The sequence below is a fragment of the Platalea leucorodia genome (assembly GCF_965183815.1).
Source record: "Platalea leucorodia genome assembly, chromosome: 5".
In the NCBI taxonomy this organism is placed as follows: domain Eukaryota; kingdom Metazoa; phylum Chordata; class Aves; order Pelecaniformes; family Threskiornithidae; genus Platalea; species Platalea leucorodia.
The window spans coordinates 36895840-37040018 of NC_138827.1; the positions used below are offsets into that span (position 1 = coordinate 36895840).

Genomic DNA, 144179 nt, shown 5'->3' on the forward strand with positions numbered 1-144179 from the left:
AGTAAATTGTGTAACATCACATTGGTATGCTGATGTTCTTTCATTAACAAAATACCTACTAAGCAAATAAAACTATAATCTATAACGTCCTGTTCTTATTTTCAGGCATACGCATTTAATTTTTGGAAAATGATTAAAATACATTTTCACTATAACTGCAGCAACAGTAATCCTTTATTTAGCTATTTACTGAAGTATATTTTTGTCATTATAAGTATGCCTATCTATAAATTACCAATGTATAATTACCATATTACTATGAAGTATGAACAAAATTGCAGATAATCTCACCTTATTTCCTATCTAGCTGTTTTTATTCCCTCTCTTATTAGGGAAACCATATGGACATTAACCTTTTTCTATAGTTAGTGGAAGATGCAAGCTTTGTCTTGGACAAGCTGTAATGATGATCTTAGTCCTACTTGCAGTTTTGCATACTGTTTTTCTTTAAAGTCAAGCTCATGCATGTGCTTAGATAACAATTCTCTGAAAGAGTAATCAGAAACCTCTTCTTGATAGCAATTTTTTTCTAGCTCTCCCATTTGCTTCTTTGCAGCTCCAGATGTTATTACATTAAGCAGAACAGTAACATGCTAGCAGTGAATGTCAGCTAAAAAGCTGACAAGGCTGTATTTATTACTGGAAGTGCAACACTCATGGGAAATCAGTAATATGATAAAATTATGCAACTCTCAAAAGGACTAACTTCCAAATGTCTTGAGTCAAACCACCCATTATCCAATTTATTTTCTTAAAGATAGGATTTAACAAAGATTTTAGTGCGAAAGTATTACATTAATTATTAAAACTGCAACCACTTTTGCTCAATTCAGAATTGAATCCTACATTCTGTATTTCAGAATCATCTCTTATTTAAGCCACAGGAGCAGGCAACTAGCTGCTGGAAAATTTGAATCCAAATTAAAAAATAAAAAATATCAACTCATGATTTTTGACTGCTACAGGAAGGAGAGTTTTATTATAAAGTCCTCTGCCCTTCAGTTAGTTAGGATTTTGTAGCTCAGATTATCCACTCTGGAAGACCTCTCAATTTCACAAATATCTCACAGTATTTTAGCATAAGAATATAAATAGTAATATAAATTCTTAAGTATCTATAGGTTAAATAAATATATCAGTTTCTCCTAAAACCTACAGACCAGAGTTCTAGTGTAGAGCCCTCTGATTTTCCAAGGGATTTTTTTTTTAATGTGAGAGTAGTAGGCTTCACCTTCTGCTTGCCACCACCTGTAGTATCAAGCAGTCAGACACTCATATGAAGTCTTCTAGTCTTCTCCTCAGTAGCCATTATGGTCGTGCTGCTATTCTGTGGTGTTTTCCCAGTAACTATTTGGCAAGGGGGAAAAAACCAAACCAAACCAAACAAAAAAAACACCCCACAACTGACTACATATATCTAATTAAATAAATTGTTTGATTAATGGAGTCACTTAAGCAGGGCACAGCTGCACTTTAATCTGGTTGTGAAACCATTCTGAGAAGCAGAAAAGCAGTGTGGGCTGTAAGCTGTGGAACAAGTAAAGCATAAACAGACACTGTTTACCAACCTGAGTGAAGACAGACAGCATTTTATTTAACAAAAAAAATCCTGTAAACACCAGTCGATCTTTCCATGACTACACATATTTTAAAAAGTTACGCAATTTCTCTAGGCAAATTATTTTAGGAAAAAATATGAACTAGAAAGAAAACAGAACCTCATATTATCTCAGAGACATCACCACATAAAAACAAACAACAGGCTACTGAACGAATCTTAAAGTGTGTGGAAAAATACTTATGCAGTTCATTAAATAAGCTTCTGAGTTCTCATTTTCAGGAAGAAAAGAAGTTTAAAATGGAAGAAAACATCATCCAGGTCCTCTCCATATTAATGTTCCCTCTTCAAGATAAGGTCCAACTTTGAAACTGAGGAATTTACGTGACACATAATAAACACAGTGAAACTGGATATTATTGAATATTCCTTTCTAACAACAAGTCTGATAAAAATCTTAATGGCAAGTGCTTCGTGTTACTTAATTTCTTCAATCTATAAAATATTTTAATCTCTAGAAGAGCAACCAAACTTGGTTTCACCAAGTTGCAATGTAAGCAACAATCTGTCTCTCCAGTGTTCTGCGTTTAATCTGATTCAAGAGTGACTTAGCTAAAAAACAGGTTGGGGTGGGAAGTCAGAAAGCTGTGACTGCACCATGTGGCCCCAGAATGAATACCTGCTGCACCAGGCAGCCGTAGCAGAGGACCATTATCAGGTTGCTCCTGTAAATCCACTTCGTCTTACTTGTTACCTGATACACACTCGGTTCAAACTTCAACCTACTTACAGTAGTAGTGAAAAATGAAAAAGATGAGCATTTTTTTTAAAAAATTTTAATTTAAAAAAATTTTTTTTTAAAAAATGCTGCTAAAGCAACATTGGAACTTTCTGAAGAATGAAAATATGGCTTTGCATACAAATAACAAGATGAATTTGGCTAGTTCTCAAAGTTTTTGTAATCATGGTATATTTATAGAAAGTCAAAATCCATGGTAGTATAAGCCATAATAACAAAGCATTTTTCATCATTCTAAATCAAGGGTCTTGTGATGTCAGGGCTTGCCACATTGCTTCAGTTTGTTGTTCCGCTACAGCTTCCCTGGAATAGTCAAGACTATTTCCATTCCACATGCCAATGCCCCTTAAGCCTCGTTTCTTCACGTATGCTGCTTTCAGAGAGATGCTGCGAGGGTCATCATACCATACTTGGTGGAAGTGACCAAGAGAATCCTAGAAAAACATTTAAACACTAGCGTCAGTATCCACCTATCTATATAAACATGATACATTAAAGTTCATCAAGTTCTGAAACATTTTCTGTTGAATGCAGTGAAAAAGTACAATTAAAAACGCAGATCTAAAAGCTGTGTAGATTTACATAATGATACTTTTCTGATTTATAAATTATTTTTCACACAGGACAATTAAAAATTTTAAGTCAAATACTTGGCTATTTTTTACTTGTAGAATCTAAGTTATAAAATAGTGATAAATTTTAACTGAATTTAGATTAAATGACTTAGCTAATTTGTATTTTAATAACTTTTTAAAATACAGCTAAAATCTCAGATACACTATCTAACCTAACAGGTGAATTTAGTTAGAGATTAAGTGCTTTTTTCAGTAACAAACAGTTTTAATAATCTGCATGTGAAACTTAATTATGTCTAAAGAGACAAGACAGAATGCATACACTGTGGTGTTCATGTAAGCACAATCATTCATGGACTCTTTCACTATGGCTATGTAGAAACCAAATGCAGAAGAGAACGTGCATGCAAGCCAGGGGGTTAGGAAAACTTCAGAGCATTTCAGAATCTGCTTTCGTTTAAATCGGTGGTCAACTCATAAAAGTAACTATAACAGTGAAGAATGGAGCTATAGGATTTTGTGCCAAAACGTCCTTTTTGACATGATACAATCTCTCGAAAAAAACTGCAGAGTAATAAAGATCTTTATTACTCCTGTAGCCTTCAGTCACTGCACCCCTCTTTCAGACTCAAGATATGGAAATCCAGCCATCCTTTACTACATGAAAAAAAGAAGTAGAAAACACAAATGGAAGAATTTAACCCTGAAAACTTTATAATCAAAGAACTATGGTTCATGAACGTTTACTCCACAACATGGTGTCTTATAAAGAGACACTTACCTTGTATTCGTAAAATGGAGATTCCTGTACCTCATCCCACAGCACCCCTGAAAGAGAACTGTTCACCTGCTTCATTATTTCTCCATAGGGGACCTGACGTCCCGCAGCATCACTGCAAGGAGCCCCACGGAAAGGTACTTTGGAAAGGGAACAAACGTGATCCTGAAAAAAAGCAGAAGGCATGAGTTTCATGCTACATAGATTTATTGAACTCCAAAATAGCAGTACAGCCAAGAACGAAGTCACAAAAGACACTGGGGTCTCAAAAATCCCAAATCTTCAAGTATCTGTGGCAGACACACTACTTGTACACAGAAGTAAATTAAAACAGTTAAATTTTGTTTACTCCGTAGTAATACGGGATTGGATGGACATCATTCAATTTATACAGTTGCCTTATCTTTTCCACTTTTAATTAATTCTTACATTTTTCATAAGTATAACGTTGTTTGAGACTCCATGGTTTAGCCATAAACTGCTATACTTTAACAGTCATAGGTTTGCTATGGTTTGTTGCACCTAGTCTTTAAGCAGTGAGCTTAGTGACTGTGTTGAGAAGGCAGATACAAGTGTTGTAGTGCCTTCGGACATCATCTCTTCTCATACAGATAACATCTCCAGCTCCTTAGTCAAACATGGCATGTGGGTATCGTGGGGTTCAGGTTGTCTAGGGAGAGAGAAAATGCCTTGTTTGGTAACACACTGCTCATCAGTTATCAGCCAAGCAAAAGTCTCTGTCTCGAGTCCCAGCTTTATGCTCTTATCCATCAGACCACAGTATTTCCTCATCCAAAAACAGCATCACCAAAATCCAGCTGTCTCTTTCCAAGGAAAAAAATAACAGTACAATTGCAAATGAATAATCTTCATCTTACCTCCGATAGGTTTTGGCAGACATAGTCATAGCCATACCAGGGGACACCCATCACAAGCTTCTTAGGATCAATACCCATAGTAATGTAGTCTTCATATCCTAGTTTTGAAGGAAATAAAAATTAGGATGCATTATTGCATTTTCCCATGCTTTTTAGTCTTACAACTAATCTAGAGCCAGAGCCAACACAGGACTTGCATGATCCCCTGACAGAGGCTAAGGTGCAAGCTCTTCTCTACCTGCCACCTGCATATGCCTACGCTTGCTCTATTCAGATCCTAATAACTGCTCTAGTTGCTCACGCTTAAAACCAGCTGCCCAGAGCAGCAGTTCACAAGGATAAGAGACAAATGTTGCAGGTTCTTTGCAAGCCCAGGCAGACACCATTGCTTTGGCTGCCGTTTGTCATTCTAAAAGTGTTCTTCACAGTCGTGAGGGCTAGACAACTACTTTACAAGTAACAACACACAACTGCTAACGGTCTATCCATAGTGTCGTAAGGATCTGAGATACTATTTTCACATTAGGACAACACATATTTGAGCACACTTGAAAGCCTTAATACAACCAAAAAACTTGTCTAAGAAAAGGCAATCTTTTCTGTCTATCCATGTGAACAAATGGAAATGTTCTGACTCCTGGGCGGGCATTTTGTCCTCACCTTCTAAAGTCTGCAAATAAGGAGCATTGGCTTTTGCAATACAGTCTGTCCAGATCTGGCTCTGTTCGTCATATGACATCACAAATAAGAAGTCACAGGCATCTGCAATCCCAGTGTAGTTGTAGCACCTTTTATCTATGCATGCTGGAGACCAAGCCACATCAAATGTTACCTGGCGGAAAAATGCACAAGTCAGTATCATGTGTGGCACGTAGGCCCCCCAGTTTTCTCTTTAAAAAAAGCTGTAGCTTCTAAAACCTGTATTTCCGAAATGTCGCACAGTGTTTAACACACGGTGATACTAATGAACTCCAGGAGAAGCTGCTCAGCTGATAAAACAAGCATTAGATAATAAACAGTGAGTGCCCCATTAGTGAATTCAAAACACCAAAGAAATTAAAATGTAACGTGAAAACCATCTGATCAAAAATATGAAGCATGATGCAAATCCTTAAAACTTCAGCGATGGGTTTGCCAAAACATTGTCTAGCTTTTCCACCAGAAGGCTGTATTTGCCCTACTTTCAAAGATTCATTAAGCCCTACGAATAACGGCCAGCTCACACAAGGCAGTAACATTGTATCTACAAATCTCAGTGAAGCCGTTTTTCCATTTAAATTCATACAGGTCAAAAAGAGTGATTCTTTTGATGGCATATCATAGCTAACATTCATAATTAACCATTCATGAGAATATCATGCTTTAGATCTGCATAATTTTTTTCATATTCATATGCTAAACAGCATTCTCAAAACTCCTTGCCTTTCATAAAGGTAATGTTTGTATAAAGTACATTATTATTATTACCTGTGATCCTGGTATTTCTCTGTGAAAAGCATCTGTAGTTTCCTTAACAAGCTCTGTTAATGCATAATACTCAGGGGAGGTTTCGTTAACTTCTTGCTCTATATCTATGTTAATTCCATCCATATACTGTTGTTTTGCAAGGTCCACCTGTTGGGATATCCATGCCGCTCTTTTAGCAGGATCAACAATTTCCTTAAGAGGTACATCACCTAGACAAGAGGCCTTCAAGAGTTAACACGTATTTGCACCACAGTAATAGTAAGGAGGAAAGGTTTGTCTTTACTAAACCAACAAACATAACCACAAAATAAAAAATCCCCACACCCATACTGGTAAAATACAAAGGAATTAACTTTTTTCCCAAGCATAATTTTGAGAACCCACCCCAGAAGAGATTACCAAGTTTCTTTGAAACAGCGGTATTTAAAATTAAGTTCCTTTCGGATTTTTTTCTGTAATTTTAATCTCCTTACTTCTGCTTAATATTCCATTAGCCACTGTAAGTTTCCTTTCTTGAAATCAATGTACTTTCAGTATTTTCATGGAGCCAGAGGGACCGTGTCTTACTGTTTAGACAAACATACTTTTATGTTTATTGTTGCTTTCCACATTGTGGTCTTGGATTCCATTTTTGCCTCAACAGAGCCAAAACTTGATTACATCATATAAGCTGTAATGGACTTTGTCCTTCTAATCAGCCTTCGTACCTGCACACAGTTCCCAAGTATTCATGTTTTAAAACTCAACCACTTCCTAATACAGCGGCATTGATTTTAGTGAAAAGTACTAACAATTACTTAAAATCCCTTCCCTTACTCTGTCTTTTGGTACTGCGCATCACATCCAGAATACAGACCCAAATAAATGTCTTCTACAGGCTTTTCCTTTCCTCCCTGTTCCTCCATAGCTATGATGTTCACTGTTAAAGAACTCTTATTTAGATGACACTGGAATGGTTTTGTTATTACTGTGCGAGAAGACACTGCTGGTTTTCTTTTTAATACCCTGCATACCAGCACGTGCAAAATCAAGGTATTATAGTCCTGTGTGCATTATCCCCTTATTAATTAATCCTCTTACTGATTTTTAATACTCTGCATACAAGCGAATGTGAAATGTCAAGGTATTATAGCCCTACGTACATTATGTTCTTATTCATGTATCATCACATAAATACCCACATTTTCGCAACGTAACCAACCTTTCAGTACTATCCTGGAGCCTTTAGAGTGAGCATAGCACATGAGCTCAGGATCGTACTTTCCAAAAGCTGCCACAGTTGTAATTTTTGACCAGTTGTAGGACTTCCAGGTTTCCTTTCCCACATCGAACACAAAGACCTGGAAAAGGGGTAGAAAGCACCCTTATTAGCTCCAAACACTTCTCAGCACGACGATTATTTTCTGCGTGCCTCTTAAAAAGGGACGTGACTTGTGTCTCTGGAAACCAGCTCGCACCCCGCCAGCCTGCACCGGCGCCCAGCACCCGGGCCGGGAAGGGTCGCGGTTGACAGCAGCTGTGTGCAAGGCCCACCCCTGCAGCGGGGACAGCCGCCTGCAAACCCAGACTCATCACAACTCTGACATTAAATCACATGCACCTATTTTTTTAAAAATCTGTTCGACTCTCACGCAGGCAATTAAAACAAGGCAGCGGCGCACGGTCTGGGTAACGCGCTCCTAGCCGCCCAGGCCGCCCCGGCACCGGCCTTCCCCGCCGGCCGGCAGCGCCGCGCCTCTCCCGGGACCCAGAGCCGCCGGGCCGGGCTGGGGGGCCCGCAGCCGCCGGGGGACGCGCACCTCGAAGCCGCGGGTGCCCGTGACGGGCTGGCAGAGCCGCGGGTCCTGGCAGGGGCAGGCACCGGCGGCCAGGCCGCCCAGCAGCTGCAGGAGGCCGAGCGGCGGCAGCCAGCGGGCCCACGGCCGCCCCATGGCGGCTCTCCCTTCCGGCGCGGGGCCGGCGGGCGGGCCGCGCTGGGTGCCGGCCCGGCCGCGCAGCTCCGCCCCGCGGGCGGCGGGGGCGAGCCCCGGGGAGGCGGCGTTGCGTTCCCCGCCGAGGGGCGGGGGTGAGGCCGGGGCGGCCTCCCGGCGTGAGGGACGGGCCGCAGCCTTGCCGGTGGTGTGGCCGCGGGCGGCCGGGCAGGCGCCTGGGCGGCCCGGCTTCAGGGAACGGCTGGTTCAGAGAGAAATGATCTTGACCGACCGCTTTTACAGAGCAAGGGTTTATTAAAAGATCAAACCCGGCGAAGGGTGTCCGGAATTATTTTCAAGATCTCAAAATAACTAGAGAAGAACGGTCTCCTGAAGGGGACAGGGCCACATCCTGGCTGTCCAAACCAGCCGCGCGCGCAGGGTCGCAGGGCGTCAGGGCTGACGCTGACACCGAGGAACGAGTGGGTCCCGTGGGACGGGGCGTCACGCCGGGCACGACTGTCGGTGACAGGAGCATGCCGTATGAGCAGAAACCGTGCTCACGACGTCCTCGGATTTCTGGTCTAGCCTGATCTGGCCTTCCAGGTTGAGAGCGGAGTCTGTGAATGAGAAAAGAGGAAAAAGAGGTCGTGTGAGGGGTTTTTTATACATCGAGGTACTCACGTGTTAGTTCGACCAACCTCACGGTTTTCACAGAATCACAGTCGGACGTACCGGTTGCGTTGTGCACAAGTACCCGTCCTGCAGACTCACCAGCTGGTACACAGTGGAAGCCCACGGAGACGGGAAGAGTCCTGGTTGCTGAACAGCCTTCTACGCAGCGTAGAACTGGCTCCACGGAGAAGCATTTTGCTGCCACCTTCTCAAATGCAACTGGCTTCTCAATTTTGACAAATTTGCGCTGCAGCTTACAAGCTGTAAAACATGAATTCTGTTAAAGCACCTACAGAATTTATATAAGTAACGTTTTGGACTGAATTTGTAGAATTAGCAACAGCTAAGATGAATGGATGAACCAAGTGACATAAGCTACGTGAAACTAATCTGATTGAAATGAGTCGATTTCCTGTCAGTGGCTTAGGCTGTGAGAAAATCAGGCATGTGGGGCACAGTCCCAAGGACGCAGGCTTACCAAATAGGATCTAGGTGGGACACAGGTGTCCAAATCCGAAAAGATACATGTGAAAACCTTGGTCAACGGACACTCAACTTTACCCAAACTATGACATCACTTCATTTTGGGGCACTAGTGGCTCCTAGACATCCGTCTATCCACTTCTGCACTGTGCCTAGCATCACACCTGCCTTGCCATGGCTGAGTAGCTTGGTTCTTAAGCCTCTGTGATCCAAGCTTTCCTGGACCAGGCTCCCCAGGGGAGCTTGATCTGAGAATATATTCCAAAAATGCCACCATGTGCTCAGAGGGTTGGGTTCCACACAAATTGTGTTGCACCCTGATGTTATCAATATTATATAGGACCTGGATGATAAGAACAATCATTCCCAGCCTGAAGGTTTCAGATTAAGTTCATCTTCAGCCTGAGGAAATTAAAAGAGGTATTTCCCACCTCAAATGCCCTCGAGTTTGATAGCCAGGGCTAGATTTTGAAGTTTTTTCTGGGAAACTAAAAGCCTGCAAATAACAGAATGAAAATAAAGAATGAAACTATTAAGGACGACATAAAATGTCTTTTGTCAACAATCAAACTGCCTACTTTTCACACTAACCTATCATCTTAGGGAATTTCAAGTTTGTGATATTATCTGGAACACACGAACTTCAGGTAACTACATTGTGCATAAGAAGTTGATATAAAAATGCAACAAAACCAGAACTTGCAGTGAGCTACCAAACCCAGGAAAACCAGATTTTTTTTTAGTCTATGGCCACTAATCACAAAAATAGTGAAAAAATAATATGATTCTATTCATGTGACTAATTAATTAGTCAAAGGCAATGACACTAATATATGTTAGAATCTTAGTACCTCCAGCACAGGGGTCTTCTGAGATGATCCAGGACTGACCAAAACTCACTGCATCTTTAGCTAAATATCCACTGGGCATTTGATATTCCCTTTCCTTCTCAGCATCGTATTTTCCACAAATACCACATGTTTTTCCAGCCATCCAGAAAGCAACCTGAATCTTTGTGGAAATAAAGAAAAGATGCACTTAAATGTTTTTCTTCTAAAAATAAAACTACTGAAAATCATTTTAAAAAATACCTCAAGTCTATGCCCATCATAATATAGTTTATCTATGCCATAATCCGGGGCTTTTAGTGACAGGCCTTCCTTTTCGCTGCTGATCAGCATGCTTGCATCTGCAACAAAAAAGCAAAAAGGGATTTCTTTTAAAAGGAAGTTATTGTTTTAGGGTCCAACCTGAACGACTTGTTAAATTCCTGGGGACTTAATGCAGGCTCTGATGTATCTTGAAAGAGGTGGGGGAAATGAGAAAGACCATACTTCTCCCTGCCCTGGAACAAGCCGAAGACCTGTGACAAGGGTGGCCATGGCCAGGGGACATCGAGATGCTTGTTCTGTGGGTCTCTGTGATCAGCACGAGGTACCACAGCCCTGCATTATTTGGTTTGTGCAAAGATACACAGGATCAGCATCTCTTTCTTTGCTCATCTTTCTTGACACCCCCTATGAAAGCTAGCATGAAGGTATGTTAAAATCACCTAATTGTTTCTCAAATTAGGGTGATCCTTATCTTGAGAGGTGTTTGCAGGATCACATCCTCTCCTTCTTCAAAAGATCAGAAAAGATAAGTGAAATGAAGATGAGTCTCTTACCAGAATTAGATGTGTATGGAAAATCTGTTGGGGCTTGAACACCATTAATCTTCAACTGGATGAGTCCATTGGAAACATAGATGTCAACCTCACTTTAAGTAAAGGAAATGAGTATAAACAAATGCTTTTCCTTCCCCCTACTCAGCTCACAATTTCTTGTCCTGGTAGAACCAACGCTGCAGGATGCTCATATCATTCTGGCATGAATCACCTGGTACCCTTTGGGAGGAAGACTGAGAGAGCCCAGGAAGGTGTGCCAGGAGGAGTGCTCACAGTACACCTTTCCCTGGCTTTACTCATCTCTGAGCGTCTGCTTGTGGCCACGGTTCAGTCAGGAAGACACCAGGCTAAAGGGACCCTTGCTGCGGAACAATAAATTGCTATTACGTTCGCGTAAATTGAAGGTGCTTTACATTTCAAAGGAAGATTGGATTCCCTACGGCGGTTCTCTTACAGCCTGAATAGTCTGTGTATTGTAGTATTCAGAGCAGTGTTTGCTCTAATGAAGAAATGTGAAGCTCAAGCACATCAAAAGCACATCCATACAGTTGTATGAAATGATAGGGAATGATACAGTGACGAGGAATGTCTTTATCACAAAAGATACGGTCTATAAATAATATACAAGCATCTTTCTCTTCTTCCACAAAACAGGTGCAGGGAATACTAGTTTCTCTCTGTGTCTCTAACATTATGGCACAATCAGGCACACAATTTTCAGAAATAAATAATTACTTGTAATGAAACCTTACAGATCAAAGCCTATTCATGTGCTTTGAAAAATACTCCCTACAATGATTTGGCTATGCATAATCCCATATAACTTAGAGTATCAGACTACACTTTTAAAGAAGAACCTATGATGGCAGAGGTGATTGCTCCAAGGTGAAACAAAGTGTGCCTTAATTTCAAATAGATGAGAACATTATGCACCAACTAAGGGATGACATAAGAGAGTGCCTCTAATCTGGGATAAGTAATTCCCTTTTTAGCTGTGTCCACTTCTGAACATCTCTGCTGAGGTGATTGTGGGTGCTAATTAGTTCTGGTTATTAGCTTAGTGTAGGAGGCCAGACTAAATGACTAAAATAGTCCCTTTTGGATTTATAGTTTATGTGTCTACCTAATTACTAAGAACCAAAATGAGATGGTTAAATGCTAACACATTAATGAAGAACTTTGGGTAGTAAAGACCTTAGGTTACTGTGAAGCTCAGATATATTTCAGAAGCACTGTTGAAAGACACAGTCCCAAATCCCGCTGACACTTCCAGAAATCTTTCCATTGACATCAGTAATTGTTGCACGAGTCTTATGCTAGCACCAATCTACCCTAAAAATCTGGTCTTCACATATGTAGACTATTCAGCTTGACATCTGTTTGTCATTAAGTTTGCAGTTACTTACTGGCTGGCAAGTCTGACATTTATTGCTGTGAGGTCAGCAGACTCTTCAAGTCTTTTCATCATCACCAGGAATTTCAGTTCTGGACTACAGTCCTGCACCAAGACATGGTAGCAATTTGCAGGCATTGAATAGTTAAATTCAACTCCATTGAAGGTTGTGATCGTATTTTGGAAAACCGAACAACGCGCTGAAAAAAAAAAAAAAATCAGTCAAAAGAAAGCCTTTTGTACTTTATATAGGACAGTTATTCTACTTCAGATTTGTAATTTTTTTTTTTTTTAAAAGACCATTTTCTGGTTTTACTTATTCCCATGTAAAAGCAAAATTATTCCTTCAGATGGAAATATTGGATTTGTAGTAATACGAAAGCAAAACTTTGCAAGTCCCCAGACAGCAGTGCAACCCACTCATGATTCAGTCATTGTATGAGATTAATTCTGCTCACAGACAGTGCTGGTGCAACTCTGTGGCCTTTTGGGTTTTGTAACTTTGTTGAAGTCAAAAGAATTTCTCAAATGTTGTTAAGAATTCACGTATCATCATTAATATTAGAGGAAATACACTAAAATGCTGCTACCTTTATTGAGTCATAACCAGGATTAGAAGTAGTTAGAAGATGGGGAGGAAAAAAGGCCACGGTACCGTAAACTTCTCCCTTTTTCACTGTAATGGTATTTTGTTGGAAATCCTACCAGCTCTGATTAGAAATTATTTCATGGCAATTTTAATTAATATGGACTAGTTTTGGTGTTTACCAAAGAAATATGCATAGGTATGATACTAGCCCACTGATTTAAAGCAAAATGTAACTCCTTATCCCAGAATTACATAAAGCTTTTCCATTTAAAATTTACCCTAATTAAGTATAATGTGATTAGCTCTTAATACAGCATTAATGAAACAATAATCCCTTCAAAATCAAGTGCAGGAGGTGAAATTAATGGGTATACTTTTGAAGCTGTTTTAGCTTCTATGTAACAGTACTAATCAAGCAGAGCACCCCAAATCTGAGGTCACTTAGATGTCCCTCTCATAAATTTTGTAATGTTTTTTTCTTCACGAGCAATCTGTGAAGTGAAGCTGAAATGGATGCATTTGGGAATGGATGCATTTGGAATCACTATTTGGCATGGAACCGAATATTTAATCTTACTAATATATGTTTCCTTTTCCTTACGTCTTTGCAGCCCCACAGATTTTCATACAGATGGGTTTATTTCTATCTGAAGTCCAACTGATTTTTTAAGTGAATGTAAAATAATTTCAAGTTATGTCAAAAGTATACATTTACAAAATCTGCAAAGTCAGTCAATGCTTGTGCAGGTAGTTAATTGCTGACCTTTAAGGTTTTCAATGATTGAAAGTGTTGCTTGGGAAAAGACATTCCGGTCAAGGGATGGTAGTGTTGAAATCGGTGTACCTGGACTTGAAGGGAATGGCAGGGGAAGCCTGATGGCTCTGTCGTAAACTGTGAGCTGAAAGTCAGTCAGAAAACAAACATGAATGTAAATGCAAAATACAGTGTAGAAATGAGATAGCATTTTCCTATAATGTTCAAAGAAGACTGTACTGACTGAAATCTGAATTAGAATCTAGATTTAGGTCAGAACTAAAAAGAAATCAAGTCCCCTGTCTACAGCATGAAATAGCTCTACAGTTTGACACATCTGCAGCCTATAGAATAGCAGTGTTGTAAATGATGTTTGATATTCACCAATTTGCAGCTTTTTGGGGAGTTGTACATCAGATTTGCTCACAGTCCAAACAGTTTGCTTACCTGAGATGCACATGCTCTCCTTGCCTGTACATTGAGGGCTGCTATTTGGCCATCATGCTTCTCTACAGCCTGGTTTTAGTATCTTTTCCAAGACACAGGAAAACCTATCATCTTCCTGAAGATTTGGGAAGGAGTAGTCTTTTTAATAAGTTTTTGTTAATGTGCTATCAGTCATGATGGTTGTTTTGTAACCTGTTTCTTATGTCATGTGTTTGCATGCTACAGAAGAAAGAGAAATGTGTTGTAAGATATTTTCATAACAGAACCAACTGCGTGAGTATAATGTCCTTGTGATGGGAGCTTCTTTATAGCTTAATAAATTAAAAAAAAAAAAAAAATCAGTGGGTTAAAAAAGCTATTAACCTTTGATTTCATAAGTACTCAATGCCCCAGGATAAAAGATAGCGGAAATAGTTACCTCAGGTAGCTTGAGGACCACATCGCAGGTTCTTGGAGATGTCAGAGCCATAACCAAGGTTGCCTGGTGAGAGGAACCACGCTGTTGCCTTTGGGAATACCCAAGCACATATGCAGCTCCTGGAAGAAATGAGTAGAACCTGGAAAAGGAAGTAAGTGATTAAAACGATCTGTCTTTAAAAAAATTGGTTATTATTTGTTCAGACTAAAATACCCCCATAAAGCAATATGCATTCTGTGTGAGACACGTTTTATGGCAGGGTTTGGTAATACATGGAGTTGTGTATGGGAGGAGGGGCAGGCAGATTTTAACCGTTAATGGGTGAAACTGTCTTCAAGAGACTGGATGGCAGAGTGATATGAGAAGAAAAATACAGCCAACTTGTTTTAAACGCATTCAGAATTAAAAATAGGCACCGATTACATAAAAACTACAATACTAACATGCTAAAAAATAGGTGACCTTGTATTAATGTGTCAGTCCTGCAGTGGTAACTTTTAGCAAGGCTCCTTCGCCCACTAAGATTGTCAGTGAGTTGATAGAGGGAACTCTATGACTGGGTTCCCTTACAGGCTTGGGACTCAGAGAGATACAGAAAATATTCCTTTAAAAAACCACATAGTCTCAGAGCAGAAAAAAGCCGAGTTCTGTGGCTTTGCTCCAGGAGAGTCAACTGGATGGTTTCATCCCCTCTAATACGGGCAGATAACAGCACTTCAGGTAATTCAATCTAATATAAAAAATTATTCAGTAGACATTTGTTAACCAAATCACCTGTATAACTTTAATGTGAAAGCTTGTGTTGCATGCATATTTAGATAACTGAGTTGATGTATGTGTCTGTATAGTGCTATTTTGGTAGCACTGTGAAAAAAGATTAGGCTTTGATATGGATCTGTGTGTGATTGTGGGCAAATGCATGTATGAATACAATGAATGAATGGATACAGTGGGTACAGTATGTGTATGGATAGACACATGTGTGAACTGAATCCAGCCGTTACAGTTTTCTTACACTAAGCATCAGACAACATTTGCTATTCAGTGTGCAGTAAGCCTTATGGGAAGCATTTGTATCGCCTTCTTCAGAAGCCGGAGGTAAGGAGCCTATGTTAGGAAATTACTCTCCCTGTACAGTCAGTAAGGGACAAACTCCTTCAGAGAACCAAGGTTAGCCTTCTGCTCTGAGCCTCCATCAATTAGGAAGCAGCAGGAGACCAATTTCCTAATTCAGGCACTTTAAATTAAAAGTCTACAATAGATTAGGTGAATCCCATCATCCCCTTTGTTTCAAGCAGTTTTCCTGCAAGCTAAAATGCACTATGCTTTGAGAGAGTGAACACATAGAAAACAGACACATGTAATCTGATTTTATAATATCCTACTGATTAAGGGGAAATTTTCCAGCTTGGAAGTTGCAGAACTGAATCTGTAACTATCACCTGGAGCATTGACACAGGTGAACTTTTCAAAAACTAAAGTTAAGTCTCACCATCTTGCAGTTGTTCGGACTGTTGAAGGTACTTTTGGCCACTCCAGCTTCACCTGCATAGCTGGATAAGCAGCAAATTGCCCTGTTGCAATCTGAGCAGCAATCTGGTAGTCCTGGCAATCTTCACCCCATTTAAGAGAGCCCTAGTGGAGGGAAATATATATACATTTGTATAAAAAATAGTAAGATCATTATATTTCATTTACATTTCCGCTGATCATTATTTTAAACTTACCGATACTTTATGGGAATTTACTACTGAAGCATCAGCACAGAGTTTCCATCTACTCGATCCTGTGATGCTTGAAACAAACATCTGTATCCTCAGTCTCGTGGGTTGTGTATCAGTGTACAGTGCAAGCTGTAATCCCGTTGGCTGCTCGTTTCTGTGGATGGCACGAAGGACTGCAGCCAGTATTGGTGGCTTGCTGTCTCCCAAGAATTTAGGCTTAAGTCAGTAGAGAGGAAATAGAGACCAAAGACATAAACAAAGCATTAAAATTACTATATTAAAACCAGGGATAAAAAGTATTTGTAAAGGAAAAGTTTCATTCAAAAAGTCCTTTTATGTGAAGTATGGGAAAGCATCATAGATCATCGCTCAGTCTATTCAGTTCATATGCAGTTTTGCCACAGTCTTTCAAGGGAGAGCTGTCGCAACCTGTGTAAGTAAAACAGTAGTGTTGGGAATCTTTTTGTAAAGTGATTTCAGTGTAACAAAAGGAAGTATGGAGTAGGACCCTACTGTACAAAGAACCAGTATTACCCAGTTCAGCACCGCTCTCTTACCAACCTGTAGTTTAGCTAATAGACTTTTTGATAAAATTTGTTTAACCACCTGTTTAAAACCATGATAATTTGTGTTGACAGAGGGATCTGTTCAGTGCAGTCCAAAGTGTGGTACTTGCACGAGGAGCAGCTTGTGGCCCCATTCAAAGTCCTGCCTGAGCTGTGGGGCAGGAGTCCCCAGCTGGCCAGGGGAGAGCCGCAGGTGGAGCGAGCTGTGGGGCAGCGGGTCCTCCCTGTGCCCCGACTGACAGAGACCAACGGAAGGATTAGGTGAGACAGAGCTGGCGAGGACGTAGAGCGAAATGGGGAAAGGGCAAGGCTGTGGCTGAGGAAGAAGGTGTATCTGGTGAGAGCCTTGGGGGAGAGTTCAGGGAAGTAGTAATGTGGTGAAAAGATGGACAAGAGAGGTGAATTCAAGTTACAGGGAAATGGGTGGGGGAGAAGATAGCTCTGGTTGCCTTTTTTCCTGCAAGCTACGTGCACTAACAACTGGGAGCTGCTGGTGCAGAGAGGGTGCCTCAGCAAAGTCAGGTTTACTGTTTCGTAGGCATATGTGAAATTTTCCTTTGATGAAATCTGCTCCAGATTCCATCAGTCCTTCCAGTAGTTCTTCCAGAAGGACCAGGTACCATTAACTATGTACCATGCAGTCATTCCTGAATAAACGTCAGGATTGCTCTCAAAGTTGGAGCATTACTGCAAAATCAAGGTCTTTTCAAAGGCCTTGTATGGTCCTGCTAACGTGAACAGAAGTACTTGGCAGTGAAGACCTAATGAACAAGACTGGCAAAGTCCTGAACTTTTACAGAGATCTATGCAGTAAAAATTATACCTGAAGCCAGTTTCTGATCAAGCAGGTCATCACTTCTAAAGTGTTCTTATTTTTACAGTGAATTATTTACTGAGCAACACAAATTTTGACATATACAGCAATGCATTCCAGTTTCATTAAAAAACGTAGCCTGTATTAAGTGAATATTAAAACACATTCAATGGCTCTCCAATGTGCTCACCTTTATGAAACAGGAAACAATTCATTTTCTTTCTATGTATTATCTAATATGCTAAATCACCATATTTTTCCTATTGTTATAAACATACAATAACTGGGAATCCAAAGTAAATGTTATTTCTTGTAGATTAAGACACTCACCTGAGACGTGGCTCTAGAGAAGCCTTCACCACTAGCTGAAGAAGAGGAGGAGCTGATGCTGCTGTTCAGGGCTTCCCTTCCTGGGTCCTGCAAAACCAGAGAATCACCTTGAAGCAAGCTGTTTACCATTGGAAGTTGTTGCAGAATTAATTTCTCATCTTTTTAGTCTCAGAGAACTAAGCTCTAATTGCAGCAAAGCTAGTGAGAGCAGTTGTAGGCCCTGCTCACAGTATAAGCAGTAAATGTACCTGTTCATCTGCTGGCTTGAACCAAAACTGGTAAACAGGTAGATTTGCCTGTGAAAATAGATAGTATGTAAGAAGATCTAAGAGAAGACAAAGAACTAACTTTTGAGAAATGCATTAAAAAGATCAGTATTGAGTATGGAAAAAAGGCAAAACAAAATTAAATTTTTTAAACATTTTAAACTTAAATCTGAAATGTGAAACTTCTGAACTGAAATGCTTCAGAGAACCAGAGAGGTTAAAAAGGGGACAAAGCTCTGCTAGGTGGTTACCTCATCCATCCTGCAGCAAACAGCCACCCTCAACAGTCTGTTTTCTCTTGCTTTGGTCCATGCTCTATGCGCACAATTTCCTGATGTACAAAAACATTCACTACAAGAAATATGAAAAATTCCCGCCTGGGTGAATTACCTGTTGGTTGGAATGTTCACTGTCCCCACTGCAGTGTCTGTCTCCAGAGTGGTCTTCTCTGCTGCTGCTGCAGATTTTACCGCTAGCAGAGCTGCCACTGCTGCTCCTGCTGCTGCTCTTGCTGCTGCTGCCACGCTTCTTCCTAGATTGCCTTATTTCATCTTTCTTGCGTTCATTTCCAGGCTCTTTACCATCAGCAGAGGAAGCAGTGGAAGAAGAGGATGAACTGGAGAGGGGGGTTGCATTGGGCTTTGCCCGGAGGTCTGTAACTGCAGTATTTTCGTTTCTGTCAATCCGTTTCTTACGGTGCCGTGTTTTATTTGCAACCTCCAAAAACAATTCAAAGCATTATGAACTTATAGCTTATTCTGTAACATTTCTCTGGGTGTCAGACACGCTGCTCACCACAGGCTTTCAAGGAAATGCAACTTCCTGGCCCTGTACACTGCAGAAGCTGCACCAGAACTCACCTAGACCCATTCCTCCCAGCAGAAATCCTTGCTTTCCCATGCCAGTTTTCCACACTGGAAACCCTTGGCTTCATTTACAGGAAAATATTTCCCTCTCCGATGCTCAAAGTCTCTTACCTTGAACACATTTTCAATGCCTAGAATCTTCTTCAGTTTAGCTTGGATGTCCTCATACAGAGATGCCTTATCCTCTTCCTTAGACCTTGAGCTTGCTACATCAATTATTTTGGAAGCTGCTTTGGATCCTGCCTGAATCTCCAGCTGAATTTTGTCAATATCAGCATCTGTATGAACTAAAGTCAAGATACTTACATTCCAGGGTTGTGCTGCTTGAGCAGCATTCACAGACATTGACAGAAAATCTTGTTGGCATGACTGTACCTGGCTTCAAAACTATTTTGGCTTCAAGTTCTCCAACTAATTTGTGGAGATAGGTATTTCTTAAGAAAGCAGAATTTCGTGACTTTAGGCTGAGACAAGCAGAACATCCCAAACTCTCAGATTTTCTACAAAAGGTGCGTGCGTAAAATCTTCCTCCTATGCTGTGGTGATGTGCCTCTTCTGAACCTTGCTGGGGTCCTTTGGATATCACACTAGGAACATTGCTTTGCTGCATTAAACAAAAATAAGGCAAATAAGGATATCTTCCACAAAAAAATTTCTCACAGCTCCTAAAATCTTTCCTCCTATTAATGAAGAGCATGATGACAGTCATGCCAAAGTAAGGAAGCACTGCTTAAAATTAGAGAGCCAAGCACTGGAAGCAGTGGAGTTTCCTCCAAAGTGCTCTGTGGAAAAGGACAGCTCTCCCGCCCAGCCTTTCCCAGGCAGTGTTTCACAAACAAACTTCCCAATGAGAACCTGCAGGGCTCTTTGGAGGGGCTATTTCTCTGATTGGTTTTGGGCTACAAGCCCTCCTGTTGCAAGTCAACCTATCCTTCCCGCGCCAGCCTCAGAAGCTGAAGAGCATATAAGAGAATGGGCTTCTGCAATCCACTGCAGGGATTACCTCAGGATTTGGGAAGAAAAATGTATATCCTGCCCAAGAGCCATCTTTTCCACATTGCTCTGGCTCGGGAAAAAAGGGGTATTGTACAAAGGATATGAATTTCACACGCCCTCCTCATGACTGTAAAGAAATAGGAAGACATGCTGTCAAAGCAACCCTACCTGCATGAGATGATGAGAGCAAGCAGACTGTGAATGATCATGACTTGAACCCATTGGGACTTACGTTAGGCTTGGTTTGGAATATGTCGGGCACCTGTTGAATCTCACAGTTTCTGTGTTTGTGATCTGATTAGCCAGCTGCTGTTTTGGGGGTGCTCAGCCCCTCTGAGGAGCTGTCTGTTCTCTACCTGTCTGCAATACAGATAGTGAGAGGCCTCCTTACCTTCCGGCTGCCAGGTCTTGAAGATCTTTCTGATGGCTGAAATGGCTGGTCGGAGATACTTGGTACTTCTCCTTTGGGGAGAAGCTGGGATTTCTTTTCGGAATCTGCTTCTTCCATGCTCCTTGAAATAGCATAAACTTCACTCCTGTGGAGGTGATAAATGGTACACAACATCTTCTGATTTTTCTTACCTGTCTTTGCTGGTGCAAAAAAGACAATACTAAGTTTTATGTGGCTGCCAAGGTACGGCAGAGCCCCACAGAGTTGAACGTTCATGACTTTATAACAGGGAGCTCACAATCAGTAACACATAACAAGCAAAATGCAACAAGCTCTTCTGTACCTCACAGCTGCGAGCTCAACCTCCTGACGGCAGGGAGGGGTTTCAATCTTCAAATTTTTCTCTTTCATATTTATCGTGGCATCAAATTTCATTGTAGTGTTGGCACTGAACTCTGCATGAAATTCAAGACCACTCTGAAAGTATTGTGTATTTATCCCCATCATTGCAATCATATGAAAATATGCCCTGAAAGAGTGGAAATAAAACCATGCATAATTACAGATTAATACGCACATATTTAACTTTGAAATACAAGATTGCATTTTCACAATGTTCTTTTTATTGTAAGAGCCACTACTGATGGATGAAGAGAGGTATCACGATTCTATGATAAAAAAAAGCTGAAGTGCCGCTGGAAAAGGTGAAGGGAGGTATCTTATAAACAAAGCTAACATGAACCCTCTCACTTGTCACTGATACATTGCTTGAGGACAAGCTAATGCCAGAATCTCTACTAGCTTCAGATTTTGTCTGGTTGTTTATTAATATTATCACTATTATTATGATAATTATTACTATTATTGTTATTAGCACTGTTGCATTTGCTTTTGCAGATCCAGAAGCATTTCCCTCTACCTCCTCAAATCCCCCCAGCTTGTGCCTCGTGGTGATGCGATTCTATGTTGAACTTGTAAAAACCTGTTCATACGTCAGCACATGTATCTATACAGCTTAGTACCTTTAGTCACTGAACAGGTACAAAAGTGAGCATTTTTAGCAATGGCAGAACAGCACAGCATCCTGTGGGATACAGTGCACATCACTGCGTTTGCAGGATCGTAAAGCATCAGGTGATTGTGTTGCTTTCTCACAACTTCACTGCTCTGGACTAGCACAGCCGTCCCAAATCTGGGACAAGTAAGACCTCTATATAACAACATGCAATCACATATCTATTTCAAATATAAATATAAATGCTTGTGTGTGTGTATGTGAAAATACATGTCATTTTTACTTTGGCTTGATGTCAGCATGAATATCCATGTTGGTTTCCAACAACTGTGAAGGTCTAAAATTGTCAGATAATGGCGGTGACATCTGTATACGCACTGCAAAAGACAGACAGGAATTACATGAACAGAGAAACAATAAATGCTGGAGATAGATACAATGTTTTCAATAAGTATAGTAGTTAACACATGGGCAGGACTTTTACATTTTTAAATACTTTGCATGATTATTTAAAGATTGCTACTCCAAACCACAGTTATACAAATATGTCCCAGGTGAAACATGCTAATTACTTCTCAAACCCTTAGGAGGTAGCTGAACACTAATGTTTTCATATTACAAGAGTATTTTTCAAGATTATAGAGGGATTTAATGTCAGCAGAGAGATTGGACCCACAGTTATTGTGGGGAAACTGCTCAGTTTGGTGTCCCAAGCTCACCGTCGGCCGCAGCCTGGGCCAGCACGGTGCCACACAGACCGAGCTCCAGCGGCATGCCGACCACTGTCGGGACAATGTGCCGCAGCTCGGCCACCATCGCCGGCAGAGTCCATCGGCCTGAAATGCCTCGCTGGACCTCTTCTACCACTTTTTTCACCACCGGCTGCCAGTTTGATGATCCAGTTAGACTCTGAAAACAGAGAAATAGGTTAGGTAAGTAAGTAAGAAGATATGGAGAAGGGAAATTACTCAGCATTGCAGACAAAAAAGACACAGCCTTGTAAGTACCGTCATGGTCTGCTGGATGGCATCTTTATCAATGTCAACAAAGGCAATCTCTTGGCCCAATATTTTGACATAAGCGGACACCAGAGGGTCTTCAGGAGGCAGTTCTTTCCATCCGAGAAGCTGCAGTGTTAAGGAGAGATGGAGAGAAAGAGAAGCAGCAGATAATGTTACTTCAAATACAGTAATGTATTAGCAAAGATTGGATCCCATCTGAAGGATGCTAACCATGGCTCCTTAGCCAAAAACTAATAGACATCTTATGGGTCTGAGCCAACGTGGCCTTTCTTCTGTTGCATAACTGACTTCAGTGGGAGTTTCCCCACATAAGGATGAGGTAAGGACTTGGTAATTTCTGCTGCTGTAAGTAGTAGGTGACACCCAAGGACTCATGGACAAAAAACTTATTCAAGAGTTATTTTAAAGGAGAAAAGCAACCACTCTTAACGTACACTTTAAAACACATGAATTTTGGCTACCAGCATCATCATCATCTTTTGTACTGTACATTAAGGGCTTACACTTGTTGAGTGAAAAGGTGGCATCCATTGACAGCATAAGTACAATGTAAGCACATCTTTCCATGACCAAACAGGATGACTGACTCCTTTCTCACTGAAACATCAAAGGGATGGCTCGGTGGGTGGGTGATGCAACCCTGGCGCTGGTGGGAACCGTGTATTGCAAACAGATCAGGAGGGTGCATAGAGACATACCGTTTTACTGAGTTCCTTCAGTGTCTTGTATGTGTCGTACTCAGCAAACGGAATATTCTGCTTCCTGATAAGCTCGGTTAGGCTTTGTGACCGGAGAGCCACCTGTAGGAAACAGAGTCAGGTGTCGCAGCCCAAGTACAAGGGAGCCTGGGAAAACCTTTGTACCAAGTATTACACTCACTGAGGCCTCTCTAAATACATACTTCATGAAGCCATTGCACTTATAAGGCTATGCCTACCTGGCAGATGACTGCAGGCTATGGCTGCAGATGCTGAGGACATGCTGAGCCAGCTTTGAATTAGTCAGCAGGGATAATTTTAGGGCAGTGCAGAGCTCAGCCCAGGCTGCAAACCTTGCCCAAGAAGCTGAATAAATGCCTGCGTGCTGTTACATGGAGCTTTATGCTGCCCTGGCTGCACCGCTGGCTGAAATTTAATTTCAGATGCTATTTCCCTGTACTTATGCAAAATACCCTAAATGCCATGTGATTTTAGGTAGGCAGATGAAGGCTCTGCAGCGTAAGCTTTCCTCTGCTCTTCTAGATTTTCATGCCTGTACTGAATGTGTTCATTGATGAATGTATGTGTCAAGAAGCCCAAATGAAAGAAGCAGCCTAAGTAAAATCATAATCATTATCTAAATTTTCTCTTCTACAGCCGCCCTCGCAGCCAGAGATGGAGTTAAACACTACATCACAGTCCAAATGGCTTAACAAGTAATACTATCTGTAGCTGGCTTGCATCTAGCTGGCTGTTTTAATGAAATACTTACCTCGATAATATCTGTTGCAGTATTTGCATAATATCCTCTTACTTTTGTGATTATCTCAGATGGAAACATGGCACTGGGACTGTTCATTAGATAGACCCTCCAAATGGCACCAGCCTGATATTCAGCTGTCACAGGAATAAAAAGCAGCAGAGATTTTGGTTAGGGTCTCCGAGGTGTTTGGTGCATGTCAGCCACCTCAGGTACATGCTGTAGTAGATCACAAGGGGTTCTGCCAGGATTCAGTCCCACAGGTCCTCAAGTTTGCAACCTCAAGAGGAGAACTTTATTCTGCGGCAGAGTCAACACACCCACAGTGACTGAAGGAGGAGGCCTAAATCCATGTGCAGGCACCGCTTTCCTCAGCAGATACCCAGAGAGTAGCAGAACACCCTCAGGGAATTTTGCATGTTAGGAGGTTCTCATGCTTTTTCTGTTTCAAGAGCACACTAAACTCCCAGGCTGTGATTGGGTTTTGGATGAAAATCATGGAACACAATAGAGGCATTTGGCTACGTAATCTGAAGCAGTGAACAGGGCACCTGGTACTCACAGGAATAATCGCCAATATGAATGACCTTGCTGTAACGATAGCTCAGCCTGTCAAGTCTGGGGCTCAGTAGTTTAAGAGCAATGTTGCAAGCAGCAGATCTGAATAATAAAGAGTTAAAATCATATGAAGATAGTCAACTGTGACCAAATTCTTAGAAAACTGCAAGAAAAAAAACACCATTTGCTACTAAAAAATGTAATTCTTCCTCTACTTACAGATTATAGAGCTGTGGGATCCTGCCCATTGCCAAAACCTTCATGTGTGAATATGTGAAACTGGCTACTTGTAAGCTGGGCTCTGTCAGCAGTGAGCTGGCCATAGCTATTACAGTTGGAAGAGCAGGCTTAGTTTCGAAGAGGACAACACAAGCCACCATCCGTACGTTAGGAGCAAGTGTGTTGTCCATAAAGACCTGGAGGGAGATCTCCTTTACCTAGAGGAGGAAGATACGACCTGTGAGTACCTCATAACTTCTCAGTGAGAAGTGGTTCCTAAACCGTGCATGTGGGATCTGCAGTGAATGGAGAACAAAACCCTGAACAGAGACTTGAGCATGGGACCTGTCACTGAAACTGAAGCTATTGCTGGGTGCACAGTGAACAGGGCTGGAAGAAACAGCCATTAGTAATGGGCCCAGTGTTACAGCGACTAAAGCAACCTCTTTCCCAGGATACCAGCAAGGACGGGGTGGTGTCAGGAATTTGCAGTGTGGGCAAGAGGAAGACCAGTAACTGGGAAATCTGCCCAGAGTTGCTAACGTTACCTGATGGCTTTATTATTCCTGAATCACTAAGTCAACCCAAATCACCCCCTCTAAGACATTTGTTTAAATAATAATTTCGGTTACTTTTGCAGGGTCTTTTCTGGCAATTTTCCTCAAGGCCAACACAGCATCAGCATGAATTCTGTTTGGTAATGAAGCTGCAGCCGGGGAAAATGTTGGCAAAAACTTCAGGATGCGTTTGATACTGGCTGGCTCTCCTGCATTGCCAATGGCTTTCAGGGCCAAGGCCATGTCTTTAGCATCACCTTTGCTGGTGGCTTCAGTAGCAAGGTCGTGGAGCGGCTGAAAACAGAGCAGACCGTGTTAATCTGATCAGGTAACGATCATGTAATAATGCATAAAAATATGCATTGACATAGCAATCAAAGCAACTACTGGTGCAGAGCCCTGAGTAAAGCTGCTCAGATTTTTCTCCCAGGAAGAATCTCACCATCATTATCAGGATGCCAAACATGGAACATACAAGCAAGCTTGGTTTTCTCCTTGCATGGTGTTGTAAGTGATTTTAATTTGTGCCTGAGCCTGAGCATAAGAGATAATCCTAGGTGGATGCCTGCACCAGAGAGTCTATTGCAAGTTCAAGAGCAGCCCCGAGCTGACGCCGGGTTCAGTCGTTCCCCGGGGCCCTCCACCAGCCCTGCCAGCCTGCAGCCCCCAGGGTCTGCACAGCTGCAGGATTGCACTTGTGTATTTTTCCCTTCCTATAGCGACAGCAAGTTTACTGAAACAGTTTTGCTATTCTGAGAAGACAAATTACCCTTCTGGTGGCTTGGCTTTGTTTCACTCTTTTTTGGAAGATTTAAACAGGCCATCTCAGTGCTGTGGTCCTTCTGGGTAAGGAGCCAGAGCTGCACAGGCCGAGGACAATGTCCTGAATATTTCTGACAGTGGTATGCAATTATGTAGCAGGGCCTCTTTGGAAGCCCTAGCCTATGGTATATCTAGAGCTTTGCTTATATTCACACTTTAGTGCCTTTTTAATAGATTTTTATGTACAGTCTACCTAATGTAAAAGTAGAGAGAAGAATCGTAATTATTTTGCTTGAATCTGAAATTTGTCATGCCTAAACTCAGCTTCAGGTTGTTTACAGAATCCATTATCCCCATGGGCTTCTACCACTTATATTTGAAATTCTGAACTGTTAAGACCAGATTTTTCAAAGTCATCAGCTCGGTATTTCATTCTGTCTTTGCAATTTTGCAGGCAATTGCAGCTGAGTGAAGCATGTAAACAACGAGTTACCTAATTGCCAGCATTGTGAGAGCTAAATTAGAGGCATTTTCAAAATTTCTTCACCTCTTATGAATAAGAAATGAGAGTCACCTACCTGAAGAAGTTCATTTGGACAAAGGGAAGTCTGAGCACAGTATTTATTTATCATGCTACCATATCCCAGGTAAACAATTATTCGATGCAGTGGTGCTTTCTGGATTTGGGGACAGGTCAGAAAAGTCTGCAGAAGAAAGAAGTAGCAGTCTTTAATGTTTCTCGCAATTAAAGCTGGTATTTAGTGAAAATTACATTTAAGAAATAAATAGATAAAATTGCTTTGGATTTTTCCTAAATATTTTCAGAAGTTAAATCAAATGCTAGTCGTTCAGCTACAATAAAAGTAAATAGCCTCACTCCAGTTATACTGTATGTACTTAGATTTTGGTTGCATGATATTATTGTCTTGAGTTTGTCTTTTTTTTTTTTTAGTTTTTATTTTGGCAAAAAGAAATCAATAGCAATTTTCTTAGGATTTGTGGGTTTTAACATCAAATATCAAAGCCATTAAAAAATTCTGGCAACAAGCGTTTGGAAACATTTTCTAAAGCATTCCCCATTTTTGTTAGTACCTTGCATTTTACAAATTTAGAAGGAAATATGTTGCATCTTTCACTTATAATCCTGTGAATTCACCTTTAAAAAGGAGTGAGGGGGAAATAGAAGGAAGAATGAGCTGTACTCACTGAGGCAACCTCTAGGGTTTGCTTGTTGGGTGTAACGAAATGGAAGGCGTGAGGGAGAATTGCAGCTGCTTCCCAGATGTTCAGTTTCTCATCATGAATTTTTTGCTTCAGAAATCTGAATGTGTCAGTAGCTCCAGCAGCACAGATGGCGCTCAGGAACCAGTGCCTGCCAGGGAGGGAACGATTCATTATCCCCATTGCCCAGTATGCCTCTGATCGGAAATCCTGGCTGAAGACAATAGAGTTACCTGTAGGCACGGTCGTTGGCGAACTGCACCCACAAAGACTCAATCTGATCAAGCGTCACTATACGAAGAAGCTGGACCATTTCTAAAAACTTGGCTGAAGCTTCTTTAGTGGCTCCATCCTCGTTATTCTGAACTAATTGCCGCAGTGTGTCTGTTAACTATGGGAAAAAACAGACAGTTGGAAGGATTCATGTCTAAAATAATTATGTGATGACCTGTTAACCTTATAAACAATGGAGTATGACAAGTAAGCCTCTAATACCTGTAAATCTGCATTTTTAATCCTTATTAAAGGAATTGGCATCTGGAGTAGCTCTCCTGAGAAATGATAACGAAGACTCCCCTGGTTTTGCAGCTGAATTTTTGGTGCACTGGTGGGACTCCTTTTAATGTCGACCAAAGACAGTTCTTGTCTTCAAGGGAGAGAAAGAAATGCATCAGTAGCCTTTAACTACATTGTGTGCGTGAGGGACACGTACAGTGGTTGGAGCAGACTGAGGGGTGCCCAGCAGGACCGTTGCATTGACCACAAATGGATCGTGCACTTCTCAGTTTATGCATTGCTCAGGATTATCTGGAAATGTCATAGGACCGGCAAGAGCTTTCATTAGAGTTTGCCAACGTCTCTGAGAGGTTGGACAAATATTTCAGGTGACCCAGCAAAACCCCCAAATGGCAGGACACGGGACCTGGCTAGGCATCCTGAGGGATGTATGGTGCCTTGGCCCTTCACAGCACACAGGCCAGATGCTTCTTGTTAACTCACAAATCAACACTGAATATGTTTTAGGCATCTCCTCCTGACTCTGATAATCACAGCTCTGCTTAAGGACATGCATGACACCTACCTTGCCTCCATGACTGCTGCCCCATTGGGTTCATTGAAGGGCGAGATCTGGTACACCTGCTTGGATGTAGCAGATGTCATCAAGGCCCCACTGACATCATACTTCATCTTGTACGTGAACGTCACCGTGCCTTTAATGTTTCTGACTTTCTAGAAGTGCAAAGAGACCCACTCACAAATACGAACAGGTGGTAGTTAATTGAGCACAGACGAGCCAAGCTCCCTACTAGCATCAGTGCGATGCACGAGTGTTTGGCAGTGGCTTATGCCTGAGCGTGGCAGCAGGGCTCCACGCTGCTCGTACCAGGGGGCAGGTGGGGCAGGGGCGGATGTACGCCATTCCTGTGTTCTTCACCGCTTTCTCCTGGCAGTCCGTCAGGTCCTTGCTTTTGGAAATGGTGGCACGGTTATTCTTGCTGTCGTCCTGGATAACGTATCTGGTTTGGCAGATGCCTTCAATCCCCGCCTGTGAATATTGATTAAACACAATGAACTTTCCACTTGAAACAACAATAAATAGGTCAAAGAAAATTGCCTGGGAAGTGTATGTACAGACAAGTTATTATATAACAGTAAAATAAGAATAAAAGTAAAATCAGAATGGAAAAAACAAACCTCCTGTAGTTCATACACATTTTGTGACTTTTTGATGGTTATCTGCATCATGTTCAGAATCCCTCTCACTAGGTTAGTGCATAGGATAGGACAATCCTCAGGGGCGAAAATACTTCCAACCCTTCCCTCAGTGTATTCAAACTTAAAGGCTTGGCTGAAACACGCAGCGATGGTCTCTGTGAGCCTCGAAGACAGAGTGAAGGGGTCCGTGGGCCAGAAGCCATTGTATTCCTCCAGCTTTGGTGATCGAATCTGTGAACAAAATTAGGAGAACATTCATCCTGTTCATTCAGTTTGAAACAGTGCGATAACAGGGAAACTGGGCACTTCCAGTCCATGGCTGGACACAAGCCACTTTTCCAACACCGCAGGAAATGTTTTCCTCCTCGAACTCTTGTGCTGGGCCTAAGAAGCATCCTTGTAAATGCAATTTCCATGAAGGATTTCTGCCAGAAATATAAGATTGTGCAAGCAGCATTCAACACTTCAGCAAGTCTGGTGAAGGTTGCTGGGTGAGCGCAACACCAGCTGCCAGCAATCTGTATGGAAAGGATACTCGCCCGTTTTCCCTGGGTGTCCAGTGAGATCTCCCTTCAGTCTGCGAGGCAGCCAAACCATTGCTCAAGCTGCCTGCCTAAACAAATGGGGACTATTTGGGCTGCTGCTCCAGGTCCAGCATGTCCCAGAGCGCTAAAGCCTTGGCACAGCTGATGGGGAAGCAGAGATGAACGTGGGACCTCGCACGGAAGATGGCCCAGTGGGAGCTGACGTCTCTTTCTTTGGAAGCAGCTGTCATCATTTTGAGCTTATCAAGCTGTAAAGCTTGCACACAAGTCCTTGACTGCTACCTAGTGGGAAATGCGTGCCTGCATGCACATGCGTATCTAGTCACATACACGCACACTTCCCACCCTCATACAGAAAAGTACATGTTCCTGCATAGAGGTAAATGGTGTGGTTTTAGTGCTCTGTTTCATTTTAGGCATTTACATTCAATGCTGCAAGGGTGGCTTGCCTCTTGTCACGTTTTCTCAAATTAATTCCTACTCAAGACTGTTGTCTGCAATTGCTAAAGTTATAGCAACTCTAGCAAGGTTACACAGACCCTGCAATTACAGTAGCGTGTAAAGTTTGATAATAGGTATTCCTTCATGCTGTTTCAGTAATATGTGCACAGGATTACAGCCTGAGTAAACTGCTAGGACAAATGCTAAGTGCCCTCTTCTACCTTTCTCCCCACATGATGTCTTCTAGATCCCTTTTCTGTGGTCTTTCATTCCATGCCAGTATTTTAAGCTGTTTAGTTTGATCTTTTTGATGAGTAACAGCGCTTCCAGATCTGATATCATTATGCCAAGCACAAACATTACCATTAGAATTCTTCACATTTGAATTAATGCCTATGTAAAGAATATCAAAAGGAAGATAATGGAGACAGATGGGAATGTATCATGTGATATCTGAATTCCAGCGCTGAGCTTTTCTCAGGCTATAGATCAGGTTGAAAAACATGGATATTTCATGCTTGAATTCTCCTCATTTTCATACTCCAGCTTAGGGTTGCCTAAGTAAAACTGTAATAAGGCCATTTCTTTAAAGCAGCTGCCTGCCATATTTCTGCATTGAGATGAACCTAAGGCAGCTTTAGTCAAGGGGGCTCAGGTACTGATGGCAGCAGAGCTGGAGCAGCTCTGGCTTCCTCCTGCAGAGGTGCGAGCTGCAAGGAAGCCTGTGGTGTTGTCTCTGGGTCACTACTCGTAACCCAAAGCAGTTTGGCTGTAGGTGCAGATGCTCTGGCGGTGCTCTGGGCTCTCCCCCAGCATGGCTCGGGGGTACAGGGTGCAAAGCTCAGTGCCCATGCCCACACCTCTGCCCAGGCTGGGGAAATCACCACTGCCTGAGCAAAGCTGCTTGGTCTGACATTGAGCTTACAGCGTCATCTCAGCACCAGGAAGCACCCTAAGCTTTTGTGTGAGCTTTGCATCTTTTTTTTTTTCATTTATTTTACCAGCCTGGAGGTATGAACCGAATGTCTGTAGCTGTGTGATGAAAGCGGGTGGGTGGGTCCCCATGCCCATGGTGCTTTACCTGGAGAAGGTGGTCGCTGCGAGACACACGTCTGATCTCCAGCTTGCAAGTCAGCCTCACCCCCGCCATCGCCAGGCCTCTGCTGGGCAGCCCGTGCAGGATGAAGCTCTCGTAGCCATAGAGGTAGGTCTTGCTGGTATGAAAAACAGGCTCTGTTAAAAAAAAAAAATAAGAACAGAAATACCTCCTTCACTATGACTGTTGTGATGTTACTTGCAAGAACCATCCCAGTAAAGAAGGGTGAGGCTGCTACTGCCGAAAAATCGGTGCAAGCAGTGGGCAAGGTACAGCCGTAGGGGAGGGCAGTGTGGGAGCTGCTTGCTGGTGGTGGGAGCACACTTACCTAGGTCCTGCTTCTGACCCCCTGTGTGGGAGGAAAGAGAAGGATGCGTGAGAAACCCCCCATCTCTGTGGACACTTTACATTTATTATTCATCTACTCAGTGTGCTAATGGTTGGCAAACAACCAGTAATGGGCTCCTGGGGTGCACCCCACATGCTCGGGACACTGAGCCTGTGCCAGCCCTGCTCACTAGCTGCTGCTTGCTCTGCTTTTCCCCTGCTGCTAAGCTTAGGCACAGAAATCTAATAGTCATAAAAGGGCTTCAGCAAATTAAGCTGTAAATAACCCTGAAAGGCCCTGAGGAGTTGCAGTTTGCTCAGGACTGCAGTGGCCATCACGGCTCAGCAGTGCTGGTAAAGCTTCAACTTACCCACGAGGGTGAGCACCACGGCCAGGATGAGTCCCTTCATGCTAAAAGCAACTGAAGACTGCAGGGGAAATTGTGAGGCTTTTATAGAAGAATTATTAACAGGCACAGTGGATTTTGTTGAGTTATCAACTTTTTATCAACCACTCAAAACCTTTGAGGGAGAAGGGGTCGGGGACAAGGCGCTAGCTGTTATTGCTGAGCCAAAACCATCACAAGCAATTTTGTTCTCACTTCACCAACTGAATGCTCTGAAAGTACCTTTTGAAACAGGTGCTTAAAAGTATTAAAATATAGTTAAAGCCAAAATATTTATTGTGTGAGAAAACCTATGAATTATCCTTATTCATTGGAAGCTCCCGGTGCTATCGCAGTCTGTGCTAACCTTGCCCAGGTTATCCTGACCTGACCATAAGGTACACAGCTTATCTAACTGATAGCACTCCATCAGGATTGTGCAAAATCCCTGGGCAGTCCTCCTGTGACATCGTGCCGATAGCTGCCCTGCTGCGAGCTGGACACGCCGTCACCCGCAGCATTGCTCTCTGGGGACGGGGAATTCACCCAGTGCACAAACCTCCCATCATTGTCGCAAAGGCCATGGCTAAATGCCGCTGATGTTCATGCTTCCCTCACCTGCCTTCTCTTACAGGGCTAATGCGTCAGCCCCTTTCACCGGTGCGATTAGCTGTAGAGGAGTGTTGGTGAGGTTGCCTCTGCGAGGTGGAATGGCTGAGGCTGATGGGCATAATGGACACAAACCTCTTAATTTACAAAGGCGTACAAAGTCTGGTTCACCCAAACTCATTTCATATCATGCAACAAGGGAATGGCATCTTCACCCCATGGTGGAGCCCCCTTCTCCCACTGGTGGGCATTTTCCCTGTCCCTTTGGAGACTGCCCCACAGGTCCCTCAGGCTGCTCTTGGCTCCAGGGTTTGGCCAGGTCCCCCAGTCCCCCACAGCTGAGGCATGGAGCTGGGCTCAGCCAGGACTGATGGGAGCCCCCATCAGAGACCTGCACGGGGAGGGTTACAGCAGCCACCGTTTGCTCACCAACCTTCTCCTCCGCAGGTGGGGAACCAAAGCTGCTGCCCAGCTCACTGTGGGAAGGGACTGGGTTCCGTTTCTCATCAACAGATCAGTGGCTCCTATCCAAGACAGCTTAGTTTTCTTAATGCTCTTTAGCTGATGGTTTTTTATAATTGGCAGTTAGGATATAATTTATAATGTCTGACAAACTGTGGATTTTGTTCCTAGATCAAAGTCTGCATCTGTAGGGTAAATAAAAAAAATAATTTTGAAGCATGGCAAGTACTTCACTGTGTTTTTACCAGCACTATATTCTGGTCCTGTTTGTTTTAACCTCTTCCCTTGTAAAACTGATGGCACATGATAGAAAAGCCAAGCCATTCACTAATGAGTTGTGTCCTGTCTTTGGAGATTTGGTAAATGTAGCTAAAGGATTTGAGTATACAGCTACTGGAGACTGGTAATCGAGGCTCAAAAGCTAATGACTCTATTATGGCATAACTATAAAAACTTTAAAAAAAAAAACCCAAAGCACATTGCAGGCAGCAAGGACTCAAGGTCAGTGGCAGTGTAATCAGAAGAGCGCTGCTGTGATGGCAGATTAAATGCAACAACACTTGTATTCAGTGTCTCAAAATTACAACACTATATCACTAAACCACCACACTAGAACAGTGACACCATGAACCGTAACACTCCTCAAAATAAGGGTCATCCCTGGGGGCTGCGCGGGCTGTGCCCGGCTGCAAGGGCAGGGTCTCCCCAAAGCCCCCGTCCCCCCAGCCCAGGGCTTGCAGAGTCTCGCCCCCATCCCCACCATTTTGGGCAGCAAACACTGCATCCCTGGTGACCCCGGCCATGCTGCTGCCACGGGGTGGGATCATCTATGCTTCTGCTCCAGGTGTAGGCAAAACCTGTTCGTGAGGGTTTCGCCTTTGAGGGTTTCTTTGTAGAACTGAACCCCCTTATTTTCTAGATCGTTTCTCCAGTAGGTCAAGAACAATTTCAACTCCCAGCCTGTTCTCCCTTATACAAACCATGAAAGGGCTGTGAGTGTTTCTCCGAAGGGTATAACCTGAATTAAAAAGAGAAAGAAAAAAAAAATCCTAAGAAAATTATGAGGGTGATGAACAACTTTGCTGTGGCCAGGACCTCCCTTGGACAGCATTTCCTTCAAGCTGTGCTCGGCTTTCTCCACAATGGCAGTGGGGGAGAGGGGCAGAGGCTGGCTGAGGCCTCCCCGCAGCCCTCCGTGAGGTGGGCACCCACAGCCCGCATCCCCCCACAGTCCCACGGGTGCTCTGGCTGCCGTGGTGGCTGGGTGATGCTCACCCATGGGCCTCCTGCCAGGGCATTAGTGCCGAGCTCATCGCACCTGAGCACGGGACCTGGAAGACAAGAGTCCCCCCAAAGCTGTGCTCCAGCCTCGGCAGGCTGGGAAGAGAGGAGGCCCACGGGCTGGGCCCACTGGAGCTGGGGTCTCACGCCAGAGCCCCCAGTGGAGCCCGGCTCCGGGGGTCATGGAAAGCCCTGGCTTTAGCTGGATTCGGCCTCAGGGGTTACCTGGGAAGCCTGTGCTTCCCACCACTGCTCCGTGTGACTTCCAGGCAAGCAGCAAACCCACCAGCTCACCACGTTACTGCTGCTGCCGGGTGGTGCCCAAACCCTGCCTGCTGTCAGGTCCCCGTGACTTTGCAGCACAAGGTACCACGACAGCATTTAAACTGTATATAGCATTTATGTCTGTCTTTCAAACATGTTGCTTTTGGTACTGAGGACGTTACCTTTCCAGACATAAAACTCACATCCAAACAGTAAAACTCTCATGTGTGCCTCCACTGAAGGTACCAAAGCTGCTGGGGAGAGCAAAACAACACAATTTTTCCAGAATGTTCTCAAGTGTTTTCAAAAACTAGCCAGTGATTAACTCTCTGCCCCGCATGGTCATGGGTAAGTGCTGTTTTTCTTCATTGGTTTCTACTGATTTTAAGAACCAAATCACTTGTTTCTCTTAATTAATTTATGCTGATCTACATTTTTAACAACTCAGGAAGATCACATTCTGCTTTGCATTAACAAACCTAAATATAAAAATGAATGTGTGGTCAGTGAGTAATAAAAATGACTGGATGTGTGTGTATTAATTGGGAGAACACTGATGAATTAAGGCAGGTAAACTGGGTACGGTACTATTTCTATTGAAATTTATGCAAAACTCCTGATGACTTAAGCTGCCAACAATCTCATCAACATCAATGGTTATGCCTGCACCATCTGCTAAGGCAGTTCTCTGACAAACAAATTCACCCAGCATGCATACTCGGCCTGCAAGCACAGCCTTAGGGACAAGCAGAAAACATCTTCCAGATCTGCTGGAATCCTTTTGGCTCCAGCACTCATGGCAGACGAGCATGTCCCTCGCCGTGCCCACGCAGAGCTGCAGTGGGTGGGCTGGAGGCAGAGCCCACCTGCTGATGGTGGCTGCAGCACGGGCTCATGCTGGGGCGTCTCACCCAACGTGCAAAGGTCTGGCTCTGCTTCACACCCTTTGGCAGGTGGTGTGTTTGGGTAACTCCACCACACCCTCTTCAAAGACCCCTGATTCGCACTAGCTGCTCCATGTGGTGCATCAGGATCATAACAGGTTCTTGACTCCCTCAGAGCAGCCTTGTCCAGTGGCGTGAGGTTCAGGCTTATTCCCTCATCTTGGTGTTCCCTACAGCAGCACTGGCACAGCATTGCAGAGCACCACGGCTGCGTTGCTGCTGCAGAGGGTGCTGCATCCCACAGAGGTGATCCGGTCCTGCTCTGCGTCCACAGGATCCTAGCACCAGGGAAGAAAGCCCTGGGGGAAACAAGCAGGAGCCTGGTACCATGGCTTCCCAACCCATATCCCTGATGGGGCATGGGGATGTGACACGTGCCTGATGCACAGAAGTGCCACAGACTCAAGAAGTCTATGAAATGATGGGGGCTGAGGAGAAGCAACACAGACCTCCTCTTTCCATAACCAGTGAAATAAGGAAGCCTTCATCAATTTTTCCATGCATGGATTTATTACGAAATCAGATATTTATGGGCAATCATAACCGTTTCTACAATAATAAAGTTTAATACTTTAAATTACTTGGGAAGATTCCACACGTCCTTAAACACTTAATTTAGTATCTCTATTATTCCTTAAGATGAGTTTTCTTACACCACACAATAAAAACATTAAAGTGTTTCTGTTTTTTCCTGTGCTGCAATGTACAGCTTCATGCACTGCAGTCTTCGTTCTCACACGAACATGCTATGTGTGCATCAACAGTGTCCTGCATGTCCTCTGACTTCTGGTCGAACTTTGTCTGTTTGTCCGTCAGGCTGGTAGCTGAATCTGATAGGGAACGAGAAATGAAAAGTAAACAGTATACTTCAGAAGTAGTTCTGCAAGGTACAGCATTTTCCATGCACTAGTCATTAATTACAGCGGGCGTGGCTTCTCCTCACTGGTTTACATGTTTATATTTGTCTAAGTCACACAGAGATGTTCCAGGAAACCACCTCAATTCACAAGCCGGTTCTACATTGAAAACTACTACTTCCATGTAGCATTTTATTAATAATACATTTAGGAAAGTATATTGTGGTCTTAAAGGAAAAACAAACTTGGAAAACAGACATGAACCTATCATCTATATAATCTATATGTATCTTATCTAATATCTCATAATCTACAATATACCTATAAGAAAGACATCCTCCTATATTACTGCACCTGTGTGCAGGAATCCCGTCCCCACCTGCCCTTCTATTGCCTAAATCAGCTCAGTGAAATAGGATCACGCCCAAAGGCAGCGATATATAAAAATATACAAGGCGAGGATCCCTGTTTCAGGGTGCTGCACATGATCAGATGTGGCTGAATCTTCACAGGCTGCAATACACAGGTTTCAGCTGAATCACAATGTTGGCTGTGCTGTTATCCTGCCCTTGCCCTGTTAGTTCACAGCACCATGACGAGGAGTTCAGTTTAGATTTTAGAAGCCGGTATCATGAAAAACATAGTAGAATTACAACAGAAAAACATCTCTCTTGCTAAAGAAGGTTTTACATATTAGTAAAAACAGGGAAAGGTCTTCAGTCAATACCGCAATAAGTCCATCGGTGGATACGCTAGATTACTCATACATTTCAAGCAGAACAACTGAGTCAAGGCACAATCTACTTAGACTTTTGTGCAGCAACTATTCAGTAGGCTTTCTGTTGACTTACCAGCTGGGAGACAGTGGAAACCAACAGTGACTGGAGTAGTCTTGGTGGCGGAGCATCCTTTCATACAGCGCAGCACAGGCTCTGTGGAATAGCACTTGGACTCTACACCCGCAAGCCGAACTGTCTTCTCAAGCTTCACGAACGAGCGTCGCAGTTTGCAGGCTGTAACACAATCATTGGTGATAGTTTATGTGCTTATGTCAAAATCTTCAGATCTCCCGAGACTGACCCATCTGCCAATGTCCTCACTTTGCAAACAAATTTCCTCTATGAAAACTACATTTTGATCATAAGTAAAGCAGCATCCCAAACTGATAAACTTTTCACATCAGCTAATTAGATATGGAGCTACGGAAAGTTAATTTCAAATGCAACTGGTTTGTTTCTAGATTCGCATGTAGAAACGTAGTCTGATATACTTTCTAATAAACATTTTGCAAAGTAAACTGGCTCACAAAATAGCTGCAAACCCACAGTCGAAAGCTTTGAATATTCAGCAGTGGAAAGAAAGGGGGGGATTTCTGAACAAATAAAAATAATCACTAAAGAATTACACTATTACCACTGGCATTCAGACTCAAAATTGCTGCAGAGAGACACCAAAAGCCATTGCTGCCAGCCGTGTTTTGGATTCCCAGTACAAGCAGCTACAAGTGTGTGAGAAGCTAAGTGGGCCACAATTTATTCCTGACTATGAGCTTTATTCTCTAAAATTCCAGCCATTTCCACCACATGTGAAATGGAAACACAACATGTGGTCACTACCAACCATTATTGTGTACATGCCTGTGGACTCCATATCCATCTAAAGCAAGTTTGACGCCCAGTATTCTTTACAAAGACATAGCAGAATAACAGTTGATGTACAGCTAAACATGCAGAAGCCATCTCCAGGGACTGAGGACGTTCTTCCCACCAGGACAAGTCTTCATTACAGGGGCAACGTGCCTCTTCTCCTCACAGCACTGTGGTATGCTGTTGCATCATAACCTCAGCTGAGAGCACACAGCACACCATAAGATCCTAATCTACTGAAACACTTAAAATACAGCTTTTTTTATTTCATTTCAACCATGTAATTAAGTCCCTGGAACTGCTCATGCACTTGAATGCTTTGCTTGACAGGTTGCACTGGTTCAAAAATCAGGTGGTCAGCCAAGGTAAAATAATTACCAATCCCTGTGTGATTTTTTGATGGATCAAACACAGACTGAAAAATGCTGTTGTGCTTAAATCAAAGCATTCCGTGTGAATTTATCCTTTTACATTTTTTTCTGATCATCTTCTAAAACACTTCAAAACTGAAACAAAGATTTTGTTTCAGCTTGGTTATTTAATTTCAACTGACTTGTGCTTTTTGGCTTGTTTGTTTAACTTGTAATTTCTTATTCCTTCCTAAACTGACAAATACTTTTTATACTTAATATAACTTAATAATGAGGCCCTTTAAAATGTTTACAGATTTAAAATTTTCCAAATAAATTCTACATTTTCTATACAGCTGCAGTAATATTATATTAAATTTATCAGAGCTTGCATACCTCCAGCACAAGGCTTTTCTTCCAAAATCCAAGAATGCCCAAAGCTCACTGCATCTTTAGCTAGATATCCATTGGGCATCCGATATTCCTGTTCACATTCTGCATCATATTTTCCACATATTCCACACATTTTCCCTGCCATCCATAAAGCAACTTGAATCTTTGAGAAAAAAAAATTAAAACCATTTCAAGTTAAAAAAAATAATACCTATGGAGTAGATTTTTGCCATGTAGGTCTCTGTCAGTATAAGTGAATGCACAAACATTTAAAATCTCTTTGCTAAGAATTCAAAAGAGTGACAGTCAGATGCCAGACTCCTGTGGTGCTGCAGCATCTTTAACTGTTACAGCCTTTAAAACCCACTCTGCCAGTCTAGTATGTTAAGTTATTAATAGTCTAGACTATTAATACGCTGAAGCTTTTGTCTGATGGATGTTTTCATAGTATGAGGTGATAGATACACTATGGTTTATCGATTTCTTACACTCCTGTTTCACATTATTTTTAGTGCAGCCTTTAAAGCGCTCATTCATCTTAAAAGAATGGCTGCATTTTTGCTGATTTGAAGAATTATACAGCTGTAAGAACAGTGGACAGGAGCTGAAAACTTATTTTTCTTGCAAATGCACTGCTGGCTCAGTGTGTGTACGCTCACAGGCCCATTTCCCAACACACACCTGTACTGCAAGAATAAGGTATTTTTGTCGGTGAAAGATTCTCCCTTCTCCCGCTCGAAATAAAGAGCAGGACTGTGCAACCCTGTAGTGTCATCTTCCCTTTTGGGTTTTTTGGGCCCCGCACACGTTTGGCTTTGCCACTGTATACTCTTGCACTTATACATCCAGATTTACGGGAATCCTATGGAAATTTCTCAACACCCAAGCTTATGAAGAGGAAGAACGATACCCTGAATGTGTATCCATCAAAGTACAATTTATCAATGCCATAGGCTGGGGCAACAAGTCCAAGGCCTTGCTTTTCACTGTGGATCCACAGAGAAGCACCTAGAAGAAAACAAAATAAAACAAAGCAAACCCAAAACCTAGCTTCTTTAAGAAAGAAAAAAGCAACTGTCAGGTTTCTAAAATGTTCTTTTCGTTGAAATTCCTCTATTGTTATATTCAAGAAACAAAACATACAGCAAAACAATGTAGAAAGGTATATGTATAGAAAATAGGTGCTTGTAAAAAGTTGAAAAACATTTTTAATGATCACAGATTTATTCATTTTTCTCTGGGTTATTTTTCTTTGGGTTATTAACATATTCATATTTATTTCTAGAAATGATTACAGAGCTGTCTGTAGTATCTGTATAGTTGTGCAGCTATACAAGGCCCTGACTACACTATAACGAGTAAGGAAATAGAAGAACACTGTGACCTTCACTGGGGCAAATGCTAGCACAATTATCCCTTCCCAAGTACGTAACAAATAGGACAGAGCTCAGCACCCGCAGATGCTAACCCAATTTCAGCAAGACTTAACCTCATTTCTATACTACAGCTCTACAGTCAGGAAATACTTGCATTCTATATAGCCCCTGACTGCATAGCGTAGCATGAAACAAGGTCCTCCTGTGCCCTTTCACAGAAAAAAAACTATTCCTGCTTTGAGAGAAGCAAGCAGGCTATTTACCAGTTCTCCGTATTTATTCCTAGCAGATTTCAGAATACTAGCCAAGTTTATGCCTACAAATCGAATTGGGAAAAATGTTGATATACAAGTGTGGTGAATTTTAGAAAAGCTCTACTTTGAAATGTTTTAATCAAGCACGATTTTACAGTATAACCAAAACACTTCTCAAATTTGGAACTCCAGCGGGAGCTGCAGTAATGTATGAAAAGGAGGGATCTTCGTATTAGTTATATCTTGCTTAGTTTGGCCACTTCAAGAGCTTCACACTCTAATCAGTCTGTCTAAATGTTCCTATGCAAGGGAATACGGTACATGTTCTTAAATATTAACCTTACAACCAAAGGTAGAAATACTTATTGAATGCAAACTGGTGGAATCTCTTTGATAGATTTTTTTTTTCTTTCTTTCTTTCTTCTAAAACATGTGAAAATGAAATAACAGATGCTGCATCACTTACCAGCAGATAAGTATGAAACATTCCTCGTGGGGCTTTCAACCCCATCTACCAGCAGTTTCACCTGGCCGCTCACAGGATACATATCAATGTCACTGTTAAGGAGAAGAGCGTTCATACCCTGTTTGTATCACATTCATACACATACAGTGTCAAAGGCGTTTTCCTGCTCACTAAATATCACTGGTCACAGCATAAGCTCATTTCAACTACTTAAATTACATTGGGGTATTCTTGTCACCTAGGATGTAGGATAACATCATCAGCATCACATTCAATATGCATGGAAAGTAAATAAGGGAAATGCTGAAATCCCATGGGCTGCTAACCATTGCAGTAAAGCTCAGATCTAAGCTCCTCTCATGTTAAATGTGGACGATGTAGTCCCTCACACTCCCAGCATCTGGCAGGAGTTACTTACTGACTGCCAAGCTTGATGTTGATTGCTTTCAGGTTCATAGCTCCTTCAGCACTCCTCATCATCACCAGGAACTTAAGGTCAGAGCTGCAATCCTGAGCCAAGATGTGGTAGCAGTTTGCCGGCATTGTATAGTTAAACTGAACTTCGTTAAAGGTTGTGATCTTGTTGTGGGAAACTGAGCAGTGAGCTGGTTGAATAAAATGCCAGTGAGTATTTGCTTTTCCATAAAATAAAGCCATTAAATGGCAGATTTTATTTCTAGTGCTATATTATTTTAGCTTTGTATTTTTTTCCACTGATATTTTTGTATGGATTACAGTGGCTTTTGGCTACTAAGCACTCATAAATTCTAAAAAAAAAGCATGGAAAATTTGCTCCTCTATCTAACAAAAAATAATTGCCAGAAAGTTTAAATGTTACCAATTCAGATAATTGGTATCTTGATCCCAAAATGCTGATGATTCCTGTACCACGTGCACAATATTCTCTCCCAGTTGAACCATCCTCACTTTATTACAGCACATTTCCTAATTAACTGGAGACAAATAATCCCAGAAAAATTCAGAAGGTGCTCAAGTAGTTTGGGAGACTGAGGATGCCATGCTTCTGAAGCAGATTAGACCCTGACCTTTCCAATTCTCGAGCACTGCAGAGGGGGCTTCAGCAAAGACATTCCAGATGGGAGGCTGCAGCTCTGAAGCTGGTATCCTCGGGCCTACAGGGAGTGACAGGGGAAGCCTCATGGCTTTTTCATAGAGGGTCACCTGAAAAGGAATTGAAAAGCATGTTCAAAACACACTGGTGCCAGCTATTCACAGCAAACAGCTGAGATCAGCTTTTTCTCCTGTTTGGAAATTAATTTCAAATTCTTCTGCTTTGGTTGACAAAGAATTTATGTGAACATAATTCACCTGACTCACTGTCTATGAGCTTTTTGCTTCTGCTTACAGTTTTGTCTCATGGTGTGGGTCATCATTCAAATATTATTTGGGAGAGAATTAATTACTCCCCTTCAAAGGTGGTTAGGTGAACACTTATGGAGCTACTACAGATGGAAACACATGTCATTATGAGTACCCACAGCACTCTTTTTCCATGAAAAAAATCACTCTATGAATATTCTTGGATGTAATATAAAAAGGTTGAAAGTAAACAGAAGTTGTTTTCATCATTTGCACACAAACTGATGCTTACTTAATTTTTCTTTCTCAGAAGTGACTACTGTATTTAAAATGCAACCATCTTACTTTTCTACTAGGAAAAAATAGGAGAGTGATAGTAATATTTCATAATTACATCAGGAAGCTTGATAACAACATCACATGTCCTTGGAGAAGTTAGAGCCACGATCACCCTGGCTTGTCGAGAAGGATTCTTGTCCGTTTTTTCAGAGAACCCCAGCATAAATGCAGCCCCAGGGACAAACTTGTAAAACCTTCAAAAATTCAAATCAGAAAGATCTGGTGAAATAGAGAAGCAAAAAGCAGCACACATCCCAACCAGGCCTTCTCACGTCTGTGTGTAAGTAGCATACAGAGTCTTCAGGGTCACTGGTTAGGTCCCCATGACCACTCTCTGCTTTACTGATCAAGTGTTCAGTGAAAGGAAGGATCTGTTCCTCAGTTTTCAGTAATTATGTCCAGTATAAAGGATTACTGTACATTACAATAGGATGGCTATGATCTCCCACTCAGCTTTTATGTCCGAAGACAGTACTCAGACGGATCAGAGAATAAAATAATAGCTGGTACTTTAACTACTAGAACCTTATGGGTGGATGCTGATTTTTGCCAGTTGACCAATATCATGAATGAGTGTCACCTCACCATTCTGCTGTGGATCTGACACTTGAAGGAACTTTAGGCCACTCCAGTTTCACTTGTACAGCAGGGTGGGCAGCAAACCGCCCAGTTACCAGCTCAGTCGAAATCTTGTAGTCCTGGCAATTCCGGCCCCATTTCAGGTAAGCCTATAATGGAGAGAGAAATGGCCCATTTTTAAATGCATGGAACATAGTTTTCCTGTGATGCATACAGCTTTATATAACTATTTTTGAGCCTTACCGCTGCCTTGTGAGCATTGAGGACTGAAGCATCAGCACAGAGCTTCCACTTGCTTGAATCTGTGAGGTTTGACACAAATACCTGCATCCGGGGCCTGATGGAGTCAATATCAGCATATACAACAAGCTGGAGGCCTCCTATCTTCTTATCGTTACGAATGCCATGAAGAAAAGCAGCTAATACTGGTGTTTTAACATCTCCCAAAAACTTAGGCTAAGACAAAGGGGAAGAAAGTATGAAAAGAATATCATTATAAAAGGGTTGCCATGGAACATATTAAATGCAAGATCTAGGTGGATAAATGGAAAATAAGCAACTGAACTGCAAATATATACCAGCATATGTACCACACACATATACACACCTATAAACTCTCATGCATATGTCTTTAATGTGCATGTGCCTCTTCACGCGCAGATGGATTTTATCACTGTATTTTATATGAGCCAAAATTTGTGCCATTTCCTACAGCTACAGCTGATACCGTGGAAATATGAATATCATTGGGATACAGTATCATAGAATCATAGAATACCAGGTTGGAAGGGACCTCAAGGATCATCTGGTCCAACCTTTCTTGGCAAAAGCACGGTCTAGAGAAGATGGCCCAGCACGCTGTCCAGCTGAATCTTAAAAGTATCCAATGTTGGGAAATCCACCACTTCCCTGGGGAGATTATTCCTATGGCTGATTGTTCTCATTGTGAAAAATTTTCCTGTTGCATCCAATCAGAATCTCCCCAGGAGTGACTGGTACCCATTACCCCTCGTCTTTTCCAGTAATGACTATATGATTTGGGCTTCATTGTTAATACCCGTATATTTGCCTGTGAATGAAAGTGGTTCAATTTGACTAACAGCATGAGCTGTCAGTTGTACTCATTCTTACAACAAGAACATCTCCCAGTTAGTGTCCTCCTGTTCATCTGTCCGGTTGGTCTGTTGGCTTTCACCTCACACTTCAGCTGTGAGCTCTGTGGGGTAGGCAGGTTTTGTGTTTGCACAGCACCCTAGCACAAAATATAATCCAGGACACTGTCTTCAACATCAAGAAGCTCCCCCCTTGACAGCAGGGCCTTAAGCGCGCTGTGACCTGCAATTCCTTCACTCCATCATTAGACTTTGCTTCATCACTTGCCCCAGATGGCAAGCCTGCACGCATCAGACTGGGTGCTGGTGAGGAGCCAAGGTGCTTCGTGTCACCTCTGCAGTGTGCCTTCTGTTGAGGCTCCTCTTAGCCTCGGCCTCCACCACCAATGTCCTTGCACTGGCACTGCAACACCTCAGCTTCCCTCTTGGTTGCAGAGGTCACAAGATCAGTCTCTGCAGGCATGTGGTGGGTAAGATTGCCATGAGGGAAGCGTTGCGGTGCAAATAAGAAGCATCCTTACCTCACTGCAGAGGAAAATGTGTGTGGGAACTGTGGTGTGTGTCTCACTCTTGATTGATACCTGAGACTTGAGAGGCTGGTATTTCTCTCTTCCCATTATCCTACCTGTACAATTATTGCAAGTGCACGGCCACTCTGCCATTCTTCCAAGCTGTCAAAACCCCCTAAAAATGGTGCAACTAACCCGGGAAGCAGCTCGAGATGAGGCATGACTGGATCTGGTGGAGGAGTATGTGCTGCTAAGTCGGTCAGCTGGGAGTTTCCTTTTTGGGAACTGCAAGAAGAAAACACATGATGCTCAAGAGGGTAACTTAAAAGCATGCTTGAAGAGATTGGACTAGGCAGTGCTGCAGAATACTCTCTGTCATGGCACTTGGTGTTGGCAAACTTGCGTTCCAACACTGAGCAGCTCAATGACTTGCAATGTAATACACTTTGTCCTGCTTAGTACGTGTGATCTAGCTCTGAAAAATCTTGTTTACCCAAATATATCTGACTCCTCGTAAGAGACAAATAAGGAACATGTCTAGATGAGAATTCCCTGTGTGAAAAAACAAGGGACCAGAGCAAGTCAAATGGAATGAGCCCCTCAATTCAATATGAAACACCAGAACAGATTCATTTTACTTCTCGAAGGGCCTGATCAACTAGAGGACACACTGAATGGACTAACTGAATGTAAAGGATCAATTCAATGGACACACACAGCTGAATTTTTTATTTTTTGAGGAACACTAATAACAAGTACACTGCTCCTGGCTGGATCATGCCCTAGTAAGAATCTTCTGCTGAACTGAAGTACCATAAAATAAGGTATCCTCCCACATTTGTCAACATAGCTATCCCAGTGTGTATCAACAGTGATTCCAACCCAAGAAACCAAGTGATCAAAGCCAGTCAAATGATGGTAGGATCTTTGTTCCTCCAAAGTGTGTGTCCCCAGCCCCTTGTACTGCTTTGATGGAGTTTTACATCTACTTTGTAGAGCCACAAATGGCATCGTGTGCACAACACAAAGGAGAACATAGTGCTCTGTATTTATGCAACTCAGAAGAACTGCCACAGTTGATTTGGTGGTCTAAATGTTATCAGTACTGTAATTTTCCTCAACAAAGACAACAAGTTGCCTTTAAGGTTTCCATTTGAGTCATGACAGATTCCATACTTAATTTACCGAGGAAAGAAAAACTCACCTCTTGTCTATGCGCTGATCTAAAGCGATACTTATAAATCTCATGATCTCCCTTTGAAAATAATAAAAACAAGAAGATGAAAAGCCTCAGAAGAAAAGAAATGCTGCAATTACATTGAAATCTGAGCACTGGTAGTTAAGTAAGGATTTTACTAATTATCATTCACACATAGTTCTGTATGCTTAGTCACAAGCACATAATGCAAGACTTGAAGTAGTTTATATAAAGCATTAATGTTCCTACCGCACAATTAAGACACAAACATGCAATGTATATTGATGGAAGGTAATAAATTGGCAAAAAATAGTTGCCTGCATATAACAAAAGTTTCAACAAACTTGTGGAAACTTTAGAGATGCTTTGAAGTAGACATCTGAGCTAATGATTGCAAGTGTGTTTGCAGAATAAATTTTGCAATTTTATGTTGCTAAAATTTACTGTGTCAAGTCATAATTTCCTGATTTATGATGCAAAGCCAGCTGCTGTCAGGAATGTGATTCACAAACATTAGTAGCATCAGTCAATTTACTGACAAAGTTACCCATATTTTGGAATATGTGCTGCTGCTGCTGCTGCTGCTGCTGCTGCTGCTGCTGTGACCTTCCAGATGTCCTGAATGATGCCCATGGCTATGGTGACTCGATGACTTGCTGCTGCTGCTACTGCTGCTGCTGCCATTCAGATATCTTGAGTGATGCCCATGGCTATGATGACTCAGTGACTTCCTGCTGTTGCCACTACTGCTCCTACTACTGCTGCTGCTGCTCCTACTACTACTGCTTCTCCTACTACTGCTGCTACTACTGCTACTGCTGCTGCTACTGCTACTGCTGCTGCTACTGCTACTGCTGCTGCTACTGCTACTTCTACTGCTGCTGCTACTGCTGCTGCTGCTACTGCTCTTGCTGCTGCTGCTACTGCTCTTGCTGCTGCTGCTACTGCTCTTGCTGCTGCTACTACTGCTCTTGCTGCTGCTACTACTGCTCTTGCTGCTGCTACTACTACTGCTCTTGCTGCTGCTACTACTGCTGCTCTTACTGCTACTGCTCCTCTTGCTGCTGCTGTTGCTGATACTGCTACTGCTGCTGCTCTTGCTGCTTGCATCTTTGCTTCTTGCTTGCTTTGCTTGGTCATTCTCATCTTTATCTGTGGCCTTTTTACGATCAGGAGAAGCAGCAGATGATGAAGAAGAGGAGACAGTTGAGGAGGCAGAAGAGGAGCTGGAGGGATTTTTTGCCTTGGGATCTGCCCCAAGCTCTGTTAGCATAGTTTTTCCTTTCTTAGAAGGTTGCTTCTTCTGGTGTCGTGTTTTATTTGCAGCCTGCAAAAACAATTCAAAGAGAAGTGCAAGAGAAGGGATACATCTGGTTCTGTATTTACAAAGTAAAACCTCTTTGGGTGTCAGACAAGTTGCTCACATCAGCCTTTCAAGGAACAACAACTTCCCTGCCTCACTCATTGCAGAAGCTGCAGAACTCCCTTGGATCCACTCCGCCCAGCTGAATCATAGCCCAGCACGGAGGACCAGCCCCAGCTGGATGCACCCCATAGGATCAGTCCCTCCAGATATGGCACTGACTGACAGGCCTGGCACTGGCACCTTTCAAACTAGCCCCATCCTTGCTTTCCCATGGCGGCTTTCTACACTGAACTCCAAACCCTTGGCTTCATTTATGGGAAAATATTCCACCCTTCCATGCTCAAAGTCTCTTACCTTGAACACATTTTCAATGCCTAGAATCTTCTTCAGTTTAGCTTGAATGTCCTCATATGGAGATGACTCATCCTCTTCCTCAGACTCCGAGTTTACCACACGAATTATTTTGGAAGCTGCTCTGGATCCTGCCTGAATCTCCAGCTGAATTTTGTCAATATCAGCATCTGTTTGATCTACACACCAATTGCACACATTAGAAGGTTATACTGCTTCAAATAGCACCGACAAACCTAAGACGACAAGGCTTGTGCTCAATATTGTACCTGGCATCAAGACTATTTTAGCTTCATGTTCTCCAATTAATCTGTGCAAATATGTATTTTTCAGGAAACTGGCATCTCGTGACTTTCTGGAAAAGCAGACCTGACAACCAAGACGATGCAGTTTGACGCAAAAGTCTCGTTTATGAGTTTTTCTTCCTGTGCCATGGCGAAAATCCTCTTGAGAGCTATAGGCATGTTTCCTTGGCATGCTGTCAGCTCCTTGCTGCATTGAAGATGAGTATGTGAATACCACTGGGAGCATATCATAGGCAAAAGTAAAACTGCAGATAAGTGCATCACGGAGAGGGTAAATATTACTATATAAGCAAAAAGGAATAGGTTACCATTGTGAAACCTTCACTGGAAGCTCTCTCTGACGGTTTGAAAGGTTCTTCCACAATATTTGATGAAGCATCTTCTGGGAGAATTGAGGTCCTCTTTTCAACACCTAGTTCTCCTATATTTCTTGATACAGCAAAAGCCTTATGTCTGTTGAGATATGCACAAAAAAATGGTAAATTATTCCAACCCCTTGCCTTTGGATTAAATGAAATATGTCCCTGTCAGTATCATGTGACAGCACAGAGGTATGTTGTTTGAACACAGGGATTGTATATGCAACTATAAGTATAAATATTATTAAAGACAAATAAGAGCTCATGACAAACATCAGTTCCTTATATCACAGGAAGTTTTCAAAATCTGGATAAATTTAAACAAATGTCCAAAACATGAAAGGCATTCATTTAAAAATAAAAATTAAAAACCCTAAAAGACAATAAAATAATAAATAAAAATTAACAACACAAAATAATAATAAAATAATAAACAAAATAAAAATTAAACTGCTAAATAATTTAGGTATCCTTTAATTCCCGTATTTCTCTTACTTGCTCTTTATCCCAAAGGTTATGCTGCACACTGAAAAGTCACCCTGCCTATCTAGGAACCTCCGTAAGAAGTCAGTGAATAATGAACTTTGTAAAGTTTCAGCAACAGAAAGTATTCTGAAGTAACACTACTTTACCTTCCAACCACTATCTCAGTTTCCTCATGGCAAGGATTTGTTTCAATCTTAATATTTTTCAGTTTCATGTCTATCTTGGCATCAAACTTCATTGGCACTCTTGTCAGGACCTTGCCTTGAATTTCAACAGCATGTTGAAAGTATTCCGTGTTGACACCCATTGTTGCGACTGTTTGTATGTATAAGCTGAAACAGCATGAAGCGGTCAGATGTAAGAAAGGTGCTCTTTTTTAACATGTGGTTCTGCCTTTCATAAAATCTCCATCATATGTAAAGCCTTAGAAACCTGCTATACCTTGGGTTTATGTCAGACCGAATCTGCACGGTGGATTCAAGAAACTGGGAAGGCCTAAAATCTCCAGTTAAAGGGGGGGTCATCTTTCCATCAACTGCAAAGGACAGAACAACATTTAAAAATGGTAAAAGTGAAAGAAAGGACTTGAATTTAAGAAAGACACAGTTTTCAGGAAGAGGTAATGTTTTTGTTAATACAAAAAATACGTCTGGAAAATAAGAGAGACTTTGGGGTATATGAGACCTTTTATGAGTCTGAAAACTACTGAATATATACAAAAAACTTGTTCTGTAGGCAAAGGTTCTGATGCAATATATTGAAAATGGAAATTAAAATATAGTAAGAAAATAGAGCTGACCCAAACTGAAAGTTTGTTAATTAATATAACATTAAAATTTCAGAAACACGTGGAGCCAGAAGACAGAGTGAAAGGTAGGCAACCAGGCTAAAGAAGCCCTGCTCTCCAATCTTTCCTCACATCAAATGTGAACATTGTTCTTCTGCTGCGGACCCAAAACTGAATGTTATATTCCAGATGCAGCCTCAGGTGTGCTAAATAGAGGGGAAAAATAATTTCCATGCTAGTTCTGCTCTTGCTGTTGCAGCCACTGATGCAGTTGGCCTTCATCACCACAAGAGCACACTGCTGATTCACTATACCAGCGTGTCCTCCAGGCCTCCCTGGCCCTTTCTGCAAAGCTGCTTTCTGTCCGGGTGATGCCCAGCCTATACACTTGCATGGGTTACCCCATCCCAGGTGAAGGATGTTGCATTGCCTTTCTCAAATTTCATCACACTTCTGTCAGGCCACCCCTTCCAGCCTGTCAGGATCCCCCAGGGTGGCAGCCTGACCCCCCAGTGCAGTGACTGCTCCCACCAATTCAATGTCATCATTGACACAGATTTGCTGAGGGTGCCTTCTTTTCCAAACTTCACATTGTTAAAAGAGACAGTGAACAAGTGCTAACAACGGAGGAACGTTGTTCATAACAAGCCACCAACTAGACTTTCATCTGTTCACTACTCTTGGAGATCAGCGGTCCAGGCAGCCTTCACTCACTTTGTAGACCATCCATCCAATACATACCTCCCCAACCTGGCTGCAAGGATGTTATTAAAAAAAAAAAAAAAAAAAATTAAAAACACCCACAAAAAAAAAGGGCAAGGGTTCAAACATGTTATTAAAACAAACTAACAAAACAAAAACCAAGAGCAGCGAAGAGCAGGCACATACAAGACTTCTACGAAGAGCACAAGTACATGCAGTTCACACTTCATTCCTTATGTGGTGTCAGCAAAAGAAAGGGTCAGTTTTGCCTAAATTAAGTCTGCTGCACAATAAACAGTATGATCACTGAATTAACTTCTTGATAAGTATTTGTACATGCATATTTATTCTTTTAAAACAGAACTCTCTCTTTTTTCACAAGCCCTCTTCTCTTCCTGCCTTCTCTAACATTACTGGTAGTTTTCTTTTGATCATCTTCTATTTTCTTCTCTGTTTAAATCACCACTGAATCCTGCTTAGCTTGTGTGTGCATCTCTCAGGAGTCACCCCCTTCTGCCCATGTCTGCAGTCGGCTCCCCAGGCAGCTCCTGTTCTTTTCTGGCCTTGAATGCTGTGACCTTTCTCTCTCTGGTTTCCCAGATTCTCACCTCACCTTCTCTGTCTTCAGTCCATTTAAAGATGAGGCAGAAGTCAGCCATGTCCAGCTTCTCTTCAAACATCTTCACTACCTCCCCTCCACTACAAAAATTAGTTCTTTTTCTAACTTTCTGTTTTTCCACTTCTTTCTCCAGCCCGTCTTAGCCTGTCCCGCTCTTTCCCTGCTCAGAGCTTGCACAGCTGATCTCGTACTTCCCAACTCACCGCTGAGTGCCGCACGTGCCAGAGCAGTCGTGTATGACCCATACTCCAGCGGCAGACCGGTGCAGGTAGGAACGATGTACCGCAGCTCTTGCAGCCACACTGGCTGTGTCCATTGTCCTGCAATGCCATTGCGGATTTGGCTGGCGATCCTCTTCATCACTGTGTTCCTGTCAGCAGGTTCTAGCACAGTCTGCCAGAAAACAGAGATCCAAGAGGTTGGGATATAAAAGTAAAATGGTGTCAAATCTTGCAATGAAATGTAGAGGTCCCTGGTACCTTCATAGCCTGTTGGAGGACTTCCTTATTGATGCTGACGTAGGCCAGCTCTTGGCCAAATAGTTTCAAGTAGGCTGATATCAAGGGGGTTTCTGTTGGCACCTCCTTCCATCCAAGCAGCTAGGGAACAGATAAAGAAACAAGCAAAGTTCCTTAATGCAACACTTCACAAATGGTGATTCAGCAAGGTGACCAAACCCATCACTGACCAAGCTGCCACTTTCCATTGCTGCTTACGTTTCTTTGCTGCTTTGTAAATAGCACAGTGGCACTAATTCAGACTTACTCCCTGTCACTGGGATGCCCAGGAATAGCCTCCTGTCCAGTGTTTTGTATTCCGATACAATAACATTTGCACAGAGAGTCTGGGTCATTAGTACCACTGAACCCAGTTTGAAAGCACAGCAACAAATCACCTTTTCTCTTAAAGACAAAGGTATGTTTCTTGTAAACTAAGTGAGGTAGATGAAAGGAGGGAGGAGGAAGCCTGCCAGGCATGAGACACACACCGTGCTGCAATGCCCAACTCCCCCATCTCTTCCCGTGCTCCTTCTGCAGCCATTCATGAAGTGGGGAGGAGGCAGGACCAGGGCGAGAATTTGCAGAAGCTATCACAGCCATCGCAGGAGTGATGTCCCCTGCAGTCCCACTGCATCTCTCTCTTTCATAGAAATACTCGAGCTGACTGCTAGGCGGGTAGTTTACCTTCTGAGACAGGGCTTAACTAGCATGAGAAGCCTCACTAAATACCCCTTCATATAACCCACACGTTGCATTACTGAAAATACCTACAGCTTTTCCAATCTCCTTTATCTTTTTGTATGCGGGATATTCAGCAAATGGTATATTTTGTTTCATGATGATGTCTGTGAGGCCTTCCACGCGGACACCAACCTACCAAAACAGCATGAGAAGGAGCAGTCTGAAACATACTTACAGAGAGGAAACTTTGTGGTCAATTTTAATTTTAATTTTCTTTAGTATTGATTTAGGTAAATATTTACCTCCACCAAATCAGCCACTGACCCTGCAGAATATGCCATCAGCTTGGAAATTATGGCTGATGGGAACATTGTTCCTGGGCTGTTCATAATAAAGACATCTCCAGCAGCACCAACTTTATAGTTATCTACGGCAGAAGTAAACAAAAGACATGTCCTTTTTCTAACCATTCAGCTTATCATTCAAGATCATATTTCTGCAGCTTTTTCCGTTACTGACTCTAAGATACATCACTACATAAATTTTAACTGTTTAGGCCCAAATTAATAAATGGTTACTCATGCACTTTTAAATATGTGACTGTCACATTTAATTCAATTTCTTATTGAAATGCAGAATGCCATATTTCTCCAAAGGACTTAATGTCTCTTAAGAATGGATTTCTGAAGGGAAAGTTTCCTGGTCACTGAAACGCTTTTACTCACCAAAGTAACCACCAATACGCATGACCTTGCTATACCGATAGCTCAGCCTGTCCAATTTGGGGGACAGCAGCTTAAGGGCGACATTGCAAGCCGAAGATCTAAACAAAATGAGAAAGGTAATAATATCCAGAAATAAGCCGCACCCCATCAGAATATAAACTGAATTCAGTTTGTCAGCAGATGCAGTGCTCACTAACAAGAATGCAACAGAACTTATTATTTGCAGAAGTTCACCCACTTCCTTCCTGTCTCTACTTACACGTTGTACGTGTACGGCAGTCTGCTCTTCGACAAAGCCTTCATGTGGGAATACACGAAACTGGCCACTTGCAAATTGCTCTCCTTCATTGCCACATTAGCTATCGTTGTTATTAAAGCAAGGGCAGGCCTTGTCTCAAAGATAACAGCACAAGCCATCATTCGCACTTCGGGGGGCAGCGACTGCTCTGCAAGGATCTGGATGAGATATCCCTGCACCTGCAGAGAGAAAACAGTGTCCGGAATTACCAATAATTGAGACTTTTTTTGCAGACCGGATCCACATGTAACCTGCAAGAAATATGGGAGAGGGGGTCATTATCCCTGCAGAAAGGTTTCCTGATCTTTTTTACTGCATGGTTCCACAACATTTTATTAAGACAACTGAAGGGGCCATGGAGGAACAGCCCCATGGAGAAGGGATGGCACTACATCTGAAATAAATGTCCATGTATCAATGTATTGGGTCATCCCACCACAATCAAAAAGACATCAGCATAGCTTTTTGCATTACTGACATTCAAAGATCAGTGAATAACTTTGGAAGAAACAATGGTAGATAATAAGATATACTCATTCTTTGGAGTAACTCCACTGACTTGGTGAGCATGCTTCACTCTTTTAGACCACTTTTAAAAGGGGAGCTTCAGCAGCTCACCAAAGACAGTCTGAGTGGATGCTGTCTCATATAGCTCCCATATCTAAGCCATCTGAAAGGCAGGAGTCTTGCCTATGCTCACCATGCCAGCAGCCTCAGCAGGAGGTCAGTGGTGACTCATCCAACCTTAAGGGAAGGGTCTAAGAGAGGCAGAGCAATGTTGACATTTTGCCTAGGAGGTCAATAGAAAGTGTATCTCTCTCTCCTCTTGACTATCAAGGCAGGTTAAATTATATGTCTGACTTCTGGGTGGCTAAATTTCCACCATATATAACTAGCACAGGACTTAATTGGTTATGACAGATGACTAAAGAAACACTGCTGATATCCTTCTGGAAGCTTCCTACTGACTAACAATTATCACAGCTTAGCAGAAAACATCAGCTGAAATATAAAATTGTATTGTGTTGTTCTTAAAAAGAATCCTTTTTTTAAAACATGCTGAATCTACAGACATGATGATACCATTAACTTCATTACCCTTTACAGTATATATTCTCTAATTCACTAAGTAAAGAAATCTCTGACAGATCATACTTACTGTTTTGGGGTCCTTCCAAGCTATTTTTCTCAAGGCCATTACAGCATCAATCTGAATGTGGATGGGGATATCAGAAGCACCAGATGAAGATATGGGAAGGAACTTCAGGATGCGCTTGATGCTGGCTGGTTCTCCCATGTTACCAATGCACTTCAGAGCTAATTTCATTTTGTCTTCACGGCCCCTGCTGATCGCTTCATCTGCCAGGTCATGGATGGGCTATAGGCAAAGCACAGTTCAGTCTTTTCTTCCTAATGTATAGATTGTCCACGGTGTTCCCCTTACCCACTGAAAAGCCTATCGCAATAGACCAACTGGTTTTAATAAAATTACTTAGTAATGGCTTCTCTCAGGATTTTACCTTATGATGTGAAAACTGTGTTTTCAGTGATGAAGCAAATATCTACATTAATAAAATGATTCATTGCCTTTGCTCTGAAGGAGACCTATGAAATGTGTATTTGTGAGTCCAATTGCCATTTTTATACTGTATCTTAAAAGAATTAAGCTAATGTAATGAACATTACTAAGGTATTAAGAACAACCTGAGAAAAAGCCGCCCACCTGAAGAGCTTCTTTAGGACAAGCTGAGGTCTGAGAACAGTACCTATTGACCACAGAACTGTATCCCAAGCAGGCAACTTGCTGAAGCACAGGACTTTTCTGAATTCGAGAACTGGTCATTAAATCCTGGGGGGGGAGGAAAGGGGACAAAAATAATTTAGTATTTAATACAGTGCTTGACATAGCTTTCAGAGCAGGAAAGTCATCAGAGCTTATCTGAGGGGAGCAGTTTCAGAATGATTATTGTTCACATCCAAACAAATTAAATCAGCTTGTAGACATTTTATTCGCAAACTTCACTTAGGAGCTTAATTCCCAGCTAGTTTCGATATAAATAAGCATATATATATATATGTTTACATAGCACCATTTTGATTTTCCTCAACTGAGCATAACACTGAAAATACAGAGATTATGGGTAAACATCAATCTATAAATGGAATATCCTTAGAACAATGGGTAACTCAATTATACTAATGATGCATTCTCACATCATATCCTTTTTTCCTATTTGAGAAGAAGAATATTGACTAGAGATGGGAAAAATCCTGTTCAGAATAAATGATTCATTATACTGTCAAAATATTTGATGTTTGCACTAATACTTTCACTTGCAGCACTTTCCAGTTTATAGGAATAGTTTGCAATTAAAAGAGCTATTCAAAAGACATAACACACAAATCACCATTTGTTTCAGCAGTAAGAGACTGAAGTGGACAAAGTAGTGTCTGTAGAAGGCGTGACATGTGATTCCAGCAAACTAAAATGGGACTTACTCTCAGAAGCTGTTATGGGAGAATGGCTTTTATATCCATGTAGCAAAATGAAGACACAGAACTATGCCAAAAGAAATTCATGGTTCAGCATTTGCACAAAATTGGTATACATGAGAGGAGAATCCAGTCTCTAATGTACTTTATAATCAAAGGTTGTCATCAATTATAATTCCTTTTGTTATCAAACAGGAAAGATGCACACGGATTTACTCACTGCTGCTATTGGAACACTGTGTTCATCAGCTTTCATTAAATGGAGAGCAAAAGAAATGCTTAGAAGAGTCTGAAGGTAGTTAAGGTCATCATTGCGAATTCTGGTCTTAATGAATTTGAGTGCTTCTGTGGTGCCTGTCGCAGAAACTGCACTCAGCAGCCATCGCCTGCAAGCAGGTTAAAAAAAATCCTTAATTTTAGCTCTCAATTCTCCAAAAACGGAAAAGTTTCTTATAAGTTGATGAAATACCTGTAGCGGGGCTTATCTGAAATTTGTCTCCAGATGGACTCAAGAGTATCAGCGCTTGCTATCCGGCAGAGCTGGACGAGCTCCGAGAATCTGTATGGAACATCGTCGTGGAAATCTTGTTGGTTATTCAAGACTATGTGTTGCAGTGTTTCTACTATCTGTTACAAAACACGAGAGAGAGAGGGAGGGCATACATAATTAAATCCTTTGAAATTTATGATCATTACTCTTTTATTAACTTTTTTATTAGGAAAGCAATTTGAAGACCTAAAAATACTATACCCGTTGCTCTGGGTTTTTCGTCTTGATTAGCTGCAGTGGCATCTGTGGCAATGCTGATGGGAAGTGGTAACGAAGGCTTCCGTAGCTCTGCATGGAAATGTCCGGGGCGCTCCCCCGTTCGCTTCTCACTTCAAGCAAGCTGAGTTGTTGTCTGTCAAGAGACAAGTGTCACGCGAGGAATGAATTAGCTCTCTTCCTCCATCTGCCTTGGCTGTTTGTTAGTGCAGTGAGGCTGCGATGGTATCCGTTTTACTCTAATAATTTTTCTTATCACAGTAAAATCTTACAGTTTGGTAATGAATAAAGCCTTCTAATTGGAGCAAAATAGGATTAGAATTATCTACAATGAAATAGTTTCTGAGGAACTAAACCACTGTCTTCTAAATGAGAGCTAGTGACAGTGTAATCAATGATCTTATTTCTACGTGCACCATCTTCCTCCTGATGATATAAATCAGGCCTTTTTCAGGACAGAGTAGTAAAGTTGCATTCTTATGGTATAAGCTAGTAAAAGAGCTGTTCTCCTTTTCTTCCATGTAATTGTAGTGCCAAGTTCACCAGGGTACAAATAAAGAATGGTTCACTGAATTTTTAGGAGTGCAGAAACCCCAAGTATGAGTACTCGCAGCTTTATCCAACTGCTGTGGAGCTCAATTCTCATTTCACTTCAACTGGGGGTGAAAGGGACTGCCAGAAACTATAATTATTCTCACTTTGTGAAGCAAGCCCATGTCCCATCTACCTTGCTTCCATGACAGCCACACCGGTAGGTTCACTGAATGGTGAGATCTGATACACCTGCTGCGACACCACTTCTGTGATCAGGGTACCACTGTCTGACTGCTTCAGTTTGTAGGAGAAAGCCGCAGTCCCTTTTATGAGCCTTTCTTTCTGGAGGAGGACAGAGAGACCCAAAAAGTGATTGGGAACAGAATAGGAGTGCTTCTAATTAGGAAGATCTTTCCATGTCTCACATACCATCATGTCGACAGGACAAGGATAGATGTAAGCCATTCCAACGCTCTTCGTCACCTTTTCCTGGCAATTATTTTGGTCTACGGTTTTGGTAACAGAGACTCGGCTGTTCTTCCTGTCTTCCTGGATGACGTACCTTGTATGGCAAACGCCTCCGATTCCAGCCTGGCAGATCAATAGAGACAGTGAGACTTCCCACTTATATCAGAATTTCACCGCGTGAGAAAAAGTTTTACTGAACAAAGATTCTGAAGGAGCAGTAGGAGGGTAAGGACCTACTGAACAGTCTTAATTATGCTTTGAAACCTGTTACCATTACACACAATTAATCCTATTGAACTAGAAAGTAGACATGTGAACAATACTCAGTCAGGGGATGGAGTTTAAAATTAAAAAGTAGTCAATCAATTAATATCAACAATGAATAAATAAAATTAATTAAGTAGCTGTATCAGGGAAGCCATCTAACAAATACATTCATAGCTAATAATTCTTTTTTCTTCAAAGGATTGCATTTTAAGTCTTACAGACAGATTTCTTAAAAAGAAACCAGCTCAGATAATTTGTTCAACACATATGCACAGATTTTCTTCTATATGAATAAAAATTGACCGTTTTTAATGATGAACATTTGAAAGTGTTATAAGCACTGAAAGCAAATAAACAGAAACTTGAAGGAAGAGCATCTAAAGAGGACACATCCTTTCAGTAAAGTAGTTTTAGAATGGAAAAAACAAACCTCTTGCAATTCATACACATTCTGTGATTTTTTAATGGTTATCTGCATCATGTTCAGTATCCCTCTCACTATGTTAATACATATATCAGGGCAGTCTTCTGGGCCATAAATGTTTCCAATCCGTCCACTACTGTATTCAAACTTGAAGGGCCGGGTAAAACATGAAGAAACCATCTGGGTGATCTTGGAAGATCGAGTAAATGGGTCCCTGGGCCAGATGCCATTGTATTCCTCGAATTGTGGAGAGCGGATCTGGGAGGAAATTAAGAAAAGATACTTATGGGAATAAAATTACTTTGGTACTAAATATCCAAACAGATTGGAAGAAATTAACATAATGACTCGTTCGATATGCTTTCCTTCCAAATGTAGGCTTAGAAATTCATACAGCAGTTTATTCTTTCGTCTCTTGCTTACACTATTGTAAAACCAGTATAAACCCTGTGGGCTCAGCAGTGTTATTTTATCTTACAGAGGCAGTTAACATATCACTATATTCTCCCAGGGACATTTTAAACATTCTACTTGCATTATCTCAATAGGGAGAAAGGCTGATTCAAAAAGTAATAAAAAAAAAAAAAATCAAATAAAATTCTCCCTATTTTTCCAGCCTTAAAATAAATATTCTGCTTTAGGTGAAATTTAGCATTTAAAAAGTTTATGTAATTCTAGATGTCAAAAAATACAGTTTTAGAATGTTTCATTTTAACTCATCCCCTTTCAATTTTTTTTTTTTACTAAACTAGTTGCTATATTTGATCCATATTTGTGAATTGCTTAAATCAACCCTTTTTTTTTTTTAATAGTGAACAATAGTGAACAATAAACCTTTTTTTTTCCCCATACCGAGACACAATGTAAATCAGAAGCAATATCAGTAACTTTGGCAAAGTTACTGCCAGTTTAGGTGCCTCGGAGCACAGCCTGGTGCACACCATCTAAGAACTTCAGGATGAAGACTATAGTGAGAAATGCAATCCCTAGCCCATAACTTTGACATCTTGCCCTCATCAATGAAAGAAGATCTACAGCTTGACTGCAACTGCTAAGAGCTCTGTCACTGAACTCCGTGCCCAAAAAGAAGCTCTGATTTGTAACTAAATTAAACAGACAAATAAAAGTATTTCTCTGAAACATATTTATTTCGGATGGGTCAGGTCCTATCTCTATTGGTGTCGGGAGAGGCATGATTTCACACGTACAGATCTTTTACTGCATTATCCAAACGCTGAATATTATTACATGCTCCTTTTTGATGCCTTTCATTTTTTTAATCTTTCTTTTATCACTCGTCACTTTTTATCTTTAGCTTTTATCACTTTTTTAAGTCTACGTTCATTCATTGCCTGCATGACAATGATTTTACATACCCAAGTCCTGGCTTCCCACAGAAGTTAGAAATGTGTGTTGGAAATAGCATCAAATCTTAAAATCAGAGCAGGCTTGAGTGCCTTGAGTTAGAAATAAACACTTTCTAACAGAAACCCTGATTTTGGCACCTCTATTTCTGGTACAAATTCTTGAGGAACACCTGCTATGAACAATTTCCACAACAAACACCTCTAAGCGACTGGATGCCAAATCACTCATCACTTCTGAAACTTTAGCTTGCAGATCATTCTCTGACATCTCCAGCGCTGAGTCTCCAGTTCCGTTTCCTACAGCTTTCCTAAACCAGAGGTTAGCCAGATGCAATTACACGACTGTGATTCATAGCTCACTGCTGTATTGTGCGTTCGGAAGAAGGCACGGTACCTTGAGGAGGTAAACGTTCTCTGACAGCCCACTGATCTCTAGTTTGCTGCTCAAGCGCACGCCGACTTTGGCTAAATTCTTTTCTTGAAGCCCATTCAACACCCAGCCTTCATAGCTGTACAAGTGGCTCTTTCTGCTACTGAATCCAGGGTCTGTGGGGAATAACAGCCATTTTCACGACACTGTAAGCGCGTTCTAATAAATAGGCATCACAGCAAAGTCACCAAATTAAGATTATAGAAGGAAATTTACTTACCAATGTCAGACTTCTGGCTACCTACAAAAAGAAATGGAAAACCAGATGAGTAATATTCAGTCTAGATCCAATTGTTTCCACTGAACTTAAGGAAATATTGGGAGAGAAAGATGAAGAAGGGATATGTAGGCTTACCTACAAGGGTGAGCGCTAGTGCAAGGACGATTCCCCTCATGGTGAAGGTGAATGGGGCTCTGCCAGACATGGTGAGACTTTTATGGAAGAAAGCTCAGGAACACGTGGCTGTGTTCTGCTGAATTCTCAAGTTTTTTATCAGTTTATGTAAACACTTCCCTTTTTGCAATCATACTTTCTCTTCAGATGGAATAATGGAAATCAAGTCGTACCTTGGCATCCCACTGATTTTCTCATATAAGCCCTTTGCTGGATTGTTTAGAAGTTTCTACGTATCCTAGTAAAACAATTTTACTAGGTTGTTTCCAATAAATATACAATAAACACATGACTTAATTTCCTAGATTGTGTCACGGCTGGCTGCTGGTATTTGGTCCTGCCACAGATTAGGTTGATTTTGCCCAGGTTATGCTGACCTGGCATCTGACCCAAACTGTTATCTAACTGATAGTGGCCCAATTAACAAAGCGGAGTCAGTGTCACACACGTTAACTGTGTTCTTTCTCTTCCCTCAGCGTTGGTTTACGGCCACCCCTGTAGACAGGAGACAAGGACAGCTAAACCCTTGCTATTCTTATATTCATATGTACACCAAAGCACGTTTAACATTCTACAGAAAACCCGTATATATTGAATATATATATTTATTTAAATAAATCAGAGGCTCAGTGTGTCCTTTCAGCTCCGGTCACACTGACCAGGAATATTTTTTAAATGAACAAAGATTTCATAAGCAATCTGTAAATATTTTATCTTCCAAGGTAAATGACAGTTAAATGTGAACAATTAAAACCCGCAGAGACCCTTAGCAGCAAAGCAGGGGGAATGGGAGTGCAGGTCAGCTAGAACTTTTGCATTTCCTAAGGAGCCAAACACAAAATGCAGCCAAGTACCTCAACTGATGTAGGCTTGCAGCCAGCTCCATCACCGATTTACATTGACAGCCCAGGAACACGTTCACACAAGCCTTCTGTTCTAGAAATGTCGGGGCATGGAGGCAGGTGGAGATGCACAAAACACGCTTGCCCCTTTTAGAGCATAGTAATGGATTGATAATCACAAAAAGGGAGGAATGAGTGCTGGTCAAGCTCCCTAAAAAGTTACAGTCTTCCAAAGTGAGCTAGGTGGCAGCTGGATCAACAAAAAAAGGCAAGAAAAATGCACAGGGGCTGCCGAGTTGGAGGGTGTTTCTGGAGGGGTAACTTCAGGCAATGCAATAAACTGTGGGCTTTAAGTCACACAAAAAAAATGTGAATCTGATTCTAATTCAACATCTACGACATACTGGTTATTCAGTCACTTTATTTCTGTTCCCACAATACCTATGGTTATAAGAATAATCACAGGAGTGCTCCTTGTGGCAAACACTATTTTAACAACCACCTTTATTTTCTATTCCAGCAGTTTCTACAGTCTCCCACTGGCAACTGCTCTCCCTGGGTTGTCAGGCCCACAAGTCTTGACTTCTTCAAACAGATTTTGTCTGGGCCGTAATTCCACCCGGGGCTGTGCAACCTCTATTTTGAGAGCTGCCATCCAGCTCATTGCAGAAGACTGCATTTGGCAGGGGGACATTAGCAAGAAATGTCTCCTTTTTCATGATTATCAATCTATTATTATGTTCAAGAGAATAAGCGTGTTTTGTGCCTCAGGTGACAAATGATGTTCCACTATGATGTTGGCAAGCTCTTCCATACAATTGTAATTAATTTATCATTGAACATTTCTTTAAAACAAGCTTACCTGTTATGCATTCCAGTTAGTTATACGCCCTGTACAGCTCAAAACTTGAATAAAGGAACATGAGCACTGTGTCAGTGTGAAAACTACACCACAAAGTATACCATGTTTTTTTCGTTTGGTTTTTTAATTACTGTGCAACTTTGCTGGGCATAGTGAACAGTAGAGGTCAGCTGTATTGTCTGAAAGCAATAAATAAATCATCAGATAATTTGAACATTTCTTTCAGGATCAGTTTTTGGATCCAACTCTATCAGCCTTCTATATATTGTCATCTACTTCTCACAAATTAGATAGGGGGGTGGAAGGGAAGAAAGTAAAAGCAAGATGTCTTATATGTCTTCACACACAAAAGCTTTGTGGTAACTGCAAATTTAAAAAAAAAAAAAGGAGAAAAAAAAGCAGCACAAGTAGTAGCTAAGCTAATTCAACATACACAGCATTGCCATTACCCTGTAAATACTTCTATTTTCCTTTCAAGAATAACTTGTTTAAATTGATATTATCTTGGGGATTTATTAGTTACCTTGGCCCGGTTGAAGTGTACATAGAATAATCCCTGAGAAAAGCTAGGATATGGTGTGATTTTTTTTTGGATACACCTGGGGATGTTTTTGTCCTGCTGCAACTGAAATAGAGCAAGTCTGCAGAAGATGGTGGAAGCAGTTCTTCAAATTAGGAAGAGGGCTGTTTTGTAGGGAGAAAGGTTTCTTAAGTAAAGTTTTCATTTATTGTTTTTTTTGCTATACAGTCTGTTTTGCAAAAGCTATATTGTATCATCTTCAACCACTGGGGATGAAAGGGAAAAAGATTAACAGCTGTAATCTAATCCTGGAAAGTAAGTTCTCATACCTAATCAGACTGATATGGTAAAAGCACTCCCTCATCACGTAGCCTGAAAAAGCAACAATGCATATTGTATTTAAAGATTTTGTGAAATAAAACACCATAGTTTAAGAGAACCACTTATCTTTTCAATATCACGCATAGGTAGCTAACAATAACTGTATGCTACTCAGTCACTGGTAGTCAGTACTTCTTGTTCCTTCTTAAGTAGGCCACTTGCTCTGTTATCTCCAATATCCACCTGTGTGTAGTGACACACCTGTATTACATTCCCACGAGCGGTCTCCCCCTTTGCTCTTCAGCAGTCTCGGAGTAAGAAAGACCCTGAAGTTGTTTCCAACGCAGTGAAGCATTACAATGTCAGCATACTCCCAACCAGACCACCTGCAGTATTCATACCATTATTAGCAGCAGCTTCAGATTTAAAAGCTTCCTGATCTTCATATAGAGCAATCTAAAAACTCCAGGCATGTTTTCTTTCTTTACGTGTAGACAGGACTGAATCTATACCCCAGAAATCCAGACCAGGTCTAAGAGGTCGGCTCAGGACTCAGCTGCATACACACTTCTAGCACAGTTGGTTCTTCCATGGAGGCATTCAAATGAACTTCTATAAGATGGGTTACAGAACGTTAAAGCAAAAAGTTAGTACAAAATGTTTATTAATCGCTAATCATTCAATAGGCACAAACAAAAGATTAAATAGGTAAATCATTTTGTTCTTCCAAGGCATTATTATCCTAGAAGTTACCATCATGAAGAAAAGCTGTCTAGCAAAAAAGCCCAACTTGACTGAATGCATTTCAGCGTCCCAATAAAGCACCAGCGAGCACACCTTAATTCCTTCAGAACAGCAGCAGCCCCTAGTGGCACACGGATATTGCCTCAACTATGGCCTTCCGGGCCTGGAATAACCGACTAGCTTGAACATAAGCACCCTACATGTGAAGTGCTGTTCTCCCTCTTAATTGCCAATATATCATAACTAAAATTCAGGCAAGAGCTGTCCAACACGTTGTGGGGAAGGTGTAAGCTCAACAGTAACTATACACTGCTAAACCCTTTCAGCAGATGACATGACTATGATCACCCATTTATTTATTTCTCCAGTTCCCCCTCAATAAGAAACATTATGTCATTTGTATTGTATTTCTAACCAGACTACCTATGCAGCAGAAAGCTGGCCAAGAATATAGTTACATACACTTCTGCTTCCTTAAGGGTGCTGTGCAAGAACCATAATACAAGTATCCTCTGCGGTTTGCATTGGCTACTGCTCCATCTCAGGCTGTAACTCAAGGTACTGAACTAATCAGCAGAAACCGCAGTTTTCTGTCTTAGCTTCTTGGAGAACTCCAGCTTCTTCTCTTTCCTGTTTTTCCATTGCTATTTTTCCAGGTAGTCCCATCACTCTGTTGCATCCAATTCTGAAGATAACAGGCAGAGCAGCAATGCGTTTTCAGTGAAGGGTTCTAAGCTTCAGGGTTAGTTTCTTTCCTATGACCCCGAGAAAGGCAGAAGTGTCTTAGACATCTTCCAAAAGGGCAATTACAGTAGGATCAGAGCTATACACATGCGCTCACAGATGCATGAAAACCCAACAAAAGACGAGATGGATTTGTAATGGGCAAGGAAAAGTGCATGTTTTGAGGCAAGTGAGTGAGACTTTGAAACATCTTACCTCTACGTGGCTATTTTTATTACATTATAAACAAAACAGATTTCCCAAAGGCTACGCCAAAAAAAGATTCTGGGGTCAATTAAAAAGAAAAACTAACAAAATACAAAACCAGCATCAGATTTGTTGACATAGTGTGCAGCCCTACAACCATGATAGCTTAAAAGTTTAGTGCATACAAAACACAGAACCAGGGTTTCTTAGAATAGAATTACACGTTTATTGTTCACATTTGAAGTAATTTGGTTCTGGACTGAACCATTGAAATACCTAATGCATCTGTAAACTGAGTATCACTATAAAACAATTTAAAATGCCATGTAAAATAATACTATGTATGCATGTGTTTCATTTCATGGTTTCTCCGCGTAATCACTTTGTCTATTTACAAATATATAAAGATTTTGCGCTTTAAGTCATCTGAAATATCAAAGAGGTATTTTCAAATCACACAACTTAATAAATATAGAACCTGTTTTGTTAAAAATCTACAGTATACTGTACATTCAAGTTGAGGCAAAAGAAGTTTTAATGCCAGTTATACTTGAGACATAAATGAATGTTTCCAATAATTAAACAATTTCTAAAAGTGCTGTCTCTGCCTGTGATGAAAGGTAACATTAGGATCCAATATTTCATTACAGTCAAAGTTTCAGACCATTGCTTCATTCACAGAATCAGAGCTTCTGTTACTAGAAAAATATCAAAGCTTTTATATATTTTTAAATTATCTTCTTTCAAGAGTTGCAAGAAAAAGAGGCAAAGAATGGTCTAAAAAATAAAAGCCATGTGCACGCACATACACACACACACACACGCGCACCACAATTCAGATGACCACGTAATCCTCTAGAATGATCAAACTCACAGCATTCCGTTTCACTTTAGAATGTTACGTTTATGAACAAGTCTTTAACAAAAAACCCAGCAGGCAACCCTAGGAAGTCTAAGGCAGTTGTTCTATGTGCAAGTTTCTACATAGCAGAGTGCCAACCCCAGAGTCTTCCCATGACTTTGTGCATTACTCGGTTTCTTCTTTGTCACTTTCCACCCACTGATTTGGCTTGCTATCTCCAGCAGGTTTTTTTGATGCAGCACTGGAACTGGGAAAAAGAGAATGTTACAATGCAAATAAATTATGCTTTTGGATAGAAACACAACACTGTTTTTATATGATGTTTAATATGTTTTGCTATGTATCAGTCATAAGCCTTAGATTAGGCTTTCTGTAAGTTATCACAACTTAGTCTCTGTGCTCTACACAGAGTTTAGCACTATAAAAATAACCATCTGAAACATCATTTCAGGTACCTGTTACGTGTAATATACTGAGATGTCTGGCAAGGTTCTGCAGAAACAGGACCACTCAACATACACTGAGGTCTTCTTTGCTGAGATGTGGATTTCACTAACCGATTGTCTTGGTCAGAACCTAAGAAATATACGTATCAACAGTTAAACTACAGTGCAACCAAAAACATTTGAAGGACTTGCTTCTTTATGTCTTCTACTTCAAAAAAAAACACACCAAACATCTTACGGCATGTCTATAATAATAAATCTTATTGTTATAGATCTGTGTTAAAATCTTGTAAGTACACTTAATGCTATTGAATGAAGTTATGTTAAAATTAGGATTCTAAATTTGAAAATGAAGCCTTTACATACACAACCACCACGGCAAGTAGTCATATTGAGGTCAAGTCACTCAAATGTGAAGTTTCTTGCTTTACAATTGATAAAGCTTTTTTACTCCTTAAGTAAAAACTTCTCCAGCATGCATATACAGTAATTAACACCAACATAAGAACTTGCAAACTTGCCAGAGTATAGAAAAAAAAAAGTTAAAAGCAGTAAGTTAGATGCCTTAGCCCTTATATGAACTTAACCATCACTAAAGTCAATGGAAGATGTGGCCAAACTTGGCAGTGCCAGATCAATCCCCGCTAACTCTTCCTCACATTCAGATTTCACAGCTTTCATATGAAGTGGAAAATAGAATGATTCTGTATTCTACAGTATTAGTCACAGCACTACAGAATTAAGAGCCTTTGGACAAGTGTTGTGAAAAAGGAAAATTTAACATTAAACAATTCTAATGATAACCTGTGGAGTAATATCCAAATGGAGTATGATTCTCTGTGTGGCAGACACATTTTTGTTTTTACTACTATTATCCAGTAGCTTATGATTAGGATATAAAAGATTGAAGAATGCTATTTAGAAGAGAAAATATGGCATTAAATATATCCAGAAACACTAGAATTGGGAAAAAGGCAATTACAAATCAAAAGCTCTAGTGTACAATGAATGTTAAACAGATCTCAAGTTGCTCACAGATCACTAAATTAAGTCATTCTTCATGAGCAACAGCCAAACAACCTCAATTCTGTTCCTAAAAATAAAAGTTTTCCTACTGTGGAAGATCATTTCATTTCACACTTACAGAAGCACTACAGGAATTGCACAGAGGAGAAACAAGGAGAACCCAGAACACGACGCAGGCTACTTTATCTAACAAGAATACAAGTTCAAGCTATCTTTACTTGCCAGGTGTTTCACACATTTATCTGTAAATGTTGGCTGCCACAACAAGAATCTATTTAACAGAGATTGTTGCTACTTTTTCCTCCCCTGTCCCTTTTTTGTCTCACACACACACCCCGCGCTCCCCGACCTTAGGAAGTATTGGAGACTCAGTGGTGAAGACCAAAACACTGCACGTGCATATTCAGGCATAAGGGGATGAAAAATAAACTTACCAACTTGAAAGAAAAAAAAAAATTGTAGGAGAAAGGAAGTAAAAAATACTTTCAATAAAAACAATATTCCAAACTATGTCACATAGCCATATTTTATCTTTTCTAAAGAAATTATTCCTTTATGAAGATTTGAATCTTAAAATTTGTTTATTGCTCAAATTTATTTTTGTTATCATTATGCTCTTTTCACTATTTCTTTTTCCAAAGCATTCTTTTTTTACTGAATATGTATGTGTATGCATGTTTAATGTTACCTCATCCCAAATAATTAATGCTGCTCTCTCCATATTATGATGCTCTTGTTTCCAAAACTTGTTTCTAATCCATACAGATCTCTATAGGTCATGATTTCTTCAACTGTCTTGGCAATTAGTATGCTTACATTTAGTTTAATTTAGTAATTCTAAAAGTTCCCTGTTCTTCACAGCTGTGCTGTCAGGTACTTGACATTCACTAGATCACAAATATAAATTCATTACATATGTAATTATCAGGGAGGGAGTTATCATGATTCCCTTTTTGAAAGGAGATTTTGAACTATCAGTTACCCTGACAGGTAGAGGCATACAGATATGTGGTAAGATTTGTCTTGGGAAGTTTTGGGTTTTTTAATAGTTTTGTTCGTATTTGCATCTTCTAGTTGAAACAGGGGGAAAAGAAACACATTACAAGAATGAACCAAATACTTGCTTCCTAAGAAGGCACTTGGAGTTGTCACATTTTCAGAGTGCCTGTAATCAGTAGACATACTTAAGAACTGTTGCTTCAGCCACGCTCCTCTATCTTCTTCAAATGCCTTTCTCTAGGAAAAGAAATGACAGTTTACACTTATGACCACAAGAACAAGCTTAGTTCACATTAAATTCATGTTATTCTATCTGAGAAAGCAAAAGTTGTAACATGTCTATGTAATTAAGGAGAGCCAGCAGTTTAACCCAGAATTACAGTCATGTGAGCAAGCTTTTGAATCCAACAAGGATTAGCTAAGGAGGTATTTATTTACAAGCTAAACCCCATGATTTGTTTCACAGAGGTCTGACTAATCCTTTCATTTTACTGTTCTCCACTCCAGTGACACAATCTCCTCTCGCTGCCTCCTGTGCTCCCCTTCCCCCTCAGTGTAGCACTACCTCTTGGAGGTAGCCCTCATTTCTGGGCAGCTGCCAATAAGGATTACTGCTTAAACCTCAACCCTGAGCCTTCTCCTAAACAGATAAAAATGACATTGAAAATCGCATTGATTACTTCCATTCAAAACTGGGGCAGAAAGAAAGGGGTTGTTTTATTTTCCAATCACTCTGAGCACAGAAAAGGAAAATAATGGCTAAAAGACAACCTCCAAAAGATCCAATGGCTCTGGAATCAAGCAACAAGCTATTTCATCTCCAAAAGCCATCAGTGAAACAGGATATCCCCATTATATAAAATTATTTCTACTATGTCCGTAGCAAATGGAGCAAGCTGAACTCTGACGCAAACTTTCACAAACACCTACAAAGCTTACAGCATTGCTTCTCTTTTCATACTTAAGCATTTTAACAAGCAGAAGCATGGGTAGTTACACTTATGCTGCAATGTAATCCTCAACATTTCTTGACAAACAATTATAATTTATTATCACTTAAGACTTTTAAAGCTGAATTCAAGGCCCAACATGAAATTCATGAACTCATTAAAATGCAAATAACATTAAATTAACAAGTTGAAGAATACATATCTGTATGTAGTAGTCTGAGTCAATATTTGTCACCATGTGAACTACTGCTGTACCAGTAACTCAAGTAAAATCTGAAGTATTTTATGTTCTTTACAATAAATTTTACAGCTTAAAAAAAACCAAAACAAACAAACAAACAGCTGTCTTGAGTCAGACAAGTTGTCCATCTAGCTCAGTATTCTGTCTCCAACAATGGCCACAAGAGATGCTGCTTATGAGATCACATGAACCTGGCCACTTTCTGCAGTGCATTTCCTCAGAGGTTCCCAGCCCCAAAAGTCATTCGATTAGAGATGTTGGAAGGCACCCTCTTCTTCCCCCCTTTTAGTATCCATCTGTGGATGTGTTATTCATGAGCTTGGGCAACTGCTTTTTCAATCTGCTGGTATTGATTGCCTTCACAATCTTCTATGGCAGCAAAATCCAGAAGTCAACTACTTCATATATAAAAAAAAGGTACCTTTTAGGTATGTTTTAGACTTAATTTCAAGCAGTTTCTACGAGTTCCCTCTAGTCCTAATCTTAAGAGATTTGGTGAACAACAGTACGGCTTTCATCTGACCAACTGAATTCACAGTTTTATAAATTACAATCACATCCCACTGCAACTTTCTCCTCTGTGTGTCAAAGGAAGCAGTTCTGTGAACAATAAATCTAAAGTCCATTTCTTTTTTCCTTCAATGGCTTTTTTTCCTGTCATATTTGTACCATCATAGTTTCACGACCACATCATCATGGCCTCCTTTCCCTGCTAAACTTGTAAGCCCCTTCATGTTCTTGGTCTTAACTATTGGCTAAACCAAAGGACACACATGCTAGAGCTCATTTAGAGACACATCTACCCTGACTGCCTTCCAGTTTGTGTACTCACTGGCCAGCTTAACTACAAGAACAGAACAGATGACGACCCTACTAAAGGAAAGGCAGCAATTCCTTTGCGTTTCTGCAATAGTCACTGGTTTTCACAAAAGTTCAGGAATCGAGTACCTTTGAGCATTCAATCCCACAGCCAAATTTGACCGAAATTTGCATAGGCCTTGCTTTCATAGGAACCCAAAACTTAAGCAGCACCTATTAAAGGATTTAATGAATAAGTGGACTGATTTTTGGTAGTAATTAGGTATTTCAAAAGCTAAAACAAAAATAGGTCATTCCAGTTGCAGCAACTGTATTTTCCAATACAGACAAAAAAATTGTTTTTTTGAAATGCCAACAGAATGATCTCCTACAATGACCAAAGATGTTTTACACAGTATGGGAATGATCTTTCTCTGTAAACGTTAGCAAACAGATATTGTTGGGTGGCTGCACTTTAGTGCATATAACGGTAAAACTACTTAACAATCGTAACTCATTGTTCATAGGAGTTCCCTTTTCTAATACCTTTCCACTTTTCTAATACCTCAAGTCCTAATCTAATAGCAGCTTCTGTAAAACTTCTTCGTTCCTTCTCAAAATTCTTTTTTTGTTCTCGAAATAGTCTCCATTCTTCCTGAAGACGCTCTCTTTCTTCCAGCAAATAGCAGTCCTGTAGTAACAGAGTGGTGTCATCGTCACATGGAGACATAAGCTGCTGCTGCAGATATAAAGCAACAGAAGACACAAACATTAATTTGGGAGTGACTGTTAAGAGGTGCAGTATTTCCACAGGTTCAGTTTTATCAGAAAAATGGTTGAAGTTTAATATGGAAGCAATGTAGTAAGTATCATGCTGGTGGCTGGTGGGGGCAGAGTTTGAGATGGCAAGCAAAATGTCCCTGTTCAGCTGACCTCATCAGCCTTCCTTACCTTTCCTTATCCCCCCAAATTATTCCTACCAGGATTACAAGGTCATTAAATTACTAACCAACCCACTAGCACACCTATACTCACACCAACCATTAAGATTTTTATTTAAAAAGCATTATCAAAGAATGGAGAAAGGCTCAGAGGTGAGAAAAGTGGCACATTAAAAAACAAAAAAGCTTAGATTCAGTTGAGAAAAATAAGAAAAATTAAAGCCTACTACCTGTAAGAGCTGTTGCTGAGTTTTGATCATTTCTTTACATTGCTGAATCTCTAACTCTAGCTTTTCAGTTTCCAGCTCATGGTCTTCTCTTGAGATGACATCTTTCTCACTCAAAGCTCCTGAATTTACAAGTGACACTAAGGGGGGGAAAAAAAGCTACTTAAAAACAAAAACAAAAAAAATCCCTCACATCAGGGACTCATAGCAATAGCTAAAGGTTTTAGACTCTATTTATTTCATCCTGGAAGACAGATACACCGTGTATTCAAAAGCACTTCTATCAGAGACAAGAGATGCAGAATTAGTGCTACACATGTAATTATGCACAAAATCCAGTTCAGAAAAAAATGGCAATGAAAACATAGCTGTTTCACATTCCCCAAGGTAAACCAAGAGTCTGCACTGCAATAAAAGTGTCACACAAAAAACCAACTTGTTTCAGCAGTTATTTAAAAGAAAAATCAAAGACAACTGAAGACTTCTTTTCATTGACATGCTGTTAGCCTATTCTTCTGAGCCCGTTTTTGAAAGGCTTGTGCATTCATAAAAATATAACAGTAACTATATTTATCACAGATATAAAAAGAAAGCCTTTTCCTTCAAGTCCTGTGAAGGGGAAATGCAAACATTGTGTGCATATTTTCATCCCAGTAAGGGAATAAATCGGAGAGGAATAAAATGTATTTTGTATAATTACATACTGCTTTATTTAATTTCATGCATAGCTATCACAGTTATTGTAATGAGACAAGTTTTGATCCCCTGATGCCAGTATTTGAACATTAATTGAATCGTAAAGGACTAGACTCTGGTCATCTCTATAAATCCAAAAAACAAAAAGGTGACTCAAGAAAATAGCAAATACTTGAAACATTTTTCCTCATGCTTACAACTATTTTATCAGTTAGTTACACCAAATCAAGTATTACTCAGAACAGGCGTTCTTAAAATCCTTTCTATGGTATAAACATATTCTCATAGACCATCTGCTCTTATTTGCAATTGCATGCGTGACCTTCTCAGTCTTATTCTTGACTGCAAACATCCCTGTGGTAGCAGCAGCATTTGCTTGCATGGGAAAATAATACTAGGAAAGAATTTTATATATTTTTAGCTGTCTTTTAATGCTGTTTAACAGCTGGAAATGAGGAGAGTCCAGCACCATACCATCAGCCAGTTCACTTTAGAATGCCACAAGAAGCCTCAGAGATATGGATGTGACAGGATTTACATGTTTTGCATCCAATTACTTCAGACTGCTACATCTGCATTACTTGAACATCTCAAAAAGGTGGGGAAAGGTAACAAACATTACTACAGGCCATGCACTTTCAAAAGAAAAATAATTATTTCTTCAGGAAGTTGCTGTTTACTGTGTCAAACTATAATCGTGTCCTTTCTCATGATGACAGGCTCAGTATGCAATTGCTTCCCTAACTACCTACAATTAAAACTCACACAGAAAAATGCCGATCACAAGCCCTTTCAGAAAGTCTACCACGTCACAACGCCTTCCATTTTAGCCTCCTTCTAGCTTAGGCAGTCAGTAAAGTAAATCTTAAGAGCATGATACCAAATGGAATTATCAGTAGCATTTTATATGTACATATAATACAGTTAAACGTCACCTTGGTTATCCAGCTTTTCAACATGATTTTTCAACATTCTCCATTGTTTTCTAATGCTGTTGGTAAGCTGCTCTCGCACAGTTTCACAAGACAGTTCCCACATATTCTCTTTATTTAACTCTCCAATATCTTCCTCCAGGTCTGACAGCACCTATAGAAGCAGAAACAAGAAGCTGCAAACAACTCCAAATACGTGTATTTGTTTATTTAAATATGTATATAGATGAATAGTATTTAAGACAAAGATTTTCTCCTGTTGAGAATTAAGTAATTTGCCCCGCCTTATTTTCTCCATGACTGAAAACCCCATAACATGCTGAAGGTAGAGTGGAACGAGCACCTCCCTCTCCCGCTTCCATTTTACACTACTGTTCAAACATCAAACCTGAATGCTATCTTGAAGAGCTAAGACATAAGAGTCTAAATAGTCAAGAGATGACTAGCCCAGGACAATTTAGTAGATTTAAATTGAAAAGTTATAGCCGTTTGAATACCTGGCATGAATACACTCTTCTCAAGCATCTAAACCATTCTATACAATCCCCTTCTTTATCTACCAAGTAGATAAGAAAAATGGGATGGGAAGTACAAAACCAAGTTCAAAGGCATCAAAGTAATTAATTTACATATGCAGTAAGCACTTTCTTTCAAACCTGGATCACAGGAGATCTTAAGGAGCAAAACAAAAGCTATAAAAAAAACCACAGGCTTTTGGTTTGGGGGTGGGATTTTTTTGGGGGTGGGATTTTTTTTTTGGGTTTTTTTGTTGGTTGGTTTGAGAGTTTTATGTCACTTCATAAAGAAACATCTTATTCCTTTACTTATATTTATATATGCTAACACAATGAAAACCCAGTCTGGAGTAGGCCTCTGGATAATACTGTGATGAGAGTCTGGCTGGTTTCATGGCTGTTATTTAGAAATGGGAAGCAAAATGATAAATGATGCAACTACATCACTAGCTGCCACACTTCAAGATGTATTTTTCCTTCTAAGAATCAATATGAATTAGCATTTCTAAGCACAAATGCAATGTTTGTGGGTTGTTTTTTTTTTATTCTGCAAGGGATTCAATAAGAGTTCAGATTTCATACCAAAATGTTAAAGAGCCACAAACAAGCATGAACTGTCAGATGCAATGTTTTAAACAGAAATTTATTTTCAGATATTCACAAAGCAAACCAGTACTTCTAAACAAAAAACTAATCCATGTAAAATACACATTGTGGGACAGACTAAGTCTTAAATACATAATTTATTTCTGCAAAACCATAGTTTTGGGCAACATTCTTCCTGTTTATATTAATTTGACAAATGTAGAAAAAGTAAGCAGTGTCCCTATCATGACAAAAAACTATCCCCAATTCTACAGTGGCATAAATTAGAGAAGGCATGAAACGGATCAAATGCAAAAAACCCAAACCAAACCAACAACAACAACAACAAAACAACCCTCGGTCATGTTAAGGGTTTATTCACATCTTACAAAGAAGCAGCCAGAGTCTAGTGCTTTTCTACACAGCACATTCTGCGGCTGGACAAATGCACTTGAGGTGGCTCAGAAATACAGGAAGTAGTACAGGAACTTGAGCAGACAGGGGACCTTCTGAAATGGCAAGCACTAGATTCCACGGAAACAGCACAGTCTAGAACGCTCCAACTACACATTCTTACGTACCAACGTACTATTTAACAGGAAATACTTCATACTTTGTTCTGTAGAGTACCCATATTCTCTTACTATCCTATTGCTAGTACACTATCAATCTTGAATGATTCCTAGAACCTAGCCTTTATGCATGTTTTGTGTATTTCAACTCTCTTATGCCCAGGGATACTCTTTCTCTCATTGCTAAGAAAAAGCTCAGTTAACCTTCTAGATTATTCCCTGCTTCACTCCAACATCAAAACAGAACTGCAACTTCTAGCAAGGAATCAGCAAAAGGAATAAACAAACTCTCCAATAAACAATGAATGGGCAGTGTGCTGTTCCATAAAAATAAAGTATCCTATGTAAACAAAGAAATACTTAAAACCTGGAAACAAACAAAAACCACCACAAGCCATTTTAGTTAGAAATCAAACATTTTCCTTGAACATACCTGCAGCTCTGTAAAAGGAACCAACAGCTACTCTAATCCACATACTGTAGGAGTGCACCCTAATTACATTTCCTCCACCCACATGGATTCTATGGGAAGCCTGGTTTCTTTGCATAAGTACCTTGAAAGCTAGCAGCAACCTCTTAGTATGGAAGACAAAACCCGAAATGCATCGTTATATAGAATTACATACAGGTAGCGACTGCATTTAGAATTCATTCAAAGTATACTTTCAAGCCTTCCATTGACCAACAGGGAAGAATACACTGGGTATTGTTCACAGACAGTAGAACGTTTAAACACAGATGGATTTCAAGCACTGCAGAGGATGTGCAATTCACTGCAAGTCTCACCAGAGGTTTACTTTTTTTTTTTTTTTAAAAATGATCAAATTACTCCAGCACTATAACAAACTACCAGACAGATTTAATTTTAACTGAGGAATACTTACTGGCCCATCTTCAGACCTTTCTTTAGGTTTCTGTTTCTGGGGTGGAAGAAGTGAAATTATTTCTTTCTTCATTTGCTGAAGAACTTTTTTCAGCTCAGCATTTTCCACTAAAAGCTGTTTTTGGCGTTGTTCATAATCACTTAACAGAACTTTGTACATTTCTTCTTCATTTCTGGAAGAAGAAATCTTACAGTAACAACATAACAGCCATAATATATGCTTCAATTAATGTTGTTCTAAGACAACTACCTGGCTTCTGTCTTATCAGTCCTCCATGCACCTCTCTTCCCATCAGCTCTACCAACATAATTTAGAACTTCCATAGCTACAAATGAAAAGGATATTTCAAAGCGTGAAACAACATGCAAATATATAAATATTCAGATGACATTGCATTTACCTATTTGCACTTACATGTAGTTATTGTCAAGAGATCACATTACCTAAATATCCCCCTCAATCCTCAGACCCATATGAAACCACACTGCCCTGCTTAAAGTAAGAATAAGATAGTCAAGGAAAGAATATAATTTTTGTGTTTGGAAACTCACGGAGGTATGTATTCTCATCCTGTCTTATCTTTCTTATGCATTTCTTAACAACAACTTCATCCCTATTTCAACCTTTATATCAATGGTCTATCAACTCTAACTTCTCTTCTGGCAATAATGCCAGTTTTATCTCCAGTTTAGAGTTAGCAACTTCCTGATGTTTCACAACATGTTGCTCGAAAGAAACTTCTTTGTCCACGTTGGGGGGGGGGGGGGGGACACGACACAACAAAAAACCCACACAAACAAAAAACACACCACCACCAAAAACCCCAAACCAACACATCACTACAGATTAGAGGTCTAAGCTCAATTCCAGTTCGCTATCAAGCAAACGGTAACTTCTGGTTTAGTGAACTAAACCAGCTTACTGAAATACAACATGCACTACAGTTGGCAAACAGCTGAGCATTTGGGGTGTGGCAGGAGGGATAAGAGAGAAAGAGCAGAACTTCCCTTCCACTACAGAGAAGTGATATAAATACTCTAGGGCCAGATATATGAACCAAAAGGTGCAGGTATCTTTTTAATCACATAACACTGATATCTATTTTCAGCAACACACCACAAAAAAGTATACTCATGCTAAATAGCACTGATAAATGTCTTGAACACAATTTTTGGGCAGCACAATATGAGTACTCACATGATAAAGGAGATTTCTTTTCTCCTTATTTCACATAGCACTAGATGCTATGTCTATCTTGTGTTACTCCCTCTCTAAAATTTCTCATTGCTTGTCATTAACAGAAGTAGACTGTAGTATCTCAAGGGGAAAAAAGCTCATGCAATGTTCCTTCCCGATTGTAACTGGTAGGCATAATACAGGGTTTATGATGCCATCCGAAGTTTTGCGATCGTAGCAGTAGCAAGCAGATAGAGGAGAGACAGCTCTAGCTTAGGAATTCATTCCAAATAATTCTCCCTAGTAAAAAAGCTCATTTTGTAAAGATCTCCATTTGGTTTGTGCTCAGTAAACAATCTTATAGAACAATATAAAAGTTTATTAGCCTTACACAGTCAGCTGACATGAAATATTACATCTTTTATGTAACATGCTAACATCTAAATAAAAATCTACAAGAGGAGGGACATATTGACTTCAAAGATACCCAGAACCAAATTTAAGCATTTTTAACATACAGAATATGCTATTTTGCTGTAGTAAAATTCACAGAGCTACTTACCTATCTTTTTGTCCTTTTTGTTCATGACTAACTGATGTAAGCGTTCCTTTAATTTGTTGTATTCTCTCTCTTTCCTCTTCATATCATGATTGTACTGTGTAGCTCTACTTGAAATTATGTTCTGTAACTTCTGAACCTAAAAGCAACCCCACAAAAACGGTGTTTCTTCAACTAAAGCATAAACACATAAATTTCTTCAGAAAGCCAAAACACGTGAAGCAAAATGATGCTTCTATTAAACTGTATTTCTGGTGAAAGGAAGCAACAAAAGGAATCAGGAGAACTCTCCCAACCCATGAATTCTGACCTCAGACTTATGTCGGGGATTTAGTTTCTTTTCTGCATAAACCAACATCATAAGCAACATATTCTAATACTATAGTTCCTCTGAAGTACAACTGAACTCATGTTCTGGCAATTCACATAACCTTCTTTAACACCTTTATTGAAAAGAGCAGAGAAAGGCATATTTTTGGTTTCAGTAATTAATGTTCAGGATCTAGTTTTACTCTAACTCAAAAGTATGCTTGTTAGGTTTATACAAAAAAATAAATTCTTATTTTGAGCAGCAGAATGCTGGAAGACAGACTATTCCATTTGGTCTAAAAGAACACTATAACATATCATACAGCACATTCTTGGCCTGTACTATCAATACTTGGGGTTGGTTTCTTTTGAATTATCAGTTTTAACCTTACAAACATGGAGCATATTCAATATTTTAAGCTGGAACTTTAGGATGTTCACTATGTACAGATAGTACTGCAATTGCTAGCTGTATGAATATGTTTATGAACATAGAGAATACTCACAGAAACTTAGGAGCCATGTAAAGCACGGTGGGGGGGGAAGGAGCACACCAGAAACAAATCCTAAACTAAGCATGTCTTGGATTTCAAAGTGTTTTCTGATCTTGGTTCTTCCAAGACTCCTAAGTTTAGTGAGACTGTGTTTTTGGGCTGGTTTTCCCCCCACCTCCCTTCGTTTTGGTCTTTTGCTCTCCTCTACAGTATGACCAAAAAAGTAAGAGCTGCTATACACAAATGTCTGAGGAAGTGACTGAATCCTATTGCCCCCTCCTACTTTTTGATATTTTAAAACATTCTAAGATAAAGCTATGCTCAAAAGTACAGAAAGCCTCAGAAAACTGCACATGTGCATTTCTGCAGTACTCTCTACTATCGGTATAACTTGGACCTATCCCTTACAGAACCTATTTATCCATATGCAACATGCCAATTTCACTTTGATGAAAGACAGCATTTACCAACAACAACAAAAAAAAACCAATTCAAAGTGATTACAAGACTCCTTGCAAAAAAACATATTATTGAATATCTATGTAATGACTTGTGTTAATGTATAAGACAACTCACTTCATCCTTTTCATTTTTAAGTAACTGGTGCAAATTTCTGTTCTTGCTTTGCAGTTGTCTGTCTCTTTCCTGAAGTCCAACTATTTCCCTTTTAGATAATTCCAACTGTTCCTAGAAAAAGTGTCGATAGTTCAGTATCAATAAGAATTAATAGCAAAGGATTAAAAAAACAAAAAAAACCCAAAACCACACACACACAAACAAAACTGCCAAACCATCTCACTTGAGGTAAGTTTGCCTATATATTTGATTTCTGATGTTTTGGGGATGATCTTGCATTCTCAATGACAACTTAGTTCTACTTTCTAGAGCAAGAAGTTCTACATTCACCAGTACAAGAAACACTCCTGCTCACAAGAAACAAAAAATTTGACTTGGTATTTAACAGATATTATCTTATACAGTTACTACTTTTTCATTAAGTCAGGGTTCTGTAAGCATATCTATACTGTGAGAGTGAGGCAGACACTAAGCAACCTGTATGAATTTGAGACTACAGTTTTACTGGAATGTTTCTGTTAAATAATCAAGGGAAAAATTAACACAGATATGCAGAGTGGTCCCATTTGCTTTGCTATGGTCAGTTTCACATATACAGAGTAAGGCTAGACAGATGATCTCATTATAACAGATTAGGCAAAACTAGCATTTTACAAGTTGTCTTCCACAAATATGAGACTCAAACAAAACTGAAATTGTTTTGTTTTGGCTCTGTCAACTTAAGTGACAGAGCCAAACACTACATATAAGCTCTTCTTTGTATATGTAGTGAGCTACAAATGTGTAGAGATATTTAAGCAACAAGAACTTCTAAGCAAACCACACCAGAATACAGGTAACAATAGTGGAAGTCAAGAGGATCGCTGCATGGTACCCGAAACAATTTACGTGAGAAACCTTACAAGCTGACAGCTAAATTAAATGCCCTGGGACTGAACTAGTACTAACAAGTTCCCCCCCCCCACCTTAAGCCATTTGTCTTGGTAAATTAACTGGAGTGTTCTGGAACCCAACATTATACAGTGTTTGTATAAAAATGAGTGGAGCTACACATGATTTTTAATGTCACATCAAAATGCTTCTACAATCTCAGCAGGACTACTATGATTTTGATAATCTACAGCAGTATTTGTCAAGGAGATAATGCTGGCCAGCCCCGGTGAAAAACAAGCCTAAAAGGCCCTGAAATCTTTTTCTTTTAAGTTTTCTTGACAGAATCAAGGGAAAAACAACACTCTTCTAGTATGACTGCACATACAAGTACCCATGAAGTAGCATAGGCTGTGAACTTCCAATGTATCAGCTACTCCACAGCGAGTGGCCTTGTGCATGTATTTATCCTGTGATAAAACGAAGCTTAGTAACTTCAGTTTTGACAACAGCTTCTGAGCAATTCTTACAAAGAGACTTTGTAGTCAGCTATCCAAGGACTCCAGAAACAACAACAAAAAAAACATGGGAAAAACTACAGATATGGAGAAAGACTGATGATAACCCTGTGACACAAACTAGAAAAGCTACCTACACTTTTACTCGTTACAATTATAGTGGGAATTTATCTTTTAGAGTTGGGCATATCCTTTTAAGTGATACTGAATGATATGAACTGAAGGGTTTAGCATTTTCACCCACAGCATGCATTAACACTTCCAATCCGAACAGTCTTCCCTCTTCCTTGATTAAAGAGGCTGTAATTCTAAACGAGTTTTCAGTTCTCTCATTAATTCATATTTCACTAACTTTAAGGAATTTTCAACTGGAAAAAGACTTAAAAAAAAAAAACAAACCCCAAAATGCACATGAAAATACAAATGCAGATTAGTAGTGGGGAGAAAAACCAAAAAAAGCACTCACTGTTAAGAATGTACAGTATCTGTTAAACATAAGTGCTGCATAATATTGGTGGAATTATCTTGTTTTCTACCTTTAATTTAGCATAGCAGTTCTGTAAGTGATCCATATCACTACCCAGTTTCAGATGCTGCATTTCTACTTCTTCCTGAGCTCGAAGGTTCTTGTGCTGCAGTACAAGCAATTCATTCATGCAATTTATGATAGATATTAAATTTAATTCTTTTCCTTTGGACTCAGCATAAATAGAAGGAAAGCCCAATGTTGTCAATTCCTGGTAAAAGACAATGCGGGGGGGGAGGAAATAAATAACTAGATCAATCTCTCACAATTCTCCACAAGAGAAACAATATCATGTGAAATCCTATATGGGGGGGGGGGTGGAAACACAAAACTATTCCCCACCAACTTTGGCTTCTGAGCATCAAGAAAGAAGCCTTCTTAATCCAGTGAATCTTTACTACCACAACTGATTTAATGTCACCCTCACACAACCTCCAATAAACAAGAAGATCCGGCTTACCCTATTGAGATAGGATATACTCTGCTCAATATTCTCTTCCGTGCAGAAGGCACTGAAAAAGCTGTGCATGCTTTTCGATGAAGGCAGTGGCAAGCGTAGCACTTGTGAGTTCATGCTTGGGGGAGATATCCTTTTTTCTGAGGTATACTGAAAAATATTTTTGCTATCTAAAAGTTAAAAACATTAAGAAACAAGTCAGGGCTCATAGTTTAGGACATATCACATACAAAAAAAAAAATCAAATCCCTAACTACTCAAATTATTATTTACATAAATTTACAATTCTAGAGCTTAGAGTTTCATCTAGAATGACATATATTAAACAATTCACAATAAAAAAAAAAGATAAGCTTCCACTGAAGATTTAAAAACTCAGTAACACTTTAAGGTATAGTATCTTTCAAATTTTACTCATCTGCCAAGAAAAAACTGCCCAAACTTTCTTCCTAATTGGCTTGCTACAACACAATTTAAATTTTTTTTTTTCTACACAGGTGCAAAAGCTGTGCATTTAGTGAGAATTCTTACAGAATGTATGATATCCTTATTCATATTAAGTGTATGCTGTAATTTACTCTTCCACTAGGTAGAAGTGGGCAAGAAAATATTTACTCCTTTAATAAATTTGTAATCAGTTTATGAGGCAAAATATAGAACAAGTAAAGAAACCCTGAAAATGCAAGATATCCTGAAAGGTGTGATTTAAAAAATAAAAAAAGTGTGACTGAAAAGTCTTAGAACCTTTATATACATGTGAAGGGACAGTATTTTACAGTAGCATTTCTGTAAGGACTCAATCCAAAACAAAGCACTGTATGTACGTCATATTATTTAACATTCTGCTTAACTAGTCAAACATGTCATGCATGAAACTCCAATCTCTCTCTCTTAACAGCTATAACATCAGTGGTAAAGTCAGCAAATCCACTAAATTCAAAATATTACCAGTTTACCTGATGACAGCACTGGCACAGTAACAGTCTTCCAATCTCCCATAGCAACAAAGACAGGCAGGGTACCTGAGCAACTGGTTCAGCAGTGAAGTATTTAGTACAATTGCTGGCAACGTGTGTTACGTAGGCATCTCCTAAAATAGCAAGAGCATTTTAGATTAACAATAGCAGCTAATACAGCTAGAAGATTAAAGCAGGCATAGGAGAGTGACTACTGGACTTGAGCCACATGAAATTTTTCTACTTCTTTACACAGCATTTGGAACACAGTAAGTGCAGCAAATATCATGCTGTAAAAATGACGCATCTATCTATATTTAGTTAGTGTTAAACTTAACTAAGTCTTGTAAACCATTAACTAAAGCTAAAATGCCATGCACACGTGAAAATAATAGACTCACACTGTAGATAACTCAGCTGTTTCTGTTGATGTACATCAGAGAAAACACAGCAAGCCAAATATTAAGCATTTTCCTGCCATATAACTAGGAAGCAATTTTATTAAGATAAACTTATGTGAAGTTTTAACATAAATCTGTCCGAGTGGAATTATTACTTAAAGAGAAAGATAATAAAGGCTCTAGAAAAGATATATTGGCAGAGAGAGGGCAAAGGAACTTCTAATAAGTTAGATTTAAATGGTTAAATATTTAACTTATACAATTAGTTATATTGCCTTTCCCTAGCAAGTTGCTTGCTTCTTTGCAGAATCTTTAAAATTGTTGAAGAAAACAAATAGGAGAAGCCTTACCCTGTTGGCACAGCCACTCAGTACAGCACTGGCCTTCTGGAAACCAAAGGGAAGTCACACACTCTCAAGAAAGAACAAACCGATTGTCCCCTCACCCCACCTCCACCTCCCAGTAAGAAGGCACATAATAGCATTAGAGTTACCACACTGCTGGAAACTTAAAATCCAGCCTGGATGCTTAAGGTCTGGATAGCACAACCCATCAGCTGTTATGTGAACAATGATACTTCAGGGAAACAAACTTTCCACCTGACAGGAAAGAAAGCCCTCTTTTTTCAATTAACACTTTGGAACAAAATCTCAAGTCAGTTTTAGATGGACTCTGTAGACTTTTAGAGCACAGGGATTTTTCCCCTAACCCCTTCCCCCCCCCCCGCTAACGTTCCAATAAACACACTCTGGATAAGCAACTTCTAAGTTTCTGACACCAAAACCTTTTATTTTTATCATTTTGGGTAAAAAAAAAAAAAAAAAAAAAAAAAAAAGGTAAGGAGGGAAGTGTGCTCTGTTATCCATAAGGTCTCTTGAGGACACAGAGACAGTAAGAATCCTTATTGATATTTCAAAGCACAGAACACAGTGCCCAAAGTAACACCAAGTTTTTAAGAGATCATACTGGCGCACAGCCATGTTACAGAATGCTCAGCACTAGAAAAGAAAATACCCAGCTGGATGAATATTTCTCCAGGTTCATAAATTGACTTGGATAAAAAGGGTAAACAACTATTCCTCAGATGAGTTGAAAGTTTGCAGGAACTACTAAAGCACATATCAGAAAGTACACGTAAGGCAGCAAGAAAACACACTCAGTGCAACAGTCTGCTGGCTGGTCTTGTTTAAGAAATGTTTTTTTCTGCTTTCTCTCTGCCCATATTCACTTATGCACATTTTTCAATTTTTTCCCCTGTAAAACCAAGATGTCCAGAAATGAAGTAAGTGAAGAGTCAGATTCTACAGACAATAACTGACTTCATAGCAGAAATCTGCAAGGCAATCTTTCCTTTTTTTTCACCCATCCAAAAAAACTGTGCTTTTAAAAATGGAATTCAAGGTCAAACTAAGGATTAAGAGGACACACTTCTTACATGTTAGTTTTGTTTCTGTTGGATCCATCAGATAGAGAAACCTGTAAATATAAGGGAAAAAGAATGCAAATTAATATACAAGTATATTCTCCTTACTTGCATTGCAATCCTGCATTCTAATAAGGTATTTCAAAAGGTTGTTAAGAAACTCAAGACACGCAAATTCCATTAAGGACTGCTGGGAAGTCCACAGAAATACCACTCACATTTCAGGTATGCCATTACTTTCAGACAAACTGGCTTTTATTCTTTAAGAGGCTGCATACCCATTATGAGATCTTATCACCCAAAGTCCCTCAAAGTACAGTATTACCAACCTACAGGTCTCTCTACACTGACAATACTATTCTGACACGGCATCTATCACTCCAAACAACGTTTGACTGGAAGCAGAAACAGGACTAGTCCAGGTGTGGGAATGCAATGATTCTCTCAATTGTAGCCCTGCAAGCTGTGTGCAGATTCATTTAGCGCAGATGCTTCACGAGACCATTCTGTAGTGACACACTGCTTCTAGGTACACCAACAACAGGACACAAAATTAACAAATTCAGGCTCGGAAGGATGTCTAGTGAAGACAGAGAAAGCAAGAACACATGGGCAGTACAGTAAAGTCCAGATAATGCAACTACATTCTTCTCACATTAATCAACCTTGAAGGCTCTAGAGCCTTTTGTCTTGAAAGAACCACCTGCAGTACACTGCACACTGTTTAATACATCAGATTAAAAGCTACCCTCAGCAATTTCAAGATTTAGAAAGCGACAAGCTCAAAAACTTTCTTCAACTGTTAAACCCAAAGTATCTTAGAGCGTTATGCATCATCAAACAACTGCAGTAGCTTTGAAGCAGTAATCATTTCAGAAAGTGGTCAGCATTTTGAACTTGAATCATCTTTACATACTGTATTTAGAACTAAACTCAGGTGTGCAGAACAAGACAATCCCATGTCAGCTGCAAAAGGGAATGCTACAAGCCTTTAGTCCCATGCTAAGATCATCTCATCAGTTCCACACGGCTTCTACTGCCAGTTCAGCACCTTAGCCGTGACTCCTAAAGCTGTCTAGTGATTAAGATCCATCAGATACATTTCCTTCCCAGTCTAGGCAGCTCCTCTGGCGCAACGTGGCTCAGAATAGCCTCACTGAAGTATGCAAGAGCTAAAGATGAGCATTCCTCATGAAGACAGTGTGGATACAAAATTAATTTAGATACGCTGTATTCAGAAGGGACTTTTCACCTTTAGTACGCTACAATGCTCTCTTTAACCACTATAACATATCAGGGAACGTATTCACAAAGAGGAGGAAAATGTGTAACTCTGAAGCAGCATTTTGTGTAATTATGGAAGAATAATAAAATAATACATAAGATTGAAAAGTACTTTAGGGATCTCCCTAGGCTATCCTAGTTAACACAGAAAGGCTTTAACCAAACAAAAGTAGTAAGAAGGTTTTGTGAAGTGTGTCCCCTGCCCCGCCCCCCCCCCACCCCCTGGTTGGGAAAACATGCAGCAGGAAGCAAAAATCTGACTGACTGCAGGTGGGAAAGAAAAGAACCACTGAACAGCCAAAACTGCTGTAACTACTTAATGATTTTCCTTCTGTGCCCATTCTCTGTACGCAGGGACTTGTTGAAGTTACCTCACCAACAGGTTCAATGACTTGCCCAAAAACCTGTAACGAGCCCGTGCTTGCCAGATGAAATTCTGCCAATTGGCATTGTCACGTCCTGTCCCAAGCAAGAAATTCCTGGGCTGGACAAGACCTCAGTGGATTGTCAAAAAAAGCCTCTGGGACCCAATTTCACATGTGTGAATACAATGGCAGAGCCATCTCACTGCAACTAAAAAACTAAAAACCATGCAAAAAAACCCTCAAACACCCCCAAAAATGCTTACGCTAAAATCACAGAGAGCTCGCTTAATACCAAAGAAATAATAATCAAACCAAGGCATTCAAGTGCTTGTTGGAACAAGTGAAGTACAAAAAAAAGCCCAAGACCTTAAAAAAAGTCATCATGGTAATAATAGAACTTGATTCTTAGAAAGGCACATGGGGGATTTCGACAAAAATCTGCAGGAATAGTTCCACAAACTCCTACACGATTCATTAACAAACACATCTTTCTTTTCAAGTATAGTTTAGAATAAACTTCAAAAATAGTACATTTCACAAACCCAGAGAGTCAAAAGGAGCTGTTCTTAAAAATTACTGTTTTGTGTTTTGGGGGACAGGGTAGGGATTGACAACAAATGTGCCAAGATTCAAGATAGAAATCTGATTAAGTAAGCCTGAGTTCAGACCATATCACAACTTGATCATGAGCAGCAAGAAGTAGGATTATAAGCTTTACACAACATGCTTACAATTTCTTAATACCATGCTTAAACTTGAAAAGGAGTAATTGTAACTAGGTTTGTAAAACTCATTCAGACAATTGAAGAGAATCACTCGTCACAGCACTGTGCTGTGATCATATTACACCATCTGGTCATCTCTAACCTACACAGGGTGTGACACAAATGGGAAATGCAGTATCTGGTAACCCAGAAAACTTTTTTCCCCTCAGGGGAGAGAGGATAGGGAAAGGCAATTTTTGGAAAGGTGGTTTCTACCTGCCCACAATATCACAATGTCCTGGAAAAAAGTTTAAAAAGTCAGTATCAACCAAAAATTGTCAAACAAACATTCCTTCTCTGTATATTTCAAATACTACTACAAGTTGCAACATGTGTATGTTTCAACTTCTAAATGCTAACTACACCCTTCCCCCCTAAATTTTACTTAAAGGGCAACATGATTCTTTCTACTAAAATTATATCCCAAAAGGAACTGTGAATCTGCTTAAAGCTTTTACATTTGTCTAGTAATCCACAGATGCCACACAGATGGCTTTTATCCAGATAGACACAAAGACGCATCAGTCTATGTAAATTTAGGGTACACGCCGGTCATGACATTGTAGGTTTACAAATATATCCCTGATAATGTCATAAGAGATATACTTGTTTTAATTCATGTAATCACCATGAAAGTCCATGCATTTCCTCCCTAGAGTTTTGACACTTATTCTCTCTCTACAGCTGTTTCAGTAACACAGTTTACAATTTAGCACTAAGATATGCATATCATATCCAGTGATAACCACATAGTTGAAAGAATTCCTTCCTCTAAAAAAAAAAAAATCTACTACAGTTTTAGTGACCTTTATTTAATATTGTCATTTTAATGATGGGTCTTGCAATCAAAGCAGACCCCGTATCTTTCCTCCCACATTTACAAGATTGTGGCAATTTAATTGTTATTCTATTAACTGCAAAATGGGGGTGGAGGAAATCCCTCCACATATCCACATTCTATGGGAACTTTAAGTAATGTCAAATTTCCAGCTAAACTTCTCAGTATTGTCAAAAGTAATGTGAAAAGGCAAGTCAAACCACCCAGCCTGGGGGTATTAATTCTCCACTTCATTCTGGGCGCATCATACTCAAAAAATCGCAACTACATTTCCCTGTTCCATTTTACTCAAAAAACAAATTAAAAAAAAAAAAAACAACAAGATTTTTAAGAAAATAAATGTTTATTTGATCGTCTCAACACGTATAGCCACACAGGAATATACCCTCACATCTGATAAAATTCAATGTTTGATGAATGTTATGTCACGGTCTTTGCCTCAAACACTCAGGTTACAAGGAATATAATCTGATCTACTACCTCAAGATTCAACTCTACCTTTTACATACAGATGACTGAAATTCTGTTAATGCAATCACTGAAAAAATTTAAACACATGGAAATGTTTCATCTGGCTCCCAAATTCCTACCCCATTTTGAACTAACACTATGGATCTCCACATTGGCATTTTCCTAATCGTTACTAAACAATAGCACTGTTTTTGCTAATCTTCAAAATTGTATTCCTCTGTTTGCATTCACAAACCACTTACTACATGTAGCTGGGGCAGAACATCCTGCTACCAAACCTCCCCACATCACAGATACCCAAGAGGAAAGCCTCAGAAAGTGGCTTCTGCAGTTCCTCCTCTTTTTCCTGAGATCAACTTTAGTCAAACTTCATAGCTTGACTGCCTCTGCAAGCAGACAACTTTTAAAAAGAAATTGGAAAAAAAAAAACAACCAAAACCACAAAACCAAAACAAACAAAAAACACCCCCCACCAAACCAAACCACAACCTTAACTAGTTCTTCAAGTTGGTAATATTTACTGGCCAGAGCCAGAACTAGTATTCCAGATGTCAGAAATGAAACTCACAAATTTCAGTAGCATATGACCTGTAAGTTAAATCAGGCACGGAATGGAAGATGGTAACTGTAACTAATTTTTTGAAAGATTGCCAGGGAATTCAAGGAATGGTTCTCCTGTAAATTCTAGGTTTCTATTGAGCAAACCAGAAGTGTCACAGAACAGACTTGGTAATTGCAAGCAAATAGGACTGGTGAAGTGTCAGGATACCTTCTGTGGAAGGAAGGAGCACTAACAAGTCTGCCACAGGGCTCTGGAAGAAGGAATGAACCAATATACCTGGGCAAGACAGCACAACTGGATTTCCAAAAAGCTTTTCACAATGATTCCTATCAAAAGCTCTTAAACTAAGATGTCAGGGCATTTATTAATAACTGATTATAGATAGGGAAGGGCATAAGTTAAAGAAGGGCGAGGCGAGCGTATGAAAGTATATCATATGAAAGTTAATTAAAAAAAAAAATTAGAGTCCCAAAGGGGTCTGTGCAGGCATCTTTGTTGTTCAGTAAATTTAAAAAGGTGATAAACAGGTAAGTGAGAAAGCTCATGTACCATACAGAGTTATTCAGAAAAATAAACACCCAGATTGAATAACAAGAACGGCAGAAGGTTGTCCTCATACTAAGCAAATGGATGATAAAAATCAGCAGCTCAAATTCCATGTTCATAAATGCAAACTAACACAGTGAAAAAGACAACTCTGCTATGTGCTTAAACCAACAGCCTCTAGTTAGGTATTATCATGCAGGAAGAGATCCCAGGGTCACTATGATTAGTCCTCTGGAAACAACAGCTCACAGGCATTTAACAGAACATTGGAGCAGAGGACAGAAGAGAGATCATCATAATGTCTCTGTATGAACACTAAGCTCCCCCAGATAAAAATACCACATGCAGGTATAACCTTCCCTCCATAAAAGGCAGAACAGACCTGAAAATGGTGCAAAAAGGTCAACCAACGCTTTCATACAAGAAACTAATAAGCTACGACTTTTCAGCTAGAAAAGGAAACAGCTAGAGAAATAGGACAAAATGTACAGAAAATAATTATTCATTGCTTCTTTTAACACAACAGTTACGCAGAATGAAATGAAACATTCAGCACAGAAGCTGGAAAATAAGAGAATTTTTTCCATATAAAACACAGTGAAATTGTGGATTCACAGCACCTCATGGTGAATGCTAAATAAATAAACTAGCTCCAATTCATTGAGAAACATCCATCAGCAGCTATTAAATTTAAAAAGAGACAGATACAACCTCTGCTCAGAAAATCTTCAGCTCCAGACTGCAGTATACTGGGAGGATACACAGATAAAAGCATCACTGTACAACCAACCTATACTTATGATCTTCTCCTTAGCACCTGCTGCCAGCCACTTTCAGAGACAAGATCCTGACCCCAATGAGCCTGGTATTACCCTCTCCTATGCTCTCTCCAGTCCAAATGATAACTGATATTAGTACCACAGCTTCCCCCACCCCTACAAAACACAGAAAGAATATCTTCCCCCTGAATACTTATAATCTGAAGTCTCCATCAATGGTATAAAATCATTTCTCTAGGCCTCCTTTCTAAGGTCACTATTAAAATTCACATTTTACATCGCATGCCTCCCATTTTAAGTCATTGCCCTGAAATTCCTATCATACCTTTGTAGCATATGGAGCCCTGCGTAACTACTTCACTAACAGCACAGAAAGCAGCAGAGCATTCTACATAAATAGGGGATGCAGTAACACTACAAACTGATCTTGCGTTATGATTTCATCTTCAAGTCAAAATGGGCTTTGCCGGATATAAAGAAAAAAATACCTTTAAACAAAATTAAAAAAAAGCTAAAATCCTTTATGGAACCTCTACTCTTGCATCACGTGAAACTCCCAGCTAAACCCGAGCCGTCACGAATTCACTGACTCAATAGAAAGCTTTACGACTCTCACCTCTTCCAGCTTGTAGCTTCACAGGGAGGAACAAAACGCTGGGCCTCCAGCGAGGGGGGGTAGCCGGCAAAGCCAAGCCGCTAACCTAGCTCTCCCTCGTCCCTGCGGATCCGCCGGAGCCTGACAAGAAGGAGCACATGTCAAGATCCACAACATCACCGCGGCCAGAGGCTCCCCCCTCCTCCCCCCCCGCGACAGAGCGCCCCAGGGCGAGCCCAGACCGCGAAAACGCCGTTCCCCTCGGCCGCCCCACAGAGGGGGCGGCGGGCGGGCAGAGCCCAGCGCAGCCCCGGTACCTCAGCGCTGCGACGCGCTCCAGCTCCCTCAGCGGCCCCGGCCGCGCCGCGCCGCGCCGCCCGCCCCCTCCCTCCGTGCCTCGCCAACGGTCGCGGAGCGCCCGTTACCCGCCGCGCCTCACAGGAACCCTCCTCCCGAGCCGCCGGTGAGGAGGAGGAGGAGGAGAAGAAGGGAGAGGAGGAGCCCCGCTCACCACCACCTGCTGCTGATGCGGCGGGGAAAGGAGGAGGAGAGAGGCGGCTCCCAAGCGACCTCCGCTCCGGCCCCTCGCCGGGCCCCGCGGGGTTAACCGCCCCGGCCGCCCGCACGCCCCCGCCCCAGCGCCGCTTCCATTGGCCGAACAGTTGCTATGAGACCTTTCAACAAGGGCTTGCACCGCCCCGGCGGCGGGGTCGCGGAGCGGCGGCGGGGCAGGTGCCGCCACAGCGCGGCCCCGCCGCTGAGGCAGAGCAGGGCCCGGGCACGGTAACTGCGTGTTTGGCACCTGTTGGGCAGGTCCTGAGGGCGGGAAGAGGCAGGGAGCGGCGCAGGCCCCGCTGCTGCGGTGCCCGTGAGGGGAAGAGAAGACAAGAGGAGTTTTAGTTTAGCTGTGAGAAGGCCCCGTGGGGCCTGGGCCCTCCCCTGCTGCACCGGAGCACTGCAAATAAACGGAGTTGTGTCTCCTTACCTCATGCTCGGCGCAGAGTGTCATCACCTTTCACAGAGGACAGAGCAGTCGCTAGTTTTGAACAAAATCTGTCATTCAATATTAGCCCTTACCTTTGTATGTTGCTGCCTTTTTTTTCTCCCCGCAGGCGATTTCAGCGGCTGCACACAAAAGCATTAGGAAGTCCTTCCCTGTATCAGGTTGCTATAAAATCACATTTCTGTAGAATACACTTTAAAGAAGAGAGATAGCTTCATAGCTGATCTCAGGAGATGCCTGGTGCTGCCTGACACAAAGGCATTGCTGATAATGAGCAATGAGCTTACACCAGGAATTCCTGGTACTTGCCAAGAGCAAGTTTTGCCCAGACATCACAAAAATGCCTCCCTGTGGGAGACCTCACGTATCTGGCAGTCCCCTCTGTGGCTGGGAGCGGTGGTGGAGGAGCACCAAGACACCCAGTCTGGCACATGCCTTATTGCCTAGAGAACACCAGTTAAATTGTCTAGCATTACCTCACTAAAGATGTGAGGCTTTTAATACAATTACCCAATAGAACTCAGTCAAATTAATTGAGTAATCATGAGCCATAGGATTTGATCACCTTTATTATTGGGATTTGCAATACTGCAGCCTTCGCTGACTCAGTGACATCCTCTGATTTTTCTTGATACCTACCACCTTCATACCCAAGTACATGAAATTCTGCAGTCATACATATGTATACCTGCAAAATCTAATTCTCAGTCCTGTGTGTTGCTGTAAGTTTGTTGACATCTCACATCTCTCTGTTCTTTTATTTTGGTACAGGAGAACAGGTCGGTTTTTATGTTGCCTTTCATAATTTGGAATTTTCATCCTAATTTCTTTCCAGGTTAATTAACAATAATTTTCAATATTATCAGCCTTATTCTGGTTTTGTTTTTAAAGATAAGGTGACCAGAACTGGTTCAGCTGAGTAAAATCGCATTTTTAATACAGCAAACATTTTAATTTCTAGTGACTAATGAGTCTCTAAAGAATATTCAGCTCCATTCTCTGTAAACTTACCTTTATTGGTCCACTGTTCTCTTTACATTTAGCTTTGATGAGAGTATCTTGTTGGAGAATTCAGTGCAAAAATCACAAATGACTAAACACGAGAAAAGTGAAGAGACTGAGGATTATTTTTATCAATTTGTCAAAAGCTAGGGTGTTATAGTCCAGGTCAAGAAATAACAGATTGATTACTGACAGAAAAGAGGCTTAAAATGCAGTAGACAGGATGGCTGTTATGACTGGAAAGCTACCATCACAGAGAAATAGCAGCAATAAGGACAGAAAAGATTTATTTTTAATAGATTAGATAGTTATATACCCCTCCATAAATTCAGTTATTCACCCAAGTTGCCAAGTTTTTATTATTTTTGTGTGTTTTCAATGTAAGAAGGTGGTAATACAGGATACAGGCCATACATCAGCATTTTCACGGGTAGGGTCACCAAGCGGACAGACCGATGCTCTGTGGCGTGCAGCAAGGGATGGAATCGCAAAAGAAAATTAGTCTTGTAGGTTTTCCTGCCACAAACAGAGCTGTGATAAACCTCCTTACATCTCTTACACACTGCTTGCTCTGCTTCCAGATTCTTTTTCGTTCAACATTTCTGTTTTTTTAAAGGTCTGCCTGAGAATGGAAAAATGCTGAATAAGGTCAAAATCAGCCTTTCAAAATTCTCACCAAAATTTAACTCCCAGCAATGAAATATACTCCTGTCATCAAGACTGGAAGTAAGGTTATTTCTCTTTTTTGTGGGCAGACCATAATTACTTCTCCAGGCAGATGAAAAAGAATTATATACGGCTAGTAAACCGACTGGTTCTTGCTGTGTAGGAAACACACTCCCGCAGCTTGCAGAAATACTGATTATTGTTTTGGCTTTTAGTACCTTTGCAATAACAGTAATAAATATTTTTAATAACAATACATTCTTTTTAAAGTTATTTAGGTCATAGGAAATAATTCCTCCCAGTGCAGAAGAAATGTTTGATTTTATGACCCAGGTTAATTGCAGAGACTTGGACCTTTGTACTGTAGCTTTGCTGCAGGTGCACTGTTAGGAGGAAGCAGATTTACACAGAATATAATATGTTAGTGGTAATGGCAAGTGGGACAATAGACTTTGTTCACGGGAAGGATTAAGCTCCTGGAGCTTTAAAAGATAATACATGGGGTGGGTGGTGCTGAATTCCCTTTGTCTATTTGATCTTAGCAGCTGTTCCTGAAGTTGGTGCTATTCAAAAGAGAACTCCCCAAGCACTTTGCTGGGCATCATGGTTCGGGTTTGGTTTATGTTTTTTTTAAAGGGCTGGTCAGGAAAGGAGACATCTTTGTAGGATGCTTTCAGGCAAGAGACTCAGAGGAAATTTTACCTTATGAAAAAATGTAGCCCAACGCAGTTCTTTATTGATAATGCACCAACTTGGTATAACAAACCACAGTGAGAATTAAAACCTTTTTCTCAAGTGTTTCATAACAAGGTGGCACATAGGTAGGATTTTGGTATAGGGAAAGGGTGGTGTCACTGGAGGTTTTGGTTCCTAAGGGATACGGTAGAGGATAACATCAAGTATTTCTTGTGCTCTCTTGAGTAGCATCATAAATATCCTGTAATGGATGTCAGGTCTTGGACAGTAACCCAAATTTTAAGACTACAACTCCTTAAGCAGTTTTTTTCCTTCTTTACTCGCATTTACTTGAACCTAATTGATGGAATTATCTGGAGACTGACTTCATTTTGCCTTATAATTCAACAGTTTAGAAAAAAACTTTTGTTACTTCATAGCTGTTCCTCTCTGTCATATAGACCGTAATTAATTTTAGTCCTATTTCTTTTATAAACATGGTTTATAGGATAAACGATTAGAGAAATTTTGAAGATGTATTTATCCTTTCTTCTTTGTAATCCTTTGCTAAAAAGTGGGATTAAGAATTATAATGGGAAAAATATTAAAGAACCAGAGGAAACTGGATGCTCTGGGAAATGAGATATACAAAATGCCTCTAAAAACTCAAAATTCAAGCTGGATTAAACTATAACAGGGACAGGAGGGCAAACAGGCTCCTACAGTTCAGAAAGAGATGGACTGATCCACAGTTTGTTTGCATTTCAATTCAAACTCATCTTCTTAAGTACATTCAAAAATGCTGTTTGCTGGAGTGGTTTCTATAGCAGTGTCCTGCTTCATTACAAATCAGCAGGGCTGATGAACCATGGACTAGCAGAAGCTCATTAAAATGCCTGATCTTCTTATGCAATAGGCCAGTGGCAGCCTGTGACTCCTTTATTGTCTCTTGATGTAAGAACTGCATCTCGACAAAGCCCAGCTCATAGGGCTTTCACGTCTCTTTGTGGAGATGCATAAAAATAACCTCATAAGCCAGTCTGTGGGTTGTGCTGTGCACTGGTAAGCGCTTTAAGGTCTGTTCTCGGCTCCAGCTCACACATGAGAAGCTCAGGTCATGGCATGAGCTTAACTGATACCTCTGTCTTAACAGACATCTCTACCTCTGCAGGGCCCATTGGAGGCTCCAAAGATGCAGAGACCTACAGCAGGATTTAGGTGGACTTTACATACTTAAGCCCACTTGTGTGATCCAGTTCCTCCTCTCTCCCCCTGCCTCACTACGTGACAGTCACTTGGCTCAATATCTAAAAGATATTCAAATTTTGGCTGCAAGTTGCTTCTGCTCCTGCACTTGGACTGTGAGATTTCAGGCTAATTCCTGTTAGATTACAAAAAGTAGAGAAAAAGATGCCTGTCCTTCCCCAGGGGTTGATCAAGCACACCGACATTCCTCAAACCATCCCTGGGATGAGACGGTGTTGCTGCCTGGTCAGAGCATCCCCCACCCAAGCCTTTGTGCAGAAGCAGTGCCACAGAAAGCAAACTGAGCATCAGGGATCCAAGATGATGCAACACAAGAAGGGTGCTGACTCCGCAGCAAAGAAACGACAGGCAAAACTTTTGAACAAGAGTGCCTCAGGGCGAGTGACAAGGTGCCAACTAAATCACGTGCTATCACTGTTTCACTCCTCCTCTCCGAAATTGTCTACACTGTCATGCTTTTGCACTGGCTCTGGTTTTTATTGCACCCTCAGCTGCATCAGTTCAGCTCACTAATTCTATTTTTTTTTTTTTTTTTTTTTTGCTGGGCTAGTGCTCCAACAGCTTAGCAAGTGAATTGGCTCACAGAGGGTTCCACGTATGGTAGAGCCAGTACAAGATAATCCAGGGGAGGAGAAAGGGAAAAGAACGAATGGGGAGAGGAATGGAACTTCCCAATTTTAGTGTTAATGAAGCATTAGATTGCTCATCCCTTTCATGGAGCTACACCCTCACATTTCTGCCTCTGCAACCTTATTTCTGGTTAAAGACGGGAGCAGATATTCACCTCATTTAACTATTTCCATGCATGATACAGGCACGATAGCCACCCAAATTTCCCTTTCCATTCTGGGAGACAGGCACCAGGTAAACTTTTATTGGATTTACTCCAAAGTCCTTCGGAGGATGATAAAACATCCGGTGGCTACAATGCCTGCAGCAACTCAGGCTCACTTCTGAAATCTTTCGGACTATTTCTAGTTCAAGGGATACTTCCACGAGGGAAGGAGCAGTGCAGACAATGCCATTTAATTCAACTGTGTTGAAAGCTTTGGGTGATGCAGATACTTCATGAAAAATTTTTATCTTAGTAGCTATAGCAACTCGTGCCATGAAACAGTTGTTCTTCTTCCCACCCTGTCCTGCGCTACACATACACCATCTTCAGAGAATATGTGCAATATTTTGCACGTCTGCTTCAATCTCCATCTGAAAAAGCTTCGCAAACATTTGTTCAACAGCTCACACTCATGAAATATCACTATAGGCAGTGCTAAACTCCACTGAATCTCACGTATTTAACTGCCATCCTTCATTCGGATGGCTGCTGAGGTAGTTGGGCAAATGTCATTACCAAACTCTAAGGCGCTCAGAAGTGTTTGAAATTATTGTAATGTATTTGTAAAGGAGGAAGAGCAAAAAGTAGCATCAGAGAAATGAAGAGAAGCTCCCACAGCTTGTGAAAAGCAGCAAAACAGCATTTCAGGGGAAGGCGGTAAATGAAGAATGTTGGTGTGGTGTCCACAGAAACCATCTCTGGTTTCTCTGACCTCTCCCTGGTCACAAAAACAAGACTTTTTTTATTGTCAGCAAATAAACATGTCTGTGTCACTGTTCAGCACCCCAAAATAACACACAGAACCCCAAACTGTGAAGTGTTATCAGATGAAAAAGGAGCAGGAGCGATATAATTTTATACATCTGGGAGCTGAGGCACCAAAGTATTAAGTGTGTTTTCAGGAAAGTCCATTCCACAACCAAGGGCTGTAATTTATTTTCTTAGCTCCAATTTTGGATCATTAGGACTACATACTTTTAAAAATTAAATTTCAATAGAAATATGCCACTGACGCTCTCATATGGGTTTACCATTCATTTTGCACTCCTATGGAGCAGCATGGGCCTCGGAGCTACCAAGAGTGATGCTGCATGCAAGTACAAGTCTTCTCCTTCCATAAGAAAATTTACTGCAGCATCATTTATTGACTATAAAAAGAATTATACGTGTATCAGAAGAGAAGAATTAAAGCTTTCGCCCAGTACCACATCAACCATACAGTGAAATATGTAGGAAAATAAAATATCTAGAATCATGTCTCACAGTCCTTTCAGCGCGAGGCCCACAAAGTAACACTAAGTGTCAGAAAAGCAACATAACGTAATGACTCCAGTCCTGTCTCTCTTTAGCTGGTCTGTGACTAGCTTGCAGAGCAATTAAACTACAGTTATCCACAGTGAACACAGCTGATACTCTGGTTTTTAAGCATCCTCAGCTGCAACTAGTTTCAAACGATGCCTCTCCCAGGAGGGGTGCTTCATGTCACGCCACTGCAGTATAGTCTGAGCTAGGGTGAGTTTACTGGTGAAAGACACTTAAATCAAAATCCTTTCTTTTTCGTTTTAGGATGAGCTCAGCAAAAGCATAAGGAGACAATTGTGTATGAGGTGCTATATCACCCCTCAGTCCGGCAGTTGCTGATGCATGAGTGCCTACATGCAACTTAAACTTCACGTGCACAAGTACCATTACCTGTTAGGAAAAAAAAGCAAATGTCAAGACAGATCACCAGATGAAACTATTTTGCAAAAATGCAATATTGAAGTTAATATCTTAAAAATAAAATCAAATACTTACTGTTTAAAATATATTTTAAGGAGAAAAATGTGGAAGTGAGCAGCATCTCTCAGCTCTGCCAAGACATGTTGTCTCTGCAGGTAGCTGGCATGCCTTCTGCACACTGCATCTGCAACAGAAAAGCAAAGACAAAACCAAAAAAGAAGAAAATATTTTAAGATCTAAATGTTTAAAGATAATGAGAAAATCTTGGTAATGTGAGTTGTTTTCTCCTTAGTTCCTAACCTAAAATCTGCAGAAAGAAACTTCTCACACAGTTTAAACATCACAAATACAGCTAGCATAATAGCTCTCTGTCCAGAACTGGAAAGACAACGATGAGTAACTTGTTCTTACTGGTCTCTAGGGTAATGGTTTAAGAAAGGTTTTCTGTTATTTGAAGAAGTGAGCTGCTTTACAGAGAGATTGAGGCCAACAAAGGGATCTTTAAAAATGTCCTTAAGTAAAATAATTTTTGTAAAATTGTTATCAGGGGTTGTATTCCAGCAAACACCTGAATGTCCCACTCCGTAAGCTTAGGTTATTTCTTTGAACGTCTGTAGAAACAATGTCTAATGTCATATGCTGTGGGCATGGTAACAACTCTGCTATGCACCTCTTCAGTCACTGTTTAGGCTGCGACATTTGCTACTAGGACACTCAGATTATTATTATATTAGGTCCCTCTTAAATGAAAACTGCCATTCTACACCGTACGCTTGGATTGACAAGAAGTTAAAAAGTACCCTCTTGAAATGAAGGCAAAGAAATCTTTTGAAACAGCTGGGGTGGAGCATAAAAGGAATCCACAGTAAAAAAAAAAAAAAAAAAAAAAAAAAAAAAGGCCTTTTTTCAAATAAATAGTATCAGGAAGCATGGTGGAAAAGGTTTGCTGTCATACTGAAATGACTTCAACTGCTGAAAATTGCAAAAGAAAAAATACGAGCCATGGAGAAGATTTGTTTTAGGTTCAATCATAAATTATACTGTCATTTTTGTTTCCATATCCACATAGATGACAGTCACCTTTCCCTGGTGACTAAAGTACACTTGCTGGATTCTGAAAGGCAGTTACAAAATGAGGTTAGGGATCCCTCAGCTAGGATAAAGCAATCTTGATTTTAATTTCAAACATCCAGTATTTTTTGTGTGTGTGAAATTGCCAATAGAAGAAGGAATGTGTGTGTGTTTCATAAGAAAAAAAGCACCTATATTTCCCTTTTATACTATCTATAGGAAAGGGAAAAACTTCTTTTTAGTGCTACAGTTAGGTGCCGGTATGTAACGTAATTATCTGATTTAGTGCAAAGTTTTAGAGCAGAGGATTTAAGACATTACTACCTGCAGTCGTCGTCTTCACCTCTTGCTGGAGGTGACTGCCTCTAGAATATCAACTAGAGCAGCTAAGAGGGGAACATCTATTCCTTCCTGACAACACCATTAGGAGAGTTGTCTCCTGGAAAGGAAAAAAAACACGGTACGGCTGCACGGCACAGACAGCGAGGGAGGAACGGTGTTGGCGTGTAGAGAGCTTGCACCAGACCATGCTTGAAGAAAAGCTGGGAGCAGAGGGGCTCACAAGCCGCATCGTTGCTCATGCTTTCTATTACTAGAGCAGGGCTCAGTGCCAGCTCCAAGTGGGAATTTAATCACGGAAAGCACCAGCGTGAAATAATACTTACACAGATTTGGCGTCATGGGATGCAAGTGTGTGGAGGCTGTGGGGCAGCACTACACCCTGTGGTTCATCACAGAGGTGAAAGAAAAGCCCTTCCCCTTCAGGAGGGAAAGGCTGCAGAGCCACGGTGCAACCCTGGGGACGCCTCAGCACCGCACTGTGTCCTGCAGGGTTTTCCTGTGGGCTTTGAGAGATCGTAACTCTTGAGGAGCTGCACACACAGACCTGTGGATGGTGAGAAATGCAGCAATCCACGTCCCATGATTCTGCAGACAGAGGCAGAATTGGTCTGGTTTCAAATACATAAATACATTTTTAAATGTTAAAAATAGCAAAAAGCTTTTAAAAGCAATATAGCACAAAAACACTCATGTAGAAAAAATTTTGCTTTTTTTTTTTGACATTGTTTTCTTCCAGTCTTAAGGTTTCTCTGACATTCAACTCTGAACTTACTACTGAAAGACGCTCTGAGCTCCACTGCAGCCTCTGTCAGCTGGGGACCATGGTACGGTGGGGCAGAGGGAGGATGAGCCACTCACTAGCAGTCTGCCCGACCAGCTCCCCAGTTCGGGTCTCCAATTTCTTGGGGGCCAATGTTAGGTCATTCATCTCTTCCTCTTCTCCTGAATAATGCCTAAATATTCTGCATGACCAGAATGTAGATTTGAAATTGCTTCTCTTAAGTCAAAAGATGGGGGTAGCCTGCCAGGGCCTCTGAAGGGAGAGACTGGTGCTGTGATTCCTGCTGAGAAGGGGCTCTAAGCAAGGAGGAAAGTCAAATGTCTAAATACAGTAAAAGCCATTAATAATTTCAAATCTAACCCCTTATTTTCTGCAGAAAATTGTGCATACTGGTGCTATTTAAACTCCCCTCTTCGGGGGTCGTAAGCCAGTCAGAAGATGACAACACTTCACTTTATTTCAGTGGAACAATAGTGGCATCCAGTGGTCAGTCAGCAAAACTCAAAGCACTCCTTCCCCAGGGTTTCACTGGGATACTGTGGTCTGCTCCGACACCTCATGTTCTGCCCTTGATTGCTTTTTTTTTTTTTTTTTGGGTGGTAGGAAATAATACTTCTCCTTGAAAATGGGGTGTATTTGCACCTCAGTGTAAAGAGTAAAACACTGTAAGTCCAATAATTAAAAAGTTAATTCTCTGAGGCCCTATTGCAGTTGGCAAGTAATAGTAGGGAGGGCAGAGTTGGCCTTGGTGCAAACGCATTTGATCTAAAGGCCCTGTTCTGGTGATGAACGAGGTCAAACAAACTGCAATACATCACTGCAGCTATGTTCCGTTTGGTTCCTCTGATTGTCTAGAGGAAGATCTGTGTGCAGCTTTATAAATCACCAGAAGGAATGCTTTGGTTGCTATAAATCCTTGGAAACTTATTTTTGCCATGTCACTGAAGTGAGTTGCATCCTGTCTCCTTACTAGCCATCATTTATATTATGAAAATATCATTGTATTGTGTAGCTTTATACCATTCCTTCCTAGACTGAAAGTAAGTTTTAAGAGGAGAATATGATTTGTCATATTTGGTTTTAGAGTCTCACCTTTAAATTGTGGATGGAGAGCTTCCATTCACACCAGGCTGATGATCTTAATGCCCATTGCCTCTCCTCCAGCACTGAAAAGAAGCGGGGTGTTTACCCCACCAGACCTCCAAGTAGCTCATTTACATCCACCTTCTGCTACTCCATTTAGATTTCAGCTAAAGCAGTGAACCTAACCCTGACTTAGTAATGACAAAAGTGTCTGCTGCAGTCTCTTTCTGCAGGAAACAAAATGCTGTAAATGAGATGCTGCAATACCTCAGGGAAAAAAAATGCAATAAAATTACCCTAAAATCTTGTAACAAGCTGTGCTGGCTTTGGCTGGGGTAAGGTTTATTTTCTTCATAGTAGCTAGCATGGGGCTATGGCTTGATTTGTGCTGAAAACAGTGTTGGTAATTCAGGGATGTTTTAGTTACTGCTGAGCAGTGCTTACACAGAGTCAAAGCCTTTTCTACTTCTCACCCCACCCCACCAGCGAGCATCTGGGGGTGCACAAGAAGCTGGGAGGGGGCACAGCTGGGACAGCTGACCCCAACTGACCAAAGGGCTATTCCACACCATATGACATCATGCTCAGCATGTAAAGCTGGGGGAAGAAGAAGGAAGGGGGGGGACATTCAGAGTGATGGCGTTTGTCTTCTGTAAGTAACTGTTACGTGTGATGGAGCCCTGCTTTCCTGGGGATGGCTGAACACCTGCCTGCCCATGGGAAGTACTGAGTGAATTCCTTGTTTTGCTTTGCTTGCGTGCACGGCTTTTGCTTTACCTATTAAACTGTCTTTATCTTAACCCACGAGTTTTCTCACTTTTACCCTTCCGATTCTTTCCCCCATCCCACCAGGGGGGAGTGAGCGAGCGGCTGCGTGGTGCTTAGTTGCTGGCTGGAGTTAAACCACAACACAAGCATAATATTTTTTCCCCTCAGGTATACTCCTGACAACTTAAAAGTTTAAAGATTCACCCAGGGCACTTGGTTTTGAGTTGTACATCTTCACAGTCATTATGTATTTGCACATCAACCCAGGGGAAAACTAAATACTTATAATCCTGGACTCAGATCTCTGCAATGTGGATATTGATACACCAGCCACGATACTCAGAAGTAATTGTGAATGCTCTGAATAGTTTATCTTTCCAATTTCCACCTTAAAAACTAAATACAGTCCTTACTTTCAATCAAAGTAACATCATAAAATATATATCAAAGCTTTCCATCTGCCTGCTTTGATAGCATTCATGTCTGGCCTAAATATAAGTTAAATATAAGTTCTATAGGGTTTAGCCTGTTACAGGTTTATATGTTGCCTTAATGACAACATTTGTGCTACTTGTCAAATACAGAAATACAATGAATTAAAATTACATGTTGTGACATCTGACGGAGAGAAACTGAGTGAACTTCTTTGAGAATTTCAGAAAAGTTTACTACTCTTTCATTTAATTATATGGCTGTCGAGTGACAGAAGGGGCATTGTATGAAGGGGAGGGTGGAATCTTGTTCTGTTGTGGTTAGCCGCTTTCTGCCTAACAAAAGATGTCTGCTATCTCAAATGTTGTGTGCATTTTATGTGGACTTACAAAATTCTCAATTCTGATTTTGTACAGGTTTGCCCCCCCTCCCCGCTTCTTTTTCCCCTCCCTCTCTTCAAATGTGTAAGAAGGTCCCAACTCAGTCCCCATTGAAATAAATGTAAAGACTCCCACTGACTGCAGTGGGAATTGGATTAAATCTCTAAAACAACAATTACATGCCTAATTGCTTTTTACTGCTCACTTAAAAATGCATTCTTTGAAACACTACCAATATTTGTAAAGGCTGAGAGTTTAATGTGCCAAACTATTCAGGTTATTTGGAGACCTATTTTCCACCAGTGCCTGGGGATTTAAATAAATGCTATAAAAGAGTGTTATTTACATTCTGCATTTATAACAGAAGTGTTTATATTGCATCGTTATTCTTCATAGTGATTTTCCTCTAAATGCCAAAACTTTGCTGCTTTGAAGTCAGTGGGAGATCTGCCATTGACTTCATTTGAACTGAAACTGGGAGCTAACGTGAGCAAAAGGGGATGCGGGTTTCAGATCATTCTGAAAGAGAGACAAGTCTTGTGGAAGACTCTTCCTAGAGCTCTGTAGTGACTGTCTCTTCTGGAGATCACCCTGGCCACTCCAGTCCTCAATGTCTCCTGAGCATCAAAAGACCGCGTGTTAGTTTGGCGGTGCCTGTAAATAGTACCTAAAGTGACTGTGCTGATTTCACGATGGCTTGGAGAACTTCAACCCTATTCTGCAAGTGGCAGTCTGCACCAGCTCAGCTTTCTAACGCACAATCCTGACTCTAAAATACAAGCCCCATACAAAAGTGAGTGTGAGAAGATTCTGCAGAAATGAATTAGCCATCAGAGATCCTTTACTAGGCCTCCAAGATAGAAAAAAGTAGTCACTGAAGGAAAACAGTGCAATCCTCTTCTTATAAAATCTACTTGAAAGAAACAATATAATTAAAATAACCCTGAGTCTCACAAGCATGGCCTGGAGGAAGACTATAAGATCTGAATTTGGCTGCATGCCTAATGACTTTTACTACAGAAGCGCTTCATTACCAGCATCCCCTCTGAATGTGCAAACCCAGCCTCTGCCACAGAGCTCCTTCTAACTATAATGGACAAAGTTTAGGCATCTTTTTAAACAAATATAGCAGGAACTCCCTGCATAGGCGTGGAAATAATTCTAAGCAATGCTGTTAGGCACCATAAGGAGGCAAGTCAGATTTTGGGATATGGATTAAAATGGTTACGGAATTTTCTCTTTAACTTGACAGAGGATTGACAAAGGACATGTTGAAAGCAAATAGCCTGTAAACCCATTTACCTACCCACAAAACAGCTGATCAGTAAATAAAAATAAGCTGCATACATCTCATTTTGCTATAATGTATTGATATGCGCACTGCTCAGATTTAAAAGCATTTCAAGATCATATCCTAATATGGGATCAAGCAAACACTTTTGGACTAATGGAAAGTGGTTGTGCAACAGGACAGCCATGATAAAAGAAATGGTCAGTTGTGTCCATATGTCTGGTTAGTTAAAGCAAACAATCCTTCTGAAATCCATTTTCTTAGTGATGTTCTCCCTGTTGCTGTGGTCAGTAAGTGCAATACAAATGGGAGGCTTACATTTGACCAGATAATTCAAATGCAAACATGAACATAACACAGCTATAAAATAAAACCAACAAAGACTATATTCCACAAGCTAAGACATTATTATTATTATTATTATTATTATTATCATCATCATCATCATCATTATTATTACTACTACTACTACTATTACTACTACTACTACCACCACCTAATGTCACCCCAGCATTTTTTCAGTATAAGGAGTGATGATTTTAGAGCCCATTACCCAGCTTTCAGTGAGCTCAGGTCCATTTCCATGGCAACGGGAGATGCAGCCGTCCGCGAAGTTGTCAGAAGGCGGTGACGTTCGGTTCCTGTGCCGAGCATGGCTGATGGCAATCCAACAGCGGTAATCCACACATTTTTAGGAACCAGTTTCCACTGCAGTTCTTTTAGCTAAATGAAACAGAAATAAATATCCTATTAATGGGCTGTGGGGCTTTTTTTGTTGTACAATTTCTCTTTTTAAAGATTTCGTAAAAGAAGTCTTTTTAAGGAGTGTTTATTCACTAGGAAATTCCAATACCTGCATTTTAATTAAAGCACAAGCCTTTGCAGTCAGAAACTTCACCTGATTTTTTTTTTTTTTTTTTTTTTTAAATGAAGTGCTTTCTCCCTTTCTCCTTAGCTCTGACTTGTTCCGGGCCTTTGGCAGGGGGCAACAGCCCATATAACACTGTGCATATACAGTGCAAGGTGCCGTTGTTCAGCCAGGTTTATCCACTGGGATGTGGTGACTGACAGTAGTTTGAATAGACTGAAGATGTGATGGCTGAGACGGTCTAAGGAAGAATTTGTTCAATTTAATAAAGTTTGTATGAGAAAAATACTCAAACCTCTGGAAGAGACATAGATGTTCAACTAATCCAAGAGTCAGTACAGCCCTCTGAATGTACTCACTCTGCACACGCTGGTTACGGGCTGAACAGTAGCTGGATGTAGCTGTGGCCCTTGGGGCCGTGGCTGCCACAGGGGCATGTCCTGTCCCTTCCCCGACCACCAAACAGCTGCTGTAGCTCATGGTCCTGCATATTAACCCAAGTGGAAACCCTTCAAGGTCTAGGTTAACATGCCAGGCTGTAAAACATGGTGACCAGGGTGGAACTGTACGTCCCCTTCAGCCACGTCTCCCACAAAGACATTCACCCATGGTGTGGGCAAGGCGCTTGCCTGGGGGCTGCGGTTTCACCACTGCAGTAAACCCCCTGCTCTGAACTGCAGCCGTGAGTCCTGACGACACTTCTCTTTGCCAAAACACTTCTGGCACACTTGTACTTTCCCCAGCTGCTGCGGCACGGCAGTGATTGATGGCACTGAGCATGCAACAAGCAATCGCTGGGTTAGGCAGCTTTATGCTCCTAACAGGATTTTCTGCTTGCACAAGTGCCAGAAACACAGCACAGCCTGCCCCTACTTTGAGCATATTGAATTATAAGGAACTAACTAAAAAAGTACATGGGGAGGGTGGCATAGTACTGTGCAGCATATGGATGTTCTGGTTTGCCATGCCCAAATTCTGTCTAGCATAAATAGGCTCATTTCCCACTGACATCAAGAGATGCTGTCTTATATTATTCCATACTGAAATCTAAAAGTGGATCATGATCATCTCCCACATTATCAAACAAAAACTAGTTGTCCAAAGCCAGGCAATATTCCCATAACAGCTCTAGCATATGCCATGAATCTTTCCCTGAAAAGTGATTTTCCTTTCATTGCACTGACTGTCCTCTGATTCAGCAGAAGGTTATTAGCAGGACAACGCGGAGAACGTGCCTCTTCCAAATCCACGCAGCAAGAAATAACTCAATCTTGGCTTGCAGCTTTGTCCAAATGATGCCAGAGCTGCCCTGCACCCTGACCAGCTCCCCTCCAGGTGAGAGAGAAGAAAACTGATGTTTAAGGGAGGCTGAAACTTGCCTCCTAAGAAGTCGCTCCCAGGCACCCTGCTCTCCAAGAGCAGCCATGATAGGATTTGGCTCATGGTAGACATCCACCACCTCCAGCAGACAGCTGTGTGTGATGCCACTGACCCACAAGCACATTTTGGGGATGCGGGGCCATGCTGACTGCCTTTGTGCTATCAGCAGTGCCTCTGTTCCTCCAGTTATTCATGTTCTGCCTCCAGATAAGGGACCGTGCTTGCTCCTCTGGCATGGATGGTCTCCTCAGGGCACAAGGGCTGAGCCCGAGGTGGCAGGGAGACACGGCAGCGCTTGGGCCCCAGGATGCTCTGCCGCACAGCCCGGCTGCAGTGCAGAGCCTCGCAAGCTCTGCTTTGCCATCAGACTGCAGCACCACATGAAAACCCGTGGGTTTTCATGGCAGAAGGAAGTTTCTCCAGCAAATGACACACTCAGGCATGCATATTTTGCGCACACAGCTTTTCCTGTGGAGTAAGAGAGAAGCCACATCAGCTGTCAGTGAAACGCCCTTTGGACTGATGTTTTTCAAGTGGCCTGCTGTGTTGAATCCCTAATTGCACTAATGGACCTAATGAACCAAGCCTCCTGGGGGAAGCAGGGAAAGCCACAGTGAGAGAGTCATTTAAAATTAAACCGAATAAAGTGCTTGGGAATATGTTGCTGGTAACAGCTGTGCCTCGGAGGCGGCAGCGGTTCATATGTCCTATTCACCCTCTGCCCATCTTAATCTTGAAAAGCGCTTGCAATCCCCTTGGTGGGCAAACCCAGACCGACCTCACCTGGGGCTGTGGAGAGCAGCAAGGAGACAGCTCTGCACCACCAAAGCCACAGTGCCCACACTCTCCTGGGGTGCAGGAGGGGTTTCCTGCACCAGCACCCTCTCCTTTCAGGATGTTCCTTGTAGCTTTGTCCCATTCCACCCCACTTCACCCCACCTATGAGGTGCTTGTGAAAGAGCAGGGCACCCCGAGGCTCACCGCTCCCAGTCCCGGTTCTGACAGATGACCCTTAACAACTCTCCCTTTGCTTTTTCTACAGGATTTGCTGCTGGCAGTCAGGAATCTCTGCAGATTTTCCAGCACAGCCTTGTGCTAGCAGTGCTCTCAGCCCCAAAGAGGAGAGGCTTGTGAACTGTGTCATTTCTTCATGCCAAAATACTGCAAATAAACAGGCAAGCCTCTTCTTTCCTGATGTACCCAAGCCTGATATTTCTAGTGTCTGTTTTAAGCTGTTTTCTATGATTGTTCTGCCTGAAATAGAAGCGTGTAGGGCACAGCTTGCTTTATGGTCCTGAGGTGATTTTTAATTGATGAGTGGCCTAGCAATCGTTAGATGCTCAGAGCTATCTTTTAATAATAAAACAGGTAATTTCTGTATCTATATCTCCCCTGCTGTAACTGCCTGGCATTCATTTTCATAACTTTTTTTTTTTTTTAACTTGGGCAAAGAAAGAAGCAGGACCCAGCTCCTGCAGACTCGTGCTTTGGCTAAAATTCCAGCAGCCATCAAGACTCAGTAACCAACCTGCATTTTAGTGCTGGTCAAAGGACTGAGTGAAGGGGATGTGGGGTTTGTTGTGCTGTGGTTGCCATAGAATTATTTAAAAGGTATTTCATCCCAGGAAAGCAAATTTTAAAAGACAACAAAAAACTATGAGTCTTTCACATTTTTCTCCAGTTACTCTTGCTCCTGTTTGTAACTGCAAATATTTATATGTGGTCCAGGATAGTTTATCCCTCATGCCTTTTTAACAGCAACGTAACATTACTTGCAGATCTTTAGCCCCACTCACACAGAGACCTCAGCCTGCTTCAGGAAAGAGAGTTTAGCTGTTAACCCTTTCAAGAAGGACAGGAATCGTAACCTTATTACCTGCAGATAACACTGCTCAGGACCAGCAGCGGAACCAGAAGCGGAGTTTAGGAACAGTGGTTGTGAGGGCTTGTGCTGTGGCTGCCAGCTTGCCTTCCTCCTACTTTATCCTGCAAAACAAGCAGGGTGAAACTTTTACAGCCCCAGCCAGGTATCTGCAATAACACAGGAAAGCCCCAGAACACGGCACTGGAAGAAACATAAGATTATTCTGTCTAAATCAATATACCTAACATACCTGGAGGCTCCGACATACACACTCATCTCTTTTCTTTTTAAAACACTCAGTAATGGTGTTTATCCTCCCTAATGAGACAGGTCTAGTACCCAGCTTGATTCCCTCAGCTTTTCCTCAGTGGTCATATTTTCTACAACTGCCAGGTGTGTTGCTGTCCTCTGGACACCTCCCAGTTTGTCCAGAAAGTTCAACCCAGTGTCCTGGATGCAGCCTCCCACTATCAAGCAAAATCAGATACCTGCCCCCCATGCTGCTGGTGCAATCATCCCATTAACGTATCTCAGAACAAGACTTGCATTTCTTTTCTCTGCTTGCAACAACCCAGCACTAGTTTTATATTTGGTTGGCGACCCAGTATTTTTCACTGGTTTGTTTTTGTGTTAGCGCTTTCTATTTTTGCACTTGATTCTTCTTCCCAGTGTAAGGCCTTCCTCATCTTTTCATTATCCTCATCTGGACCACATGCCCAAAGCTGTTGGGGTGGATGAGCACAGGCAGGAATCTGAGGCAGGCGAAGAGACGTGTGTTGGGGAGGGAAAGGGCTGCAGGAAAATATGATGACAGGAACAGAAAAAGCAGAGTCTGATGGAAAGAAATCAGAAAGGGAAAAAAGAAAGCCTATAGAAGAAATGAAAAACATGTCATTGGAAAGAAAAGAAGAGAAGGAAATGAATAAAAGAAAAAGGTACCAAGAATGACACTGAAAATAATGTAGAAAAATTACACAGGGATCTTTGAGAGAACAATGCAGGCAAGAAGGGAAACATGAAGTCTTACAGAACAAGAACTTTGTCCAATTTTAAGCTGTTATCAACCAACTGCAAACTGAATGAATGTTTATATCCCATAAACAGCTGCTAGCTAGGTATGACCTGCCCTGGGTAGTAGAATGAGTCCTAACAGTAAGATAGATTGAATGCTTTTCAAACCTGAATGAATCATAGCACAGCATGCAATATTTTAATTCTTGCAAAGAGAGGATAGAAAATGGCCTGGAAATGTGCTGTACCATCAGCCTTGAAAAAAAATAAACTTAGCCCCTCTCAGATCTCTGCAAGCCACCAGAGAACACTGTTCTCCCAGATGAAAGCTCAGGTGGTCCTTGCTTTTCTTTATTAAAAGAACAAAATTTTGGGGGGTATTTTCTCTAGAAAATATAGCAAAAGTACTGAGCGCAAAGGCTCAAATATAAGACCTCTGTCTGTACAGTAAAATGTAAAGATATCTGTGCAAGTCCGGACTCAGGATTAGCAGGCACCCATAGCCTTCAGGAGCAGGGATTGCCCAAGCAGTGCGATATTTGGTGGCTAAGAACAGTGCTGAAAGCTAACAGTGCCGACGGGGTGCTAACAACCTGGACAGATGCTACTCAGTATAAACACTGGAGAGGCCAAGAACTTCTCAAAATTCTTTCTGTGGGTTTTTTTGGCCTTATTTTCCCTATAAACTGAAAGGCAACTGCACTCAACTTTCTCCAGGGAAAGCCGAAGAGGTCTGCAACAGCAGCAGTGCTTGGAAGCTGTGGCCATAACTTCATACAACAGGAGGAAAACTCAGGAGAGATGCATAGCTACTTCAAGGCTTGTGTGCATCACAGAGCACCTCATATAAGCTTTCTTATGAGTTTTATGCAATGTCAAATGCACTTTGATCGCCTGTGTACAGATGCTATCCCCTCCTGTGCACTTACATGAGGTGGGGTGACTCTAAAGGAGCAGCTCTGTGAGGCTCTGTGTGCAGAGCAAAGGTGAATGATCTATGTTGCCTCAAACACCTTGTGACTTTTTGCCATATTTTTGCCATTTTGAAGCTGTTGTTTAGCTCCGGACAGCCCCTCCAGGCATACTTGGACTTCCCCACTAAAGGACAATCTGGAGTTGCTTTTCACAGGCGGCAATTCGCCTGCCTGGGTAGTTCATGCAGCCTTTGATGGTGCTATGCAGTGGGTAGACTTGCTCTGATGCTGTTGGTTGATGCATCCCTCACTTCTCCCATGTGCAGGCAAAGGAAGTGAGAGAGACACACCAGCCTTTCCCAGGTCTGCTGTAATGCACTCCTTTCACCCTTGACTTGCAACTGCTGCTCCATTAGGCAGCATTTTCTCCCCCATGCTTAGCAATCCTATGCCTTGCTCACCATCCCAGACTTCACCTCTTCCCCAAGATTACCAGTGCTGAAGGTCTATGCAACATCACTTGTTGCTGTAAAGGATTAGCCAGGGAGACACCTCTGTAAGCTTGCAGCAAAAGCACGTTGAAAGCAGCCACACAGCCAGTGACGGGGTTTGCAAAGGGTTGCTCAGTGAAACGGGAAAAAATTGAAAAAGACAAAAGAAAAAAATGAACTTTCCTAGGCCAGCAATGGTGCAACTCTGAGAGGAGCCAGTAGACATTTAGACTTCAATGGGGAAGGGACTAAAAGACCTTCAGCAGCCAGAGGAAAGGAGCATTTAGCAAACACTGGTGGTTTCATTGCCTCCTGTTTTAGCTTCAGCCTCCTGCTTATAGGATTCAGGTTTTGAGGTGCCACATTAACCAAACCAAAGCACTGTCCCTGAAGATTGATGGCAGGACCCGTGCACACCCTTAGCTCAAAACATACAGCAGCAGCAGTCCCAAAGTCAACATTTACAAACACTTACTAGCGGTATCCTCAGGATTTCCTATTCAATCCGAGCCCTCTGCAGTAACTTGCAGCAGCTACGGTTTCTTTTTCAAGGACACGTTCACTTGTAGGCACACATAGTACCTCACAAGCGCTGAAGGAGAATGTAAAATTAGATAAGACAGTCCCGATAAGAGATATTTCTATATAGGTTACAATTTTCTAATTGGAAACCAGCCCTTTTATTTTTACTTGCCCCTTCACTAATGTTATAAAAAGCTCCTTGCTCCCAGCAATTAGCTATTTCATTTTAGTTAAACGTATCTGTTATTTTCAAATACAAAACGAAAGTCGATTTAGACGGGTGGATTAGGCCATAAACCCCTCTAAAGCTCTGCCCCACGGCCTGGGAAGTGACTCGAGGCAGCGGCACAGCAGAGAGCTGGGCTGGCCATGCCTGTTTCGAGCCGATGTTTGATGTTCACCCTTCCTGCCCCTTTCATTACCATCTCCTTGAGGCAGGCACATGCGGTGGCTGTGACTTACCCCCACATGGCAGTTTTACATCCCCTCTGCTAATTCGGGTGGAGAAATGAGCAGCAGGAGAAGAAGGGCCCTTGGCATTCGTGTTGCGCACCAATCCCCTCCGAAACCCACCGGCAGGATGGGGCACAGCGAGGCCCCGAGGCAGCCCTGCCCTCGGGCAAAGGGTGCTGCTGGAGGAGGAGAAGCACCCGCTTGCCGGCCGTCCCACGCCGTCCTGCTGGACGTCAGTGCCGCATTAACCATTGCCGGGGGGACGAAGGCAGCTCAAACCTGCAGCTGCCTGCCCTCACAGAGACCTTAATCATTTTTAAATTGAGAGAATGAATGCCACGACCTGCAATTATTCATCTTTTGTGTTATTAGCTACAGCTCCCCGCGCTGTGCCAAATCACACGGTTTCAGACCGGTTTGGTGGTTGGAGCCTTATCAACAGCCCCATCTTCCCACTCCTCTGCCTGCCTTCCCCCTAAACCACCCCGTCACCCCCTGCCCAGCCCCCAGTGAGGGGCTTCAAGGGGGCTGGGCAGGATCAGCGCTGTATGGGAAAGCCGCCGGGGCGGTGAGGGAGCCCTGGGGGTGGCACACAGCCAGCAGGCACCAAACAATGATGCCACTGAGGCGCTGGGCCATCCCAGCAGGCCCTGGGTGAGGGGGGCCGCCGGGAGCACTGTGTACCATGCAGGGAACGTGCAGTGCAAACCCCCGGAGTGGCTCCCGCTGGCTGCCCCATAGCAGCACCAAGGGTGCTAGCACTGTCAGGGAAAAGAAAAAAAAAAAAAACAAACAAAAAAACACCACACCAAAAATATGCCTTACCTGACAGTGGATTGCAGTTGTTGCCACCAGGAAGAGCCAGGGCCACAGCACAACCCCCTCCCACCTCTGGTTTTAGCCCTAAAACATGCATTTCTCCACCACATTATTTACGCATCCCCGGTCTTGAGCAGGGAGATGCCCGTGCAAAGCCAGGAGAGCCACCAGGACTGCTGCTGTGCCTTCCAGCTCTTGCAGGACCAGGAGCTGCCGTAGGGCACCGCTCACCACTGTGCTTCTACATGGAGCAGACCCAACCCCAAGAGCAGCTGGTGGCCATCACGGCATCACCCCTGTCCCTGCTGGGCTGTGTTCGGGAGAACTGTGCTCTTCAGTAATTTTCCAGGTGGGTTGAAGGACCAGCAGGTGCTGAGCCCGTGGGGACAGAGGTGTAAGAGCAGCCAGGACCAGGGATGGGGTGCCAGAGCCTCCTGCAGACATGCAGCTCGTCTGTGTGCAGCACCATGGAGCCACAGCATTGCAGAACCTCTTTGGTTGTTTCCTCGTGCTGGGCCAAGGCTGCGAGGCTCCCTGGGGAAATACAGTCCATTAGGCGATGCTTATTAATGGGACACCTGACTTCAAGAAGTCTTCAGAACTACTCAATTATTATAAACAATGCTTCATTTAATTTGTTGTCCCAATTGTCGCTCATATTTAAGTGCGCTATTCATTACGGAATTGTAGTTTTCACTTCTAAGTGAAACACAGGACTTGGTTCAGGGCATCTCCTGCTTCACGAGCTATGCTTATAATTTGACTTTTGATTTGTCATGAAGTCACTGGGGTTAGACAGAAGATGGGAGATGGGTTTGGCCCAGGCAATACTTTTTTATCCTGGGGGAAGCAGCCTGGTCATAGGTGCTGCCTCCCAGGGCTGGGGAACAACCACGCAGAATGCTAAGGCCAGATTTACACAGAGTGTTTGTACATAGATTATAAACAATAACATAACATTGTTTAAACCAGGAATAAGCAAATAATTGTACTTAAAATTATAGATGTGTAACAACCTCCCTCCTATGCAGGAGTAAAAATCCAGAGGTGCTATAAATAGTAACATTCCTAAAATCACATCCAAAGAAAGTTTTATTGTAACAAAACTTGGCTTATCTTTAGTGGTATCAGGTTTTACTACTTTTTGAAGACGACTAAATAAGACCTTTGACAGCTGCTACCGTCAGACAGTGGTATTTTTGCTGCTGGAACCATGGCATTTAACAGATGGAAAAGCAGATAATGTAATAATATAGCATTCACAAGTAACATTTCAGAAGTGGTAGTCATGGTCTTTAAATAAAACTGGGCAAAGCAGAGCTGAGTCAACTTCGCTCCTGGATCAAAGAAAGCTCCAGTTGCTTCAACTTTGACAATGTCAAAAGTGTTCCTTAAAAACTAAAGGGACAAAAATTTAAACTCCATAACTGGAAAGATGCGTTAGTGCCTGCGGGCTGTCCAGGGAGAGTGGTGGTGCGGAACCTGCGAAGACCCCACATGTGGGTGGGAAACGGCCGCTGCACGTGGACTGAGTGGGACCACCAGGACTCCATCAGCAAGGCCACCCACCGGCTCTCCTCGTCACTTCCAAAACGTGGCAGGAATTGTAAAGAGCTCCCAGCTGCACTTGGTGTGCAGGCAGTCCCAGTCACTGCGGCATCTCAGGAAGCCCAAGGTCCTTATCCTCACAGCGATGTCTCCCACTTTAACCTACGTTGAAGAGAGGTACACAGAAGTCAAGTGAGCAGAACACAGCAGTGCCACCCCCTCACAGAGAATGTATTTAGTTTACTCTTCATAAAGATAACACATCACAAGAGCATTGCTTGTCTCCCAGCCAAACATGGAGACCAAATAAAGCATTAGCAAAAACCCACTTTGCTGGGCTGGGCGAGGCACCGGTTGTGTCATCTTTGGCTTGCTGATACAAATACATGCTGGATCCAGCTTGCCTTTTGAAATAATAGCTCACTCAGTCTTCTTTGTGGGACTAAATGAATCAATGATCCTTCAGGGCAGCTCCTGATGGAGCCTGTTGCTACCATTTGTATCAAATCAGTGGGTATCAGCCCACAGGAAATTATTGTAGCAAGTCAAAATATTCGGTGTGACTGCCGCAGGGGAGGACGAACTGCTCATAACAAATCCAAGTGTTATCTCATCCCTGGCACCTCTTCTAATCAACGTTTGGCTTTACTCACTGAAAGCTCTTTGCACTTCAACTCTGAAGCTCGTGCTGCTGCTGCAAAGGGTGAGAAGGGACAGAGGGCAAGAGACGAGGGGACAGAGCGAAGTGAAGTGTCATCCATCAGAGATTCCTGGCTGGCAACCCGCAGCAAGTCATGTGGGCTTAAATCCCTTGAGGTATTGAAATGTCACCTCTTGCTATTCCTTTAAGCTTCCTACCCTTGTGTTTGGGTGCTGAATGCCAGTGCCTGGTCCTGCTGCCCCTGAACACAGCAGCTGAGGCTGTGAACACCCACGACACCACTGGGTTGGCCCATTCCCATTCAGAGAAAAAGGGCTTCCAACCACAGCTGTTAGTTGAACAGCCCAATGAAGAGTCAATAGCATCAGGTTTAGTTAGTAAGAGCAGTAGCCCCCTGCACCGGGAATCTCCTGCATCCCCGGAGGCTCCCTCATGTCAATCAATCTGTGATCTCTGGCTCATTCAAACCACTCCCACTGGACACAAAGGTCTCAGGATTCACACACAGAAGCAAATCCTCAAGCCGTTTTGCAAAACCTCTGAAGCTCAGCCATCATGAAGTGAACAGACCACGCACAAGCTGAGCGAGCATGGGAGCCTGATTTCCCTTCGTTTATAACTGTGTGTTTACAGATGGGCTCGCAGCTCTTTGCAAGTTATCCTGCTACCTTTTGGAGAACCAGAAGCCAGAGAGGGAGTCAAAGCTACTTCACCTCAATAATTCCTTAACAATTTTGCTGGCTATAAAATGGGATAAAGATGGCAGATTCTGGTATTCTCCTGGCACTGACTAGGTGAGAAGACGAGTAGAGGCACAGTAGTGGTGGGATATCAGGGAGCTGAGGATTTACTGTGAAGCAGCTTTGGGGATTGCCTTCATCCTCCCCCAGGGAGTCCTCACCTATGCACAGGCAAGCATAAAATTGCATCCATGATTTACATAGCTTGAACGAGAAAACAGTTTTATTCCGATTTCTGAGCGGAATGAGGCATGTGCAGCTGTATTGCTTTTCGCCTGCCTAGTCCCTCATAATTTCTGAAATCATCAGTCACTTTCCATAAAACTTGGCTGAGAGGAAGAGATCTAAAGGTATTGCCTCACTAACAGGTTTTGGGAAAATAGGCAGTTGGGGAGAGAAGAGTGCTTCTGCCTCCACAGAAGGAAGGACCATGGTACAACCTCAGCCGCCACTGGGGAAAGGGGGCATAAGCACTTTCCAGAAAGTCTCCATCCAGAGCTCATGCCTTGTTCAGGAGAAGTTCCTCCATCCTCGGGCTTGGTTTCACCTCCGTGAACCAGCAAAGCTCCTGGTGCCCATGGAGATAAACAGGTGGGCTGGAGCTTTGCTGGGGAAAGGGGTTCAGGAGATCGCCCTTCTGCCTGGATCCCCTCGCACCGGGAAGGAGCTGAATGCATGCGGCAGCCTCACTCCAGTTCAGAGAAGTCAATCAGAAAACAGATTTCTTCAGTTCTGCTGTTCAGAAAACTCACCGGTTGACAGTCTGGGACTCCCAACTCACATTTTAATTGCAAAAATCAGTCATAAGCTCAGGGTCTACTTTTCTTTTGCCAAAGTATTATTCTCCAATGTTTTTAACTAATACATACAAACATAACTTTTTTTGTTATTGTTGGTATTCTGACCTTGCAAAAACCCAAGACTAAAATCTCTGCTCAACCATATTTATTTCTTTTTGTGGCTCTTTGGTCTGCGAAATTGGAGGGTTGCTCTAGGACCCAATACTGCTGGAATTTATCTGGTTAGAGAAAAGTGTGGTTTAATCTATGCTTTGAAGAACAAAGCAGAACACACAAAAAATTACATGGACTGTGCAAAGAGATTATAAAGGAGAAAATAGGACAAAACAACTTAAGTCAAATATGGGACATAATCCAACATTGTAAATTTGTGACTATGGGCCCAAATGTTTTCTCTTTAAAATCAACAATCGTGCCTGTGAGGGACTGGTGTGTGAAGGAAGCCAGCCTGCTGCAGCTGCGCCTCTTGATAAAGGGACAGTTTCCCATATAGCAGAAACTTACAGTCTAAAACGCAACATGAAATGTCTTGATCTCACAAATGCCGAGGCACGCGGGACTCCTTTCACAGAGAAGGGTCTACTGAAAGCAACGCAACTGTGCAGAAAGTTAAAGCTAAGCACATGGATAAGAAATTGCGAGTTCACAGTCTACGGACCCTTTATCCCTATAGGCACAAAACCTTATGTTTCTAATTAAATTAACTCATTTATACCTGTGGGAAAATCCCAGCTCAGTATCACAGAGCGCGCTGCACAAACAAATACACTGACATTCATAACAACTGATGCGTTAACCCGGATTTGAATAGAATCATTTAAGCATTAATAACATTTCCATCTCTGGAGGTCAAGCCTTTTCACTCCCGTGCATTTTGACATCCATTACTAACTGAACATATTCCTAATAAAACCTCATTAAAGCCAACACACCAAGCATTTGTTTGCATAATATAAATGGAAGCTGGAGATAATATTAACCCTACAGTACTGTGAGACTCTAGCATATGCAAGAGAATCTTAACATTTAGGGTCAAGACAGTAGATATATATTCTTAACGATTACACATACGAAATGCAATACTGAGTGAGATCAACAACGATGCTCCCAGGCCAGTATCCCATCTCCTTCCACAGCAGCCTTAGGAGGAAACCTGAAGAACCTCTCTAGATGAGAAGCAGATCCCCAGGAGACCGCCTACCAGAACCCCAAGCAATTACTTGCGCTCAGAAACATGACTTCCTTATTTTTATATATATCAAAGCAAGTCAGGTAAAGTAAAGGTCAGGCAAGATAAGTATGCTTACTTACTCCTGGCCTACAGATATGCAGAATTGTTTTTTCAGGTTTTTTTTTGTTTTGTCATGGGTTTTTTTAATGGGAATTTTTGTTCATTTCTTTTGTTTTTCTTAAAGAAGCTAGACCATACCTATGGTTTCAGTGAAGTTAACATTTAAGTTAAAATACAACTATTGGTGAGAAGAGATTAATAAGTGATTTGTGCTTTTCTTATTCTGCGTGTTGATTTTCTTATAGGGCTGTACATCAGAGTCCTAAGTGCACAACTGGGATACTAGTAAAGGCTAGTTCAGGAAAAAAAGCTGTTCCTAGCACAGTTGTCTGTGGTAAACATAGCAGAGGTTAGTTTGAAAATTAATTTATTTCAACACACACAGGAGAAGATGCATAGGTGCATATACAAGACAATTCAAAATAGCTTACCTATGGGCTGCAAAATAGCACTTCTAAGTAGGTTGGAAGAAAACAGATGCTTCTGCCCGCTGCAGTGAAAAAACACCCTCGATATTATAAAAAAGATGTCTAAAAGAAGCCCAGGGACCAATTACTACTTGAAAGATAAGCAGGATGTTTTGAAGAATGGCTCAAAGCATAGAAGTGTCTAAATGCCTTATCTTCTAAAAGACCTTGTGGGGGCGGGGGGCAAGGGGAGACTATCATGACCTAATTCCTTGTTTCCAGATGGATTTTTTCCTTTTCCCCCAATAGAAGCGTGCCTAGGCACTGCAAAGTGTAGCATTCGAGGAGGACTGTATTTTACAAAGATTTCTAGAAAACAAATCATCTGTGTGACTCTATATAACAAACTGAGGAAATAATGCAGCTGCTAGCTCATGACAAGTGGAAAATCTTCTCTGGTTACTAGCAACGTATATCATCCAGGGTTATTTTTCAGACCCACTACGGTTCACCATATGGTCTCACAAATGGCTGCACCAGCATAAGGAGGGAGTGGGTGCAAGGGGGAAAGTGGGATCACTTCTTTCAAGTGATTTAAAACATTCATTAGAATTATAGGCTAGGATAAATAACAGAATTTCCCTGCCTTCTTCTTTTCAACATTTCCATATATTTTTACTTTTTGGCTCTAATCTTGCAAGCAGCAATTGCTTTGGGCCAGACTAAAGGCTGACCCTGCACTGCATCTCCTAGGATAGTGGCCAATAGCCAGAACTATAGGGAAAGTGCATAAGAAATATGACAAGTTTAAAATGACCATTCCTCCATCAGCTTCCAATAACCACTAGTTCAGAGATCTTCATGCAGAGTTCACTACAACTGTGAAAGAATCAGAGTAGAAGCATTGCTTCTATAGTTAACTGCTACTTGGAAGAGAGTTTGAAGTTAAAAAAAAAAAAACCAAACGTATAAATATATATAAAATATAGATGTGATCAGAGAAAGGCACCATCATGTCACATAGCTGCACTAATTATTGCAGTTCACAAATACGTGTACAAGCTGTCATATGCACAAATACAGATGTATTTCACCAATCTGCAGTAATTACTAAAAAAGAAAAAAAAACAAAAAAACCCTACAGTGAGGGAAAACTAGGGGTTTTCCCCTAGTAAAGCAGCCCCAAAGCAGCGGAGAAGCCATGCTTCAGAGCCACGCAAGCTGTAGCAAGTCGGCTGCTCTCCCAGAGGGACTCATCACCCACACCACCTAGGTCAAACTGGCAGCACAGATACTAGAGAAACTTCTCTCCCACGCACGCAGTTATTAAACAATGATCAGTCTAGCTGCTTATCCAGAAAGATTCAAAAGATCTATCGTGTAAAATAAAACCCCATTGTTCCCAGCTTTTAACAATAATTCTCTGAAAAGCATCTCTAATGATCGTGACCACACAGGCTTTCTGGGAGCGCTAACCGCGGAGGACAGACCATACATCTTTGCCCTGGGAAAAGCCATGGAGCGTTTCTTCCTGGACCCACTGATCAACTGGAAGAGCAACTTTGGTTTGGGAGACAAGAAGCTGGAGAGGAGAAAAGCAGGAAAATATCACAAAGGTTTCCAAAACATAATTGCTGTGAAGATGTTGTATTAGAAGTATCTGCTTGCTACTTACTACAATACAGCAGCTCTCAAGGCTCTCTCAGGCACAGGCCTCCAGGATCACCAGGAACACGTGAAACCTTATAACTATCCAACTGAATGGTAACTCTACCCTTGCCTTCCTTTGCCTCCTAACAATTAACCGTGGGTGTTCACCCTAAAGCCTTCCCCAAAAGAATGAATTTCATCTCACACCTCAGTACGCTGGCATACATAAATAGGAGCAGGCACATGCAAAGTCAACAGACACTGATATTATTATTCTGAGATATTAGTGAAAAAGGCAACAGGGAAACCCCATAGAACTTGCTTCACCAACTGCTCTTTGCTCTTTTCTTTTTTTTTTTTTACTTGAGTACAAATAGTGCTTTAGCGTTTTCCTTGAGACAAACTATTCGGATAAATGTTTATGAAGTTAAGAAGAAATTCCCCACTACATGAGTAGCTGGATGTTTAGACAGTTAGATATAGGAAACATTACAGAGTCTCTGCTGTAGTGGTTTGTAGGAAAGTTTGATGCAAGATCAGTTTCCGGTTCCACTCATGTCACATTGTAATTTGTAGGAGTAGGCAAGGAGGTAGCAGCTCTGAGGGACACATCATGCTGAAATACAGGGCACGTCACTGCAAGTAATACCATTCACAGAGTACCAGTTTAGCAGCTTTTGGGTGTTGGTTTGTTTGTTTTGGGGTTTGTTTTGTTGGCTTTTTTTTTTTTTTTTAATGAGACAACAGAAAGAATAAGAGTGCAGACCTCAAATCCTCCCACTTACTTGTAGCAGAATGATTGATAATACCTCTCAGATCTTAATCCAGACCAGGAGTCCACTGTATGAGGCGCTCTACAAACAATGCAGTCCTTTACCTTTACAGGAGTCACCTTTTCCTGCTTACCTGGAAAAATCATCCACAGGTAGTTATTTTGCAGCCAGAATCCCAAGCTCTGCAGAAGAGACCTAGTGTTTTCTCCACTGCTGCAGATGTTCCAGATCTCCATCCAAGCTCTCTTCAGGGCCTGATTCAACCAAGTATTACACTGCATAGAATTGCTAGTAAACATGAAAATTGTATTGAAACATCCCTCCCTCCCACCGCCCTGGGGTAACATGAAGCACCATTTCTCCATCTTCGTTTTTATCTGCAGTTTGATCAGTTTTAGCTTGGATGGATCTGTGGAAACAAGTAAGAGTAACAGCAGCCATTTACTGCTGGCTGTAGTGCCAGGTAATGTTCAATCACCACGCAAACAGGAAACAAAACAAGTATTTTATTTTGAAGTAGCATTTTATTTTCCGTTAGCTTTGTATACGGAGTTTCAGCCTAGTTAACACAAACTGTGCACTGCAGGTAGCTGTAGGGACAGGAATACTTGCATGCTATGCCTTTGCAATGCCACCGGCTCTAGAAAGCACCATTTTACATACTTTTCAAAACACCAAACTAATGAAGTAGTATTTGCACAAGAACATTGCATTATAATGGCAAAAAACCACATGTAAACCTTTTCAGCATTACTCAAATACAGCATCTACCTTGAAATGTTAGGCCATACCCCTACAAGGTAACTTGTGTTATGGGAGAGCTCTCTGAACAGGGCCTTGCTGTGTTTGTAAGCTAAGGCCTGCTATGAAATCTCCCAGTGCCTTCTACAAAACTGCAACTTGGCCTTTGAGCCAAGTGCTGGTTCTGCTTTGACCAACACAGTCCAGATATCCACATGCAAGTTGCACCAAAGGAAGAATTTGCCCAAAGCACAGCTGATCTTTATCTTTCAGCCTCATACACTATGCTCCTGGTGTTGCTCTCCGACAATTCCAAGTGGTCAAGACTTCCAAAACTCTTCAAAGTGACCTCTGGTCGTGGTCACTTGCTTTAATACCAGGAATCGGATTTTCTCCAGGACACAACATATGTAACTCCCCTTGAAATTAAGACGGGCAGCAGGGAGCTCACTGCTGTTGAAACCAGACAGCAGGAGCCAGGTTTTGAGAGTACTGAGAAATGTACATTCCAATTTTTAATTTAAAAGTTTAGATTTAAAAACTTTACCCTAGAGCTTTGAATTGCTGGATCCTCCATTAGAGCATACTCCAGAAGTCAAAACTTCGGCTTTTTGGGCTGTGGCTGCATCGACACTAGGCTTGATTAGTCACAATGCTGAAAGCCCTTCATTGCTTGCTGTTTCATGGCCTCTTCCTCAAGTACCTTCCAGTAAGATCTGCTTAGAAATCAGAGGTTAAATGTGGTCCAGACAAGGTCAGACAATCAATGCATACTGTACTCTTGTAGGGGTTTAGGTTGGTTTCAGGCTTTTTTCCTGTAAATTAATTTCTATTTTAAATTGCTTGATCGAACCTGTATATATGTGTATTTAAATCTCTCTTAAAAGTTTGCCCTCTTAAAACAGAGTTTTGGATTTCATTTCTCTCAGTGGCATAGCAGTTAAAGAGGGGTGAGCACGCCCATTTGACGGTACCTGGGGAAGTAAGAAACGAGCATAATGAACACAGCCACACTGCTCTTCTGTTAATCCGCCCTCAACATCTGCCTACACAACAGCAGCAGAAAGTGCAATGTATCTCCTTGCAGCATTCACCCCACTATGGAAGTAATAATGGCTTTTGTGCTTTTTGTACTCTCGGATCCTGACAATCCACTGTCAAGACATCCTCATGCACACTGGTGTCTGGTCTGGGCTTCCCATCACAGCCAGGTTTCTGGCATAGCTTTAATAAACCATCAAACTACCTATTTTGAAAGCAAGGTAAGGAGGAAGAAAGAAGGTAAGTATGAACTATTTCATGAACTTCGTAAACCAAGAAAACAGGTCACAATTCTGTCCAACCATGCCTATGATCCTCCTCAAGATGCACAGAAACTGTTCAAAGCATAAATACTCAGTGAATACCAAGCCTGCACAGTGAGGCAGGTTTATTCTCTCTGTAGGAGCTTAAGGAGGGTCTCACTACGTTGCTTACATTTTGTTTCCATGCACAAGAAGTCTCTGAGATGTATTTATTCCATTCATACGAAAAAACAATTTCATGTACTTAAAAGAAAAAAAAGGAGAAAGACGGCAGCACAGAAAGTTTTCTTCATTACAAAGTGTTTTTCCATCAGGCAATTATTTATAAGAACTTTTGTTAACACTGGAGTTTAGGCTCTGGAACGAAGTGGATATATTGTTTACTAGTTTTGCCAGTCAATCTTCTCTTACAAAACCGCTCCCTTCCCCCTCTCCTTTTCCAGCCAAGTCAGTTCCTTGAATAGCTCAGGAGTTTCCTTTGTCACCAAGATCTCCTTTTCCACAAATTGTCCCTTGAATAATGCCATCTTCAATGTAGTGCCCGGAGGTATCTGTGCTCCTGCAGAGAACTGTCGAGGGGATCCGCGATGAGCGTCTGTCCTGGCTCTTATCCTCAGCGGAGCAGCAAATCATCCTTTTCATGGTACCCCACATCTCATCATCTTTGTATGAATAAATTATTGGATTCATGACAGAGTTTAACAGGGCTAGGAGAAGAAACCACCTTTTAACATTCTGAATCCCACAGTAGGTGCAGTTCAGACCATCAAGCAGTAAGACAACCAGGCCAGGGGTCCAGCAGACAACAAAGGCACCTAGAAATAAGGGAGACAAAAAAGAAAGACTTCAAACTGCTAGGGGTTAGGAGTTTTTTTGCATCTTACAAGATTATTGGCTTATCAAAATTCTACACAAAATTGATAAAAGCAGGAGAGGACAAAATTCTAATGACAGTAGCAAAATTATATTTACTACAGCTTCTCTGCCAAGCCCTGAGCAGGAGGCAGGGCAGCTCTCAGAAGGCTGCAGGGAGCAAGAATCCAGCTGCTGACAGCATCAGCTCAAACAGAAGTGGGGATAGGTCATCACAACAGTGATTTGTCTATGCTGATAAATAAACAAGAGCTCTGGAGCACTAACAAGAGGAGAACTGGCGCTCTGAATGCAGGCTTCCTCTCTTCATCTCTCTCTCCTATGCTGGAGGAGAAGATACCAGGTGGCCCATTTCCACTGCCGCAACACGATCCAAAGAAGAGCTATGTCTTCTGTCACACTACAGCTGACTCTGCAGAGCTATAGGCACGCTGCCCAATTCATAAAACAAGAGTCACATCATTTAAACATGTCCTGGCTGGAAACCCCACAGCTAGCGTAGGATGCACGCCGTTGTCTGCGACACACAAGCACTGCCGGCTCCCCGGCCAGGGCAGCAGCCCACCTCTCTTCACCGCTCCCTCCCGGGCTGTGCATGCCGGGTACTTGAGATCCAACAACTCGGATCCAGGAAACAAATTCCGTTGCAAATGAAAAGAGAAAAAGAACCAAATAGATGAGTTAGCAAAGATGAACGGAAGGATTTATCAGTCAGGGCAAAGAAACGAAGCAAAGAACAGAATAAAAAGCAAAAAAAAGACAAAAAGGATGAGGAAGTAAGAGCGTAGTGATGGGGGAACAAGAAAACTCTGCAAGAGAGGCATTTCCCCAAAACATAGCAAGAGACTCCAGGAGAAGCCCAGGAGCAGCAGAGTTCTCCTTGTGTTTCAGCTGCGAGGCAGGAATGACAACAGCCCCTTGGGAGGAAGAAGCGAGACACAAGGTGACAATAAAAGGTGAAAGAGACAAACTAGGACAAGACACTCCTCTCCCACCAGCCCTTCAAAAAAAAGGAAAAAAAAAAAATAAAGAAAGGGGGAATAAGGGAGAAGAGATCTTAGACAGGATGAAGATAACATGAAGAAAGCACAAAAACCACAGCTTAGAAGGAAGTTCAATATTGCATTTGCATCTTTCCATGTTACTGCGCATCCCCGCCAGAAAGGCAGGGGTATGGGCAGGACTGGGGGGGAGGGGGAACATCGCAACCAAACGCAGCCCTCGGCCACGAGCTTGGGAGGGGTCCTGAACTGCCCCATCTGCCCTCCTGCCTCCCCCCGGCACTGCGGCCTGTCATCCCTCGCCTTGAGCCCAAGGAAGGAGTAGCCATATGCATGATAATACTAACTTAGCACAAGCCACAATTGCCGTCTGACATACAGAAATAGAAAATTACAACTCTGCACAACTGTCACAGTTTGAACAACGTACTGAGGAAATTCCAATCATTTATAACAGCAGAGTTTCCCCTTTTTTGGGCTTAGAAAAAATAATCAAACAAATCAGTATGATAGCAGCTACATGCTAAAAAGCTGTCCTGGGGGCATTGGTATCTGTTCAACAATTTTGGTAGGGAAAAGCAAGTCCAGCTCATTTTTTTACAGCTGCTGATTTTCTCATATCTGAGCTGTGCAAGCAAGCAGTGAGAGGGCAGCATGGCTCACGGCAGGACCCAGGCAGTGCCGGAGCCAGGGCTTGGCACCTTGGGCATCCCATCGGCTGTGCTGTGCACATAGGCTGGTGTCCGCAGCACTGGACACTGCTCCCCATCGAGGATTTTAATGGACACTGCGCCCATCTGATGGGCAGGCCATAATGGTATATAAAGTGAATTCATGTGATTGAGTAAGCATTAGGATTGCTGAAAAATGTATCCAGGACAAGGTACCATAGATCTTGCTGCAAATCTATGCTCCTTGAGTCCAGACAAAATTCAACCAACTGATTTACTACGTTCCAGGCAATACTGTACAGAACAGAAAGGCAAGAGACCACCTCCTTCAGAAATTGCATTTTCTACTCTGCTGTACCACGATTTTTGTGATGCTAAGTACTAATTTCACAGTGTTAGTTTTGAGATACTGGTTAACATCAGTAACATTCCTCCATTGCCCACTGGCATCAGGAGCTGCAAGCTGCTACCACAACACTTGTTTTCTCTGGTCAGTCTCTATACTACACACTGGTTTGGCTCCAGTGTGCTGAGTAAGCAGTTGTGACACCAACTCTCTCTTACAGCCTACAATGGAGAAAACACTGTACTGATTTATTCCCCTGGGGTTCACCAGCAAATCCCATCCGTTTTAACAAGCACTGGAACCAGACCACCCAGACAACAATACGGTGTCTAGTTGAGTGTCTCGGTAAGTATTTGGATAGAGAGCTTTTGCTAGCCACCAAGGGTCACTGGCAAAGTCACCAACACACCAGCTCCATGCAGAAATTAAGATGGTAGCAAACCCTCCTTAGAACAAGCACTGAAAGCATTTTGGCCACTTGTACCACAAATCATGCAAGGTCCAGCCCTGCTTTCATGGAAGTCAGCAGGAGAGGAAACAGACCCCAAAGCCGCATTTAACAAAGGACACAGAAATCTCTCCTTCAAACAAAACGCCAAGATTGCAGGCAGGATTAGTCCGTGAACTCCTAGGATATATCCGTGTCTACCTATACAGGCAAAACCCTAAAAGGTTTCAGTGGCAAAAGTAAGGGAAGATAAAAAGGCATCTGCAGACATCTCTCTGCATGTTTCCCCCACCCCACAACTGACGACAAGGACAGGGGCAATGCAGTGACAGCGTCGGAGTTACTGGCTAATGCTTTCATGGGACTGCTGCTTTGGCTCCATCAAAAATACATTTTGCTGTGTGTGGAGACAACACAAGTGATTCACACCCTGCTCTTAGCACCGCAGAGATGAAAGTGAGGCATGGCTCAGACTCACAGCCTTGCTCGCATTTTGCTATTTTTACCACAGAGCTTTCAGAGGGAACCATGGTTAAGCATAAATATATACCTTTGTCTTGGCCCTTTGGCAATTTTCTTGTTTGCAGACTTTTTATCCCATAGGAGCTCCTCTCCCTGACAAAGTGCCACACTCCAAAAAGAATTTAATTTCTGGGACTCTCTAAAATTCACAGAAGTGACATGAAATATAGCCTAGCGGCAACATGGATCAGAAAACCAGCTCTGAGTCTTCCCACCAGATTATGGGAGATCAGGCATTACGACGCCTCAAGCTTAGTTTGAGGATTTTCCATTCTATTTAAACACAGATTTTCTCATAGATTACATCATCTCTGCTTGAAAATGAATTCCTGTGTACCTGGAAGCACTACTGATGCTTCGGCAGCATCATGTCATAAAACTCTGCACATGAAAGCTGTCCCTGGACATGCCAATGCTGAGAAAAAAAAGAGTGCAGTAGCTTCCAGTTGCCTTTGCCACATGTGCGCCCGAGTTAAAACAGCAAGTTACCAATTAAACTATAAATTCACTGAAACTGAAAATCATCCACCCCAAAGCTGCTATTTCAGCAGGAATCTCACTGCCAAGTTCAGATGAGCTACCACATACACACCACCTGAAAATCACGTACCCACACACCTGCAGCCACCCTTCTTCAAAGCTACAGTCACAGGCTTAGCTAGGACTATGCCACAAGGTCAGCCTAAGAGGATTTTAGCCCCTTTTGCTAGGTTTCACATCTTCCACTTTCAACCAGATAACTTCCTATGATTTAGCATGCCAAAGGCAAAACCTTGCTCCTATCCTGTGATGGACCATTTTAGGGGTTACAGTAGAAAAAGTTAGACGGCAAGGACCTGAGTCCCAGCCCCTGGAAGGCACCATCCAAGCCCAACGGGTAGTGCAAAAAGCCACCTGCAGCTGCAATCACCCTGAATCCGTGAAGTCACACTGAAACCCGGATTCCCCCAACTCTTAACTGTAGGACCACGGGAGAAGAACACCCAGAAAGGAACAGCGATGTTTTGCTGGAGGGGCAGCCAGCCACAGGCCCAGCCTCCCCAAGAAGGCAGGTGGAGGCGGGCGGGAGGAGCAGCATGGCAGCAGCACCCAGCTACATGCAGCCTCCTTCCACGCAGCAGTGGGCCAGCAGGATTTTATCCTGAACCTCCCATGAAACCAACAGAGCACATTAACAAGAACTCTGGTTCTCATCATACTTCATCCAGCAACAGAGCATCTCGGAATCACTTCTAGTTAAGACCGTATCAGGTGTGTACTCCAAAGCATTTTCAGATGTTTTGGAACACGCCATTAAAAATAACTGCCTTGGGCAAAATCCATGTGCTGCGTATAGCTGTAGGTTGTTGCATCAGTGGATGTAACCAGAATTTTGGAAGAATCACTTTGGTCACTTGGTGACTCCTCTGGTAACTGGAAAGCCCAGAAAACACGTTATTCAGTTTCTAATACATTTTGCACAGTGTGCTTGAATGACTTGGCCAGGAATGCACATTTCAAACTGTTTTAAAAAATAAATTCTCATTCCTAGAAATAAATGTTTATAAAAAGCCTCTCAGAGTCAAAATTTGGAGAACTGATATGAAGGAACATGCCAAGATACACTTCCTCTGACACAGGAGTTTGGGGTAGACCTTGTACTCAGCAACACATGCACTAATTCCACTTCTTTGGAAGCAGGCTCTGCTTTGGTTTTGTTTCTGACTGACAAAGTAAATACACAAAATTATGATCTCTAAAGTAGCACTCGGGCTTTCTAAGTTAAATTTGCCTGGCCCAGCATACGATATAATTAAATGCTTTGCCTGAATTATAGTTTGATCTGGTGCCATATTCTGCGAGTAAGAGAAAGCTAATGCTAATCTTTAAATCAACCCATAGTCCTAAGGCCCCTCTCCCTAGTAAAAGAGAGAATAAGTTGAAAATGAAGTTTAAAGCAGGCTTTACTTCCACACAGCAGCATGGCCGCGGTGAGCACCGAAGACCTGCCACAGCCTAAAGGACCACGAGGGATTAGCAAACGGCAGCCACCATCGCTGTCCTTCCACGTCCCCCATCAGCTGGCTGGGTGTCCTCCCCAGTGCGCAGGCCACCTCTCTGCTCTGCCCTGCAAATATGCATGGGCAGCACCGAGAGCTAACGGTGTCATTCCAACACTCGCTCAGCACCCTCCAACTTTGGCTTTTACAAAACCAAAGTAATATTAACTATATAAATATACATATAAATTAGACAAGGCTATGCATAATTATATATTTTAATGTGATTTCCCAGAAAGCAACCTGCAGTTCTGATTTCAATAGAAATGCTCAGAGAACTGCTTTTTAAAAGCGATTTCTTTTTGTCTCTTTCCAATGCAGCAGTTAACTACAGTCTACCCGATGCTTATGCACTAGGGCAGGATCATATTTGGAACAATTCAGAGGTTTTTCTGCAGGGATTTTCTCTTTCCAGGTGTATGGCTTAAGTTTCACTGCATGAGAGCTTCAGGCAGGGCAAAAGATTGAATCTTACCCCTGCAAGTCAAGGGGGAGACACGAACAACCACCACATTGTCTCTCTATAGGTGCCATAAAATCAAAGGGAAAAAAGGAAGGACAACTGGGGAGGGATTTAGAAGGGAAAGGCTCTGGCAGCGGACAAGCCAGCTCCAGAAGACACAGGAGTGTAAGTGAGAACCTTGTACTTGTACAGTCCACTTTCTTTTCCAAGGTCAGGCACTGTACAGTTTAACTGAACTCAGCTTCTAAAGCATTCTAAATCATTTGGTAGACAAAGGTGTTGTGTACTACAGCACTATTATTTCAGAAAATAAAAAAAGAAGAAAGAGAACCAGACACCAGACTATGCAAACAGCATCCATAGACCGCAAGGGGAAGAAAGTGTCCGCAGCCTGAACTTCCTACCCTGGCAACTCCTACCTCCATGAAAAGTGACACTTTTCTCCCAGAACTCTCTAGTGCTGCCATGCTGCAGTACAACACAACCGTGTCCCAGGTACTCATGGACACCAGCTTTTGCAAAAGCTCCAGCTTTCTTGTGCTGGCTCCTGCAACATCGGAACAGTTGTCAGAGCGGTAAAGCCATATTTGTGGTTTTAAAGTCCCCCACCACCTGAGCCCAGCTTCACAAGTGTCCTGGTGTCACCCCCATTTCCACCCACAGCGAGCTGCATGAGCCATGCTCGCATGATGCCTGCCTTCCAGAAAACATCTCGCTCAGATTCAAGTCCTCCTGGGGAAAATTGACTGCTACAGCTAGTATTTTGTTCCAACAACCAATCATCTACTCTGTGCATCTCTAATTTAATAAGCAGCTACATCGCAACTAGCTGATGAAGTGATCTGAGCTGCCCAAATATCAACAGTGTCTCTAGGACAGAATACAGATCAAATCTCATGTTATGATCTAGAGATTCAAGGCCATACTGCATCATCATCTGAAAATATTTTGCACTATGCAATCTTCACAGAATTAAGGTGGATTCTCCCCTTGCAAAGCAAATCTCTGTCAAAGTCACAGACCCACCAGACATCCTCTCCTTTCCCCAGGGAAGGTGTGTGTCCAGGGAGAAGAAGTTAGTATGTTTAGGAAACTGCCAAAACGAAGAAGTGCAAAGAAAACTATCCACATCCAGCCTCAGGATTCATGGCCTTGTGCGGATATTAAAGAATCTTATTTTGAAAATGTTCTAGTAGGTAGCTGTGAATCTTCACAAGCCTTCCTCCAAAGTGATTTTGTATTCTCACCCCCAAAACAAACCCTGTAGATAATTTGTGTTTCATAACAAGCTGCCTACCAAATAGAGACACTTTTCTTCTACATGTTGACCAGTCCTCTACTTCACATTTCGGCATGGTGCAACACTTATTTCACTATCTAAAGCAGACAGAAGTCTAAATGCCTCTAGTACTTAAAAGTTTGGTTTGGTTTAGGGGGCTGAGGGCTTTTTGTTTTGGTTTAAAACAAAAAACAAAAAACAAAAAACAAAAAAAACAAACAAAACCCACACAACCAAACAAGCAAAACCAAACCAACACAAAAACCAATTCATTGGCACTGCCAGCCTTGCACGCCGTGGTTTGTAGTCACTTACCTAAGAGAGTCATGACAGTCTTCATAAGCTTCACAGGGGTTCTCCTACGGCTAATGGATCCACTAGTGTGCGACGACAAGACATTAGTTTTCCTCTGGACGTACATGTAGATTCTTATGTAAACCACCACCATAATGAAGAAGACGACTAGGTTCAAGACACTCCAGAACACCAGGTAACTTCTACTGTAAATAGGTGCCAAGGATGAGCAGGCAGTAATGTCACAGAGGCAGTTCCAACCCAGGGTAGGAACAGCACCCATGAAAATAGCAATGGCCCAAATGGATATAATTAAAAAGGTGACTCTCTTCTTTGTGAGATTACTGTGGATCTTCATCCGCATTATCGACATGTGCCGCTCAACAGCTATGACGAGAAGATTCACCAGAGAAGCTGTCAGGCTGGTGTCCAGAAGACCCTGACGCAAAAACCAGCGGTTAACAGTTAATGTCTTAGACACTGGGCCAGTGTTGAACATCAAGAAGACATAAGCAATTCCAGCAAAAAAGTCTGCAGCAGCTAAGTTGGCCAGGAGATAGTAAAAGGGAAAATGAAACCTCTTGTTCTTGACCACAGCTGCTATGACCAATGAATTTGAAATGAAAATGAAGAGGCAGAAAAATGTCCCAAAACACAGAACAACAATAAGCTTAGGCCCTGTCCACTCATCTACTGTGTCAGTGTTTGTTTTGTTATAGAAAAAGTCCATGCGCTTATCATAGTAGCATTCGTTCATCCTGGATTAAAGCCCCTGCATCCTAGGAAGGGAAAAAAGAAAGGAGGATTAGAAAAATCAACTATTGGTCCTTGCTTCAATCACCATACCTAACAGCTTTTTTGGGCAGGGAAAGGGGATGGAACAGGGACATGAGAGGGTATATACTTGGAGGCCTTAAGTAAAAATTCATATTGTACAGAGTAAATGCAGAAGAAGATATTCTGTCCACTGGAGGACTGCAGTGCATGATGCTTGGATGAATCGGGAATTTTTAAAAGACTTACTTGCTTACAAAACCCCAGCACAATCCCTTTGCACTAGCAGTCATATTGTACAGGCAACAAAGTGGAATTTAAGAAGTTAAAAGTGACTTTCTGGAGGTCACAAAGAAAATCTGAGCAACAGCCAAGCCATTCTTGCTGTGAAATCCCATGTTTGAGCCACAGCCCCATCATTATTTCCATTTCTCAACGTATCCAGTCAGGACAGGGAAGCATAAAGCACAACTCTTCCATTTTACTGACTAAGCAATAAAAGGTCTATTACTGGAAAAATATTTTTTGGTTTTTCAATTATATATTAATAAATGTAAAAAAGTATGTATATAAGATGCTACAGGCATATATATTCTGAGCACATGCCTGTTATTTAATGCTACAGGATTTAAGTAAATGTGCTGAAAAGGGAGAAGTATATTCTACATATTTGACTACCCTAAAGCCAGGGATTATTTTATTGGGCTGTCAACCCAGAGCCCTGCGAGCACCACACAGCCCAATTATCTTCAAAACCAAAACACAGTTCCCTACCCAACCACAGGATAAAGCAAGCCCCAGGAACAGCAGTAGTGCTGGGGTTTTTTTCTTATACCCACTCAGCACTATTTTGGACACAGGGCTATTAAACATGATGGAAGAAGGAGTCTGTGTTCCAGATTACATCACACTTCAGCTACTCCGGTGAGGTCGATGTCAGCTGCCTTGGCAATTTTACTGCCCTTATTATGAACCAAACTGAACTCGAACTAATTTACACAGGCAGGTCTGACAGCAATTACTCATGGTGACCAGACTCCATGTAGGGTCTCACAGCCTAGTAGGGAGAGTTTGTGTCTGATCATCGCGAGCCCTCACGTTCGCTGTCAGTATCTGAATAAGGGTTTTAACAATGACTTCATAATAGATATTGTATAGTTTCAGCAAAACCCAGGAACCCAACCATGGCACAAGATCCTAATCGTGTTAGATATCATACAGGGTGGCAAACCTGTGCCTGACTCTAAGGAGGGAGAGGAGGAAGTATCGGGATACAAAGCTGCAGGAGAGGCAGCAACGCTAATAGCTTTTGTAAAGCTCCTTGTGAGCCTCAGGCTGTCACGAGTGCCAGAGTGGTAGACTGAGTGGGGCTGAAAAGAAAAAAAAAAAAACCCTAGAATAAAGTGGTTACAGGCAGAAAGACACAAAAAAGCATAAGCTTTTCACCTCTGCAGCTAAAATTGATGATAGATAAAGATCAGGTTCACTTAATGTATTATTACTCTGTGGTTACTTAACAGTTATATCTCACCTCTCCAGGGACTGGGAAGCAAATTAAGCAATCCCCAGCAGGCTGGCTAACAAGCCACACTTATATTAAAGGTTCCTTCTGAGTTTTAAGATAAAAAGATTCGTTTTCTGTCATTTAAGTTATGCTACTTGTGTTATTTCTCTCATGCAATATTTGTCCTATCTAATTTTAATCAACTTGTACTATTCCATGATTAATATTTTCAGCAAAGTGACTTTTTTTTTTTTAATATTTCACTTTTCTGAACTAGCTCCTTGGCCTTTTTTTCTTGGTTCCTACCCTACATCTAGTAGTCAACATGAAAGCAGGGCACTTGACATTGTCGTCCATTTTATTACCCTCAAGAACCTAGGCAGCCACTTCTTTTATAAAAGAATATATTACTTCAAGCATCAAATTCAAGTACATAGTCAGAACTAAAACCAATTACTTAAGGACAAGAAGCAGAAGGAAACAAGTAAATTATCCCTTGTGTTGAAATATTACAGAGCGTCCCTTCATCTGAAAATAAAAATCCTCAGCAACTCAGATCCACCGTAAGGAATCAACCAGAATTCAATGCCTATCGTTCCCTGTTCAGGGCAATACGGTAGAGTTGGGCAGTCAGTACATTCCCCATTCTCACCTAGGAAGTACTCAAAAGTCAAATTAAGTCTGTAAGTGACCAAAAGTCCCTGAGTCTCTGCAGACAACAGGTACTCAAGCAGCCGAGTGCTGGGAATCCTGCCCAGCTGAGATGGCTCTGCTCTTACCAAAGCAGTAAAGGACTTGCTGAGCTTGACATGAAGCTTTTACAGAACAGTCCAAATGCCTGCAAATAGAAACAGCATTTTGGGCAAGAATGGCAGGAAAAAAAAAAATCTGTGAAAATTATAGGGCAAGTTTTCTGAACATGTTGTATCTTACTGTGTAATCATCTCAACAGATGAATCTCTTTTACTTGCAATGACAGGAGAGTAAAGAGATCTGCAGATACTTTTCACATCTCATCTGGAGAATAAGCTTAAAGAAGTCCAAAATATCAACTCTGAGTTTGTTCTAAATACTTCAGCTTATTGAGATCCCATCCTCATTTGAAGTAGTACCCCCCAAAAAAAATAAATCACACATCCATAATTCTCCACCAAAATAATCACACTACAAACACTCACTGTCACACAGCAGAGCTCAAATGACAAATGATTTTGAAAGAGATGTCCTGAGGTGTGGAGATAAGGGAGGAAGGAGTACAAAAGCATCCAGCTGAGGTCTCAGGGCAGACTCTGGAGATGTCCAAATGGGAGCTGCACCAAAGCAGTAGCTGAACTGGAGGCTAGTTTGCATCTGAGTCCTTCAGAGCAGAGATGGAGCACTTGGTTGTCTGTACCAGCCTATGTATAAAAAGCACTTGTCACACCAGGGTCCTTCCAGACAGCGGTTTATTTCACACATTCATTTTATTTTAAGTCCTCCCAGCAGAACTAGCCTGGCCTCAGGGGAGCTGTGCAGCTGTGACAGAGCTACGCAGCTGTATCCTCAGCGGTCCTGCCCCAGTCCACATCAGGCACAAGAGATGTGCGATAGGATATCCCATATTTCCTGGCATGTCACAGTTTAACACATTGCAGGACTTTATTCTCCAGGTCTTCTCTTCTGCAGCCAAATCAGAGATGTTTTTCTTAATGGCGGGTTTAAACTTAAAAAGAAAAAAGAAAAAAACACCCTTAAATATTACATATTTCAGATTTGTTTATTAGGTACACAAAAATTTGAAGATTCAGGCAAAATATTGTTCAAAGTTTTAAAAATAATAGAAACTAAAATAGTAGAAAAACAGCTAAACTGCTCAGCCCAGCCTTATAAAGACAACAGAGAATCTTCTAGAGTCTGCAGCAGAGCGCTCCCCAGTTCTGCTACTCATTTCATGAATAATTGCCTTCTTTTGCTTTGAAAGCGGCTCTCACGAGCTTGATACTTCTAATTTTTTATGGGAAAGGACAGCAAACAATCTCCATTCTAAGCCACTCGGTATTTTATAGACCTCCAAATGCTTGATGGCAGTAACCATGTATTGCATATTCTACAGATGGGTAGAGCTATTAAGCTTGCCACAAGTCACTCGCAAGCAAATACATCAAAACTTTGCAAGTGCCAAAAGCATACCCTTGTCAAAAACATTCTTTTCCTTATTTCAATCTATTTAACTACTTCAGTTCAACCAATAGTGGCTACAAAGATCAGAAACTGACGGACTGTGAAGTGTGTTTTCCTCTACCACTCTGAGTAAACATAAGCTTTGAGTGGGAGAAATCATCTGTTCCAAAAATCTCAAAGGGCTTGGTTCAGTTAAACTGCTTTCAAATGCAAAAGCACGCATTGAGAATTCTTCCCAACCCAGCACATCTTGAGCTCTGTTTGTCTTAAAGACAGCTTGTATATTTGAATTGATTTTAAATTCCTCTATGTAAGTGCAACTTGTATCAAGTCAGAACATGTTCTTCACCATTCTTAAAATAAAAGTCAAGAATTTGCATGAGTATATAGGAATATATTACACTAACTACCTAAATAAAGAGTTAGTGAAATAAAACATCACCTAGATAATGTTTTGAACAAAAGCTTCAGCTAGTTGCAAGCTAACATGCTTTAATAGTTATTATTCAATTGGAATCTAGTTTGCTTCAAGAAAGTTACTTAAAATCTGTATACTTATAATGAAATTTAATATCAGTTATTTAAATCAAGGATTTTGCCAATTCAAACTGTGATTAAAATCACCTTTCAAGTGACTTTGATTCAAAATTAAATTCGGCCTGTAAATCAGCTCTGAGTACTCATTATTAATGCAGACATTTCTGAAGGAAAACTCAAATAGTATTTTAATGAGAAGGTCATTACAGAATTTAGCCTGCAAGCCATAATGTGATTCATGGCACACCCCACTGCTTTTCTGCCTCTTTCCTGTCCATTAAAACCCAAGTTGTTTCAACACACTGGCCACAACCTTATTGAAGGGTTAGCGTCAGTTTGGGGGACTTGGATGGCTTCTGCCCTGCTCCTGTATAAATGCAACAGGGAGGGAGCAGACAAGCATGAGTTGGCACAGTGAGCTACTGTGAGAGGATTCAGGCTGAGCTGGCAGCTGGACTGAAAAGTCCATAGGGCAGGACTGAAGCTATAGGAGGACTATAGCATTGAGGTCCTACAGCAGGACTGAAAGTTAGCTTGGGTGAGAGGCGAGGGGCGTTTGCCCAGGCAGAAGCCCAATCTGGTTTACTGGTGGTTTTCCTGAGCTAGCACAGGGATTTCTGTGCAGAAATTCAGGGCGGTTCAGCATCCAAAATGATACACTCTGGAACAGGAGAGACAGCGAAGCCGGTACAGTCCGGGCACGTCCGTGGCAGCGCGCAGAGGAGTAAGCTGCGCCCAGGCTCAGCCTGCAAAGCGGGCAGGCTGCCAGCCTATGCCAGAGCACTTCACCTCCCTGCCTCCCCTCACCCATTAGCAAAGATGAGGTACTAAATACAGATCTCTGCAAGATATTTTGAAACTTATTATGTAAAAGTTGCTCTTCAGAAAGCAGAGTTCATCACACTGACTGATCACAGGCATTAGTGGCAGAGCAAGGAGGCAAGTCACTTGAAACACTCCCTTTGCATTCAAACTGTTACTGCAGAGAAATATTAAGCAGCAGCAATTGCCTATCTGCGCATACTGCTTAGGCTTTTTAAACTTATCCTACAAGGAGCAGACGGCCCTTGATGCAGCACCACAAAAGGAGGCTTGCAGACAACGCAGCCCCTGGCAAGGGCTCCCGGCGGCGGTGCCCGCACCCTGCGCCACAGGCATACACAAACACCCTCTGTCCCTTCCTCTTCTTCTGGATAAACCACCGCTGCCGCTTTTATTTTCTTTGTTACTGAAAAGCTCTCTCTCACCTCATTCCCAAGAGGAAGGCGCAGGCAGCAGAGGGAAGCCGGGGCGCTGGGCAGCCAAGCTATAGATACAAGTAGGACCAGTTCAGAAAGGGAATCGGTTCCTCGTTCCCCTCCACACCCTGCGTGCATGTATGGCCGTGGAGGAAAACACAGCCAAATGATTGCACAGTAACCCAAGAAACCCATTCAGGTTACCTCAGCTTAGAAAGAAATACCAGTGCAGAAAAGGGTGTGTAACACAGCAGAGGCCAAAAATGTTAATATGTAACTGTAAGAAGGAGTTTTGTGAGGTAAGTACTCTGGTTCACTTTTAATTGTCTTTAACAGTTAATTGATATTGTAACAAAAATCGATTTAGAGAAACAAACTGCGAGGAAGCACATAAAGAACAAAAAGTTATGCCCAAAGACCTCAATCTAAACTAAAGCTTTTTTATCTGGTACTATTAGAGGATGCAATGGAAGCTGACATTCATTTAACAGACATTTTAGAGACAAATTACCTCAGAAGTAACTGTTTTACATTTTGTTTATCAAGGAATTTCTGTGGGGACTGCCTGTACTTGGAACAGCATGCTACGTGGTCCAGTTCAAGGAACTGAGAATATACTTTTTAAAAGCCATTTTTTAAATTCAGCTTTACAAATTGGAAAAAAGTTGTTATTAAAAAACTATAAGGCTCAGTGAATAAGTTTTTAATCCAGAGAACTTATTTATTAGCAAGGTAATCTACTTCTGGTTGTGTTTGGCTACATTTTTTTCTTTGTAATTAAGTATTCCCAACTTCAGATCATTGGCTGGACTCAAATCAAGCACGCACAAGCAGCATTATCCCATTATCTTGGTTTTCAACGCCTTTTAGAGCAAGGAGAGCTGAGTGCAACATCCATTTCCACTCCAAGTCTGCTTCATCTACATAATGTTAAATTGATGGAAAGTACAGCAGCGGTCATACTTCCACACCATGGTTCTGGTCATTTCTAGTAGTCCATTTTAATGGCACCATCTTTTGGACTGAGAAGGGAAGGGAGTGGGGTGAAGGGAATCAAGATGATTCTTTGGGAACTCTTACATATCAGTGGTGGAAACATCTAAGGTTTCATTATTTATCATATATCCTGTGTAAAATACCAAGGCTATATGGTACAAACAAAGGGTCTTAAGAAAAGTATTAAACCTACCAAAAACGTAGAACCTCAAAACTAAATATTTAAGTCGCAGAGAGGAATTAGTACTGCCAGCCACGGACCACAGCACTCTGTACACACAGACTGATAAGAGGCTTTAAAAATTACTGTCGGGGCACAAAAGTGTCACCCCGTGCACGTATGCGACAGTGCTGTTTCCTCTGCAAGCCGCTGCAGACTGGCACGGGCAGTTGAATTGTAAAGGACAGAGATACAGGGGCACCTACACCAAGGTATTACAAAGCTCAGGCTCCAGCTTGCAAAATCCCTTTAGTACAAAGCTGCTCTACTGCACTAAATTGCTTTTTCAAGCTCTGATCCACTGCAGAAAGTTGTTAGGGACAGATACTAAGTAACTCGCTAGTTACCACAAGTTTAGACTTCAGACTTTGGTAATTTAAGACTTTCTGAAATTATGGTTTACTAAATCTATATATGGAGTTCAAACTAAAAACTTCACTGCAAAGCTTTCATTTAGTCCCCTTTAAGTGTGGTTCTGGAAGGAGCTGGCAGGTCATCCTATAATGCGGAAACAGACACGGCATTTAAAGTATTTAAAAGCCATTCAAACAGCCTGTACATTGTGAAACATGCCTAGAAGAAAATACCTGTTCTGCTTCTAAACTAAGTTTTCCATTTCTGCAGAACTTCCAGGTCCGCTCATCTATCGCTATCAGCTCCATTTTACAGTTCAACAAATCAGCTTTCCTTCACAAAACCTACAGAATGCGAATACAGACTATTTCAGCACAGTCACAACCAAGTGAACTTTTATTGCTTATTTTCAGCACATAGCTGATGAGGACCTGAATCACGCCGCTGCTGATTAAAACAAGCCACCTGACTGTATCCGATCTGTTAACAGATTCAGAGCTCTGGTTTGCAAGCAAACATTCCAGTGGAACTGGTAGAAATGGGGGGCTCCAAGAAATATTTGCTAGAGACATGGAAGTGGACCTAACAGCTTAAAAGTAGAATCCAGCTATGCGAATCTTTAAGACTAATTCCCAAGAAGAATTATATTCTCTATGATGTCAAACCTTATACTTCAGAGATGTTTATATCATTATCTGATAGCACAAAGACTATGCTGGAGGATGTTCCAAAACGGTTAACAGTCACAGTAGCACAGGAGGATAAGGATACAGTCAATCCAACTTGTCTGAAACTATATAGTCGGGCATTCTGCAAAAAGCCAAATACGCCTTCCAGATTTACTTGCTGATAAGAGCTGCTGCTTCTTTTCCGACTGTGCAAATTTGTTGGTTTTGGGGTTTTTTTTCCATTTAGCTTCATTTTCAGTACACAGATAAACTTTGTGAAATCAGATTTTTCACCATATAACTGGATTTGAGTTGTGCTTCCTACTACACCTCTTAGAAGACCGTAAGAACATGCAAGAAACCACATACTCTGCACAGCTTAAAGAACAAAGCTACAGCAATGCACCTTACCAACCTGTAACAAGAAATGTCTTTTTCTACATTCATATTACAGAAGGGAGAACAGACCTACCCTGCGTGACCTCTGGAAACACAACAGTACAAAAGCGCATTTTTTTTTTTTTTTCTTTTTTTCCTTAAGGAAAAAAGCCTAATCAAAAGATACAATGCAAAATAATATCGTTGTATTTTTCAGTGTATTGCATAGACTAAGATACCTTATAAGAAACCTTCATAAAAGCATCCGTGCCAGCCCCCCATCTCGTATATACTTACTACCGGTGCCTCAGCAGGACACGATACATGCGCAAATCCAGAGACGTGCAAACGAAGTTTCAAATATACAGAAACTCCCATGTATCTACGTTTTCATAGATGCGATATATATTTATATACGCAGAGACGTGCATATGATGTAGAGCTGCGGCCCCTAGGCAACCCGGGCTATGCCTCTGCTGGAGCGACGGCCGGAGCTGGCGATGGGGGCTCCAGCCTAAGCGAAAAAGAGTTTAATAGAACTGCAGGAAGTTTTGTCCCGCCCGCCTGCGAGGAAAATACCTAATAAATCACCGAGTCCGTTAAGCCCGCGACGAAGGCGTTCCCGCCACCGGCCCCGCTGTCGGTGCGGGGGCTCGGCCCCGGCCCCGCTCCCCGGCAGCCCCCGCAGCTCCGCGCCGCCGCGCGCCGCCCGCGCCACGCCCCCGCCCCGCCCCGCCCCCACTCACCCGCCCGCCGCCGCCCCGCACCTGCCCCCGGCCCCGCTCCCGCGGCCCGCGCAGAGAAGCGGGGTTTGGCGCGGTTGTTTCCTCCCGGGGGCGAAGGCTTCGCTCCTCCAAGACGCGGGCAGGGACGAGGGGCGCGAGCGGGACCTTCCAGCAGCCCCGAGCGGCAGAAGTCCAAGGGGTCGTTAGACCCTTCCGACAGCAGGTCCGTCATCGCTCGCATGGTGGGCGACAGAAGCAAAACCCAAATAAACCAGCAATAACTTCCGCAAGCAGATCAGGACAGCACAGACACGTAGATGGGCCGCTTCCTTCCAGCTGTTCTTTTCAACACCATATAAAAAGCAACCAGGATCCACCTCACACCCAGCACAGCGACACAGAAACACAGAATCCTTTAGGTTGGAGAAGACCCTTAAGATCATCAAGTCCAACCGCTAACCTAGCGCTGCCAAGTCCACCACTAAACCATGTCCCTAAGCACCACAGCTACCCATCTTTTAAATACCTCCAGGGATGGGGACTCCACCACTTCCCTGGGCAGCCTGTTCCAGTGCTTGACTACCCTTTTGGTGAAGAAGTTTTTCCTAATATCCAACCTAAACCTCCCCTGGCACAGCTTGAGGCCGTTTCCTCTTGTCCCAAAACCCTCAAGGCTTGCATCAGTTCTGGAGGACAGGACCTAGCACACACAGCTTTGCCACGAAGGACAAGCGACACTCAAATGTAGAAGATGGTACAACATCAAATTTATCTGAGGATCATGATCAGATGGGTCTGTCCCATTGCTACCTACTCAAATCATTTACTGAGGCATATATCCAAGGTGTACAGAGCTACTCATGGGTCTGCTTAGAGCTGGAGAACCGACAAAAGAAAATCTCAGCAGAAAGTCTCTGCTCCACTTCTCAGAAATCCTGGTAATGATTACAGCACGAAACCTAGACAGAGCATGAAAGACTAGGTGGACCCTTGCATGCAAACATTATATACGAAATGCCAAACAGCCTCCACTCCAGCAGCTTTTTCCTGTTTTACCCATCAATGGAAGGCCTCAAAATAAGAGCCCACACTCTTATCCACCCGGTCCCCCTCATTTGAATGCTCACCTTGAAGATGGTTCAGAAAGCTTTCTTTTCCTCCTTCCTGCCTGTTTGTTTCTAACGCAACCTTCTCATTGCCCTTCCGTCCACTTCTCTCCTCCTTTTGTTAAGTCCTATAAGCAATTAGCAAAAGCTTCTTATTCCCAGGGAACAAGACAACCAAAAGTAACAGCTTATTTTCAGAACACTTTGCAAAAGCTTATACTCCAGTTCTGCTTCCATTACTGTGCATCACCTCCTTAGCAGTTGGAGTGGGACCACCTATCAGTCAGCAACTGTATTCAAATCAGTATTAATGCACAGAATTAAGAGTCAACATACGCCAGATTTCCTGTTAAGTTTAACCTCTGTGGAATAGAGAGCCAATGAGAAGCTCCAGCAACTGGCTCTTACCTTTTTTCCAAGAGAAAAAAAAACCCAAACAGACGGTGAAGGCACAAATTGGTTTCTACAACACATTAGTGACCTGCTCTAATATGGTAGGGCTGAAGCAGTAGTCTAGCTAGCAAGCAGCTCATATGATTTAAAAAAGAAAAAAAAAAAATCAATACTGGACAAGAAAGCTTTATGATGCCATTATAGAAATTAAGTCTCAAAGTCAGTAAGAACTATAAGTATTTTCTACATTCCTTTCATTGATAATACTTTCCTTCATTCCCTGAGGATTCTCTTACAAACAAGTATTTATCTGATCAATGGCTTTGGCAGGTCACACTCAATGTCCTACTAAATTGGAAAGCAGCAGTTTGAGTCAGAGGTTTGGGGCTCCGGCACCGTGGCTCCCAGTGCCAAGGCTATGAGATGTACCTCACCTGCTTCAGGGAAGAGAGGCACTAGACCTCAGAAGGTGACAAGCCTTTCAGGCTGCTCATAAAACAGAAAGTACTTCCACAATATGCTATTCTACCTCAGGCAGCACTGCAAAATAATTAAAGAGATAAAAGAAAAAAAAAACAAACACCCAAGCACAAGGACTTGCCCTGCTTCAGTCAGGTGTTGGCAGTTCATAGCCATGGGCAACAACATCTCTCAATCACAAGAGATGCAGAACTTGCACACTCAAGCAAGAGCCCTTGGAAGCACGTACTGCCCAACGTATTTGTATGCCCCATCAGGGCAATACACACTGGAACATGTTATATGACTAATTATCCACCAACATAGCATTAATTATCTGCTTTCTCTAGGTTCAAGTCTCTAACCTAAGATTCCCATAAGTACCGGCAGAAGGTAGGTCAGTAAGAAAAATATAATTCTTTTTCAGATGCGCTGAATTTTGGTCCTGTTTACTAAGGAACTGCCTGATTTAGAGAGAGACATTCCAGAAAGCTACCAGTAAAATAGCGGCAAATATGGAAAACACCAGCATCTTACACATAACAAAGTCAAGATTGCACACTGCATGGGCCAAGAAACTCCACTAGCAACCAGTTAATGCTGATCGCTTCTGCAGCCTGTAGAAGAGCACTTGGATTATCCCAGGCCCCAAAGCAGATGCTAAAAGACTAACATTGACCTAAAAAAGTTCTATACATGAAAAATTGACTCTCTTGTCCTGGGTGGAAGACAGTAATCCTCTGTTCTAGATCACACAATTAGCATCTGTTTTATGAAAAGACAATTACAGAAAAATCTTTGCTAATGGTGTGAAGTCTTGATTATTGCTAGCGATTTCATTTTTATCCACCAGCTGTAGTAACAGCTGAGGCCGCAGCAAGGCATTGCTCAGACTGGGATGGGGAGAAGATTCTCTGTCCCACAGACATTTCAGCAAGAGAAGCATTAAAATTTGCATAGCCTGGATGCATGGAAATACTGACATGAAAGCCATCTCTTCTAGACATCTCGCTGCAGCCTAAGCAAGACAAAATGGCATTCATTTCCAACAAAAAAAAGTATTCATTGTCAGGAAGGCAAATATCGGTGGGGGAGATCTGAACAACAGCACATCTTTCCAGACCTCAGTCACCACTGCTCTTAACTGATGGCCAGAAACGCTGCTGGAGAAGCTGCAGTTAGTACCCTCTCTCCTTTCAACATCCCAGAGGAGAGGCAGAGAATGAAGACAGATCTATCAAAAAAGTTTTTCAACCAACCAAAAAAAGGTGTGAATCCAGCACTGGTTTTGCCCATATATCCACTTTTCAGTTTCCCATGAGGGAAGAAAAAAAAGAAAAAAAGAAAATCTAGTATATTTTTCTGCTGTCCTTTGGGAAAGTATTTATTCACTTCTAATTCAAGAATCAATTATTTTCTCTCTCTTACCCTTCATATCAAGTTCAGGCCAGTCTACACTATGACCAGCCATTGCATCTTCACAGCTCAAAGGTGATTACTGCTGAGAATGCTATGCCTGCATTGGATTCTTTTAACATCTGCCCACTGGGAACACTACTGAAGGTCTCCGAGATGGTACCATGAACTTTAATATCTTTGCTCAAGGACAGCAAATCAGGCTTTTATATCTAGGGCTGCAGGTAAACATGTAGTTCCATTAACAAGAACACACACTTTGGACATCGCTGTTAGCGAGCCCTTCCTTTTGTTAACAGTTGAGTTTTTGCTCTCCTGACTGCCTGGCAGCATCAGAGCGTGAATCTTCCAAGTTCTAGTTAGTTTCTGACCATCATTTTTCCTACATAATGTATGTTGTGTGCTATCAAAGGTTGTGTGCTATCAAAGACTCCTGGTCCACTCTGATACTCTTCTTCATGCCAGATATCAAGGGGATGTAAGGCAGTATTTTGAGGAGTCTTCTGTAATAGTAGCTTTCAATAAGTCGGGATCTTGTTCAAGTTTTACCAGCATCACTTTCTTCTTACCCTAAACTAAGCTGCCACCCACCTTACTCATACAAGGGCAGCATTTCAAATTGCCTCTGCAATTTGAAATTTGCAATTGCCTTTGCAATCTGAACTTGCACAGAGTCTGTCATTAATAGTTAATGATACATATCCAGATCAAGTCCTAGCCAACACACTCTGAAGTGAACATCATCTACTACAGACAATTTGCTTTTAGGGAGCAGATAGCCCCATTCAGACAAAGTAGAGCATCTAATACAATAGTCTACCCACCCCCAGGGGCAGTCAGTACCACTGAAAGTCTTCAGAAGCATCTGGTAACACCTATGCAGTACTATACTGGAAGTGCTTTAAAGCTACCAAAAGTGCTCTGTTCTCATTAAAAAAAAAAAGGTCAAAGTGAAAAAACAAACAAACAGTACTTTGGGATGGTCATCTGTAAAGACACCTAGACAATAACTGAACAAACCAACTGCCAGGCTCAGTTGTTACATATTTTCTTCACTTAAGATGTGCTTGAAACAGAAGTAATTAGGCAAGTCAGCTCCCTGGCATTGTTCTTGCCTGAATTTGTCCTCCAGGTTATGGCAACGCAACAGTGCCATACTTAAAAACAGAGCACAGCAATAATCTTTTCATCATCCTTCACATGATGCTTGCTATGGAAGTTTCCAACCCTGCAAAAGAAGTATTTACATATTTACCTACAGCTAAAGTAGTAAATTTAATTTGGACACAGTACACATCAAATATTAGGGCTATAACAGGAAAGACTCAAAGCCAAAAAAACCCACCAAAAACCAACAAACTGCTTTTGGGTTTAGTAAAGCTGGTAAAGAAAAGATTGTGATCTATAAGTGGTTTGCATTAAAATGATATACAAGAGGAAGAACAACAATTAACTTGCACTTTTGTGCAGCTCTGTAGTTTTACATAAATTTATTTCAAGGAAATTAATTGTACCAAGTAGAAATTACAGTCTCAATGCTGACTGCATCACACTAAGTGAAAACTCCTCCCCCTTCTCCTTAACAACTTTTTATTTAACATTTTTTAGCATGGAATTATTTTTAAAAATTATTTTCAGGCATTTCTTTCTTATTAACAGTAGTTGGTTCAGGGCCACTTCCCTTCCTCCTAGAGGTGATTAGCAAACAGAGCTCCCAGAGACACTGCTCAAGGATCAGCCTTCTTCAACATGACAGAACTTGGGGCAAGAACACAGAGTTCTTCACAGCTCTCCTCCAGATGCAGCTTCTGGCCTCTCCTCTGGTCAGCCAGCTGATGTCACATTAGCAGCTTTTCTTCCCCCAACACCTTAATTAGGTAAGATTAGTCTGTTCACAATGAGGCAGGTCCAGAGAGTGGGTTTCATTGCCATTTGGAGAATTATTCTTCTCCATACAACTATGCTTTATTTGCACATATTAGTGGTGAATTTCAATGTGTAATCATCAATTAATAAGTATCAAGTTGTCATCACTCTGTTGTCTGCAAAAGAAAAAAATTCACAATTTTTCATTCAGCAAGAAATGCAATAGGAAGCATTCACCCATACAAAACCAAGCTGAGTTTTGATCCTTCTGATCTCTCCCATTTCAGCATACAGCTCTAACACCTGCACTGGGACAATCAAGTAGAAACTGCTATAGCAGCAAAAGCTCTAGATTTGCGCTCCAGCTACCAGGCTTGTGCCCTCCATACTCTGCAGCGTATTACAGTAAAGCATATTTATTATGCTCAAGCAGACAAAAAAAAAAATCTCTTATCCTGCACAATGACTTGTATGTGAAACCTGAAGCTATACCTGGCTGGAGTTCTTATTAACTAGCTGGCTTTCAAGTGTCCACAGCAACTGCTGGGATACCTGCCCATCATCATCATCTCGCATGCTCCTTTTT

General features: G+C 41.6%; 5 protein-coding genes across 7 annotated transcripts in view; all 5 read right to left on the bottom strand.

Moving 5' to 3' along the window:
• Positions 1–1627: 1627 nt before the first annotated feature.
• On the bottom strand, positions 1628–7986 carry CTBS (chitobiase; the record flags this gene model as incomplete). The annotated part of the gene is made up of 7 exons (XM_082313222.1): positions 1628–2791; positions 3714–3875; positions 4589–4686; positions 5249–5420; positions 6056–6264; positions 7257–7395; positions 7855–7986. 7 exons carry the CDS (start codon positions 7984–7986, stop codon positions 2597–2599), a joined length of 1107 nt encoding a protein of 368 aa, XP_082169348.1. The 3' UTR covers positions 1628–2596.
• Positions 7987–8469: 483 nt separating this feature from the next.
• LOC309591757 (vitellogenin-2-like) lies at positions 8470–59978 on the bottom strand (the record flags this gene model as incomplete). Its single annotated transcript, XM_082314511.1, has 70 exons — positions 8470–8585; positions 8740–8901; positions 9975–10134; positions 10215–10312; positions 10790–10881; positions 12196–12382; positions 13535–13670; positions 14391–14529; positions 15883–16025; positions 16118–16330; positions 17825–17911; positions 18073–18120; positions 18481–18807; positions 19068–19243; positions 19332–19560; positions 20344–20488; positions 20687–20872; positions 21642–21735; positions 22078–22267; positions 22366–22485; positions 23079–23180; positions 23851–23975; positions 24401–24498; positions 24616–24833; positions 25248–25466; positions 26513–26638; positions 27141–27306; positions 27389–27546; positions 27651–27801; positions 28237–28385; positions 28540–28701; positions 28851–29102; positions 30939–31090; positions 31652–31709; positions 33718–33755; positions 35946–36056; positions 36935–37096; positions 38476–38635; positions 39383–39480; positions 40569–40660; positions 40987–41173; positions 41615–41750; positions 42283–42421; positions 42813–42955; positions 43050–43262; positions 44623–44712; positions 45632–45682; positions 46173–46952; positions 47346–47521; positions 47612–47834; positions 47956–48100; positions 48639–48824; positions 48934–49027; positions 50804–50993; positions 51080–51199; positions 51872–51973; positions 52084–52208; positions 52507–52604; positions 52766–52983; positions 53964–54182; positions 54528–54653; positions 55518–55683; positions 55767–55924; positions 56049–56199; positions 56791–56939; positions 57027–57188; positions 57763–58014; positions 59518–59669; positions 59774–59794; positions 59909–59978. 70 exons carry the CDS (start codon positions 59976–59978, stop codon positions 8470–8472), a joined length of 10887 nt encoding a protein of 3628 aa, XP_082170637.1.
• A 5215-nt stretch (positions 59979–65193) lies between these two features.
• On the bottom strand, positions 65194–81324 carry SSX2IP (SSX family member 2 interacting protein; the record flags this gene model as incomplete). The annotated part of the gene is made up of 13 exons (XM_082311907.1): positions 65194–65275; positions 65484–65604; positions 67604–67736; positions 70054–70227; positions 70660–70796; positions 72288–72438; positions 74841–75012; positions 75090–75165; positions 76579–76714; positions 77955–78065; positions 79879–80079; positions 80329–80495; positions 81282–81324. The coding sequence occupies 13 exons, from the start codon at positions 81322–81324 to the stop codon at positions 65194–65196; spliced, it is 1704 nt and encodes a 567-aa protein (XP_082168033.1).
• Positions 81325–121328: 40004 nt separating this feature from the next.
• On the bottom strand, positions 121329–129571 carry LPAR3 (lysophosphatidic acid receptor 3; the record flags this gene model as incomplete). Its single annotated transcript, XM_082312131.1, has 2 exons — positions 128821–129571; positions 121329–121678 (listed from the first exon to the last, which is right to left on the bottom strand). Exons 1-2 carry the CDS (start codon positions 129554–129556, stop codon positions 121329–121331), a joined length of 1086 nt encoding a protein of 361 aa, XP_082168257.1. The 5' UTR covers positions 129557–129571.
• A 13727-nt stretch (positions 129572–143298) lies between these two features.
• Positions 143299–144179, bottom strand: part of MCOLN2 (mucolipin TRP cation channel 2) — a 22248-nt gene continuing 21367 nt past the window's right edge. For all 3 annotated transcript variants that reach the window (XM_082314536.1, XM_082314534.1, XM_082314535.1), the window contains one exon: positions 143299–143769. In XM_082314536.1, coding sequence (XP_082170662.1) covers positions 143733–143769 — 37 coding nt within the window. In that variant the 3' untranslated portion in view covers positions 143299–143732. The remainder of the gene's footprint in view (positions 143770–144179) is intronic.